Source organism: Anomaloglossus baeobatrachus, chromosome 5, assembly GCF_048569485.1.
Source record: "Anomaloglossus baeobatrachus isolate aAnoBae1 chromosome 5, aAnoBae1.hap1, whole genome shotgun sequence".
Classification (NCBI taxonomy): Eukaryota; Metazoa; Chordata; class Amphibia; order Anura; family Aromobatidae; genus Anomaloglossus; species Anomaloglossus baeobatrachus.
Window position 1 is genome coordinate 587334396 of NC_134357.1, and position 135896 is coordinate 587470291.

A 135896-nucleotide genomic window follows, 5' to 3' on the forward strand; every position below is an offset into this window, starting at 1 on the left:
ATTTTGAATAAATCCCCAACAGTGTCACCAGCAAAGCACCCCCACACCATCAGAGCTCCTCCTCCATGCTTCACGGTGGGAACCAGGCATGTAGAGTCCATCCGTTCACCTTTTCTACAAAGACACGGTGGTTGGATCCAAAGATCTCAAATTTGGACTCATCAGACCAAAGCACAGATTTCCACTGGTCTAATGTCCATTCCTTATGTTCTTTAGCCCAAACAAGTCTCTTCTGCTTGTTGTCTGTCCTTAGCAGTGGTTTCCTAGCAGCTATTTTACCATGAAGGCTGCTGCACAAAGTCTCCTCTTATCAGTTGTTCTAGAAATGAGAAGGTGTGTCCAAACCTTTGGTCTGTACTGTACACATCAATGCACTGGAATATAGAGATGCATATTTTTTGTTTTATAAGATGCTCCACAAATTTAGAAAAAAAACAAACAAACATGGGGTCCGTTTTATAATCTGGTGGTGTCTTACCGTAGGGGGGCGGCAGCGGTGGTCACAGGAGGCAGGGGCAGTGCTGGAGTAAGCGATGGTGCGGGTTGTGCAGAGGGGGGCCCAGATACTGACTGCGAGCTGCGGGGTCTGCTCTTTGGTGGGGCACCGGGCTCTGCTCCGTCCTGAGGCACCGGGCTCTGCGCTGGGGCTTCAAAGAAATGGAGGCTGGAGTCGGCGCCTGCACTAATGAGAGCTTGAGCTGAGATCTCCATCTGTGCATGCACCGACTCTGGGCACCATTATTTGAAGTACTCACCGCCGCCAGCTGCACAGAAGTCGGCTGCACAGATGCCCTTCGTCACCGCTACCCACTGGTTGCACAGATGTCCGCAAGCCGCAGAGATCCCCGCCACCAGCCGCACAGATCCCCACCACACAGAACCCCGCAGCCCCGTCACAGAACAGTGCCCGCAGCACAGCGCACAGCATTGCCTACATCCTGTGACCCCTCTCCACCACCCCCCGGTAAGCTACATTCAGATTTTAAGACGCACCCCTCATTTTCCTCCCAAGATTTTGGGAGGAAAAGTGTGTCTTATAATCCAAAAAATACGGTATCTCTGTAGACCTGTACAATCTACATTCAGGTATAGAAAATTCTGCTATACTTGGCAGTGCAGCTTCTGGGGCAAGGATTTTGCTGTTTCCTCCAATATTGCAAGTTGGGAGTTTGAATTCGGGGGAGATCACATTTCAGGAAACGAGAAGAATTAGTTAATTAAATTTTTGTAATTATGTACAGAGCACAGATGTGGGGGGTAGGGAGGAGGAACTACTCAGAACAAAGTGAAGCCAACACAGCAAGAGACATCACCGTGCGAGTGAAATTGGGAGATAACCTTGACCACCCAAGACTGTGGGACAACTTTCCCAAATCAGGACTGTCCACCTCAATCTGCGACGTTTGAGAAATATGCATACAGCAGAAGCCACTTCATTACCAGTGTGAGACATGTAAAGCAACAGCAAGAGCTGTCAGTGCGCAGCAACATGGCGTCAGTGGACCAGTTTGTGCGTTCTCGTGTGGGGCCAGTGGGGACACGGGGTGCTCAGGGAGATTGTGGGGAACTGCTTGACTTGGGGCCTGCAAATTCTGTGGGGAAGCCACGGAATGTACCCCAAAAAGGTTGTGGTTTCCCAAAAGGGGCAAAGTCCCAAAAAGGGCGGAGTCCCAAAAAGGGGTGGTTGCCCAAAAGGGGGCGGAATCCCAAAAGGGGTGGTTGTGGTGCCATTGGACCGTAGTCAGGGGCAGAGGTGTGCGTGCTACGCATGCCTGACCTGTAGTATAGTCTGTCTACCTGACGAAGGGTCACAAGGGTGGACTGTGGAGGTGAATGGAGAAAGGTTGACTGGACTTTTTGATCAGAGGAACTGGGTGACCCTCATGAGACTCATACCCTATATATTCATAATGCCTGAAATGAATGTTCAAGTCAACTTCATTCATTTGGACACTTCAGGATATCCAATGGCCAGAGTGTTATTTAAGATGACAAAGGAAAGAAAGGTCTTTGACATTGGGTAGTCCCGGACTTACCCTCTCCAATTATAATAGGCCGAGAAATGGGGAGTTTTTAGGACTTAGTATGGAAGGAGGGCTATCCTTCTGGTAGTATGGTATGAGGAGTTAATAAGTCCCAAGGTTGACAGTCCTACGTTAGGGGTGACCAAAGAAATTGGTGGACGTGTCCAACTTAGTGACTTAACATTTAAAGAAGTGAATGACAGTATGACTGATAGTCATGTGGTAGCTGAAAGAAAGGGGGCCAACACCAATTTGGGTGGCTATTTGTTGTTCCACGACACCAGCGGAAGTGACAGTGACTACATGGTTAACCCTCACCCTAATGCGGAAGTAAGTGAATGCAGTAAGGAAGGGTCAAGCAAAGAGGGAAGATCCCCCTCCAGTCGCCGGAAACACAAGGATGTCAGAAAGGAGACAAAGGTGGCACCCTTGGAGAATCTAAGTAAGGGAGTCATGTCGCCGGAGACAACCACTGGTCGGGAAGCATCAGAAATCAAGGAAAAAGCTAAAGTTGAAGCTGCAGCGACTGAAGGTGACACTGCAGAGACTTAAGAGAGTGCTGAAGGTGACACTTCAAAGACCCAAGAGAAGACCAAAGCTGGGGAAGTGGAAGAAGTGAGGGTTAAATAAGAGTACTCTTTAGATTATGAAAGCTCAATGGGTCCTGAAGGATGGTCAAGTCACCCCAGGTGAAAACCTACTAGAGATGGTCAGGGAAACCGTAAAAGACCATCTGAAGCAAGAAAAGTTCCTGAGACAGACTGCTGACAGCTGAGCAGGTGAGCTGGAAAAAAAGGTGTCTGAGCTCAGAGGTCGCCTTGCAAAGTGTCAGTCGAGGAATAAGGCAGCCTTGGAGAAGCTGGGGCGACAGATGTCTATCTTGGCAAAACGGCTTGCAGAATGTGAAGTACAGAGAGCGATGGCTCTGAAAACTGAACAAGTAAATTGTCTAGTGAACGCAGTAAAGAAAGACACTTCTCTTATCAAGTGCATGGTAAACGTACCTGAAGACTTGAGAAAAGCGTGTGACAGTGAGTCTGTACACAAAGGATTTAAGAGGGCTGTGGAAGCATGTAGGGTGTATTGGTCACCTGAGTCTAAACAGTTATACTGTCCACAACTGAAGTCACAGTGAGGCAGTTGGCTATCCTGAGTGACATGCACTTAAGATGTGTTCTCACAAAGCGGATGATCTGGTTGAGGAAGGAAGAGGCCGCTAGATGGCTGGAACATACGAGGAAAACTGGGAGTCTGGTGAAAGATGTCCTCAAGGTACCTAGTGCTCTGGTGTGGAAAGTCATTGGAAGAAATGGACGAGTCATGCAGGAAATGGTGGATAAGTCCAGAGTGGTTGAGAGTAAGAATTCCCGGTGTTAACGAAGACAAGATGCCTTGGGAAGATGGTATAGTTCCATTATTTTTTTGTGGGAACAGTAGACAGTCTTAGAAATGTGCAGAGTTTTCTTGAGTATCATGTGGAACTACAGCAGTTAAGGCTTGAAAGACTGCGAATTGATGAACAACTTCATCAAAAGGAGAGAGGATGGTGACCGCCTTCAACCCAGGGTACGGGGAAAAGAAGGCGTTCTGCGGAAAAGTTGGAAGCTAAATACAAAAGAGAAAAATGGAGTGACGTGTCTCTAATGAGGAAACGCGACAGAAGTTGCCAGCAGAGAGACAACCAGAGACGTCTTAAAGAAAGTGAATGCAATCAAGAGGTAGAGAATCCTCTGTTAGATCAATGCTGAGGGACACAGCCAAGAAACCCTGTAGCTTATCTGAGAATCAGGATAGTAGCCCCTCTAGTGCAGAGGTCCCCAACTCCAGTCCTCAAGGCCCACCAACAGTGCAGGTTTTTGGGATTTCCTTAGTATTGCACAGGTGTTAATGTAATTACCTGCCCAGGTGCTGGTTCCAACAGCAGTGCAATGCTAAGGAAATCCTGAAAACATGCATTGTTGGTGGGCCTTGAGGACTGGAGTTGGGGAACAGAGGTAGAGAATCCTCTGTTAGATCAATGCTGAGGGACACAGCCAAGAAACCCTGTAGCTTATCTGAGAATCAGGATAGTAGCCCCTCTAGTGGACTAGAAACCTCAGAGTCAGACCGAACAGTAGTTTCGACTAAAAGAGAGTCACACTACCACACTAACCGTTGCAGGCGGTCATGGAGAGGGAGGTCTGACTGGGAGGAGTATCTAAAAGGTGGGTTAACGGAAAAGGGTCTAGTGTCGGTAACAGACTGTGTGACAAGGGCTGAAGCCCAAAGCAGACCAAGAAGGTTCTCTCGTGTAGTATATCAAGGTGCCAAAGCCCACGGCTTTGGGCAGAGGGGGAGGGTATGTGAGAAGGCAAACAGCTACATTATTAATGGCTGGTATGTACCACATAAGTGGTGTGATCCTCAGGAGTGTTGGTACTTTTAGTGCCACATGTTTTTCTTTAGTTTTCACAGGGTGAGAATTACAGGTGGCTGGAGAGATGGGTGGGTCTGGTCACCAACATACCCCCATCCCATGGATGTGTCACATGACGTGACACTTGATGTAAAATGGAGATTATTCATTTGGCACATGGTTCAGTGTGAGGAGGCTGTTTGTGTGTGAAGCCTCTGGGTGAAGAGAATATTGGAGAGTCCTGACCTAGACTGTGTGTAGAGATCTGAAACCATTGGAAGGAACCTTCTGAGGGAAGTGAAGGTTCACTTCATCTGTCTGGATTGAGCGAGTGGAGGGAGGCAGCGCCACCGGGATACTTCGGCTGAGTAATATCTGAACCTGAGCGGGAGTACCGCGACTTATACAGGCTGGGAAAATTGGGTTCCTGAGGAAACCACCTCGGTGAGATAAAGGGGTTGTTGGACTTCTAATTGAGACACAGAAACTTCTCTGAAGAAAACGGACTGGTATCCGTGTGTGGTTTTCCTTTAAGCCAGAAGAGGCTCTGTTATGTTGTTGAAGTGCAGGTATAAGGTATTTAATAAACTGCTGGACTTGTTGATGGACTTTGTTTCCTGTGCTACATCGTACCGCAGCAAGTGAGCGAGTAAAACCCTGGGTGAATGGTGCGCAACATCACATTCGGGAGACAGTAGGTTTCACCTGGTATGGTAGCAGTTGAACTAATGGTCCCGATTTATTATCTCGTGGACTGGGGGCATATTGTTTTGGCTATCTACCGGGAGTTGCTGTAACACCGTGATAGAAGAATAAAAATAATAATTACATTGTTAACCTGCGTAGATGATTAATACAACTCATAATCTCATCCAAGACAAGAGGAAGCTCTCTGCCCACAAATGGGGCTCGGTACAGTAGGTCATTGTTTATTCAAAAGTTCCACAATGAAAGAAAATCCACAGCTCTCGCTGAACCTTTCTAAGGCTATGTGCCCACGTTGCGTTCTGTCCCTGCAGAAATTTCTGCAGCGATTTGAACAGCACACGTGCGCTTCAAATCGCTGCAGAAACAGTGCGTACTGAAAAGCCCATTTCATGCGCTCTGGATGCAGCCCCTCCCATAGACAGGGCGGGGGCTGCATGCAAAGCGCACGAAAGAAGTGACATGTCACTTCTTAGAACGCAGCGCGCTGCGTTCTAATATGCCACGTGGCCATGGATAATGCACAATCTTCATAGATTGTGCTGGGGATGCAGGACGCATGCAGTTACGCTGCGGTGTAGAACACAGCGTAACTGCATGAAAATATGCTGGGCACAGAGCCTAACCAAGGTCCAGGAGTAGACTATGGAAGAATTAACTGGGTAGAAGGACAAAATGAGCAGTTGTAAGTACACAGTGCTTTATAATTGTCTCACTATCAGCATGGCACGCGCATTCAGACCAACAGATGTCTGACGTACAACGAAAACACAACACCACAAACAAGGGGTACACTGGGCATTCAATAATAACGTTGGGCCCTAGCACTAGTGAGGGTAGATGGGACACCTCCTGCTCTCACCTGCTGCTGTACCCTGCACTCCTAGCCTGATCCTACACAGGTTCCTCATCTGTTGCCAAGCAGGTACCTGAAGCCCTGAGAGGCCCTGCAGTAAGACCTAGCTAGTGAGTGGGAAGGTCAAACCCATTAGCCCGCTGCATTACCGCTGCACTAATACAACACGAGAATAGGTGAGACAAACAGAGGAATAACACCCGAAATGGAGAATATACAACTTCATGACAAATCCACAGCAGTTCCTTCCACCAAGGTGGCCAGAATACAAATAGTTTGCTGGGAAACCTTACTACTTAAACACAAAGGGGCGTTAACTGTTTAATCACCAAGAGAAACAAAACAACATTTAAACGTGGAGTCCCAGATGGAGATGAGAGGCTCCAGTCCTAAATCTGTCAATAGTCTGTACAAAACAGGGAGTTGACCGTGACAATAATATGATGCCTGCAATATATTAAGAGGATAAACATTTTGTGGAAATGCTTCTTTAACTGCAAAATACTGATCACGCACAGCACTGAACATGAACCTATGATGATATTGATTTCATTAAGTAAAAGGTGCTACAGAACAGCATGTGGCCACCATCATGATGCTTCTATCGAGGTCTACAGATAGATTGTGATTAGTGATGGGCGAATAGTGAAATATTCGGGTTCGGATTATTCATCATGAATCAATGGGAAACTGAAATCATTTCCTAGAATACCCTCTCAGGACGTCTGGCGAGAATGTAAAAATGCTGAAATGGATGGAGGTTACCAGAGCTCAGCCACAGAGTCTCACGACAGCGGTCAATCTGATAACTTAAAGGGGTTATCCGGCTTATTTTCCTTTTTTTATTATTTCCCTATTGGGCTACATTGGGGCAGGTAAGTAGATAGAGACCACTTACCTGCCCTGGTGTCAGCCCCTCTCCCCCGACTCAGAGTGGTCATGTGACCGCTCCTGCCGCGATTTTGCTGCTTCCGGTCATTTCATGTCAACATGGGCAGGACCATGTTGACATGCAAATCTGCCACTGCATGTTGCCGCCCTGCTGGGCGGGTACAGTGCGATGAGCTCCGCTCCCCTCCCCCGTGCGCTGTCTCTGTGATGACTGCAGCCTCCCGTGCTCCTCGCTTCTGAATACAGTCATAAGCAGGGATGTCACCTGACACCAGCGAACAACAGCACTGAGCTCTGTATGGGACACTGCAATCATCACAGCACGGAGAAGAGGCAGCATGCTGCATGGGTGAGAAGGGAGAGCGAGCAGGGGGGGGGAGGGGGCAGAGGAGAGCGTGCACGGCTGACAGAGTGGGGGGCAGAGAAGAGAGTTCATGGGGGTGAGAGACAGGGGAGTGCTGGGGGGGCAGAGGAGACAGTGCAGTGGGAGAGAAGAGAGTGCATGAGGGGGATTATGTATATTATACAACTCTAGGTGTGTGTGTGTGTGTGTGTGTGTGTGTGTGCGTGCGTGCGTGCGTGCGTGCGTGCGTGCGTGCGTGCGTGCGTGCGTGCGTGCGTGTGTGTGTATATCCATCCTATAGACTCACATTAGGGGCCAAATATAATTTTCATTACATAGTATTCATTTATCAGGTGCTGGGGCAGTATACTGACAGAGAATGTGTGGGCAGAGGGCGGGGCTAGACACTGAGGACGGGCGGTGCCAGCTGTGACTGTGGGTTTGGCAGTCAAACATGTCATGTTAGGTTGTGCTGAATGTAAACAAAGAGCTGCAGAGAATAAAGTGAAAAATCAAGAGAAACAAAAGTTAGAAAACAAAAAAATAATGGGGGCGTTTTATATGACAATACAGCACAGATTAACTTAATTTTTTTTTTTTGGAGTTTATGTCGGACAACTCCTTTAAGGAAGCCTACGTAGACGTCGTACACACACGGCTCTGCTCCGTACACCTCGTACACACATGGCTCCGCTCCGTACACCTCGTACACACACGGCTCCGCTCCGTACACCTCGTACACACACGGCTCTGCTCCGTACACCTCGTACACACACGGCTCCGCTCCGTACACCTCGTACACACACGGCTCCGCTCCGTACACCTCGTACACACACGGCTCCGCTCCGTACACCTCGTACACACACGGCTCCGCTCCGTACACCTCGTACACACATGGCTCCGCTCCGTACACCTCGTACACACACGGCTCTGCTCCGTACACCTCGTACACACACGGCTCCGCTCCATACACCTCGTACACACACGGCTCTGCTCCGTACACCTCGTACACACACGGCTCTGCTCCGTACACCTCGTACACACACGGCTCTGCTCCGTACACCTCGTACACACACGGCTCCGCTCCGTACACCTCGTACACACACGGCTCCGCTCCGTACACCTCGTACACACACGGCTCCGCTCCGTACACCTCGTACACACACGGCTCCGCTCCGTACACCTCGTACACACACGGCTCCGCTCCGTACACCTCGTACACACACGGCTCCGCTCCGTACACCTCGTACACACACGGCTCCGCTCCGTACACCTCGTACACACACGGCTCCGCTCCGTACACCTCGTACACACACGGCTCTGCTCCGTACACCTCGTACACACACTGCTCTGCTCCGTACACCTCGTACACACACGGCTCTGCTCCGTACACCTCATACACACACGGCTCTGCTCCGTACACCTCGTACACACACTGATCTGCTCCGTACACCTCGTACACACACGGCTCTGCTCCGTACACCTCGTACACACACGGCTCTGCTCCGTACACCTCGTACACACGCGGCTCTGCTCCGTACACCTCGTACACACACGGCTCTGCTCCGTACACCTCATACACACACGGCTCTGCTCCGTACACCTCGTACACACACTGCTCTGCTCCGTACACCTCGTACACACACGGCTCTGCTCCGTACACCTCGTACACACACTGCTCTGCTCCGTACACCTCGTACACATGGCTCCGCTCCGTACACCTCGTACACACACAGCTCTGCTCCGTACACCTCGTACACACACGGCTCTGCTCCGTACACCTCGTACACACGGCTCCGCTCCGTACACCTCGTACACACACAGCTCTGCTCCGTACACCTCGTACACACACGGCTCCGCTCCGTACACCTCGTACACATGGCTCCGCTCCGTACACCTCGTACACACACGGCTCTGCTCCGTACACCTCGTACACACACGGCTCTGCTCCGTACACCTCGTACACACGGCTCCGCTCCGTACACCTCGTACACACACAGCTCTGCTCCGTACACCTCGTACACACGCGGCTCCGCTCCGTACACCTCGTACACACACGGCTCAGCTCCGTACACCTCGTACACACACGGCTCTGCTACATCCACACTGTAAACCCCTCCTGACCCCACACATAAACTTCCCCTCATCCAGCACCATGACAACCAGCACAGCAGAGCCCTGCATACACTGAGGAGCTGATCATGTGACCCCTGACTCCTCCCCTCCATGTGACATCATCACAGGTCCTGTAAGCACAGAGCAGCCATATATCTAGTGTGCGGCTCTGCAGGTGGAGGTAGGTGCAGGGTATTATATATCTAGTGTGCGGCTCTGCAGGAGGAGGTAGGTGCAGGGTATTATATATCTAGTGTGCGGCTCTGCAGGTGGAGGTAGGTGCAGGGTATTATATATCTGTGTGCGGCTCTGCAGGTGGAGGTAGGTGCAGGTTATTATATATCTAGTGTGCGGCTCTGCAGGTGGAGGTAGGTGCAGGGTATTATATATCTAGTGTGCGGCTCTGCAGGTGGAGGTAGGTGCAGGGTATTATATATCTAGTGTGCGGCTCTGCAGGAGGAGGTAGGTGCAGGGTATTATATATCTAGTGTGCGGCTCTGCAGGTGGAGGTAGGTGCAGGGTATTATATATCTAGTGTGCGGCTCTGCAGGTGGAGGTAGGTGCAGGGTATTATATATCTAGTGTGCGGCTCTGCAGGTGGAGGTAGGTGCAGGGTATTATATATCTAGTGTGCGGCTCTGCAGGTGGAGGTAGGTGCAGGGTATTATATATCTAGTGTGCGGCTCTGCAGGTGGAGGTAGGTGCAGGGTATTATATATCTAGTGTGCGGCTCTGCAGGTGGAGGTAGGTGCAGGGTATTATATATCTAGTGTGCGGCTCTGCAGGTGGAGGTAGGTGCAGGGTATTATATATCTAGTGTGCGGCTCTGCAGGTGGAGGTAGGTGCAGGGTATTATATATCTAGTGTGCGGCTCTGCAGGTGGAGGTAGGTGCAGGGTATTATATATCTAGTGTGCGGCTCTGCAGGTGGAGGTAGGTGCAGGGTATTATATATCTAGTGTGCGGCTCTGCAGGTGGAGGTAGGTGCAGGGTATTATATATCTAGTGTGCGGCTCTGCAGGTGGAGGTAGGTGCAGGGTATTATATATCTAGTGTGCGGCTCTGCAGGTGGAGGTAGGTGCAGGGTATTATATATCTAGTGTGCGGCTCTGCAGGTGGAGGTAGGTGCGGGGTATTATATATCTAGTGTGCGGCTCTGCAGGTGGAGGTAGGTGCAGGTTATTATATATCTAGTGTGGGCTCTGCAGGTGGAGGTAGGTGCAGGGTATTATATATCTAGTGTGCGGCTCTGCAGGTGGAGGTAGGTGCAGGGTATTATATATCTAGTGTGCGGCTCTGCAGGTGGAGGTAGGTGCAGGGTATTATATATCTAGTGTGCGGCTCTGCAGGTGGAGGTAGGTGCAGGGTATTATATATCTAGTGTGCGGCTCTGCAGGTGGAGGTAGGTGCAGGGTATTATATATCTAGTGTGCGGCTCTGCAGGTGGAGGTAGGTGCAGGGTATTATATATCTAGTGTGCGGCTCTGCAGGTGGAGGTAGGTGCAGGGTATTATATATCTAGTGTGCGGCTCTGCAGGTGGAGGTAGGTGCAGGGTATTATATATCTGTGTGCGGCTCTGCAGGTGGAGGTAGGTGCAGGGTATTATATATCTAGTGTGCGGCTCTGCAGGTGGAGGTAGGTGCAGGGTATTATATATCTAGTGTGCGGCTCTGCAGGTGGAGGTAGGTGCAGGGTATTATATATCTAGTGTGCGGCTCTGCAGGTGGAGGTAGGTGCAGGGTATTATATATCTAGTGTGCGGCTCTGCAGGTGGAGGTAGGTGCAGGGTATTATATATCTGTGTGCGGCTCTGCAGGTGGAGGTAGGTGCAGGGTATTATATATCTAGTGTGCGGCTCTGCAGGAGGAGGTAGGTGCAGGGTATTATATATCTAGTGTGCGGCTCTGCAGGAGGAGGTAGGTGCAGGGTATTATATATCTAGTGTGCGGCTCTGCAGGTGGAGGTAGGTGCAGGGTATTATATATCTAGTGTGCGGCTCTGCAGGTGGAGGTAGGTGCAGGGTATTATATATCTAGTGTGCGGCTCTGCAGGTGGAGGTAGGTGCAGGGTATTATATATCTGGTGTGCGGCTCTGCAGGTGGAGGTAGGTGCAGGGTATTATATATCTAGTGTGCGGCTCTGCAGGTGGAGGTAGGTGCAGGTTATTATATATCTAGTGTGCGGCTCTGCAGGTGGAGGTAGGTGCAGGGTATTATATATCTGGTGTGCGGCTCTGCAGGTGGAGGTAGGTGCAGGGTATTATATATCTAGTGTGCGGCTCTGCAGGTGGAGGTAGGTGCAGGGTATTATATATCTAGTGTGCGGCTCTGCAGGTGGAGGTAGGTGCAGGGTATTATATATCTAGTGTGCGGCTCTGCAGGTGGAGGTAGGTGCAGGGTATTATATATCTGTGTGTGGCTCTGCAGGTGGAGGTAGGTGCAGGGTATTATATATCTGTGTGTGGCTCTGCAGGTGGAGGTAGGTGCAGGGTATTATATATCTAGTGTGCGGCTCTGCAGGTGGAGGTAGGTGCAGGGTATTATATATCTGTGTGCGGCTCTGCAGGTGGAGGTAGGTGCAGGGTATTATATATCTAGTGTGCGGCTCTGCAGGTGGAGGTAGGTGCAGGGTATTATATATCTGTGTGCGGCTCTGCAGGTGGAGGTAGGTGCAGGGTATTATATATCTAGTGTGCGGCTCTGCAGGTGGAGGTAGGTGCAGGGTATTATATATCTGTGTGCGGCTCTGCAGGTGGAGGTAGGTGCAGGGTATTATATATCTGTGTGCGGCTCTGCAGGTGGAGGTAGGTGCAGGGTATTATATATCTAGTGTGCGGCTCTGCAGGTGGAGGTAGGTGCAGGTTATTATATATCTAGTGTGCGGCTCTGCAGGTGGAGGTAGGTGCAGGGTATTATATATCTAGTGTGCGGCTCTGCAGGTGGAGGTAGGTGCAGGGTATTATATATCTAGTGTGCGGCTCTGCAGGTGGAGGTAGGTGCAGGGTATTATATATCTAGTGTGCGGCTCTGCAGGTGGAGGTAGGTGCAGGGTATTATATATCTAGTGTGCGGCTCTGCAGGTGGAGGTAGGTGCAGGGTATTATATATCTAGTGTGCGGCTCTGCAGGTGGAGGTAGGTGCAGGGTATTATATATCTAGTGTGCGGCTCTGCAGGTGGAGGTAGGTGCAGGGTATTATATATCTAGTGTGCGGCTCTGCAGGTGGAGGTAGGTGCAGGGTATTATATATCTAGTGTGCGGCTCTGCAGGTGGAGGTAGGTGCAGGGTATTATATATCTAGTGTGCGGCTCTGCAGGTGGAGGTAGGTGCAGGGTATTATATATCTAGTGTGCGGCTCTGCAGGTGGAGGTAGGTGCAGGGTATTATATATCTAGTGTGCGGCTCTGCAGGTGGAGGTAGGTGCAGGGTATTATATATCTAGTGTGCGGCTCTGCAGGTGGAGGTAGGTGCAGGTTATTATATATCTAGTGTGCGGCTCTGCAGGTGGAGGTAGGTGCAGGGTATTATATATCTAGTGTGCGGCTCTGCAGGTGGAGGTAGGTGCAGGGTATTATATATCTAGTGTGCGGCTCTGCAGGAGGAGGTAGGTGCAGGGTATTATATATCTGTGTGCGGCTCTGCAGGTGGAGGTAGGTGCAGGGTATTATATATCTGTGTGCGGCTCTGCAGGTGGAGGTAGGTGCAGGTTATTATATATCTAGTGTGCGGCTCTGCAGGTGGAGGTAGGTGCAGGTTATTATATATCTAGTGTGCGGCTCTGCAGGTGGAGGTAGGTGCAGGTTATTATATATCTAGTGTGCGGCTCTGCAGGTGGAGGTAGGTGCAGGGTATTATATATCTAGTGTGCGGCTCTGCAGGTGGAGGTAGGTGCAGGGTATTATATATCTAGTGTGCGGCTCTGCAGGTGGAGGTAGGTGCAGGGTATTATATATCTAGTGTGCGGCTCTGCAGGGTGGAGGTAGGTGCAGGGTATTATATCTAGTGGTGGCGGCTGCTGCAGGGTGAGGTTAAGGGTCTAGTGTGCGTCTAGTGTGCGGCTCTGCAGGTGGAGGCAGGTGCAGGGTATTATATATCTAGTGTGCGGCTCTGCAGGTGGAGGTAGGTGCAGGGTATTATATATCTAGTGTGCGGCTCTGCAGGTGGAGGTAGGTGCAGGGTATTATATATCTAGTGTGCGGCTCTGCAGGTGGAGGTAGGTGCAGGGTATTATATATCTAGTGTGCGGCTCTGCAGGTGGAGGTAGGTGCAGGGTATTATATATCTAGTGTGTGGCTCTGCAGGTGGAGGTAGGTGCAGGGTATTATATATCTGTGTGCGGCTCTGCAGGGGGAGGTAGGTGCAGGGTATTATATATCTAGTGTGCGGCTCTGCAGGAGGAGGTAGGTGCAGGGTATTATATATCTAGTGTGCGGCTCTGCAGGTGGAGGTAGGTGCAGGGTATTATATATCTGTGTGCGGCTCTGCAGGTGGAGGTAGGTGCAGGGTATTATATATCTAGTGTGCGGCTCTGCAGGTGGAGGTAGGTGCAGGGTATTAGATATATCTAGTGTGCGGCTCTGCAGGTGGAGGTAGGTGCAGGGTATTATATATCTAGTGTGCGGCTCTGCAGGTGGAGGTAGGTGCAGGGTATTATATATCTAGTGTGCGGCTCTGCAGGAGGAGGTAGGTGCAGGGTATTATATATCTAGTGTGCGGCTCTGCAGGTGGAGGTAGGTGCAGGGTATTATATATCTAGTGTGCGGCTCTGCAGGTGGAGGTAGGTGCAGGGTATTATATATCTAGTGTGCGGCTCTGCAGGTGGAGGTAGGTGCAGGGTATTATATATCTAGTGTGCGGCTCTGCAGGTGGAGGTAGGTGCAGGGTATTATATATCTGTGTGCGGCTCTGCAGGTGGAGGTAGGTGCAGGGTCTGTTATTATCTGTCAGGATTAGTCGTTATTCACACTCACGTCCATTTTGACTTAACAAATTAATATATTCCTTCATCATTTTCATTATTGTTTTTCATCCATTTTTATATATGTTTAATATCAAGAGTCACTTCCAAAAATCCCCCTGAATCCCACCTGGTCTTACCCCTTGAATCCCCCCTCTTCCCCCCTCTTCCCCTCTCCTTTTCTGTCCTCTGGTCCTGGATGTATCGGAGGTTTGTGCGCGGCCTCCACTACATTCATTATCTATGTAAGCACAGGAAATAGCCGAGCTCTATCGGACTGTCTGGGTGCAATTAGCATTGCCTGTTCTACTGCTGGAAGGGTCGCCCTTTCTACTGCTGGAAGGGTCGCCTGTTCTACTGCTGGAAGGGTCGCCTGTTCTACTGCTGGGAGGGTCGCCTGTTCTACTGCTGGGAGGGTCGCCTGTTCTACTGCTGGGAGGGTCGCCTGTTCTACTGCTGGGAGGGTCGCCTGTTCTACTGCTGGGAGGGTCGCCTGTTCTACTCCTGGGAGGGTCGCCTGTTCTACTCCTGGGAGGGTCGCCTGTTCTACTCCTGGGAGGGTCGCCTGTTCTACTCCTGGGAGGGTCGCCTGTTCTACTCCTGGGAGGGTCGCCTGTTCTACTCCTGGGAGGGTCGCCTGTTCTACTCCTGGGAGGGTCGCCTGTTCTACTCCTGGGAGGGTCGCCTGTTCTACTCCTGGGAGGGTCGCCTGTTCTACTGCTGGGAGGGTCGACTGTTATGATCCGGAACCATGGAAGATCACCACAAATCATTGGCAAAAAGGTGACAAGAGCATTGGCAACTAATCTGGCCGCCATCCCCTTACTAACCAACACAACTAGAAGTAGCCGAGGGGTGAACTAACATCCTGTGCACCACGAACCCAGCCGGAGAACTAACTATTCTAAAGGTAGGAAAGATGAATAACTCTCTGCCTCAGAAAATAGACAAGAATAGCAAGCCCCCCACATTCAAAGACTGCGGTGATATAGGAAGACACAATACACAGATAGATGATAGGATTAGCAAAAGGTGAGGCCCCCGCTGACTAAAATAGGAAAGGACAGGAAAGGGACTGATAGTTGCCAGAGAAAAACCCCCGCAAAATACCAACTTCCTGATAGTACAAAAAGGCCCTTAGATCGCTCGATCTGAACTCCGTCCTATACCAGGTGCCCTTGTCATACCAATGAACAGAAAACAAGAATAACAAATTCAACAAGCCATAAACACATGGACCCAAAGGAGCTATACTCCACACAGAACTGCAGGGAGTTCCTCAACAATCCACTGAGGGGGGAAAATCCCTGGAAGGAAAGAAACTGAAACCAACCACAACAAATGACAAACCCAGATAAGCAAAAGAACCAGACAATAAATAAAGAGCAAGCACTTATCTGGAGTAGATGTGGTGTAGAGCAGGATTAAGCAGGCTGGAGATACAAAGAACAACTGACATCCGGCCACAGCCTGCAATCAGACCAGGACTTAAATAAGCAGAGAGTTAGCAAAGGAAACACCCACTGCACAACACACCTGATCTCTGTCCAAACCCTTCCTGGCCACCAGAGGGAGCCTCCCAGCAGCCAAGACATAACTAACATTCACAACAGTCGACTGTTCTACTGCTGGAAGGGTCGCCTGTTCTACTGCTGGAAGGGTCGCCTGTTCTACTGCTGGAAGGGTCGCCTGCTCTACTGCTGGGAGGGTCGTCTTTTCAGAGCTGGATCTGGGTATAGGGGCAGAGACCATATTAACTCTTCTGGCTTCTTCATGGGTTCAGCCATGACAGCCAGTTACTGGACTCAGTATGGAGCTTTCCTAAACTCCTCCTAGTCCACTAGCAGATCATAAGTTTTGTTAAAGGGGTGGTCTGATACCTTAAATGTCCTTTTATAAGAATTTATTTTTACAATACCCCACATGTCTCCCGCTAATCCTCGGAATATCAATGGTGATCACACAGGAAGCTAGGGCTGCACTCACTTCCCCGCAACATCTATCACTCCTCTTGGGGCAAAATGTCATCAAGGGATGCAGTTCTTTTACCATGGCTTATATCATCACCCCCCTCTGAAGATGTACTGAATTTATGGCGCTGATTGAATCTATTGGATATATGACCAGCACCTCTTCTTCTGGCCCCACCGGCCGCAGTTGTTTACTGTGAAACAAAACATCATGAGGGGTTGGAGATGGAAACAGGGTGAGTGATAGTAGTGCTTTACCACAACTTGCAACATCGCCCTCAAACGAATAGTCATCAGGGGACACAATGGAAGTAAGGTGAGTGACACCAGCGCCACGCCCTGATGACGACTTTTTTGAGTGCGGTGGGCGCCACTGGTGTCACTCACCCTGCTTCTGTCACTGCCCCCTAATGACATCCTACATTACAGTAAGAAGCTGCAGCAGCAGAGACAGAAGCGGAATACCAGCGCCTTGGTCACTTGTTCCACATTTTCCATGCACCATGGTTTCAAGACATCTTCAGAGGGCACCAATTAAAAAAAATTGTGGTAAATGATGTCAGCGCCTCCCCCTGATGATATTATGATCCAGGTGGGTTGAGATTGACGCTGTGGGGAAGTGAGTGCAGCCCCAGCCTCCTGCAACATCCTAGTAGAGACTCCCATCAAATGAAACATAGAATGAAGGGAGGAAGAAAAAGCAAATTTAGGGAATAACAGGATAGAGCGAAGTGTAGAATACTTTATAATAAAGCAAATGAATGTGCTTAAGGTGCAAAAATAGATATTTTAGGGATCGGACCACCCCTTTAGGCAAATTTATTAAGACTATGGGCGGGGTTGAGATGGTGTGTATTCTAAATGCAGACAGATAAGGATTGTATAGTGTGAATGGGTGTTTTATCCGTAGTATATTATGTGGGTTTGCTGAATCCTATGGTGCATTAGTGTTGTGACCAGTATAAATGAGCGGATTTTTAAAAATTTTAATTTTTCAGCTTTGAGGATTTTTCACAAAAAAAAAAAAATTAAATTTGCTGCAATTTGCATATTTAAAAACCTCTAATTTACTGGAAAATATTTGTAAAATACTCTGAAATCCCCATGGAGTCTATGAAACCCGTTTTGAGCCCAGTAATGCAAACACAGGTTGAGGTCAATTGGACATTAAAAAGGCTATCGGGTAGGAAAAACAGATGGTAAGTGGTGGTAATAGACTATTTAATCATACCCAACAGATTCAGGCATGGTAGGTTATGGATGTTGTATAAAGTCCAAAAATTATCCTTTTTGGAGGGCAGATACATGAATTGCAGTGCAAATGGAGGCTTTTTTCCACAAGCCATCCGAAAGGTTTTCCCTCTAAAGCCTGCTTTACACCTTACTCGTATGCGATGTGACACGCCCCCATCGTATGTGCGGCACGTTCAATTTGTTGACCCAACGATTAATTGCCGTCACACGTACTTGCCCTTCCATACGACCTCGATGTGGGCGGCGAACATCCCACTTCCTGGAGTGGGAGGGACGTTCGGCGTCACAGCGACGTCACACGGCAGCCGGCCAATAGAAGCGAAGGGGCGGAGATGAGCGGGACGTAAACATCCCGCCCACCTCCGTAGGTTTCACACACTACAATATCACTAACGATGCCGGATGTGCGTCACGACGTGACCCCTTCCGACACATCGTTAGATATATTGTAGCGTGTAAAGCCCGCTTAATTAGGTATACTGTATACAAAATGAATAACTTCTCTACTTGGCGAAAAACATTAGCCCTTTTTTGGGTACACAATGTCATAGTGGTAATTTGCTCGCATCCCCAGCGCCATGCTACTCATTGTATCTGCCCCTTCCCATGCCAGACCATCATGCTGAGCCCTAATGCAGCTTTTCCACGCTGCTGAGTATCCCTGTTTACACCTGGCTATAGGGTTCCTTCTGAGATTTTATCCTCAGGTGTGCTGCAGGTTAATCTTTCCTGACCTATCCCAAAGCAGCAGGTGATTTATAAAGCAGCCACTCCCGCTGTTAGGGTGAACGCTTAACCAAGGTTCACTTTTGTTGCCTACTGCCTGACCTATTTGGTGTTGGATCAAGTGCATGCTTGAAAAATGACATCAGACACACACACAGTCGAATATTCATCTTTCCTCTATCAGAGGTGGCCCAGAACAGACTGACTTATTCCAAGAACATGCCCTTATATAACCTAGGAAAGGGGCATACCCCGATGTGTCAATTGGTCAGTGGGTTAGCGATAGCTAGCGACGTGCGCGATAGCACCCGCCCCCGTTGCTCGTGTGACATTTGGTGATCCCTGCCGTAGCGAACAGTACCGCTACGGCAGCGTCACACGCACATATCTTATCAGCCGAACAATCCCTCCTTCAAGGGGGAGGTGCGTTCGGCGTCACTAAGCGGCCGCCCAATAGCAGAGGAGGGGCGGAGAAGAGCAGGACGAACATCCCGCTTACCTCCTTCCTTCCTCATTGCGGGCGGCCGCAGGTACGGTGATGTTCCTCGTTCCTGCGGTGTCACACATAGCAACCTCGCTACTGAACAGACAACTGTTTTTGGTAAGTGAACGACGTCTCACAGACCAACGATTTTTGCCTCTTTTGCGATTGTTTTAAGGTCGCACATAGGTGTTACATGCTGCGACGTCGCTAACGACGCCGGATGTGCGTCACAAACACCGTGACCCCAACGATATATCGTTAGCGATGTCACAGCGTGTAAATGGCCCTTTAGTCCATGAGCTGATTGGTGGGCGTCGTCTTAGGCGGGTCTGTTGTGATGCTGATGGGTGGGTCTGTGACATCATTGGGGTGGATCCATGGTGAAGCTAATGGGCGGGTCCATGACATCATCGGGCGGATTTGTGGTGATGCTATGATGTCATCAGGGGCCATCTTGGATACCTCTGAAGACTGGCTTTTATATAGAGAATCGATTTAATTGAACACACTTCCCACAATCCCCTATGTCCAGAGGTTAATTAAGTATTTGATGGAAAGGCCCTCTTCAACACCACCATTCCTTGCCCGAACATGATTCCAAGTCAGTTCACTTGCTAGAGTCTATTTTATGGGCTTGTTTATATTAATCCTCCCGTTACTGACCCAGCTAGTATGCCTGTACTATCAGACCTTCATTCCCGATATCAGCTTTGTAATTTGATCCTGCCCTGACCTTGGACCATTTAACCACATCTCTGTCTCGCCCTCCTGTACCTAGCTCCCACACCTCTGTCCCTCCGGGCAGCTGCCACAGTCCCGGCAACTTCCTTGGAGTGGTACCTTCCGACTACCTGAAGCCTAGCCTTTCCTCACCACCAAAGACTCTAGTGAAAACCAGGTAGTCCCTTAACTAAGCCCCTCCAGGGTAAGCCCAGCCCTTGGCATATTGGGTCCACATCCACAAGCGTGACACACAATTGGTTTGCCCAGATAATGATTAGACACTTACAAAACTTTTGTTGATGAAGCTGTCCCAAAATAATCCCTTTTTTGTTCTGGAGACAAAAGGTGTACTGCTTTGAATGTGAAGAAGTTATTGTTTCTGAAGTAGTAAAGAAAAAGTATCACATTTTTTGGCATCAACAGCTGGTTTGCTTGTCACAAAATGATTAGACAATGATTGTCCAAAAATTATCCCCTATTTTTTAAGGGCAGATATAATTAAGGAGTATTGTTTTCAAAATGAAAAAGCTATGGCTTATTGACACAAAGCCTATTCAAAATCAGCACTACGTTCAGAGTCGTTTCATTTTTGTGTACACTCAACATCAATAGTACTGGTGTGGTAGCGGCAGACCCGGGGCAGGCAGTGTAAGTCGTGTGTGTCATGATGTATGTAGTTTTCTCCATCCCATATTTTTGTATAAGATGCCATGTGATGTATTTTACCTTCTCACTGTATTTGCTGTAATACTATGTCTTGGGATGTAAGTGACTATACCTTTTCCCAGCCTGTATCATATTGCACTCAGGCTTCAGCAGTAGCTATTGTCATTGATTTTGTGGGGGTTGCATATATATTGTTCTTCTCAGCATGGGACTTCTCCAACCACAACTTGGTAAACAGTCCATTCATGCATCAAATGGCCAGGGGGAGGTGTGCCCACCTAAGGGGCTGATCCCAGGAGAGAAGAACATGTTAGTTCAGTTAGTTGGAGCTCGGCTGGAGTAGGACTAGGATCCATAGCTGAGGCTGGATCCTGGGGTCTGTGTGTGTGGACTGTTACAGACTGGAGATCCGCGGCCCGTGGGATTGTGTGGAACTCTTTGGACTACTGTAAGGACGATTGCTTTGTTATCCGGTCCGAGGATTGTCGGGAAGGGCCCCGAATCTGTTTTACGTGGACTTATCGTGTGCTGTTCCAGTGTTCTTGTGAATAAACCTGTTGGATCGTCCCTCGGCCTCGTCCGTCCTTTGCTCTGTTGTACACTCCCGTCACAGTGTGTGCAGGGGTCAACAGCCCGCAGCGCAGCCGCTCGTTAACCCCTCGCCTCCCCGTCGCCGCACTACTCACAGGAGGACTCCGCAACAGTCCAGGCGACACTATTTTCTTTCTCTCCTTAAATAAAGTCAAGGCAGAGTTTCGTCTTCAATATAACAGCAGTAACCTGCAAGCAGGTGAATATTGCCCAATAGTCCAATATATACAAGGTAATAGCAGGGACTAAAACTTAACTTTTAATATTCCAGATAAAATATATCAACATTACAAAAGTGCAGTAAAATTGCCAAATGGCTATAAACTGAAGTGGTCTCACCCAGATGTTCTCCAGGGATAAAAGGACACACCGATCCAGGGTTGATCAGAGGCAGAATAAATCAGGGTAAAGCATTGGGAGATGGTAAGATATAAACCCTGTCGTGCCCAGTGCCAATGCTTCCGCCCTGACAAGGGCAGCGCCCAAGTGAGCTGTCTGCCCCACAACCAAAGAAAAAGAAGCGTTCTCCCAACGCGTTTCCCTCTAAGTGAGAAGAGTTCTTCAGGGGAGATTAAAGAACAATTTGAACAACCTGCAGTGGCAGGGTCCAAGAAAGCTGATCAACCTGCAGTGGCAGGGATCAAAGGTACAGGCTATGTGTCCAAGTATAAAGTGGTACATGGACACTGGTGCCTAAGATCGCTATATACCCAATGCTAATTAATCATTACCTTCGGCTGTGCAGGGAAGCACCCTGCATGATTCTCCATTCGTGCCCGCACTGTCGGCGTCTGAGGTCACTTCCGGTCATGTGACCGACAGACTAACGCGCTCCAGTCTGGAACGCATTAGCATCCATTGGATGGGGAAAAAACGTCAATCAGTGAGGTCACATCCGGTTTAGCGAAAAACAGTGTTAAGAGCAAACAAAGCTTCCCCATCTAATCACTCCGAATAGGGGGCACGTCACCAACGCGCAGTGGCGACTCCCTGTGTAGTATTAGGTTCAGGCTCTGGTTACTGGCGACAAATATCAACTTTAATCACGTGACCAGCAGATCACCGCGCTCCAGTCTGGAACGCATGAGCACCCATTGGATGGGGAAAACGTCAATCAGTGAGGTCATATCCGGTTTAGCGATAAACAATATTATGATCAAACAAAGCTTACCCATCCAATCACTACGTACAGGGGGCACGTGACCAACGTACAGTGGCGATTCCCTGCATAATACTAGGTTCATGTTCTAGTTGCTAGCGACAAAAATCACCTATAGTAATGTGACTAGCAAATTTACGCGCTCCGATGTGGGAGTACTAAAAAATAATTGGATATGGGAAAAATCAATCACAGAGGTCATGTTTAGTTTGGCAGACCTATCTGTGATATATCAGAAGCTAACCCATCCAATCAAGCTGCAATAAGGGTGTATCCTCACAAATCCTGTGACGTATGTTATACATATACAGTTTGTATCACCCTCATAATGCCAATTAGTGCGAATAAGCAAAAACTAATATCAGCCTATGTTTACATATATGAATGATAACTCAAATATATACAAGGCACTAAAGAACAGCAAATAGAACACCTAGGATTATTCATAAATTTACTGATTAGATTGTCAGCTCATCAGATTAACAAGCTAAAATGCAGAATGCTAGCCACAACGACCAAAAATGCGGGGTATTATAAATAGCGAAACTATGATCAGTGATCCACAACTACTACTGCAGTAAAGGGGGGGGGGGAAAGGGGGAAGAGAACAATGTCTTTCCCAAAAACGGACCAACTTGGATCTAACTGTTTAAAGGATACCAAGGGTCTAGTAACATTCCCAACCTGGACCTCAATAAACCCTATAATAAAGTGGATGCCAAGTAAGGGGCTAGATATGGAGACTGGTCAGTGGCCTAGGGCCAACCTTTCAGAGAGGAAAAAGACACAACAGTTGGCTACTGTGGATACAGGAACTATATAAAGCATCCATAATTGATCTGATCATTGAGGCCATCCGGGTGGCAAGTCTTGAGGCGAAAGATCATCCTCGCCTCTTTTTGTAAAAGAGCACGATCGAAATTACCACCTCTGGGGGATTGTTTAACTTTCAAAATGCCCATGAACAAAATGGCCTCCCTGTTCTGACTATGGCGTACATTCATGTGCCGTGCTATGGGGGTATCACGATCGTTTCTAATGTCCCCCATATGTTCACCTACCCGTCTGCGGAGCTCGCGTGTCGTCTTACCGACATATTGTACACCGCAATGACAGGTAGCCAGATACACAACACCCTTTGTTTTACAATTCATGAATTCTCTAATGTCCAGAGATTCACCTGTGGATGTACTGGTGTATCTTTTGCCTGTTTGAATATTTTTGCAGGCGACACAAGAGCGACATTTGAAGCAACCATGTGGTCTGGTCGGAATCCACGTGGTACCCTCAACAGGTGGCACAAAATGGCTATGCGTCAGGCGATCACCTAACGACCGATTTTTTCGAAAAGTGATGCTTGGCTGTGGTTTAATGTAATCCACAACATCCTTGTCCATACCAAGGATCCCCCAATGTCGGTCCAATATCTGTCTAATAACAGAGGCACCCTTGGTATAGGTCGTGATAAGTCTGACCACACCCATTTCATCATCACACTTCCGCTTAGGTGTCAGCAACTTATTCCGGTCCTGGTTCAATGAGTATTTAAAGGCCTCTTTAAGGATATGGTCTGGATAACCCTTATTCAAAAAGCGAGACCTTAAATCAACAGCCCTCGCCACAAACTCGCTCCGATCAGAACAATTTCTTCTCAAGCGGAGGTATTGTCCCTTAGGGATACCCCGCTTGAGAGAGGGAGGATGGTGACTCTCCCACCTGAGGAGCGAGTTTGTGGCAGTGGGTTTCCTGTAGATTGTAGTTCTAAGCCTACCCTCTGAACCAATTGTCACCATTAGATCCAGAAAAGGCAGGCCAGCGGGATCAATGACATAGGTAAAAGTCAGTCCTAGGGGGTTCAGATTTAACCTCCCCACAAATTCAATGAATTGTTCACGGGACCCCTTCCACAGGAGAAAAACATCGTCTATGAACCGGACCCAAAGGTCAATCATATCAGTGAAGGATGTCATAGACTCTTGAAAAACAGTGGTATCCTCCCACCAGCCCAGGAACAAGTTGGCGTAGCAGGGAGCACAGGGGCTCCCCATTGCCGTGCCCCTGAGCTGGTGGTAGGTGGAGCCATCAAACAAAAAGAAATTATGGTGCAGAACAAAGTCCAACAAAGATGTAACCAGGTTGTTATGGGCATCAAGATGTTTCCCCCTAGTAGCAAGGAAGAACTTGACAGCCTTAAGTCCATAATGATGTGGAATAGAAGAATATAGGGTTTCCACATCAATACTAGCAAGAAACGTATTGGGTCCCACCACTACATCCTCAATTCTACTGATGAAATCTAGACTGTCCCGTATATAAGAGGGTAGTGAAATGACAAAAGGGTTAAGAATTTTGTCTATGTATACCCCAACGTTCTGTGTGATGTTACCTACCCCAGAAACAATAGGTCTTCCCCTGAGAGGGTTTACCCCCTTATGTACTTTGGGGAGTATATAAAAAGTAGACATCATTGGAAATTCAGGTATCAAAAAGGCTAGTTCTTCCTTGCTAATCAGGCCAACAGATTCAGCATTGTTAAGTAAATCCTTCAATGTTTTTTTGGCAGCAATTAGAGGATTGCCAGAGACCTTACAATAGGTGCTAGTATCTTGCAATATGTTTAAGCAGATGTCCCGGTAATCATTAGTGTTCAACAAAACTGTATTCCCCCCTTTGTCTGAGGGTTTAACAGTAATAGTAGGGTCTTTCTCCAAATTACATAGTGCACGCATCTCAATTTTTGAGAGGTTGTTCCTCTGCTCAGTCCGATAGGGAGCTACACCCATCCCATTCAGATCATTCTTACTTAAAGCAAGAACATCACTTGTTACTTGATTCAAAAAGATATCAATAGCCGAGACCTCAGAAAGATTCGGTGGCATCCTTGTACTTGCATTTTTTAAAGTGGTAAACGGGCCTTTACCGGAGATGGAGGGAACCGATTCATTCAGCCCAGCCAGAAGCCTCACATCGTCAATCATATCGAGAGGTATATCCAGATCCTCACAGATCTTATTATCCTTTAGTCTAAAGAATTTCTTCCAGCGCAATTTGCGGCCGAAAAGATTTAGATCTTTAATAAAATCAAACACTGAAAAGTCATTAGTAGGAACAAAGGATAGTCCTTTGCTAAGGACCGCCATCTCTGTCTGGTTGAGGACTCTATCAGATAAATTGATAACTTGAATTCCTAGTCCTTCCCCCTGCGACTCCTCAGGGAGTAGTTGCGGTCTAAAAAAGGAGGATTATTGGTTTGTATCGGTGGATAACCTGAGTGATCAGTTCTCTGTGGTCCTCTCCGGTTACGTCTAGCCCTTTGTTGCAAGCGAAAGGGGGGGAGTCCCTTACCCTCTGTATCCGAGAGTTCAGCCTCAGTAGAGGACAGGTCTGACTCACGCTCTCTAGATGTCGGACCCTCAGTTGGAATAAATTGATAAACTTTATTATCTTTGAAATCTTGTAGGTCGCGTTTGAACTGTTTATGTTTCCTTTCTTTTAAGTGAAACTGAAATTTTTCGATAGAATTTTTCAAGCTGTTCTCTTTAATCGAAAAATCACCCTCGTTTTGATAGGTTTTCGTGAACTCAATCTGTTCCTTGAGTTTGTTATTAATTATCTCAAGGTTATTCCTTTCTTCTAAAAGAAGGATTTTCATCAACCTGAGAGAACTAGCTGTGGCCTCCTTCTCCCAGGCAGTCATCAATTGAGGAGTCCGACACCTAGCAGCAGGTATAAGGGGGATGCGTAGGCCCCTAGGAACGATGTTACTTTTGATATAGTTATCAAGGCTCTGAACCTCCCACCAACTAGTAATCTGTTCCTTATAGGTCCTAGTAACCTCCTTGAAAGCAGCAGTGTAAGATAGAGTATACTTTTTTTGAATAAATTCTTTTTCAGAAAAAATGTCTTTTGCCTCTGTAAGCCAGTAGTAGTTGTTGTGGATCACTGATCATAGTTTCGCTATTTATAATACCCCGCATTTTTGGTCGTTGTGGCTAGCATTCTGCATTTTAGCTTGTTAATCTGATGAGCTGACAATCTAATCAGTAAATTTATGAATAATCCTAGGTGTTCTATTTGCTGTTCTTTAGTGCCTTGTATATATTTGAGTTATCATTCATATATGTAAACATAGGCTGATATTAGTTTTTGCTTATTCGCACTAATTGGCATTATGAGGGTGATACAAACTGTATATGTATAACATACGTCACAGGATTTGTGAGGATACACCCTTATTGCAGCTTGATTGGATGGGTTAGCTTCTGATATATCACAGATAGGTCTGCCAAACTAAACATGACCTCTGTGATTGATTTTTCCCATATCCAATTATTTTTTAGTACTCCCACATCGGAGCGCGTAAATTTGCTAGTCACATTACTATAGGTGATTTTTGTCGCTAGCAACTAGAACATGAACCTAGTATTATGCAGGGAATCGCCACTGTACGTTGGTCACGTGCCCCCTGTACGTAGTGATTGGATGGGTAAGCTTTGTTTGATCATAATATTGTTTATCGCTAAACCGGATATGACCTCACTGATTGACGTTTTCCCCATCCAATGGGTGCTCATGCGTTCCAGACTGGAGCGCGGTGATCTGCTGGTCACGTGATTAAAGTTGATATTTGTCGCCAGTAACCAGAGCCTGAACCTAATACTACACAGGGAGTCGCCACTGCGCGTTGGTGACGTGCCCCCTATTCGGAGTGATTAGATGGGGAAGCTTTGTTTGCTCTTAACACTGTTTTTCGCTAAACCGGATGTGACCTCACTGATTGACGTTTTTCCCCATCCAATGGATGCTAATGCGTTCCAGACTGGAGCGCGTTAGTCTGTCGGTCACATGACCGGAAGTGACCTCAGACGCCGACAGTGCGGGCACGAATGGAGAATCATGCAGGGTGCTTCCCTGCACAGCCGAAGGTAATGATTAATTAGCATTGGGTATATAGCGATCTTAGGCACCAGTGTCCATGTACCACTTTATACTTGGACACATAGCCTGTACCTTTGATCCCTGCCACTGCAGGTTGATCAGCTTTCTTGGACCCTGCCACTGCAGGTTGTTCAAATTGTTCTTTAATCTCCCCTGAAGAACTCTTCTCACTTAGAGGGAAACGCGTTGGGAGAACGCTTCTTTTTCTTTGGTTGTGGGGCAGACAGCTCACTTGGGCGCTGCCCTTGTCAGGGCGGAAGCATTGGCACTGGGCACGACAGGGTTTATATCTTACCATCTCCCAATGCTTTACCCTGATTTATTCCGCCTCTGATCAACCCTGGATCGGTGTGTCCTTTTATCCCTGGAGAACATCTGGGTGAGACCACTTCAGTTTATAGCCATTTGGCAATTTTACTGCACTTTTGTAATGTTGATATATTTTATCTGGAATATTAAAAGTTAAGTTTTAGTCCCTGCTATTACCCAGAGTTTCGTCTTCCCAACATGTAAACTTTATTATTCTTCCACTCCTGATGAATAGCAAAGTGAAATATATGAATTAAATACGCCTAAAAGATACCTTTTAATAATTATTAGTAAAAAAAAGGTCATAGTCAAGACCCTGAGGTTAAAACAGACAAGGACAAACGAACATAAATATGGTCATATAGCCAAAAATAGCCAAAAGATTAGGCAGAATAATCCCCAAAAGGTATGAGATCTGCCTTTATGCTTATATAGGTAAATGGCACTAGGCATATATGTCTATAAAGAAATGGTGCCTAATGACAGCTCTACTACATAGATCAGGAAGAAAAGGGAAGGGTCTTACCGAATCTGCCGTGCTAGCCCTTTCTTATCTCAGTGAACACCACAGAGGTCAGATAACCTGGTCCTCATCCTTATGACACAGGATCTTCATAAAACGTAAACCATCTCCCAACAGAGTGAAATGTCTCCCAACGCGTTTCCACAATCGTCAGGGGAGAAATATAGTCAATAATTCTGGCCAATACAGACCCCTATACATGGCACACAAACAGTATGTCATAAGTCCGTTCCAACGCAGGAGCGGTCGGTTAAAGAATGCAGCACAAGACTTACTTTCAAGGACCAAAACCAAATCCTGAGCGGAGCGCATTCGTGACACCGCAACGCAAAGTTTAAATGTGCCGGTCATTCAGTATGGCGTCTGACGTCACATCCGCATCCCGCGGTGAACCCGCCCCCGGGTCACATGATCGCGGCCGGAATGTGCACGTCATAGATGGGAGTGTCTCAGAGTGCAATAGACGCACGCCTGCTCAGACACCAATGTAGTGTCCACAAGAAAATGGCCACGTGTAGTGCCAAAACAAAAAAGGAACCGAATCGCCAATAAAGCTGGCCCAATAGAATCGTAAGGGGCCACAATAAACTCGCACATTAAACCGCGAGAAATCCAGATAGGATATACAGGAAAAACAATCATAGCAACATTAAGAATCTGGAAAAAGGGTATAATAGAGGCCAGCAAAAAGGAACCTGAAAAGGGAGAAAATACAAAAGATACAAAGCCATATGTGCAAATATATTTAATGGATGTTCAATACCACAATAAGTAACGGATCAGGAGAAGCAGGAACATAGGGGAAAAGGAGGGGGAGGAGGGTGTAATTAGGACAAACACAATAACTGGATAGACGGTCCAGGGTAAATGAAAAGAGGGGAAATAACCACCACCTAGGTCCTACAACTAGTAAATGGCCCTGACAAATAACACTGGTCCTACCGAGTTGTGGAGGTTGACACCCTAGGACAGAACGGTGGATGGTGCCCCCACTCGGACGACGACTCGCCCTACTAAGTATCCCTGTTCTATTCTTCCAAAAAGGGTGCAAAAGAGAGAGTGTCATTAAGACCCTGTGGTTTGACCGTTTTTAACCAAATTTGGTTAAATTTGGTCTCTTGTTTAAGGATCTTGTTATCCCAATTTCCTCCTCTGATGGGGGGTGAAATGACATCAATGCCCTGAAAGCTAATCACTTTGGGGTCCCCCACGTGATTCTCCAAGACGTGTCGAGCCACAGGGGTATCATTACCTAGGCGGATGTCACAAAGGTGTTCCCCTATTCTCCTCCTGAACTCCCAATATATTCCTTGTGACAAATACAGGTGGCTTGGTAGATGACGCCCTTGGTTCTGCAATTAATGAATGACCGAATCTCATAACGTCTGCCTGTGACATTTGAAAGAAAAAACCTGCCGGGGTTCAAAGATCCACAAGCAATGCAGCCACTGCATCTAAAACAGCCCTTAACATTACTGGTCAGCCATGTCCTGTTGTTGCTCATAAAATGGCTATGAACCAGTCTCTCTTTGATAGAGCGGGCCTTCCTGTAAGTCATTGCAGGTGTTCCAGGAAGAAATTTTCCGATGTCACCGTCCATTTTAAGAATGGACCAGTGCCTCTCAAGAATTCTCCTAACCTCCCCCGATCCGTTGCTGAACGTAGTGATGAACCGAATAAGGTCATCATTCGATGTTACCTTCGCAGGTGAGTGTCGAAGATCACTCCTGCCCCTTTGCTGAGTCTCTATAAGGGCCTTGTTAATAACATGGTCAAGGTATCCCCTGTGATGTAGCCTCAAACTTAAATCACTTGCCTGTACACGAACTTCTTCCACTCCTGCATTACTTCGGTCACACCACCACCGTTACACATCCCATCAGGGTTCCTTCTAACCCTCCATCTCATATCTAATTTAGTAGCTGTCCGTACTTCAGGCAACTGGGTTCTGTCTGACACGTTTAGGCCTCTCTTTCCTCCACTAAACTTCACGCTGGCTCCGACCAGTTCATTAAGTTTGTTGGACCACTTCACCCCACCCACAGAGGATGCTAGGGCACACGAAGGACCGCAACTGACAGCTCTCTCCACTCAGTGCCCAGGCCAGGATTTAGCCATATCCTTGAGGGTGCACTGACCTTTAGTTTAGTGAGGAAATCTTGGAGTATTCCAAGCCAGACAATAAGAACACTAGACCCCAACTGTCAGGACTATACCCCTCTTTTTGGGGATGTAGTTAACCAATCCTAAGCGGATCCCACGTGTCACGGCCACAGGGGTGACCCTTAGGGTCAGAATCTTGACTAAAAAGCTGTGGAGAAGTAGCACAATAGGGTCTTACCAATGAAACACCAGGAATATAAGTAAGGTAAACTCACCTTTAGGGATTGTGTCAGTCACAGCTCATATAATCGAATATTGGGAATGTGGAACAGCCGCAGCCCCAAAGAGTTCAAGCAAAAGTATAGAGGAAACCCGGTGTCTTGCCGTGCTATTCACCATTCAGACGAAAGGATATAAATTAATCCATGCCTTTATTGAAATTTGGGAGGTACAGGTCAACGCGTTTTGGAGGACTCAGCAATTACAAGGACCGCAACCAACCGCGCTGTCCCCTCCGTGCCCAGGCCAGGATCCAGCCATACCCTTCTCCTTGAGGGCGCATTGACCTTCAGTTTAGTGAACCTTGGAGTATCCCGAGCCAGACAATACAGACGTCAGACCCCCGACTGTCAGGACTATACCCCTCTTCTTGGGAACGTGGTTAACCAATCCTAAGCGAATCCCATGTGTCACGGCCGCAGGGGTAACCCTTAGGGTCAGAATCTTCAAAGGGCTTTTTATCACAACTCCTACTGGGGGACTCTCCTGATCCCTACACTCTGTCTCCCTTTTTATGACCTACTCTCCTCCTGTTATTAACTCTCTCCCTGCCCACCCAGGTGCCAGGACAGCCGTGCTATAACACTGTCACCTGGTGGCTGTTTACATAATACACATTTTCACAACAGACACAGATTGACCGTGTGTCAGCTACTTTTCCAGGGGTGGACCTAGTCCTCAGGCCCCTTCACTGGGAAGTATACACTGGGAAGCCAGATTAGTAGGGTGGCATCTAGGTTTATCTGCCTAGTTTATATACTCATATATTCCTGCTTATAATTTAATATTTTTGTACTCTAAACGGAGTCACCAGAAATATATGTCAGGGTCAGTTGTCGTTGAGTGGAGGCCCCAATATGCAATTTCTAGGGTGCCAACCTCAATGAGTAAGCAGGGTCATAACATGCAAATTGTCTCTTCAGGGAGGAAGTAGATAAACTCTTGCATGTCACTTCTTTTCCGCACATCGCTGCGGGATTTCACTCCATTGACTGCAATGTAATCGTGAAATCCCGCAGGGAATAACGCAGGCAGCAATTTCTGTGCGGTTCATTGCGTTTTCCTGCATTATTCCCTGCGGTATTTTGCGGTTTACCTGCGGTAATGTTCATCGCTTGCCTGCGGTTTGCAGGGAAGTGATGTCATTATGACAGGAAGAGTAAGCGGAGCAGAGAGTAAACACACACATCACAGATCACAGACACACATCGCACACACACAGAGACATAGATATATAGAATACACATAGAAAGCAAACGGAAATATAGAAAAGAAAACACGTGGGCTCCGCCGTATTTTTACCGTCCAGCCGAGGTAAGCACACAGCGGCGGCCCGGTATTCTCAGGCTGGGGAGGGCAAGGGGCAGGGTTAATGTCCCCCCTCCTCCCGCAGCCGAGAATATCAGCCGCAGCTGCCCCGGGACTGTCGCATCCATTATGCGGCAGTACCGGAGTGTCCCCAGCTCTTCCTGCTGCCGTGATGCGGTGGCAGACAGGGCAATATAAGGAGATAATGGCGGCGGATCGCCGCCACTAAGTCCAGGCTTGATCATGGCAGCGTCTATGAGACAGCTGACATGATCAACCCGTAAGTACAGTGAAAAAACACACACCTAAAAATCCTTTATTTTAAATAAAACACAAAAAAGCTCCTGGTTCATCCCTTTATTAACCCCTCACAAACACACAGCTCCAACGTAATCCACACAGCTCCGGGTTAATCCACGTCCTGCGATGCTTGCATCCAGCCGCGACTGACACACAGCGCTGAATGCAGCCTCGCAGCGAGACAGCAGAGGTAACCACAGGGCATTTCCCACGGCCGGTAATTTGAACTCACTACCGACCGTGAGAAATGCAGCGTGTGCTCACAGGGACTCTGTCTCTCTGTCTATCTATCTCTCTATCTATCTATCTAGCTATCTCTCTATCCATTCTTCTATCTATCTATTTATCTATCTGCTATCAAAGGAAATTACTTTTTTTTTTTTTTTCAATGTGCTTTATTGCATTGAATGCATTAAAGCACATGTACCAACCCGCACACTGCAAAACCGTGGCAATACCGCGGTAAAACCGCAGCAAACCGCGGCAAACCACATGCGGTTTTCGGGTGCGGTTTGCCGCGGTTTTTTATCGCGGGTGCGATAATCTTTCAGACCCTGCAGAATTTTCTTAAGAAAATTCCGTTTTCCAGTGCGCACAAAGCCTTAATGAGCCTTGTCATATGACTTAAGGCTGCTTTACATGGTACGACCGATTGTGCGATTTCACAATCGATCGTACCCGCCCCCGTCCTTTTTGCGTCACGGGCAAATCGCTGCCCGTGGCGCACAAAGTCGGTAACCCCCGTCACACATACTTACCTCTCGTGCGACCTCGCTGTGGGCGGCGAACGTCCACTTCCTGGAGTGGGAGGGACGTTCGGCGTCACAGCGACGTCACACGGCCGCCGGCCAATAGAAGCAGAGGGGCGGAGATGAGCAGGATGTAAACATCCCGCCCACCTCCTTCCTTCCACATAGAGCCGGCGGCTGACGCGGGAGGCAGGTACGCGATGTTAATCGCTCCCGTGGCGTCACACGGAGCGATGTGTGATGCCACGGGAACGATGAACAACCATCACCCGATTTCAGGACCGATATTATGGAACCTAGCGACCAGTACACGACTCACGATTTGTGAGCGATACTGCGTCGCTAGGAGGTGTCGCACAGGCCGGCATCGCCAGCGATGCCGGATGTGCGTCACAAAACCGTGACCCCGAAGATCTATCGCACGATAGATTGTCTGGTGTAAAGCAGCCTTTAGGATTTATGCCAGATCAGAACCTCAAATTGTTGACACGGTGTTTCGGGGTCATTTCCACTCGTCAATGCAAAGTATGCATATTTTCAGAGATTTTGTATTGGTTTAGTGACCAGGCTTTTCACGCACTGTAGAGCCTCCTCCACCAATAGCATGTGGGGCATCACCAACTCCAATTCAAACAGCAGAAAAAGCTGATTTGGCCGTAGAGGATCTTTTTCACACACATTGCCAATGCCAGAAATCTCACCTTTACATCAACCCTGTCTAGTTTTGTCCACCATCATCATCATTGTTATCCCAGATTTGGCCGTAGAGGATCTTTTTCACACACGTTGCCAATGCCGGCAATCTGACCTTTACAACAACCTTGACTGGTTCCCACAAGATGCATACAGCTGCACACTAAAATGCCAACAATGTACAAGAGAACTCTGGTACTGCATTACTGCTATATGAAAAAATTAGATTTTTAGTTTATGAATTGTCCAATGCATGTAAGCCCGGAAACCAACGGCAAGGTAATCTCAATAATCCGGATACCTAAAATCCAACCGAAAATACTAGGCTGGGGAATTGTTACACGTAGGTTTATGACTGGAGACAGACATGCGGCAATAGTGGGCAGTATGGTCATGGGGTGTATGGTATCTAAAGTAGACAACACATGTATTCAAAAAAATATAAATAGATCTTTTATATTAACAGTAAAAAGAGGCCACATGTCTTTACTAGTGATGAGCGAGCACTAAACTGCTCGAGTGCTTATTACTTGAATCAAGCAGGCTGAGCTCGATTCGAGTTATGAAAGTCAATGGAAAACGTAAAGATTTTTTTGGAACCGCCCCCCTAGGAAGGCTGGGGGGGCTTGAAAATTGCTGAAATGGATAGAAACACTTGTCAAATCGAAAGGGAACTGCATGGGGAGGATGCTTGAACGTATCTCTGACTCCCAGATCGCTGCTGGGCAGTAAATAATTAATTTAAAAAATACGGTGTGGTTTCCCCTCTATTTTAATAACCAGCCAAAGTAAAGCAGACAGCTCTGGGCTGGTATTGTCAGGTTTTGAAGGCCCCTTCACAACTTAAAAATACCAGTCCGCAGCCGTTTCAGAATTGGCGCATCAGATTACCTGTACCAATGCTGGTGCTTCCAGTAAGTAATCCACAGAAGAAGAAAAAGTAGCTCCACTCCAAGGCGCTTCGACCCAGCTCATCCCGATTAACCTGGTACGGAAGCAATCGGGAACAAATATTTGGGGGTTGATGCCAGCTATGTAGTGACAGCTGGCCTCAAGCCCAGGAATTAGTAATGGAGAGGCGTCTATCAGACACTGCTATTACAGCAAATGTAAAGTGAAAAAACATGTTGGAGCTTCGTGAATTTGTTAAAATAACAAATTGTTGAACGAGGCATAGAGTGAGGGAGTCTTTCTTCAAATAAGCTATTTTTTCCTGTGTCTGTCTTTTTTTTTTTTTTTCACTTTACAATTACTGGGTTAGTAATGGTGGTGTCTCATAGACGCCTCTCCATTACTAAACCCTGGGCATCAAGCTGACATTAACCCCCAAAAAATATAACTCCGATAGCCAGGGTCTTCCCAAGCTGATAATGCCAGCTTGCAGCTGTCTGCTTTACCTTGGCTGGTTATCAACAATAGGGGGTCACCACACCATTTCTTAAAATTATTTATTTATTAAGTTAAACAAGGCTAAAAACACCCTATAGTGCCACATGAAAGGCATTAAAGTGTGCAACACAGCGTATACGCTCAAACTCACCCTCCTAAATCAAGTCTCCCTGAACTTCTTCCAGAAGACAGTGTTTTTCGAGCATCACGCCCCCCGGGGCTTATGTAAGATCCAATGACGCAATGCGGCCAGCCAATCACATTAGTGGCAGTAGGCTTTCCTTCCAGTTTAACCAAGGTTGCAGTGCCTAATTGGACTTGAAATGGTCCTTTTTCTCACGTTTTAGTCCACAAATACCCGATTTCCATGTTTTAGTAAATGATACCTTTCCAGTTCTTCTGGACCACATTTAACATCAGTTATATGATGTGGTTGACTTAGCACAAGATTAGGTCTCAGACCATTCTGAATCCACATAAGCAAGGACAAGGTTTACGTAATAAATTTGCAATCACTGGAACTGTTACAATGGCTTTGCGCCGCATTAAGACCTGCAGTGCTAGGAACTAACACAGTTCTTCATGGCCTTACTACAGTACCTTCTTTAACACTGTGGGGTACTTTGCACACTATGATCTCGCAAGCCGATGCTGCGATGCCGAGCGCGATAGTCCCCGCCCCCGTCGCAGCAGCGATATCTCGTGATTGCTGCTGTAGCGAACATTATCGCTACGGCAGCTTCACATGCACTTACCTGTCCTGCGACGTCGCTCTGGCCGGCGAACCGCCTCCTTCCTTAGGGGGCGGGTCGTGCGGCGTCACAGCGACGTCACACGGCAGGCGGCCAATAGGAGCGGAGGGGCGGAGATGAACAGGACGTAAACATCCCGCCCACCTCCTTTCTTCCGCATAGCAGCCGGGACGCAGATAAGGTGATGTACCTCGCTCCTGCGCCTTCACACACAGCGATGTTTACTGCCTGCTGGAACGAGGAACAAGATCATACCGTCGCTGCTGTGAAATTATGGAAATGTCGGACCCTACACCGATCATACGATAACGACGCTTTTGCGCTCGTTAATCGTATGTAAAAGGATTCACATACTGCAATGTCGACAGCGACGCCGGATGTGCGTCACTTTCGATTTGACCCCACCGACATCGCACCTGCGATGTCATAGTGTGCAAACTACCCCTATGAGTCAGAGCATGTGTCTCATAGGTTATAATTGGAAGACTGTGAACTAGGAAAACAACATGACAACATGACCCAATCGCCACACTTCATACACACCACTTTTCCATTTTCTCTATTGTGTGTGTCCGTATATATCTGACTGCAATCGGATGACATCCGAGTGCAGTTGTCACGCAGAGTTTTGCACAAACTTTGCTGACTGACATGCTGGCATTGGGCTCAGTTTAGATTGCAGATTTCGCCCGATGATTTTTCTGGTGTCTGGGACAAAGACAGGAAGACTTGGGCGTCAACCTGCTGTGTGCTGATTCATGCACAGGCGAGCAAGAGTTAGGTCTCTGCACAACATGTGATTAAAGGAGCAAGCAGACTAGCAGAGATTATCACATCTGCTCCCCTCCTATTTATACTATTTGATTCCTTCTACCCAACCCAGCTATAGTTTATTCTGTGTTGGTCTGTGAGGTGTGGTGTCCCAGACTCTCTGGCGAAAGTTGTGCTTTTTGCTTTGTGGGGCTTACCCCTGTTGTTTTGTAGCTTCCTTACTGCTCTTGCTTTCCTCCTAAATCTCTTATTATCCTATCCTGTGTATGTGCGTGTTGTGTGACAGAGTTTTGTTTTTTCCCTTGTCTATCTTTTTCTGTGGTTTCAATACACTCCTGTTACGTCCCTCCCTGGAGTAGGGGCAATTAGATAAGGACTGCTCAGGAGCAGGGCCAAGAAGGAGAATCAGGCCTCTCCTCCATTAAGAGTATCCCTGAGATTAGAGATAGCATAGGGCCACCTAGCTTGAGGGACAGTTTAGGAGCCCTTGTTCCCCGCTTTCCCAACGTCATTGTGACATTATGGCTGGCCCGACTATATATTCCAGAATGGACCCAGTTGTCTCTCCAGGTGGCTGAATTAAACAGGCGGTATGGCAACAAGCGCAGTCCGCCACATCGGCACACTCTGTTCAGGTCGCTGATCATCCGAACCAAAACTGCCCCTTCCGGAAAGATTATCCTGTGCGCACAACCGGTTTAGTGCTTTAGAGTAGCATGTAAGTTGTACTTTCGTTTATGTCCCCAGTCCTCTGGTAGTGAGGTAGGATAGGTAGGCGGGTAGGAATTCTGATCTCACTCATGGGCGTTTTCCTTACCCCCCCGAGTCACCGTTTTGGGTTTTTTTTGTCAGTGAATGGGTTTTTCTCAGCACTCGGCTCATTTATGATGATCCAGACAAAGTGTCTTTAGAATTGTCTAAAATCTGGTCACTGCAGCCAAGGAATCTGACAGTTTTCTGGGTGTAACCGAGAGGGTTAAGGAGGCCTTGGTAATGTATGAAACTCCTCATTCTCTTGAGTGTGCCATGTCTCTAGTAATACGTATTGATTGCCGTTTTTGGCAGAGCTATCTGTATCTAAAAGTATGAAGTGCGCTAACATATTATTACTCTAACCAGCATCACAGCTCTAGAAATTGTATATTTTACATGGTATTTTGCACGTTTTAACACCGGCTCATCTTTTTTTAAACTCAGGTCCCTACAATATCTAATCCTCTCATTGGAGATCTTCTATAGAAGAGAATTTTACAGATTGACCCGTGAACGATGGATATGGACAGGGACAAGATTATGGAGAGGATATTACACCTCACCCTAGAGATCCTCTTCCGGCTTACTGGAGAGGTGAGAGATTCTGATGACGTCACATTACATCATTCTTATCTATGGGAATAACAGATGGACAGAACTGGAGAGGTGAGGACTCTGGAAATGTCTGGAGTGAGATTTATTACTGTGTCTCTCCATAACCAGGATTACACAGTAGTGAAGAAGACCTCTAGTGAGCGCTGTCAGGCCCCTGTGTCTGAGGGATGGGGAAGACCCCTGAGCCCAATCACGGGGCCTCCACCTCACCCCCCGATACATGAGGACATCAATGACCAGAAGATCCTAGAACTCACCTACAAGATGATTGAGCTGCTGACTGGAGAGGTGACACTGCTGGGAATGCTGGGACATTATACAGTAACACTATGAAGGGATCGGGGGTGACGGTATCATTGTATGTGTCAGGTTCCTATAAGGTGTCAGGACGTCACCGTCTATTTCTCCATGGAGGAGTGGGAGTATTTAGAAGGACACAAAGATCTGTACAAGGACGTCATGATGCAGGTTCCCCAGCCCCTCACACCACCAGGTAATAGACAGGATTAAATACACACGGCCTATAATTATCTGTATGTAAGGAATGAATTCAGTCCCTGAATGTGTCTCCTCCAGTTCTATCCAGTAAGAGGACAACACCAGAGAGATGTCCCCGTCCTCTTCTCCCACAGGACTGTAAACAAGAAGACCCCGATGTTCCTCAGGATCATCAGGTAGATGGAGAGAAGGTGCCATAAAATCTCCCTATGATGTGTAGACGGCTGTGAAGGTCTTGTGCTCAGTCTTGTTTTCTCCTCCAGTATTATATGTGTTATACTTGTGTAATGAGAGCGGTGGAGATGGCAGGATTAGAGCTGATCATAGATGGGACTTCTCCATCTGTATGTGACTTTTACAATATTTGTTTCAGGGTGAAGATCTGCCCCGTATTAATATTATAGAGACATATGTGAGGGGTGATGAGCGGAGTAAAGAGGAGATTCCTATATATGACTACCCAGGTGAGTAGTAACCATTAAAATGCAGAGAAGTCCCTTGGGAATATACACTTCTCAACATTGTAATTGCATTGTGGCATGTGGGAAGAGCATTAAAGCCAAATTCCAAGCAACTATGCCTAAACATGCTCCCATGGCTGCAGCGTCTCCGGACTTGTCTCCATCGAGGAACATAGGTGACATCACTGGTCGGTGATTACACAGGAGTTGCCAGCAGCAGATCTTGATTATTTGCCCAGGTGCATTCGTCATGGCAGAAAATTCCTCAGACAACTATTAATAACTCATAAAGGCCAAGACTGTAAGTGCAGAGTTTTCTGTGCGTGGCTCGTACTCATCAAGACTTCCTGTTTTTACATAAGGCTTAGACAGATACAGCTGGTCTGTTTTAAATCGTGTGATGTCATAAACATATTGGAAAAGGGAAGAATTAACTGGGTAGAAAAGCAAAATGAGCAATTGTAAGTATGATGTTTCCATCCCAATCACGGTTAGGACAGTGTTCTTGGGGTTGTACTCATCCTTCTTCCTCCAAACACGGCGAGTGCGGTTGATACCAAAAAGTTCTATTTTGGTATCATCTGACCACATGACCTTCTCCCATGCCTCCTCTGGATCACCCAGATGGTCATTGGCAAATCAGATCTGGCGTGAGCTGGGGGACCTTGTGTGCCCTGCAGGATTTTAACCTATGATGGCGTAGTGTTACTAATGGTGATCTGTGAGACTGTGGTCGAAGTTCTCTTAAGGTCATTGACCAGATCCTCCTGTGTAGCTCTGGGCTGATTCCTGGCCTTTCTCAGAATCATCCTTACACTACGAGGCGATATCTGGCATGGAGCCCTATACTGAGTAAGATTGACAGTCATCTTGTGTTTCTTCCATTTTCTAATAACTGCACGAACAGTTGTTGCCTTCTCACCAAGCTGCTTGTCTATTGATCTGTGGCCCATCCCAACCTTGTGCAGGTCTACAATTTTGTCCCTGGTGTCCTTTTAGACAGCTCTTTGATCTGGGGCATAGTGGAGAGGTTGGAGTGTGATTGATTGAGTGTATGGACAGGTGTCTTTTATACAGGTAACGAGGTCAAACAGGGTAATACAGTTAATGAGTGCAGAGTAAGAGCTTCTTACAAAAGAATAACATGTCTGTGAGAGCAGAATTTTTGATGGTTGGTAGATAATCAAATACTTATTTCATTGAATAAAATGCAAAATAATTGCAATGTTATCTTCTGGATTTTTTTATATTCTGTCAATCACAATTAAAGTTACCTAGGATAAAAATTACAGACCTCTCCATTCTTTGTAAGTGGGAAAACTTGCAAAATCAGCAGAGGATCAAATACTTATTTTCCCCACTGTACAGGACAGCATGTAGACTACCATCATGATGTTTCTTTTGAGGTCTACTGTTAGATTGCGATCAGTTTTGCATCACTGTCTTAGTACAAAAAAACTTGCTGCATGCCTTGTAATTTGTGTGGATGTTTTTATATAAAAATGTCATAAAATATTAGATAAATTTCAAGCGATATTATTTGAAGTAATTTATTTTTTTTTTATTCTTGGCAGATGACTATTCCAGAATCCCAGATGGACATTGGATGTCTTTAGATTGTAAAGCAGACGATGGTGGCATAAAACAAGATATATGTGAACAGCATGCTGTAATCCCAAATATAACCCTTCATAGAAAGGATGATCTATCATCTGATCGTTTCAAACAGGTACTGTCTTCTGATTCATCACAGGAAGTTAAGAGCCACCATCAAAAAGGTGTCCTAGATGAAATAGATCACACAGGGGAGAAGCCATATTCATGTCCAGAATGTGGGAAACATTTTGACTGGAAATCAAAACTTATTAAACATAAGAGAAGTCACACAGGAGAGAAGCCATTTTCTTGTGAAGAATGTGGGAAATGTTTCACGGGAAAATCAGATCTTTTTAGACATCAGAGAATTCACACAGGGGAGAAACCGTATTCATGTTCAGAATGTGGAAAATGTTTTAGGCAGAAATCAACTCTTGGTAAACATAAGAAAACTCACACGGGGATAAAGCCATTTTTTTGTGAAGAATGTGGGACATTTTTTACGGCTAAATCATCTCTTATTAAACATCAAAATACTCACACAGGAGCAAAGCCGTTTTCATGTTCAGAATGTGGGAAACACTATATTGATAAATCAAATCTTGTCAGACATCAGTGGATTCACACAGGGGTGAAGCCATATCCATGTTCAGAATGTGAGGCACATTTTACTGATAAATCATCTCTTGTTATACATCAAAATATTCACAGCGGAGCAAAGCCGTTTTCATGTTCTGAATGTGAAAAATCATTTAATGATAAATCAAGTCTTCTTCGACATCAGCGGGTTCACACAGGGGTGAAGCCATTCTCCTGTTCACAATGTGGGACGCGCTTTACTGCTAGATCATCTCTTGTTACACATCAGAGTATTCACACCGGAGCAAAGCAGTATTCATGTTCACAATGTGGAAAATTGTTTAACCGGAAATCAAATCTTATTAAGCATCAAACAACTCACACAGGGGAGAAGCCATTCTCCTGTTCACACTGTGGAAAATGTTTTAGCCAGAAATCAGATCAAGTTAGACATCAAAGAATTCACAAGCAGTGAAACCATTTTCATGCCCAGAATGTGGGAAATATTTTACCGAGAAATCACTTCTTAATAAGCATCAAAAATCTTACACATTCATACCACCCAACATTTACAGAAGCAAAGAAATGACAAAAATTTGTCTTGCTCAGCCATTTCTTTCTACTCTGGTAATGGGAGTTGTCAGAGTGGCGATGGCACTTTGCGGGACTCAGCAGATTCCTACGACGGTTTGGACCTATGGGTTTATTTTTTGAGTATTCATTCATAGTTAATGAAGCCATAACTTATTCATTTATACGCATCCACTCTACTTCAACAGTTAAAGTCAGCAGATTTTCTACTAAAAAAAAAACCACAGCAGGAAAAATGCAGCAATTGCACTAAGTGTAAAGAGGGCGATTTTGGCGCTTTTTTTTTCTTCTAAAGGTTACTATGAGGAGCTTGAAAAAAAAATGTATGTGAAAAACACAGTTTTAGTTTTAAAATACAGAATCAAATCACACTAATTTTTTCACCACATTTATCAATCACTATAATTACAGAAATACCAATTATGCTCATGTTATTTGCTATTTTGTAATGTTTATTTTAAAAAAGTGCATTAAAAACTAATTTTAAAGGATGAAAAAATGTCAGAATTTAATTTTACTTTTAATATACAGGTACACAAAAATTATTTATTTATTATTATAGCGCCATTTATTCCATGGCGCTTTACATGTGAAATGGGGTACACATAGTAGGGAGAAGTACCATAATCATTAACAAAACAGGTACAGGAGGAGAGAGGTCCCTGCCCGCGAGTCTATAAGGGATGAGTGAGGATAAAGTAAGTGAAGGTAGAGATTGTCGTGTGGTCCAATAGCGAACTTAGGTTTACTGCAGGCTGTAGACTTGTCGGAAGAGGTGGTTCTTCAGGTTCCTTTGAAGTTTGTTAAGGTAGGCGAGAGTCTTATATATTGTGGCAGAGAGTTACAGAGTATGGGGAAAGTATGCAAATCAAAAAAGGTCCGTGGAACCTCTGTTAGGAGTCTCGACACAGAAAATAGCCAGATATCTAGGTCCTTCCCGGAGGGGTATCTGGCTATTTTCTGTGTCGAGACTCCTAACAGAGGCTCCACGGACCTTTTTAGATTTGCATACTTTCCAGGGGGCAATGCACCTAGGATTTCACTGTGTTCAGTGCCTTCGCTGGCTGCCGGCAGTGTTTTTTCTCTGGCTGGTCTCCCCGACATCAGTGATTATTTAGAGTATGGGGGAGGCACGGGAGAAATCTTTGATGCGGTGGTGGGAAGAGGAGATGAAAGGGGAGTTGAGAAGGAGATCTTGTGATGATCGAAGGTTACGTGCGAGTAAATATCGGGAGACTAGTCACAGATGTAAAGAAAAAACAGGTTGTGGATGGCTTTGTAGGTCATGGTTAGGGTTTTGAACTGGAGTCGTTGGGCAATGTGAAGCTAGTGAAGGGATTGGCAGAGAGGGAATAGCAGGGTGACAGGTGGATTAGTTGGGCAGCATAGTTTAGAATAGATTGTAGGGGTGCAAGACTGTTAGAAGGTTGAGCAGAGCAGGGGGTTGCAATAATCCAGGCAGGAGATAAGGTCCTGCTCTAGGGTTCTTGCAGCTTTTGGGAAAGAAATGTACAAATCTGGGAAATATTTTTGAGTTGGATGTGGCAGGAGGTGAAGAGGGCATGGATATGGGACCTGAAAGAGAGATTACAGTCTAGAGTTAAGGCTACTTTACACGCTGCGATATCGGTCCCGATATCGCTAGCGTGGGTACCCGCCCCCATCTGTTGTGCGACACTGGCAAATCGCTGCCCGTGCCGCACAACATCGCGCAGACCCGTCACACATACTTACCTGCCCGGCAACGTCTCTGTGACCGGCGAACCGCCTCCTTTCTAAGGGGGCGGTCCGTGCAGCGTCACAGCGACGTCACTGAGCGGCCGCCCAATAGAAGCGGAGGGGCGGAGATGAGTGGCCGGAACATCCCGCCCACTTCCTTCCTTCCGCATAGCGGCCGGGAGGCAGGTAAGGAGAGGTTCCTCGTTCCTGCGGCGTCACACATAGCGATGTGTGCTGCCGCAGGAGCGACGAACTACATCGTTACTGCTGCAGTAACGATAATCGAGAATGGACCCCCATGTCACCGATGAGCGATTTTGCACGTTTTTGCACCGATGCAAAATCGCTCATCGGTGTCACACGCAGCAACATCGCTAATGCGGCCGGATGTGCGTCACAAATTCCGTGACCCCAACGACTCCGCATTAGCGATGTCGCAGCGTGTAAAGCCCCCTTTACTCCCAGGCAGCGAGCATGTGGGACTGGGGAAAGTGAGCAGCCATTGACATTCATGGATGAGTCAATTGGGAGGATTGAGTGAGGAGGTGGAAATATAATGATTTCTGTTTTGTCCATGTTTAGTTTTAGAAATCGAGCAGAGAAAAAGGATGAAATAGTTGACAGACACTGTGGGATTCTGTTTAGTAAGGAGGTGATGTCAGGTCCAGAGAGGTAGATCTGCGTATTGTCAGTATAGAGATGATATTGAAAGCTGTGGGACTCTGTGAACTGTCCCAGGCTGAGGGTGTAGATGGAGAAAAGCAGGGATCCAAGAACTGAACCTTGGGGGACACTGACAGATAGGGGGAGAGATGAGAGGAAGTAGTGTGAGAATGGGAAATGCTTAAAGTTCGGTCAGTTAGGTATGAGGAGATCCAAGATAGGACCAAGTGTGTGATGCCCAGAGATGAGAGAATCTGTAGTAGGAGGGAATGGTCTACTGTGTCGAAGGCAGAGGACAGAGTAGTGTCGCTTGGCTTTGACTGTTAGTAGGTCATTGGTTACTTTATTTAGGGCAGTTTCAGTAGAGGGATGCGGTCGGAAGCCAGATTGTAGCCGATCAAAGAGAGAGCAGGAAGAGAGGTGGGAGGACAGTTCAAGATGAAAATGTTGTTCCAGTAGTTTTGAGGAATAGGGGAGAAGTGATGTGGGGCGATAGACACAGAGGAAGGGTCAAGGGATGGCTTTTTGAGGATGGGTGTGATGAAGGCATGTTTAAAGCATGAAGGGAATACACCAGTTGTTAGTGATAGGTTGAAGAGATGGGTTAGGGTTGGGATGAAGATTGTGTTGAGATATGGAAGTTGGTCAAGTGGACAGGAGGTGAGAAGTTATCTTGAGAGTAGAATGGAAAGATGATCTTCTGTAATGGTGAAAAAGTTGGATTTGGAGGAAGAAGGTTGAGTAGCTATTATAAGGGGCTGTGGGGATTGTGAGCCACAGCTTGCTCTGATGTTGTCAGTATTTTGCTTGAAAAAAGAGGCAAGGTCTTCAGCTGAGATGAGGACAGGGAGGTGGTGACGGGGGACGGAGAAGAGAGTTGAAAGTGTTGAATAGCTGTTTAGGGTTGAGACAGGGAGGATATGAGGGATGAGACGTAGGTTTGTTTTGTAGCAGTGAGTGCTGACTTGAAAGTGATGAGGGACTCTTTGTATATGATGAAGTGTGCGGTGGAATGAAACCTCTTCCATCTGCGCTCAGCAATCCTGGAAGCCCGTCTTAGTTCTTTAGTCTGGTTCGTGCGCCAAGGTTGCCTGTTGATCGTGCGAGTTTTGGTATGCATGAGGGGGGTGGCCGATTCAAGAGCTGCAGAGATTGTGGTGTTATATAAAGTGGCAGCAGTATCTGCATTGTGTAAAGATGCAATGTCTGCAAGAGGGAGAAGGGACTGAGAAAGGGAGTGTAAATCAAGGTTTTGAGATTTCTGCTTGGGTATAACATTTTTGGAGTGGGGGTTGCGTACTTGGATAAGAGAGGGAAGAGAATGTTAGGTTGCGGTCAGACGGCGTGAGTGGTGAGTTTGAAAGATTGGATAGGGAACAGAGGACAGTGAAAATGAGGTCCAGCATGTGTCCATCCTTGTGAGTAGCTACAGAGGACCATTGGGTTAAGCCGAAGGAGGAAGTGAGTGTTACAAATTTAGAGACAGATGAGTGGGAGGTGTCAATGGGGATGTTAAAGTCACCCATGATGATGGTGGGGATGTCGGTGGAAAGGAAATGAAGTAGCCAGGTGGTGAAGTGGTCGAGAAAAGTGCTGAATGGCCCAGGTGGGCGGTAAATGATAGCCGGTTGGAGGGGGAATAGATTCAGACAGAGTGCACTTCAAAAGAGGTGCGAGTAATGGAAGGTGGAAGTGGGGTTAAGGAGCATTCTTCTGACAGGAGAAAACCAACTCCTCCACCATGCTTGTTACTGAAGCAGGGGGTGTGAGAGAAATGGGAACCACCATAGGAAAGTGCAGCAGGAGAGGCTGTATTAGACTGGGTGAGCCAGATTTCAGTGATGGCGAGGAAGGAAAGTTTATTAGTGATGAAAAGATCATGAATGTAGGAAAGTTTATTGCAAAAAGAGTGAGCATTTCATAGGGCTCCTGTTAGGGCGACTGGGGGAGCAGGAACTGGGTGAATGGTATAAGGTTAGAAGGGTTGCGAATATTTGTCATAGATCATGAATGGCAGTTAGAAGTGACTGTGGGAATGTGATAAGGAGGGCCAGGATTAGGAGAGATATCTCCATAAATGAGGAGAAACAGTGAGTGTTAGTAGGTGGGAGCAGGAGAGGCCATGAAGTGGCCGTGTGTGTCTGAAAACAGAGGGTGTTATGTGGTGGAACAGACCTGAGGAGGAGGTGAGATTGGTGGGGAGGATGGAGGGAGAGATGTCCAGTTCATTACTGGGTTTTAGTGATCAAAGGCATAAGTAGAAAGTGAAGTATTATAGTAGTGAGCGTGAAAAGAACACAAACATTGTTTATCCAGTTACTTTCCGGTCCCATCAGGCCCAATTCTGGCCTAATTCACTAAAGCACACTTATAGATCGACACTTAAGGATACATATGATGACACACACCAAAAATGGAATATAGAGATGTGTCTGTTATGGGCGGCAAGCGTGTGGGGCGTACACTGGAATCCCCCCCTGAAGGAGCAACCAGAAGCGAACCCCTATATAGGGGCTGTCTGGCGCAGCAACAAGGGGGGCTAAATGCACGGCTGCCAGGAACCAGTGGGGGGCAGCTCTTACGGACTAGAAAAAGTCTCTAAAAAGTAAAGTGCAGGTGTGCTGGGATGTGGCAGCACGACGGTGGTGACTTGGACGTTGCAGCACGGAGGTAGAACAGCTCTGACGTGGCAGGCATGGAGGTAGAATGGCTCCGACATTGCAGGTACAGAGGTGGAATTGCTCTGACGTGGCAGGCACGGAGGTGGAATGGCTCTGACGTGGCAGGCACTGAGGTGGTGGAAGTAGCAGGCTCTAGGACGAGACACATGGAAGACACGAAACTTGAACAAGGACACATTTTTGATCAAAAAATTGTAAAGCCATCCCACCGCGACAAGGTGTACCCAATCGGGAAGAGCATTTACCGATGGTATATGAGGATCCAAAATTACAAAAAATACTCAGTAATCCTATTGATTTTGTTGCTATAAAAAAAGCCCCCACCTTTTTAGGTTCAGTTTTATCTCCTAGTCTTTTTACAACTGAGAAAAATCCATCTACATGGCTTTCCATTAACAGTTTTTACCGTTGTATATGGGGGCTACATAATACTATATGGTGGAATATAGGAATTCACGTATCCATTCCTATGCTCGCTGGGTTTTGTTTCTCCTGGATCTACTAACCCTTGCCTGGACATATCCGTGTGAGCCTCGTGATCAACTCCGGACTGAGAAGCTGTGGTGAGCTGGCTTTTTCTCTCCTCTAACTTTACAATAACGTTATTTATAGCACAAATATAATGTACAACAAAAAAAAATGGATGGGGCTATAAGCCAGGATAAAGGACAAAGATACATGCATGGGATGGAAACCTGGTGCTGAGGGAATGAGGCTCTTTCCCTCAGCACCCAGCTTTCCCATGCTCTCCTATACATCTTTAGCTCAGCACCCAGATTTCCCATGCTCTGATATCCCTCAGCACCCAGCTTTCCCATGCTTTGCTATACATCTTTCTCTCCAACACTCAACTTTCCCATGTTTTGCTATATATCTTTTCCTCAGCACCCAGCTTTCCCATGCTCTGATGTAAAGGGCAAGTTGGATGCTGAGGGAAAGAGGTGTAGCAAAGCATTGGAAAGCTGGGTGCTAAGGATAAGATGGATATCTGAACATGGAAAGCTGGGTGCTAAGAGAAAGAGGGATATCAGCAAGTAGGAAAGCTTGGTGCTGAGGGAAGTGTCAATATAATTATCCTGTATTCCGAGGGGGTTGGGACGGGGAGCCCAGGTCCAAATTTTGCAGAGGGGCCCATCGAACTCTACATATGCCACTGGTTGTGTACATTCTATTTGCCTATGCTGTCAATATGCTAATCTTGCAAAGCATTTCAGCTCAACTGTTAATGGAAAAATATATAGCATAAAAAATTTTACCTACTGCAATACCTTTTTTTGTAATCTACTTAATTACTTAACTTGCACATTATGTTCTCTACAACACGTGGGTTGCACATCAGGTGCAATGAAAAAAAGAATTGTCACTGTCAGACTCTAGAAATAAATTGACTACTAAATATTTAGCGGCCTCTAAACATTTTTCAGAAAAACATGATGGTAATCTAACACCTTCTAGGCCAGGGCATAGAAAAGGTTAATATGTCGTCTAGAGGAGGAGACCATAGAAGGTTACTTTTAGGCCTCTTTCACATGTTTGTGTTTCCGGTATGTGTGATGTCCGTTTTCACACATACTGGAGACAGACACGTGTAGACCCATTAAGATTAATGGGTTTGTGCACACATTCGTGTTTTCACATGGACCGTGTGTCCGTGTGCACCACACGTAGACATATCCGTTTTTCTCCGGTAGCATGGATGTCACACGGCTCGCACACTGATGTGCTCCGTGTGACACGTACCGGAGAAAACATATGTCTGTGAAATAAACTGCTCACCTGTCTCCAGCACTGATGTGTCCAGCACTGTTGTCACTTGCTTCCGACCCTCGCTCATTATGCTCAATGCATATTCACTGTACCTTGGACCGGAAGCAGCAGCAGCACCGGACACAGCAACACTATGGAGAGGTAAGTATAGAAGTTCATACTGTCCGTGTGCTATACGGATGTCACACAATGTAACGCCTGCCTGGATCAACAGACTCAGATGGGATGTAATGGACAGGCTAGAGGGAAGCCACTCACCAAGCAGGACCCCCAGAACCCTGAAACCCTTTAACCCCTATACAGCGATTTGGAATTACACAGGGCCCTGGAGATCACTACCCGTGGAAAGCTGCAGTCCGATGAGAGTAGTCATCAGGCAGGGTCAAACCAGGAATAGCAGAACAGGGACAAAATCGGCAGGCAAGGACGTAATCCGAAAACGTAGCAGAAGTCAAATCCGGATCGGGCACCGAGGTACAAAACCAGCAGGCAGAAGGGTAGTCAGAAAACACGCAGAAGTCAGCACACAGGAATCACAAAACAGAATAGGGCGGACCAGGAGCCAGGAAATCAGAACTATCTCTGGCAGAGGTCAGCAGACAGGAGGGGAGGTAAGAAGGGTGTGGTGTCTTTCCATTGGGTGCAGCTGAATGATGGTAATTTCAGCTGGAAGACACACACCACCTATAGTCAGCCAGTGGTACTGCAGATCCCAAGATAACCCAGCCCAGTGGATGATCGGAGCCTGCGCCCACCGGTGCCGCTGGCATCGACTCCTCTCCCATCACCAGCACCATCCACGGCAGAAACACTGCGTCGCCTGGCGATCGGAGCAGAAGTCGCTGGAGCGGACTCCGGTGGTGACGTAACACACAGTTAGCAGACTGACAGCATACGCTGAACACACACATGGACACATGCACACACATACGCACCATACAACACCACGGACCGGGCAAAACGTGTTAGTTTTACACAGTCATGTGAAAGAGGGCTTAAATAGAGAAGCATGGTGGATATTTGTCCTGCTATTGTCCCAACCAGCTTAAACTTAAGACTTGACATATCATGATTAGGGATAATCAAATACCTCAAATATTCGGCTTCGCGAATATTTGCCGAATAAATCGCCGCTTTTCGACTATTCGCGAATATTCGATGCGCAATGTAAGTCTATGGGAAACCCCGAATAACAGCTATTCGGAACTATTCGGGCTTCCCATAGACTTGCATTGCGCATCGAATATTTGCATAGCGACGACCTATTCGGAAAATATTTGAAAAGCCGAATATTTGAGGTATTCAATCATCCCTAATCATTATACTTAATTTAGAAAAAAGGTATTGAATCATACATATATTTTTTATAAACTTTATCTGATTGGTTCTATTCACTCACATGTTCAACAGGATATGACATAAGACGCGGCAGTATTTTAGTTCAAACTATACAATGACTTTGTCCAAAACATGTTTGTTTGATTGTGCTGCTTTTCTGATAATATATTTTTTATATCCCGATACATTCAGCTTTTCATACTTTTTTGGAATAAATAGGAAGTTTTCACCTTTTCTAAACCATGACCCTTCCTTCACCGCCTGTCATTGATTTCTTAACACACTTTGGGCTTAGTTTTTCCGCAGTTTGTCAACGAACATAACGTTTCCCATCAACCCCAAATAAACTAAACTTGCTTTCATCATTAAAATGATCTGTGGACACTTCTCCTCTGTCCACACAACATGCTCCTTTTGACTCTTTCTGCTAATGAGAGGTTTTCAGTCTAAATGCTCTTAAACGTCGTGACACTGTATGAAGAGACAGATCCTTACCTTGTTCAGTGCTGAACTACTGAGCAATTCCAGCTGCAGTGTAGAAACAATTACCCATGGAGATTCTCCGCATTATCCTGTCCTCTCTTGAATTTGTCTTTCAAGGGCAACCAGCCTTCTTGGGCTTGGGGGACTTGAAAAAGTTTGTGATGTTGTAAAGACACAATATTATCAAAATCACAGACTTGGAATGACCAAACTTTCCTTTCTATGGCTGATCGGGTCACTCCTTTGGCCTTCATCTGGACAACCTGCTGCTGGAGGCTTTTAGTCACTTTGGAATAGCTCACCATTTTTGCAAAGTCAGTGAAAACTAGAAAATTAGGTTGCAAGTCACACAGGGCTTATCAGATAATTAAGGAAATTAGCACCAGGTGCCAGATAAACACCAATATCTTGCAGATATCTGAAAGTGTTCTCAAATTTTGATCCGTGTTCTTTTTCATTGATCTCATTTACATTTTTATTATTTGCTTTACAATAAATTCAGTTTATGAAATAAGCGGAAAATCCTGTGAGTTTCCTCATGTAAGGAGATAATCACACAGTATGACACAATGACAGTAACGTTTAGGAAATTGTGTGTTGTTCGCTAATTTTGATCTCCAGTATAAACACTCCTGTCCAGTACCATATGTAAATGTGATAATCTTGATGGAGGGTAACTCCGAAACACGTAGAATAATGTCACATCTTGACGACAAAGCACTCTTCTTTATTGCACAGCTAACCCTTTCCACTCATACAATTAATATAATCTGTTATGATCCGGTAACCGTGGAAAATGACAAAAAACTCCCATTGGTGAAAAAACACTAAGGAAACCGGAGTAGTTGGAACCTGAGCTGACCGCAATCCCTTAACTATCAGACCACACTAGAAGTAGCTGTGGAGTGTTCCTAAAAACCTAGACTCCACGTCACAGCCTGAGAAACTAGCTACGCCTCACAGAATGAAATGAGGAAATCTACCTTACCTCAGAGTAGTCCACAAAGGACTAGGTAGCCCCCCACATACAAAGATTACAGTGATATAGGAAAACACAATACTCAGGAAAAATAGATTTAGCAAAGGCGAGGCCCAACTAACTAGATACAAAGCAAAGGAAAGGAACTGATTGTGGTCAGTACAAAATCCCTGTAGAAAAATACCAAACTCCTGATAGTAAAAATGGCCCTGGAGGTCAAATGACCTCACCCCCACTATATCAGGTACTCCTGTAAATAATTGGGGAACAAAATACCAAAAAGAACACAAAATACAGAAGAGCAAATAATCAAATTAGACAGTGATAAAATCCCTTTTCCTGCAGGAGAGTCAGCACAGGGGAAACCCCATGCTCACAACACGAGAAACAAAACTTCACTTGCAAGAAAACAGATACAAAGCAAAACAAGGAAAAACAACCACCCTAAGGTGTAAACCAGGAAGCAAGGCAAAAACTGAAAACGTATCTGCAGAAGTCTTGCTCAGGGATACAGGGAAGGACAAAACTCCAGACCAGGAACAGAGACTGAGGAATATACAATTATAACCAGTGCCCGCAGGGCAAAAAGTGATCTCCTACATAGACCAGACTTGTCTGCAATAGGACTTCCCCAATTCTCAATTAACGCCGACAGCTGTCTGAGTCACAGACTCAGATTCAGCTCCACTATCATTCCTGGCCACCAGAGGGAGCTTCAAAACAGCACCCACACAGACGATATTCACAACAATAATCACTGTCAGGATTCTGCTCTGCTCACTGGTTCCAGCAGTCATTACATGACCATTCCACTCATGCAATTTTCATACTTATGGTCATGTGACAATTAGCTTTTCTTCCTGCTTCTCTATTTTTCACTGAACATTGAGTGGTCAAATGACAACTAATCAAAGTGCTTGGGGGGGCGCCAAACTGAATCCTGCCCCAGAAAACCTAGATGCATCTCTGAATGTTCCGATTACTGAATTGCAGTTCTTTATTTAGCCAGCAGGTGTCATGCGTGCTCCATTGAAAAGCTGTTAGTTGCGGAATGGGATTATCATGATGTGGATGGAGTGTACAGTGTCTAGATACACAGTGCTGCATACGCTTATTATTAACCCACGCTGCTTTACTGTATACAGATTTCTCTTTTGACGTATTTCCTAGAAAGAGGCTGAATTAATGGGTGAAGCTGCTAGGAGGCACATATGTACTTTTTAAAGAAGAGAACTTGGCCGGGTCGACCTGCTGATAATGGCATAATGTGTTCTTACCCTCTTGTCATTTTCTAGAACACTGAATAGAGTTGTAGGAATTCCAGACGACAATGATGGTGGCTTGGTAGTAGGTCACCACTAGAGATGAGCAGACCTGTGGAAGTTCGGTTCGGTGGGTTCATCGGGGCTTTTGATAAAGTTCGGATTTGGACCGGGACTTGACCTGAACCCCAATGAAAGTCACTGATCTGGCAGTTCACGTTTCTGCCCACATTCAACCAGCCATAGACAGATCACTTCCGGTGAAGGGTTGGCTGGGTTTTTCTATTTTTTTTTTTTTTTTTTTTTTTTTTTTTGTGTGTGGTGCACACTACATCCAATTACGCTGTTGTTACCCCCAGCGCGAGCCGTTGAACAACTACAAGTGTACCGCCCCGGGGCTCGGCCGGCTGCCGAGCCGCTCGGATCCGGGCTCGTCGGTGGGTGGCTCGAGCTCCTCCCGGACCCAGGGGGGTCACGTCGCTCTGAAGGTATGCTGGCGCTACATGAGGGGTGGTGTTCGGTGGGGAGGTGCATGGCCGAGGCCGCGGTTGTTTTTGGGGGGTTAAGTTCGTGACGCCACCCACGGGTTGTGGTGAATGGATGGACACCACCGGTGCCGTTGACTAGGCTCCCAGGGACAGTGTTGCGCAGCTTGGTGTTGACCCCTCCGTGGGTAGGGGTTGATGGTCCCGGGGGGTCCGAGGGAGGTGCTGAGGCGGGGAGATGGGTGCTGGCTTGTTGGTGCGGCACGCGGCCTGAGGGCACTGTTGTACTCACTATTACAGATACACTGGAGTCTCTGGTAAATCAAACAAGATGGTGACGGTGGTGCACTTCTCCCCTTTTTTCAGGTTGGTGGTTTCCGCCTTTCTCCTGCACCTCGCTTTTAGTAGAATGGTGACTCCTATGCCTGAGCAACGGTAGTCCGCTACCCAGCTTTGTGTGTGCCGGTAGAGCCCTTTTGCCTGCAGACGCTGGCCCGCGGGATCTCGATGCCTGGGCGGTGGCTTTCTATCCCTATGGTTGGGCTGTTGTCTTCAGTCGGGTCTTGGGTGGGAAAGGACCTAAAGTCCGGACCCCAATCAGTGAATTCGACTCTGTTCAGTGGCTTCTGGGCCTCGTACTGAGTCGGAGTACCCCTCCTGGTGCTCCGGTTTCCAATCTGTTCCGGGTTCGGTACCGGCGGGCCACTACCTGGTCCCGGTCCCTTACGGTTCCACCGGCTGTAATCCCAGCTCCTGCAGGCGGCCACCACCCTCTGCCTCCTGGCCATAGGGTATCCGGGCTCCAACCCAGATCCCTGACAGACGTCTCCCCTCTGCTACAACTCTCCTCCACTGCTGTCACTACTCCTCTCAACTCCACTCGACTCTCTTTTTCCCGCCTCAGGCTCTTCCAACTCCTCGGTGGGCGTGGACAACCGCCTGGCCCCGCCCACGGGTGTGACTGTCAAGTCCTGAGAGGGGTGACTCATGGTTTTAAGGTTGGATATTGGTACCTTTTTAGGGGAAGGTGTTTGTGCAAGGGTCTACCTGTGACTACCTGGCTATTCCAGGGCGTCGCACAAGCAGCTCGCATTGGGTTAAGGACCAAGCGTACCCGAACACAGCGATGCTCATAAGAGTGGTTTGCATACTGTGACGTTGCACCTTGCAACATAGGGGGTTACTCGCTCAGCATGAGGGCTTCAGGTAGACATAGGAGGCACAGTTTCTTAAGATCACAGCCTGCTTTATTCCACTTCATAAAGCACCGCGCTGGTACGGACATCACATGGCATGTACAGGCAGGAAAACAGGTACATTCCCAAACCTCAGCCCTTCAGGTTATGTTCAGTCCACCAGTCGCTGCAGAGCCTTCTCAGATGCTGTTTCCTTACCTCCACCCATCAATACACCCAGCTACTTCCTCCAGCACAGGAACTTCAGTGCAGGGCCATGAGTGTGTCCAGAGGACTGACTTTCATTCCTGGGACCACACCCCGAGGTGGAGATATGGTGAACAGCCGTCCCACCTATCTCATTAGCTGTCCACAACAGAGCCGGCCCAGGTAACACACCTTAACCCTCTCAGCATAGTACCAGTGATTATATCACATATCCTCCCCCTCTGCCCAAAGCCGGAGGGTTTTGGCACCGTGACATAGCGGACAAGAGCACCCGCTCCGTCCGCCCCGGACTACAGCCATTGACGTACCGTCCGTCACAGTCACTGGACCCTCCCCAGCGAACTCTCTCATACGCCCCCTGGTCAGTCCCAGCTCTCCAAGGCTGCCACCCACGGTCAGTGTAGGAGAGAGTCTCTCTCCCAGTCGATACTACCGTTCTGTCTAACCCTGAGCTATCCCGACCACTAGAGGGGTCACTATCGAGGGGCCTCAGCGGTGAACTGCCAGAAGAGGCGCCATATCCAGGCCCTCCGCAGGGTCTGTGTATAAATCTATCGTGGGCTCTTCTACCCGGGCATCGTCGTCTGTTTCTCGGATTGTGCACTCTCTTGTCAACGACATTGGCTAACGACCCATCGCTACTTTCATTCAGTCCTTTGGATTGTGTCTCACAAGACTGAGACCGTTCAGAGTCTGTGCTATAGCCCGATGAATACCTGGGTCCTCTATGACCCTGGCTCCTTTTACCATTGGACTTGCTTTTGCCCTCTGAAGCAACACGTTCATCGAGCGGGCCACCTTTCTCTTCGGGGCCATAGCCCCTATATGGTCGCCAAACTACACCAACTTGGCGAAGTTGGTTTGCAATCTTCCGTCTTTCTCGATTCAATTGTTTTAACTCTTCCAGGTATCCCAAACGGTATTCTAGGAGGGCTCGTAGATCTTCAACACACCCAGTTGTGCCCACAATGGCACATGGAACCATACCGACTTCACAGGGCCTCCTGGCTTCGTTATGAATATCAATTCTTAATGTCGTCACACCGGTCTTATCAACCATCTCCTGCATGGCTCTTCCATGTCGTCCAATAAGTTTCAAGACCATCTCTCTGGGTACTTGCATGATCTCTTCCACAAACTCCAACAACCGTCGAGCTGTCTTCACCGCTTCTGCAGTTGTCCCATAGATACAAAATGTTCCACTGTCTTTATCTAAATGCACAGCTGTGACACCTGGAACCTTCCTGGCTTGCTTAATATTATTTCTTAGTGCTCTCAATGCCAGTCCAATTAATGCTTTCTTCACAACCACCACTTCTTGAAAGCCTGCGGTCAGCTGCGCCAAGCGTCTGGTGTCTTCATCCTTCTTTGCAGTGATGATCCACTTCGTACGAAGACACCGTAGGTGCTTGTCACTCAGGATTGCCACTCGCTTCTTTGTGACATCACTGAAAGAGCACACCACCAACTGATTAGTCTCTGCGGCAAAGTACATTTTACAGGCCCCTACTGCCTTCTGGAATCTCTCATGCACCTTCTCACTGGCACAGGCTTCTCTTAAGTCTTCCGGCACGTCTATCCGGCACTTGAAGACTGGTCTGCTTCCTTCACTGTCAAGGACACTAGACTGTTCCTGAGGTCTCTTGCCTTCCTCCATATTCTCCACCAAAGGCTTCACCTGTTGAGTTACACACGCCTCGGAGTCCGCCCCGGCCTCAGAGCCTTCGGGTTTCAGGCTCTTAGCTGAGCCAATCTTCTTGTCTGCGATCTTGGTCTTACCCACTGAGTCAGTCAGGCTCTCAGCTTCTGATGAGACCTCACGTCCAGACTTCACCTCTTCCTCAGAGGCTCTTTCCGCTTTTACAGCACCTGCTGTGTCTTGGGACTTCACTGCATTCCCTCCAACTTCCACTTGGGTCTCTGCAGTGTCACCCTCTGCCTTCTCTTGGGAGTTTACAGCATCGCCTTCTACCAGGGTGTTACGCCCTTCAGCACGGCACTCTGTTCTTCTTAGAACCTTGGCCCCATTTTCAACATTCATCACTTCACCACTGGGTAGCTTACCGGTCTGCTCACCATGACCTTTGGGGATTTGTACTCCACCAACACTGCCCTGGATTCCTTCTCCTATATTATTCTGTAGGATGTCATCTCGTACAGCGCTATCATCCAACAGACCTCCAGCTTCATGCATGGAAATTATAGGAGACACCGCCATTACTTCTTTGGTCGGTTCCTTCCCTGCAATTTCACCCTGCTGATTTTTGTCGTGACAATGTGTCAGTTCAGTCTTTCATTCCTCTTTCTTTTGTAGGATATCACTGTCTGACTCTACCGTAGCAGTTGCTACTGGCAACGTGTTTTCATTTCCCAGGTATTTCACTTTCTCTGCACCCTCAGGCGACATACACTGTGCCACCTCTCGGCGCTTATTACGTCTTCGGCGTCGGGAGGAAGTTTTCCCCTTCTCACACTTCTGTACCTCACTGTACTTGCTTGTCACCTTTCTGGAGTCAGTGTCTTTACTGGAGTCATCGTCACTCCCCCTGGTGTCCTGGACTAACACGTCCCCACTTAACCAGATGTCGGCCCCCTTTTCTGGAGCTACTATAACTGTAGTGGTCACACTGTCACTTCCTTTTGGAGACGTCATGGTCACCCCTAACTCTTGACAGTCCTTATGTGGAGGTACCATCTCCTCATTGCACCCCAATATCCCACAGGGAATCTGTATAACCTCATACGGAAAAGAGGCTTTCTTAGGCGAGGGCCGACTCATTCCTGTGCAATCGGTCCCGGCCTCTGTCTTCCATAAATCCTGAAAGAGCTCAAAGTCCCGTCCTATGATAACTGGATATAACAGATCTGGCGCTACACCCACATCAGGGCGTCCCAAACGTTTGGCCGTTTGAATCATCACCCTGGCCAGAGGATATACTTTAGTGGTCCCATGCACACAACTTCCTTCTATCGTCCTACCCACCATCACATGGAGATCAGACATGGGTCTAACTAAGGTCAACCGGCTCCCCGGGTCTAACAGACCAGACACACGTAGCCCATTCAAGTCCACGGAGCACTTCTGTGGCCTCATACTGGATGGATAGCCTATACCGCAGGTAGGACATATGTAAGGCGAACCCCATTGCCCCTTGCTATAGTCTACCTGTTTGGCTTGAAAATGCTCCACCCCCTTCTGGGTCACCATCGCTTTCTGAGGCTCCGCCCCCTTTTGGGAAACCACCCCTTTTTGGGACTCCGCCCCCTTTTGGGCAACCACCCCTTTTTGGGACTCCGCCCCCTTTTGGGCAACCACCTCGTTCTGGGACTCCGCCCCCTTTTGGGCAACCACCCCTTTTTGGGACTCCGCCCCCTTTTGGGCAACCACCCCTTTTTGGGACTCCGCCCCCTTTTGGGCAACCACCCCTTTTTGGGACTCCGCCCCCTTTTGGGCAACCACCCCTTTTTGGGACTCCGCCCCCTTTTGGGGTTTCCATGCAACGTCCTTAGCCCCCAGTTCACACCGTTCGCCCTTATCTCCCTGGGCAGCCAGTGTCCATACCGGCCCCCGAAGGGAACGCTCAAACTGGTCCATGGCTGCCACATCGCTGCACACTGACAGCTCCTGCTGTCCCTGCACCAGGAACTGGTACAGCTCCTCCACAACGTCTGCAGGGACCATTCCCTCTTTTTGGCTTTTAGCCCCCACTGCTGTCACTGGACCTCCAGGCACATGCTGTTGGTGCTGCTGGCTCTGCAGCAGCTGGTTCAGGAGCTCCTCCATGCTGCAACGAAAAGAGGAACAGGAGGGGCGCTCCAATGGGTAATACCCGGTGGTCAAAGACAGGGGGGGGGGGTTAGAGAACCACTAACCTTTCCGGGTTGTACTGCCCGTACAACCAGGATCTCCAGCCTGTGGTGTATCACTGCTCACCAAGCAGGGCCTTGCAATTCCGGCTGGCCTGGAACCTCCAGTCGCTGGACTCTCGCCACTGCAGCACGGGTCCCCAACGACCTGCTGATTCACCACCAGGTGCTTGAGAGCGCTGTCCCTGTTCGTGGACCTGCCGATCCACCGCAAACCGCGTCAAAAAATTTTCGTGGACCCGCCGATCCACCGCAAGCAGTCCGTATCCACAGAAATATGTCCTAGGCCGTTGCCCCTAGCAACCAGGCTGCGTTGCCCCTAGCAACCAGACCGCATGCCCGCATTCTCCACCATATGTGACGTTGCACCTTGCAACATAGGGGGTTACTCGCTCAGCATGAGGGCTTCAGGTAGACATAGGAGGCACAGTTTCTTAAGATCACAGCCTGCTTTATTCCACTTCATAAAGCACCGCGCTGGTACGGACATCACATGGCATGTACAGGCAGGAAAACAGGTACATTCCCAAACCTCAGCCCTTCAGGTTATGTTCAGTCCACCAGTCGCTGCAGAGCCTTCTCAGATGCTGTTTCCTTACCTCCACCCATCAATACACCCAGCTACTTCCTCCAGCACAGGAACTTCAGTGCAGGGCCATGAGTGTGTCCAGAGGACTGACTTTCATTCCTGGGACCACACCCCGAGGTGGAGATATGGTGAACAGCCGTCCCACCTATCTCATTAGCTGTCCACAACAGAGCCGGCCCAGGTAACACACCTTAACCCTCTCAGCATAGTACCAGTGATTATATCACAATACATAAAGCATCCGAACTACGAAGGCAAACCCTGTTTTATTTATAAAGTCTGTGTTGGATACGACCACCGAATTTCGGATTTTCTCATCTCTAGTCACCACTATTGATTTTGTTGCTATAAAAAAGCCCCCACCTTAGGTGCAGTTTTATCTCCTAGTCTTTTTACAACTAAAAAAAATCCATCTACATGGCTTTCCATTAGCGGTTTTTACTGTTGTATCTAGGGGCTGGATAATACTACACCATGTTCCAAATTATTATGCACATTGGATGTAAGTGTCCCAGCGATTAATAATGAAACTCATTGATGGTCTTGTGTCTCAGGGTCTCTGGATCACTGAAATCAGTCTCAGATCCCTGTGATAATCAGTTTGCCAGGTGAGGCCCAATAAAAGAAAAACTGGATGTTCCACAATATTAAGCAGCCACAGTTTTCAAGTAACATGGGAAAGAAAAAGGATCTCTCTGCTGCCGAAAAGCATCAAATAATGCAATGCCTTGGACAAGGGATGAAAACATTAGATATTTTACGAAAACGTAAGCGTGATCATCGTACTGTGGCTGATTCAGAGCACATATGTGTTTGTGCTGATAAAAGCAGAATGAGGAAGGTTTCTGCCAGGCAAGTCCAGGCAGCAGCAGCTGCTAAAAAGCCATTACAAACCAGCAAACAGATATGTGAAGCTGCTGGTGCCTCTGGAGTCCCTCGAACCTCAAGGTGTAGGATCCTTCAAAGGCTTGCTGTGGTGCATAAACCTACTATTCGACCACCCCTAACTAGCGCTCACAAGCAGAAACGGTTGCAGTGGGCCCAGACATACCTGAAGACTAATGTTCAAACAGTCTTGTTTACTGATGAGTGTGGAGCAACCCTGAATGGTCCAGATGGATGGAGTAGTGGATGGTTGGTGGATGGCCACCATGTCCCAACAAGGCTGCGACGTCAGCAAGGAGGTGGAGTCATATTTTGGGCCGGAATCATGGGGACACATCTGGTAGGCTCCTTTAGGGTTCCTGAAGGTGTGAAAATGACCTGTGCTAAGTATATAGAGTTTCTGACTGACAACTTTCTTACATGGTACAAAAAGCAGAAACATGCCTTCAGGAGCAAAATAATCTTGATGCATGACAATGCACCATCTCATGCTGCAAAGAATACCTCTGTGTCATTAGCTGCTATGGGCATAAAAGGAGATAAACTCATGGTGTGGCCACCATCTTCCCCTGACCTCAACCCTATAGAGAACCTTTGGATTGTCATCAAGCAAAAGATCTATGAGGGTGGGAGGCAGTTCACATCAAAACAGCAGCTCTTGGAGGCTATTCTGACATCATGCAAAGAAATTCAAGCAGAAACACTCAAAAAACTCACAAGTTCAATGGATGCAAGAATTGTGAAGGTGATATCAAAGAAGGGCTCCTATGTTACATGTTACTTGGCCTGTTAGGATGTGTTGGATTTAAATCGGTCAATAACCACACAGCAAACGTCGTGTAGGGGTGAATGCACTTTGGTAGGGTTATCTATATAGTACGGGATAGCCCGGTGTATGCTGATTTGCTAATCTCAAAATGGTGTTGGAGTATTAGCTTTTAAGGCTGGGCTACAATTCCCTAGTCTCACTCCTTCCTACCTGCGGAGGTTAATACACCACAATGTTTTGGGCGCCCCCCGCTCAACGTCAGTTATTCCTGTAAACCCTATACTTAGCAGTGAGATATTTGGAGATATTCTGAGATATTCATCACACATCATGCAGTCAGTATTACGGATATTGCTAGAAGTAATAGTGTTGGTTATAAAAACGGTTCCCATATGGGACAACCTATACACAAGATTCCGTTTTGGGACCGATGAAAAAGTCTAGGAGTAATTAATAGGCAATTCTAATTAATCCAAATGACGAACCAATTTATTGTGGGCCCATAAGTAAATAAATTCCAATGCGGGTAAACTTATCTTGCTGGAGAATAAAATCCCAGAAGAATCCCGACGCGTTTCCCCCACTTTTTCTGGGGTTCATCAGGGGATGTTACCACAAGGTAAAGATTCCCTATACTTTAGGCCACCATATATTCTAGTGTCCTGTCATGGATCTGTGCAGAGGTTCAAAAAAAGAATGAGCGTCCTCTTAGACAATGCAGAGAGGACTTCAGCAAGCCCACTCTGTAAGTACGGGGCTGAAGGGCATCCATTCTTTTTTTGAACTTCTGCACGGATCCATGACGGGACACTAGAATATAAGGTGGCCTAGCTCAGTACCCATTTTTCACATGATATCTGATATCCCTCAGCACTCAACTTTTTCATGTTTTACAATACATCCTTTCCTCAGCACCCAGCTTTCCCATGCTGTGTGCTGAGGGAAAGATGTATAGCAAAGCATTGGAAAGCTGGGTGCTGAGAATAAGATGGATATCTGAACATGGAAAGCTGGGTACTAAGAGAAAGAGGGATATCAGCGAGTGGGAAAGCTTGGTGCTGAGGGAAAGCGACAAGTGTCAATATAGTTATCCTGTACCCCGAGGGGGGTGGGGACGGGAAGCTCAGGTCCAAATTTTGCAGCGGGGCCCATCAAACTCTAGTTATGCCACTGGTTATGGACATTCTATTTGCCTATTTTGTAATCTACTTAATTACTTGCACATTATGTTCTCTACAACACGTGGGTTGCACATCAGGTGCAATGAAAAAAACAATTCGTAGACACTTGTCAGACTCTAGAAATACATTGACTACTAAATATTTAGCGGCCTCTGAACATTTTTCAGAAAAACATGATTGTAATCTAACATCTTGTAGGATCCAGGGCATAGAAAAGGTTAAAATGCCATCTAGAGGAGGTGCCCATAGAAGGTTACTTTTAGGCCTCTTTCACACGTCTGTGTTTCCGGTACTTGTGACGTCCGTTTTCACATATACTGGAGACAGACACGTGTAGACCCATTTAAATTAATGGGCTTATGCACAGGTGCGTGTTTTCTCTGTGCATACGTGTGTCTGTGTGCACCAAAAGTAGACATGTCCGGTTTTCTCCGGTAGCACGGATGTCACACGGCTCGCACACTGATGTGCTCCGTGTGACATCAGTGTGACACGTACCGGAGAAAACACTGATGTCTCCAGCACTGCTGTCTCCTGCTTCCAACTCTTGCTCATTATACTTATTGCATATTCACTGCACCTTGGACCGGAGGAAGCAGCAGCGCCGGACACAGCAACACTATGGACCACAAGTAGACATATCCGCTTTTCTCCGGTAGCATGGATGTCACACGGCTCGCACACTGATGTGCTCCGTGTGACACGTACCGGAGAAAACATATGTCTGTGAAATAAACTGCTTTTCTAAACTCACCTGTCTCCAGCACTGTTGTCACTTGCTTCCGACCCTCGCTCATTATGCTCAATGCATATTCACTGTACCTTGGACCGGAAGCAGCAGCGCCAGACACAGCAGCACCATGGACAGGTAAGTATAGAAGTTCATGCTGTCCGTGTGCTATACGGATGTCACACAGTTAGCAGACTGACAGCATACGCTGAACACACTCATGGACACAGGTACACACATACGCACCATACAACACCACGGACCGGGCAAAACGTGTTAGTTTTACAGACGTGTGAAAGAGGCCTTAAATAGAGAAGCATGGTGGATATTTATCCTGCAATCTATGTTCCCAACCAGCTTAAACTTAAAGCGGGCTTTACACGCTACGACATCGCTCAAGTGATCTCGTTGGGGTCTTGGAATTTGTGACGCACATCCGGTCGCTTTAGTGATGCCGTTGCGTGTGACACCTATGAGCGATTTTGCATCGTCGCAAAAATGTGCAAAATCGCTCATCGGTGACATGGGGGTCCATTCTCAAATATCGTTACTGCAGCAGTAACGAAGTTGTTTCTCATTCCTGCGGCAGCACACATCGCTCCGTGTGAGACCGCAAGAACGAGGAAGCTCTCCTTACCTGCCTCCCGGCCACAATGCGGAAGGAAGGAGGTGGGCGGGATGTTCGTCCCGCTCATCTCCGCCCCTCTGCTTCTATTAGGCGGCGGTTCAGTGACGCTGCTGTGACGTCGCTGTGACGCTGAACTAATCGCCCCCTTAGAAAGGAGGCGTTTCGCCGGTCACAGCGACGTCGCAGGGAAGGTAAGTAGTGTGACGGGTCCGGGCGATGTTGTGCGACACGGGCAGAGATTTGCCCGTGTCACACAACCGATGGGGGCGGGTACGCACGCTGGCAACATTGGTACCGATATCGCAGTTTGTAAAGTACCCTTAAGACTTGACATATCATGATTAAGGATGATCAAATACCTCAAATATTCGGCTTTGCGAATATTTGCCCAATAAATCGCCACTATTCGCGAATATTCGATGCGCAATGTAAGTCTATGGGAAACCCCGAATAACAGCTATTCAGAACTATTCGGGCTTCCCATAGACTTACATTGCGCATCGAATATTTGCATAGCGACGACCTATTCGGAAAATATTCGTGAAGCCGAATATTTGAGGTATTCGATCATCCCTAATCATTATACTTAATTTAGAAAAAAGGTATTGAATCATACATATATTTTTTATAAACTTTATCTGATTGGTTCTATTCACTCACATGTTCAAGAGGATATGACATAAGACGCGGCAGTATTTTAGTTCAAACTATACAATGACTTTGTCCAAAACACGTTTGTTTGATTGTGTTGCTTTTCTGTTAATATATTTTTTATATCCTGATACAATCAGCTTTTCATACTTTTTTGGAATAAAGAGGAAGTTTTCACCTTTTCTAAACCATGACCCTTCCTTCACCGCCTGTCACTGACTTCTTAACACACTTTGGGCTTAGTCTTTCCGCAGTTTGTCAACGAACATAACGTTTCGCCTCAGCCCCAAATAAACTAAACTTGCTTTAATCATTAAAATGAAGTGTGGACACTTCTCTTCTGTCCACACAAAATGCTCCTTTTGACTCTTTCTGCTAATGAGAGGTTTTCAGTCTAAATGCTCTTAAACGTCGTGACACTGTATGAAGAGACAGATCCTTACCTTGTTCAGTGCTGAACTGCCGAGCAATTCCAGCTGCAGTGTAGAAACAATTACTCATGGAGAGTCTCCGCATTATTCTGTCCTCTCTTGAATTTGTCTTTCAAGGGCAACCAGCCTTCTTGGGCTTGGGGGACTTGAAAAAGTTTGTGATGTTGTAAAGACGCAATAATATCAAAATCACAGACTTAGAATGACCAAACTTTCCTTTCTATGGCTGATCGGGTCACTCCTTTGGCCTTCATCTGGACAACCTGCTGCTGGAGGCTTTCAGTCACTTTGGAATAGCTCACCATTTTTGCAAAGTCAGTGAAAACTAGAAAATTAGGTTGCAAGTCACACAGGACTTATCAGATAATTAAGGAAATTAGCACCAGGTGCCAGATAAACACCAATATCTTGCAGATATCTGAAAGTGTTCTCAAATTTTGATCCGTGTTCTTTTTCATTGATCTCATTTACATTTTTATTATTTGCTTTACAATAAATTCAGTTTATGAAATAAGCGGAAAATCCTGCGAGTTTCCTCATGTAAGGAGATAATCACACAGGATGAAACAATGACAGTAACATTTAGGAAATTGTGTGTTGTTCGCTAATTTTGATCTCCAGTATAAACACTCCTGTCCAGTACCATATGTAAATGTGATAATCTTGATGAAGGAGGGTAACTCCGAAACGCGTAGAATAATGTCACATCTTGACGACAAAGCACTCTTATTTATTGCACAGCTAACCCTTTCCACTCATACAATTAATATAATCTGTTATGATCCGGTAACCGTAGAAAATGACAAAAAACTCCCATTGGTGAAAAAACACCAAGGAAACAGGAGTAGTTGGAACCTGAGCTGACCGCAATCCCTTAACTATCTGACCACACTAGAAGTAGCTGTGGAGCGTTCCTAAAAACCTAGACGCCACGTCACAGCCTGAGAAACTAGCTACGCCTCACAGAATGAAATGAGGAAATCTACCTTACCTCAGAGTAGTCCCCAAAGGAGTAGGTAGCCCCCCACATACAAAGATTATGGTGATATAGGAAAACACAATACTCAGGAAAAATAGATTTAGCAAAGGCGAGGCCCAACTAACTAGATTGTTATGACCCGGAACCATGGAAGACCACCATAACTCATTGCTAAAAGGTGACAAGAGCATTGGCAACTAATCTGGCCGCCATCCCCTTACTAACCATCAACACTAGAAGTAGCTGAGGGGTGAACTAACATCCTGTACACCGCGAACCCAGCTGGAGAACTAGCTATCCTAAAGGAAGGAAAGATGAATAACGCTCTGCCTCAGAAAATAGACAAAGAATAGCAAGCCCCCCACATTCAAAGACTGCGGTGATATAGGAAAACACAATACAAAGATAGATGATAGGATTAGCAAAAGGTGAGGCCTCCACTGACTAAATTAGGAAAGGACAGGAAAGGGGCTGATGGTGGCCAGAGAAAAACCCTGCAAAATTCCAAATTCCTGATAGTACAAAAAGGCCATCAGATCGCACGATCTGCACTCCGTCCTATACCAGGCGCTCTTGTCATACCAATGAACAGAAAACAAGAATCATTACAAATTCAAAAAGCCACAAACACATGGACTTATAGGAGCTATACTCCAAACAAAACTGCAGAAAGTTTCCCAGCTAAGCAACTGAGAGTGAAAATCCCTGCATGCAAATAAACTGAAAACAACCACAGTAAATGACAAACTCAGATAAGAGTAAAAGAACCAAACAACCAAATAAGGAGCAAAGCACTTATCTGGGGTAGATGTGGTGTGGAGCAGAATGAAGCAGGCTGGTGAACAAAGAACAACTGACATCCGGCATAGCCTGCTATCAGACCAGGATTTAAATAAGCAGAGAGTTAGCAATGGAAACGCCCATTGCTCAACACACCTGGTCTATGTCCAAACCATTCCTGGCCACAAGAGGGAGCCTCCCAGCAGCCAAAGCATAACTGACATTCACAACACTAGATACAAAGCAAAGGAAAGGAACTGATTGTGGTCAGTACAAAATCCCTGTAGAAAAATATCAAACTCCTGATAGTAAAAATGGCCCTGGAGGTCAAATGACCTCACCCCCACTATATCAGGTACTCCTGTAAATAATTGGGGAACAAAATACCAAAAAGAACACAAAATACAGAAGAGCAAATAATCAAATTAGACAGTGATAAAATCCCTTTTCCTGCAGGAGAGTCAGCACAGGGGAAACCCCATGCTCACAACACAAGAGAAACAAAACTTCACTTGCAAGAAAACAGATACAAAGCAAAACAAGGAAAAACAACCACCCTAAGGTGTAAACCAGGAAGCAAGGCAAAAACTGAAAACTTATCTGCAGAAGTCTTGCTCAGGGATACAGGGAAGGACAAAACTCCAGACCAGGAACAGAGACTGAGGAATATACAATTATAACCAGCACCCGCAGGGCAAAAAGGGATCTCCTACATAGACCAGACTTGTCTGCAATAGGACTTCCCCAATTCCCAATTAACGCCGACAGCTGTCTGAGTCACAGACTCAGATTCAGCTCCACTATCATTACTGGCCACCAGAGGGAGCTTCAAAACAGCACCCACACAGACGACATTCACAACAATAATCACTGTCAGGATTCCGCTCTGCTCACTGGTTCCAGCAGTCAATCCATGACCATTCCACTCATGCAATTTTCATACTTATGGTCATGTGACCATTAGCTTTTCTTCCTGCTTCTCTATTTTTCACTGAACATTGAGTGGTCAAATGACAACTAATCAAAGCGCTTGGGGGGCGCCAAACTGAATCCTGCCCCAGAAAGCCTAGATACATCTCTGAATGTTCCGATTACTGAATTGCAGTTCTTTATTTAGCCAGCAGGTGTCATGCGTGCTCCATTGAAATGCTGTTAGTTGCGGTATGGGATTATCATGATGTGGATGGAGTGTACAGTGTCTAGATACACAGTGCTGCATACGCTTATTATTAACCTACGCTGCTTTGTTGTATACATATTTCTCTTTTGACGTATTTCCTAGAAAGAGGCTGAATTAATGGGTGAAGCTGCTAGGAGACACATATGTACTTTTTAAAGAAGAGAACTTGGCCGGGTCGACCTGCTGATAACGGCATAATGTGTTCTTACCCTTTTGTCATTTTCTAGAACACTGAATAGAGTTGTAGGAATTCCAGACGACAATGATGGTGGCTTGGTAGTAGGTCACCACTAGAGATGAGCAGACCTGTGGAAGTTCGGTTCGGTGGGTTCATCGGGGCTTTTGATAAAGTTCGGATTTGGACCGGGACTTGACCTGAACCCCAATGGAAGTCACTAATTTGGCAGTTCACGTTTCTGCCCACATTCAACCAGCCATAAACAGATAACTTCCGGTGGAGGGTTGGCTGGGTTTTTCTATTTTTTTTTTTGTGTGGTGCACACTACATCCGATCACACTGTTGTTACCCCCAGTGCGAGCCGTTGAACCACTACAAGCAGCTCGCATTGGGTTAAAGACCAAGCGTACCCAAGCACAGCGATGCTCATAAGAGTGGTTTGCATACGTAAAGCATCCGAACCATGAAGGCAAACCCTGTTTTATTTATAAAGTCTGTGTTGGATACGACCACCGAATTTCGGATTTTCTCATCTCTAGTCACCACTCCTCCCTAAAAAAAAAAAATCAATCAAAATATCATATACAGTGTGTCCACCCATATCCTGTCCACTGCCATTAACTTGAGAACGGCGGCAGCTATAGGCATAGAAGTGGTGTCTAGGTATAGTAAAGTAGCCATGCGCTACGCAATGAAACCACCTGTTGCGCTACCTGGTGGAAAACAACGGAGTTAGCACTTTTATCTCGAAAAAAGTGAATTAAAAAAATTGTAGGGCATCATCAATTCAATACGAATAGACATCTTACATACACAAATGATATGATATGAAACCCATGACCCCCCCCCTCCCCCCCCAAAACATTGAATGCTGGTCACACATATGGCGCTCATTTAACTTTGATGCTCAAAGTGTCCCCCGTCAGCTGCAATGCACATCTGGACTCTGGACAGCATACTGTATCTTGCTGCACGTTGTGCAATATGGTAGGTGACACGTTTGCACAAGCATCTGTGATACGGCGTCGTAGGTCCTGCAATGTTGGTCGAGGGGTCGCATATGTTGCAGTCGGGGGATGCAGTCCACGGCAGGGGGGCTACTCGAGGCGCTCGGATCTGGGATCGTGGCTGTGGCTCGAGTGGCAGCCGGATCCAGGGCTTGTGCAGCATCCCGTTGCCCACAACTCAATAAAGGGGTTATTTACATCGGAGAGTTTGTCAGTGACGCCACCCGTGGGTTGTGGTGATAGTTGGTGACACCGCTGCTGACTTGGTATGGGGCACCCGGAGCAGCAGGATGGTATCCCCTCCACGAGTAGGGGAGGTGTTGTCCCGGGGCCCAGGTGTAAGTGGAGTGGAATGCTGGGACACAATCTGCAGGCTGTACCGGATGATGTGACGGGGTATGCGACAGAGTAGTGAGGGACGCCAGGCCAAGGAACAATCCAAAGGGCTTTATTGGAACCACAAAGATAAAGCACCAAACATAAATATAAATCCTTAAAGTCTGCAAGGAGTCCACAACAAAACAAAAGATCCAGGGGCGCCTCCCGGTATTCCAACGCCAGGGAAAATATGGCAATGTACCTTATATGAGTTCCTTGAGTCCAACAGGGTGAACAACAAAACACAATCCCACGTGGCCACTGATCTCCAGTCTGTAACAGTCCATACACAGGCTCTAGGATCCAGCCTCAACTATAGCTCCTAGTCCTTCTCCAGCCGAGATCCAACTAACTGACCTAACATGGGTCTCATTGTTATTCTCTCCTGGGATCAGCCCCTAAGGTGGGCCCAACTCCGCCTGGACATTTGATGACATTTGATACATGAATGAACTTTAGACTCCTGGCTCTGTTCTGTTTAGCAAGTTGTGGATTGGAGAAGTTCCATGCTGAGAAGAACAAACAATCCCCCACCAGTAGTACATACAGGACAGTCAAGGAGAGACAGACTATTACACCATGAGCACAGGCGGGGGAGGGACACACTGTTACAGATGATACCGGTGTACTCACTGTTTTTGAATAAATCACACAGAGTCCAGATAGTAAACCAAGTGCCGGATACCGGTAGCTTCCGGAGGGGTGTTCTCGGGTCCCGCACACCGGTGAACAGAGCAGGGGCCCTTCCTCCTGCACTCTAGTTTGGTGTCTCGTGTGTTGACTAGTCCACATGAAACGGGAAAAGTCCACTCCCGGTGTCTTTGCTGTAGGAGCTGTGGCCCACGAGATCTGACCCTTGGGATTTTTGAAGAAAAAACAAAAAGCCAGCACTTAATGTGTACTTCAGCACTAAACATTCCAAACTGTACTTATTATAAAAATTTTGAGATTTTTGGCAAAAAATTGCAATTTCTTGAGCTATCCCGCCACGTCACGGCAAATCTCATTTGGGGCAGTCCTACACTAAAATATTTTTATAAAATGTGGCATACGGCCTCACATATGAATAGTAGAACTGCTCTTAGCAGCACTCACCTGGTCTATTTCAATCCCGTACCCATGACTGAGTCATGGCTGTGGGCGGGACAGGTCCAAGCAAATGCTGCATGAAGTAAATAGCCTGTGGACAGGGCCTGATGACTGAATGTGAACAGTCACCAACCGCCAAAATCTAGACAGGTGGAATACATAACAAATTGGGGTGCATAGCAAGGCACATTTTATAAAAATATTTTAGTGTAGGACTGCCCCAGATGAGATTTGCCGTGACGTGGCGGGGTGGCTCAAGAAATTGCAATTTTTTGCCAAAAATCTCAAAAAATTTTATAAGTACAGTTTGGAATTTTTAGTGCTGAAGTGCACATTTAGTGCTGGCTTTTTGTTTTTTCCCTTGGGATTTTTGCAGGCACTTGCAGACGCCCTATCCCCCACGTTGGGCTTCCATCGCCCTCTATCTGGGCTTCTAGTGGGACAAGACTTGGAATCTTGTCCCCTGCTGGCTAATTGACAAGGGGCTTGAAGCTGTCCTCGCCCTTGGTTCCAGGTACCCCGACTGTGCACGGCCTCCGGACCGGATTCTCGCTGTTGGCACCGGCGGACTACAACCCTGCCCCGGTCCACTTAAGGTCTCCCGCGACCGGATCTCCGTCGCCTGTGGCCCTGCTCTGCCGTCTGCCACCTAGTCAGCTCAGGTAGTCCGGTAGCTGCAACCCCCGACTACCACTTCACTCCTCTCACTTCCACTCCTAGACTTAACTGTCTTACTCCACTCTACTGACTTGTTCCCTCCCCTTGACACCTCAGGACTCCTAGGTGGGCGTCACCATCTGCCTTGTGTCCCTATTGTCCTTGGGGGGGTGACTAGGCTTTTGTGTCTGGTGTATGTACCTGTGGTGTATGTACTTGTGTTGGAAGGACAAGGAGGAGAGTCCTGCACCCGGAAGATGGCTGTAGTCCTCTGTGACAACCTGACTCTGTCAGGGCGTCACACATACACCTGCTGTTTGATGTGACCTCACAGAATGAAGTCCAATGGGGTCAGGCCAGGTGAGTGTGGAGGCCACTCCACGCAGCCACCATACCCAATGACTTGTAGGAAGGTCTTCATGAGGTATCGCTTCACGTCTGCAGCCTTGTGAGTTTTACACTTTCTAATCATAGCATTTCTGTATGCAAGATGTCGATTCGTATTGAATTGATGATGCCCTACAACTTTGTAATTCACTTTTTTTCTCTATCTCGTTCCGTTTTCGAGATAAAAATGCTAACTCCGTTATTTTCCAGCAGGTGAGCTATAGGTGGTTTCATTGCGTAGTGCATGGCTACTTTACTATACCTAGACACCACTTCTATGCCATAGGACTATGGTAAAATGATTGTCTCTAATGAAGCCTCTCTCTATGTCACAAGGAGATTTTTATAGGCATCGCCAACTGTCATTGCGGCTTTAGGATCTGTGGAAACTACAGATTCTGGCACTCTGCCTGCTAACTTCTCTAGTGTTATGTTAGGGGTTGGCGGCTTAGAGAGAAGGTGGAAAAATATAATTCGAAGCGCAACCCAGGGTCCACCATGCTATGGATGGATATAGCTGCTATGAGCCCAGAGAGCTGGACGGACAACAACACTTCAGAAAAACTAAGTTAAAATTGGAGGGGCGCACAACGGTCAGTGTTATTTGCACACTCACACGTCAGAGAACAACCGTGAGGTAGACCCAAAGATAACAGTAGCTTCACCAGCACTGTCACTGCCATTCAATTAGATCTAGCAACAGTTCACTTAGCCAGCGCAGTTACTAGTGATAAGGAGAGGATAGCGGTAATCAGCACGCTTTAGGCCTCTGTCACACGCCCGTGAAAATCACGCAGGTGTTTCACGGACGTGTCAAAGATGCTGATTGTCCTCGGTGTACTGTGAGTATGTCACGTGTGTTCTCCGTGTGTTATCCGTGATCCCGGGAGAACGGGAACTTTCTACTCACCTGTCCCTTGCGTCGCTGTCCGTGGTGCTGATCTTCAGTCTCCGGTCCTGCCGACTCCCCGCTGCTGCTGCTTCCGGCCGCAGTGAAGTGAATATTAAATGAGCATAATGAGCGGCGGTTGGCAGCAAGTGACAGCAGCGGCAGAGACAGGAGGGCAGGAGAAGGTGAGTAAAGGTTTTTGTTTTTTTTTTAAAAGACATGTCTTTTCTCCGGTGCGTGTCACACGGAACACATCTGTGTGGTCGTGTGTGTTATGTGACACGTTTGCGTTCCATGTGACACCCGTGATGCCGGAGAAAAACTGATATGTTGGCGTATGGAGCACACGGGCACACGTAAGTACGGAACGGACACACGTTCCGTGCAAAAATACTTACGTGTGCCCGAAACTATAGGAAAACAGATGTCAACGTGTGCCCGTGTCTCCGGTACGTGAGAAAACTGTCCATACACATACCAGAGGCACGAACGTGTGACAGAGGCCTTACTAGCACTGACACTGGCTATAATTATTAGGTAGCGGATTAATAGAGAGGCCTGCCTAAAAGACCTTTTCGCCGCAAGGCAAGTAAAGACTGAGCGCCATCCCGGTGTCCACAGCGTACCTATATCAGTTAAGCACCGCCTAGCCTCAGCTCAGGCTCCAATCAGCGTAGTTGACGTCTACAAAGAGGCAATGGCCAATCCGAAGATGCCACGTCATGCACATGCACAGTGGACAAAAAGTTAGACTTAGAAAAAGACTCGGCCCGCGCATGCGCACACGCCCACTTTCATCCCTTAGACTCTGGCTCCTCTACTGCCATTCGTAACACAGCGGAGGATTGAGCAAATCACTGAGAACGGCGCCGAGGTCGAACTGTACCCGCAGAGTGAGACTCTGGCAATGGAGAGACAACGGGCACCCTGACTCTGACCCAAGAAGGAGTCCGTGTCTGGCGTATAGCCCTAACACAAGGGTTATTCTCTACTGGACTGCTTGGTAATCTCTTTGATCCCATGCTGTGGGGGAGCCAGTCAGGTTCGCCCCACTCCTACATATATGCTGGCTGGACTACTCTATTATTACTAGTTATAGCTTACCGATACTGTTCTGGTGAGGGTTTGTGATCCAGACTTACTGGTGGTTGTTGAAATTGTCTCTACAGGGAAAGAGATAAACTCTAGTGGTGGTTGTGCATTATTGCTTTGAGTCCTTGTGGTGTTAGCCCTGGTTGTCTCATGCCTTCCTGCTCTTGCTTTTTTCCTTACTCTCTTACTGATTATTCATGTGAGTTTGCAGTGTGCCTGAGTTTTGGATTTCAATCCCCCACCAGTAGTACATACAGGACAGTCAAGGAGAGACAGACTATTACACCATGAGCAAAGGCGGGGGAGGGACACACTGTTACACCCCTATCTGTCTTAATCTGTGTTTCCATCACATTCCTGCCCCTTCCTTCCCTGGGGGTGAGGTAACAGATTAGATCTGGTCAGGAGAATAGTACAGTACGTGCCTCCAGCATCTCCACCATCAGGGGTAACCCTGAGGTTAGGGATAGCCTAGGTTCCCCTAGCGTGAGGGACAGTATTGGAGCCCCCTGTCCCTCGCTATCCTAGATGAACAATGATGAAGGCAAACACCAGTCGCTGAAATGCGTAGTCCATGCCATTGTGTTTATACCTCCACCCTTGTATTTTTATTGCCGAATATGAACTAAAACAGTTTTTTAAATATGGACTTAAATAAAAGGTTAATTTTTTTAATCTGGAATTTGGATTACCGCTGGATATTTTACCTTCCTTATTTGTTTTCTTATAAGCCCAAAATGGGAACGTCGTAAAGGGCCTATTGTAAATGAAAGCCGTCGATCCCGGATAAAATGGAGAATTTTCTGTCAGCCTTCCTCAGACAAAATGGCCGGTTCTCTTTTGAGCTGCTTTCCTCACATGAAAAGGACGAGGTTTCACTGTTTTACCGTCGATAATTAAAGAATGTGGTCGTTAAAAAAATCCTTTCATAATATTGAGGATGATTTCACGGTGTTTTTCAGAAAAGATAAAGGATTCTTCACCTCAGCCGCCCGATAAAGGGCAGACTCAATCAGACGACTGTAGTGGATCCTCTCATTTCTCCCATAAACTTCCTGACAGGACTCCTATTTATTCTGCGTCACATCTCTAGCTCCTCCCACTTCCTGTCTCGCTCCCGGGGGTTGCTGGGAGATGTAGTTCTGTCTCCTGCAGGTTTATATAAACTAGAGAAGTAACAAGTAAAGTCCTTTCCTTCCGGTCACATCCGGTGTGCTGGTATACCCGGCTCCGTCCTGTCACCTGTACACACCGCCCTGTCACCTGTACACACCGCCCTGTCACCTGTACACACCGCCCTGCAGAGTATTACTGCTACACTGCTCTCCAGCCTGGGGCTGGACTTACCTATATACAGTATACGCAATTTATAGATATAAAACTGCTCCCTACACATCATACACACGGCTCCGCTCCGTACACATACGGCTCCGCTCCGTACACCTCGTACACACACACGGCTCCGCTCCGTACACCTCGTACACACACACGGCTCCGCTCCGTACACCTCGTACACACACGGCTCTGCTCCGTACACCTCGTACACACACGGCTCTACTCCGTACACCTCGTACACACGCGGCTCTACTCCGTACACCTCGTACACACACAGCTCCGCTCCGTACACCTCGTACACACACGGCTCTACTCCGTACACCTCGTACACACGCGGCTCTGCTCCGTACACCTCGTACACACACGGCTCCGCTCCGTACACCTCGTACACACACAGCTCCGCTCCGTACACCTCGTACACACACAGCTCCGCTCCGTACACCTCGTACACACACGGCTCTACTCCGTACACCTCGTACACACGCGGCTCTGCTCCGTACACCTCGTACACACACGGCTCTGCTCCGTACACCTCGTACACACGCGGCTCTGCTCCGTACACCTCGTACACACGCGGCTCCGCTCCGTACACCTCGTACACACGCGGCTCCGCTCCGTACACCTCGTACACACACGGCTCCGCTCCGTATACCTCGTACACACACGGCTCTGCTCCGTACACCTCGTACACACACGGCTCCGCTCCGTATACCTCGTACACACACGGCTCCGCTCCGTACACCTCGTACACACACGGCTCCGCTCCGTACACCTCGTACACACACGGCTCCGCTCCGTACACCTCGTACACACACGGCTCCGCTCCATACACCTCGTACACACACGGCTCCGCTCCATACACCTCGTACACACACGGCTCCGCTCCATACACCTCGTACACACACGGCTCTGCTACGTCCACACATAAACTTCCCCTCATCCAGCACCATGACAACCAGCACAGCAGAGCCCTGCATACACTGAGGAGCTGATCATGTGACCCCTGACTCCTCCCCTCCATGTGACATCATCACAGGTCCTGTAAGCACAGAGCAGCCATATATCTAGTGTGCGGCTCTGCAGGAGGAGGTAGGTGCAGGGTATTATATATCTAGTGTGCGGCTCTGCAGGTGGAGGTAGGTGCAGGGTATTATATATCTAGTGTGCGGCTCTGCAGGTGGAGGTAGGTGCAGGGTATTATATATCTAGTGTGCGGCTCTGCAGGTGGAGGTAGGTGCAGGGTATTATATATCTAGTGTGCGGCTCTGCAGGTGGAGGTAGGTGCAGGGTATTATATATCTAGTGTGCGGCTCTGCAGGTGGAGGTAGGTGCAGGTTATTATATATCTAGTGTGCGGCTCTGCAGGTGGAGGTAGGTGCAGGGTATTATATATCTAGTGTGCGGCTCTGCAGGTGGAGGTAGGTGCAGGGTATTATATATCTAGTGTGCGGCTCTGCAGGTGGAGGTAGGTGCAGGGTATTATATATCTAGTGTGCGGCTCTGCAGGTGGAGGTAGGTGCAGGGTATTATATATCTAGTGTGCGGCTCTGCAGGTGGAGGCAGGTGCAGGGTATTATATATCTAGTGTGCGGCTCTGCAGGTGGAGGTAGGTGCAGGGTATTATATATCTAGTGTGCGGCTCTGCAGGTGGAGGTAGGTGCAGGGTATTATATATATGTGTGCGGCTCTGCAGGTGGAGGTAGGTGCAGGGCATTATATATCTAGTGTGCGGCTCTGCAGGTGGAGGTAGGTGCAGGGTATTATATATCTGTGTGCGGCTCTGCAGGTGGAGGTAGGTGCAGGGTATTATATATCTGTGTGCGGCTCTGCAGGTGGAGGTAGGTGCAGGGTATTATATATCTAGTGTGCGGCTCTGCAGGGGGAGGTAGGTGCAGGGTATTATATATCTAGTGTGCGGCTCTGCAGGTGGAGGTAGGTGCAGGGTATTATATATCTGTGTGCGGCTCTGCAGGTGGAGGTAGGTGCAGGGTATTATATATCTAGTGTGCGGCTCTGCAGGAGGAGGTAGGTGCAGGGTATTATATATCTAGTGTGCGGCTCTGCAGGTGGAGGTAGGTGCAGGGTATTATATATCTAGTGTGCGGCTCTGCAGGTGGAGGTAGGTGCAGGGTATTATATATCTAGTGTGCGGCTCTGCAGGTGGAGGTAGGTGCAGGGTATTATATATCTGTGTGCGGCTCTGCAGGTGGAGGTAGGTGCAGGTTATTATATATCTGTGTGCGGCTCTGCAGGAGGAGGTAGGTGCAGGGTATTATATATCTAGTGTGCGGCTCTGCAGGTGGAGGTAGGTGCAGGGTATTATATATCTAGTGTGCGGCTCTGCAGGAGGAGGTAGGTGCAGGGTATTATATATCTAGTGTGCGGCTCTGCAGGTGGAGGTAGGTGCAGGGTATTATATATCTAGTGTGCGGCTCTGCAGGTGGAGGTAGGTGCAGGGTATTATATATCTAGTGTGCGGCTCTGCAGGTGGAGGTAGGTGCAGGGTATTATATATCTAGTGTGCGGCTCTGCAGGTGGAGGTAGGTGCAGGGTATTATATATCTAGTGTGCGGCTCTGCAGGTGGAGGTAGGTGCAGGGTATTATATATCTAGTGTGCGGCTCTGCAGGTGGAGGTAGGTGCAGGGTATTATATATCTAGTGTGCGGCTCTGCAGGTGGAGGTAGGTGCAGGGTATTATATATCTAGTGTGCGGCTCTGCAGGTGGAGGTAGGTGCAGGGTATTATATATCTAGTGTGCGGCTCTGCAGGTGGAGGTAGGTGCAGGGTATTATATATCTGTGTGCGGCTCTGCAGGTGGAGGTAGGTGCAGGGTATTATATATCTGTGTGCGGCTCTGCAGGTGGAGGTAGGTGCAGGGTATTATATATCTAGTGTGCGGCTCTGCAGGTGGAGGTAGGTGCAGGGTATTATATATCTGTGTGCGGCTCTGCAGGTGGAGGTAGGTGCAGGGTATTATATATCTGTGTGCGGCTCTGCAGGTGGAGGTAGGTGCAGGGTATTATATATCTAGTGTGCGGCTCTGCAGGTGGAGGTAGGTGCAGGGTATTATATATCTAGTGTGCGGCTCTGCAGGTGGAGGTAGGTGCAGGGTATTATATATCTAGTGTGCGGCTCTGCAGGTGGAGGTAGGTGCAGGGTATTATATATCTGGTGTGCGGCTCTGCAGGTGGAGGTAGGTGCAGGGTATTATATATCTAGTGTGCGGCTCTGCAGGTGGAGGTAGGTGCAGGGTATTATATATCTAGTGTGCGGCTCTGCAGGTGGAGGGAGGTGCAGGGTATTATATATCTAGTGTGCGGCTCTGCAGGTGGAGGTAGGTGCAGGTTATTATATATCTGTGTGCGGCTCTGCAGGTGGAGGTAGGTTGCAGTGTATTAAATATCTAGTGTGCGGCTCTGCAGGTGGAGGTAGGTGCAGGGTATTATATATCTAGTGTGCGGCTCTGCAGGTGGAGGTAGGTGCAGGGTATTATATATCTAGTGTGCGGCTCTGCAGGTGGAGGTAGGTGCAGGGTATTATATATCTAGTGTGCGGCTCTGCAGGTGGAGGTAGGTGCAGGGTATTATATATCTAGTGTGCGGCTCTGCAGGTGGAGGTAGGTGCAGGGTATTATATATCTAGTGTGCGGCTCTGCAGGTGGAGGTAGGTGCAGGGTATTATATATCTAGTGTGCGGCTCTGCAGGTGGAGGTAGGTGCAGGGTATTATATATCTAGTGTGCGGCTCTGCAGGTGGAGGTAGGTGCAGGGTATTATATATCTAGTGTGCGGCTCTGCAGGTGGAGGTAGGTGCAGGTTATTATATATCTGTGTGCGGCTCTGCAGGTGGAGGTAGGTGCAGGGTATTATATATCTAGTGTGCGGCTCTGCAGGTGGAGGTAGGTGCAGGGTATTATATATCTGTGTGCGGCTCTGCAGGTGGAGGTAGGTGCAGGGTATTATATATCTAGTGTGCGGCTCTGCAGGTGGAGGTAGGTGCAGGGTATTATATATCTAGTGTGCGGCTCTGCAGGTGGAGGTAGGTGCAGGGTATTATATATCTAGTGTGCGGCTCTGCAGGTGGAGGTAGGTGCAGGTTATTATATATCTGTGTGCGGCTCTGCAGGTGGAGGTAGGTGCAGGGTATTATATATCTAGTGTGCGGCTCTGCAGGTGGAGGTAGGTGCAGGGTATTATATATCTAGTGTGCGGCTCTGCAGGTGGAGGTAGGTGCAGGGTATTATATATCTAGTGTGCGGCTCTGCAGGTGGAGGTAGGTGCAGGTTATTATATATCTGTGTGCGGCTCTGCAGGTGGAGGTAGGTGCAGGGTATTATATATCTAGTGTGCGGCTCTGCAGGTGGAGGTAGGTGCAGGGTATTATATATCTAGTGTGCGGCTCTGCAGGTGGAGGTAGGTGCAGGGTATTATATATTTAGTGTGCGGCTCTGCAGGTGGAGGTAGGTGCAGGGTATTATATATCTAGTGTGCGGCTCTGCAGGTGGAGGTAGGTGCAGGTTATTATATATCTAGTGTGCGGCTCTGCAGGTGGAGGTAGGTGCAGGGTATTATATATCTGTGTGCGGCTCTGCAGGTGGAGGTAGGTGCAGGTTATTATATATCTGTGTGCGGCTCTGCAGGTGGAGGTAGGTGCAGGTTATTATATATCTGTGTGCGGCTCTGCAGGTGGAGGTAGGTGCAGGGTATTATATATCTAGTGTGCGGCTCTGCAGGTGGAGGTAGGTGCAGGTTATTATATATCTAGTGTGCGGCTCTGCAGGTGGAGGTAGGTGCAGGTTATTATATATCGCCTCCATACTCCGCGGCGCTGTACACACTATTATCACCGTCACGCTCTCTATAGACTTTCCTCACACTCGCGGTCAGTGTTGGCCTCGGATGGCAGAGCCCCTCCTGTAACACTGACTCTGGGGGGCTGCTCAGCTCCGGGCAGATGTCACCGTCCCCTCAGTCACATATTTCCCGCTGCTTCTATATAAGAATACACTTTTCCTTACTTTGCGTCTGGTAATTATTGCCTTTTGCATGTTATTACTTTCCTGCCTCTATACTCACACGACGGCTTTGTCTTCTTCCCGCATTCACTATTTCTGTATGATTCCAGTCACTTTACTGTTTATTGCGCTGAAAAGATTGAACAAAATTCCAGATTTGGTGAAGTTTTGGGTAAAAAAACCTCCAAAAACAGTTCCGCCATTGATGTGTATACACCTTGTGCAGAATTATTAGGCAAGTTGTATTTTAGAGGATTTTTTTTATTATTGATCAACAACTATGTTCTCAATCACCCAAAATACTCATAAATATCAAAGCTTAATATTTTTGGCAGTTGGAGGGGTTTTTTAGATTTGGCTATCTTAGGAGGATCTGTTTTGTGCAGGTAACTATTACTGTGCACAATTATTAGGCAACTTAATAAAAACCAAATCTATTCCCATCTCACTTGTTTATTTTCACCAGGTAACCAATATAACTGCACAAAATTTAGAAATAAACATTTCTGACATGCAAAAACAAAACCCAAAACAATTACTGCCCAATATCGCCCCCTTTCTTTCTGATGACACTCAAGAGACGACCATCCATAGATTCTGTCAGTTGCTTGATGTGTTTACGCTCAACATTCCGTGCAGCAGCCACCACAGCCTCCAGACACTGCTCCCAGAGGTGTACTGTTTTCCCTCCCGGTAGATCTCACATTTTATGAGGGACCACAGGTTCTCTATGGGGTTCACATCAGATGAACAAGGGGGCCATGTCATTATTTTTTCATCTTTTAGACCTTTACTGGCCAGCCACGCTGTGGAGTAGTGGGATGCATGTGATGGAGCATTGTCCTGCATGAAAATCATGTTTTTCTTGAACGATACCGACTTCTTCCTGTACCACTGCTTGACGAAGTTGTCTTCCAGAAACTGGCAGTAGGTCTGGGAGTTGAGCTTCACTCCATCCTCAACCCGAAAAGGTCCCACAAGTTGATCTTTGATGATCCCAGCCCATACCAGTGCCCAGCTCCACCTTGCTGGCGTCTGAGTCGGAGTGGAGCTCTCTGCCCTTTACTGATCCAGCCTCTGGCCCATCAAGAGTCACTCTCATTTCATCAGTCCAAAAAACCTTTGAAGAATCAGTCTTCAGATATTTCTTGGCCCAGTCTTGACATTTTATCTTATGTTTTTTGTTCAGAGGTGGTGGTTTTTCAGTCTTCCTTACCTCGGCCATGTCCCTGAGTATGGCACACCTTGTGCTTTTTGATACTCCAGTAACGTTGCAGCTCTGAAATATGGCCAAACTGGTGGTGATATAGAAGGGTTAATAGTTTCTGTATTTTTCAATGTTAAATACTTTATTATTACATTAGTACATCTGGTATAAGGTTGGCTAAATAAACAGAAAACTGATCATGCTCATATGAATGCAGGTCTTTTCTCCGAGCGCTCGATATTGATTAGGCCTGAAGAGGCCTAATTCTACAGTACCTCACTGGTGATCCCATAAGCTGAATAAAAAAGACAGAACAGCTACATCAGTTTCTGGTGCCCAACGTGGAGCCGTGGCCAGCAGCCTATTCGGAAGACGTTTTGGGGACTCTTGAGACAGTTAAATTTCAGCTGCAGCAAGGTGAGAAGCTTTATTCTTAAGGCCGCTTTACACGCTACGACATCGCTAAAGCGATCTCGTTGGGGTCACGGAATTTGTGACATCCGGCCGCGTTAGCGATGTCGTTGCGTGTGACACCTATGAGCGATTTTGAATCGTCGCAAAAACGCTCAAAATCGCTAATCGGTGACATGCCCCCCTATTCCCAATTATCGCTGCTGCAGGTACGATGTTGTTTGTCGTTCCTGCGGCAGCAAACATCGCTATGTGTGACACCGCAGGAACAAGGAACCTCACCTTACCTGCGGCCGCCCGCAATGAGGAAGGAAGGAGGTGGGCGGGATGTTACGTCCCGCTCATCTCCGCCCCTCTGCTTCCATTGGCCGGCCGCTTAGTGACGCCGAACGAACCGCCCCCTTAGAAAGGAGGCAGATCGCCGGTCACAGTGATGTCTCTAGGCAGGTAAGTAGTGTGACGGTTCCGCGCGATGTTGTGCGCCACAGGCAGCGATTTGCCCGTGACGTACAACCGATGGGGACGGGTACGCTCGCTGGCAATATCGGTAATGATATTGCAGCGTGTAAAGCGGCCTTTACACTTTATTTCACTCTCTCTGATCTCCCAAATATTCTGGGTAAGGCTGTACACACAGTTCAAGAACTGGTATCACCAGTGAGTATTGTGTGGGTTTTTTGGGATATCTGAATGAGAGTTGAAAAATAGAGTAATAAGATAATCTGTTCTGTGTCTGTCAATTAACTGATTGCATAGAAATACATTTGTACGTGGTACAGAATTGGGACAGTCTCTGTATAATTACATTTGCTGTGTTTTGTGTTTTGCGCTGGTCATTTCTGCATTTTTGTTGGGCAATACCCTGGACTGTGAAAAGGTGTTCTGGTTGTGAAATATCAAGGGGCATAGCCATATAGAGTATTTGTGTGGATACCTGACATATGTAATTTTTTTATTTATTTTTTTTTCCCCATCAGTGTCAAGAGCGGTTTAGATCATTTTATTTACATGTGAGGTTAACTGATCCTTGGAAGTTGTATTGTTACATATGTTTCTGGAATCAATAAATGAGTGGATAAGTGGTCCTTTGATCTGTCCTTATAGTGAGATATCGTATGTTTCTTTCCCTCAAAATGGAGACGAAGATTTTATAGCAAAGTAATTTTTTTCCTTTCAGTAGAATATTGGTGCTGCGAAGGTATGTAAGTAGTCTCAATTTTCTGCTAGGATTGTGTATACTAGTGGGTATTGGGAAAGTTGGATGTTTTGAGAAGCTGAGTCTGGACGAAGAATTCTTTTGAGATAAGACTCTTGCTAAACAAACTGTGTGCTGCTGCTATTCTGTTGGGAGGGGGCAAATGAGGCGCTGCGCTATCTTCTGCCTGCTGTAAGAAGTCAGCTCTGAGGATTGTTTTGTTTTAACTCTTGTCTACGTTGCTGGAATACTTTGTAAAGGACCAGCATGGGGTACCCAACTGCACATCAGGTCTAAGTGGGTGAGAGAGCAGTGTGACCTTCCCACTTACATGGAGGTGGTCTAGTAAGTGAGAGGACTATCACACCTGGTCCTTCCTACTTTAGTCAGCTGGTCTATTGGGTGAGAAAGCGGTTTTAGAGCCTTCCCAATACACCCTGCAAGGGAAGTGGGTGAAAGAGCTGACGAGCCTTCTCGCTACACCTTGAGAGCCCATTCTGATTTGCCAGAGGAGTGTGGCCTGTTGACAAGGTCCAGGGACATTGAGAGGGCATTTGCAGAAAGGTGGGCTGTGTGGGAATAAGTTGAAGCCATGGGCAACTTGTGCAGTGTGGGGCTCCAGCGGGATCCAAAACAGCCAAACATTTAGTGCAAGGAAGCAGTGAAAAATGTCTGACCAATACTCAAAAAGGCAGACATGCCAGAGTACGGATGTTTGGATGTTGAGAAATGGCACAGATTCAGGGAAGAAAAGAGAGGTTGGATAAAAGACAAGAGAGTAGAGCTACAAGTAAATAAATGGTGTCGTGTGGCTGAAGAGGTGCAGCATTGTGGATATAAAGAGACCACAGCGGGAGATAAGGTGTATTATGAATGTTTTAACGCACTAAAAGCAGAAATTGTGACTGCTACCGCCCCACCTTCACATAAGCAGAAACCCAGACCAGATGAATGGACATGTAAACATTGTAGTCAGAAAAACCGAGACTGGAGAGGTACTTGTGCTACGTGTAATGTTACTCGTCCTAAGCGGATTGCACTAAATCCTGTTCGAACCAGATCACATGTGATGACAGAGGACGCTGACTCTGAGACAGAGGTAGTGAAGGAATTGAGTTTTGGGGAGGAAGCTGGACGTTACTCTGACGGTGAGGAAAGAACTGAACACCCTGGAACCAGCACCACAAAATCAAATACATCCCGACCAAGGAAGGTCACAAGAATCAGACAGACACAGGAATATTACCCCTGGAGCCCCTCTGACCAGCTAGCTATATTAAAACAGTTACCTGACCCTGAAAACCAACCTTTCCCAATTGCAGGCAAATACAGACAATACAGGTGACTTATAAATGCACTTGGGCAGACCTCGAGAGTTTGGTGACTGCAAAGGCAGGTGACGTGTTGGGACACATAATTAAATCACATACTGATATGATAAAGGAGCAATCATGGATCATGGATGATCAGTCTGAGAGGTCTGGAATGACGTACTGTGAGGCATTGAAAGGATGGGCTACAAAGAAACAAACAGAGCAGTCTCTACTGATGACTGACGTGACACAGCAAAAAGGGGAGAGTATAGAGACGTACTTTGGGAGGTTACAGCTGAAGTGGACAGACATGGGGTACAGTGCAAGAAACGACCTTGATATCAAAATATTGGTGAATGCATTCATTGACGGTATGAATAAGTTTTTACGAGAAGCAGTACAGACGGCCAGACCTGAGTGGAGAAACATGGACCCAACAGACCTTCTGCAAGTAGCTAAGGGGGTTGAACTGACAAAATGCAAGCGACCAGTTATGTATGCTAGAGCACAAGGAAAAGAGTGGAAGCAGAGAGGGGGGGCACCAGGTGACCTAGTGACCGTACAGTGCTGGAATTGTGGACAGAATGGACATTACGCCAGACAGTGCAAAAACCCCAAAAAGGAGAGGGAGCAGACTGACTCTTCTCTTTCCCTCCCTCCTCCTTTGCCTCTGGCCTAGGAAACTGGCAACCCAGTGACAACTGTGTACCCTGTTTTTGTTCCCTCAGGACCTAGTCCCACCTTAATTACGACCATAACAATGCCAGGGGGGAAAGAGGCAGAATTTTTAATTGACACTGGGGCAGCCGGAACTGTGATACACAAAGACTTGATAAAGCCAGACATGATTACTGATGAGACTGTGGAGTGTGTTGGGGTGGAGGGATTGGTGAGTGACGAGACTGTGGAGTGTGTCGGGGTGGAGGGATTGGTGTCCGAAACCCCCTTGACAAAACAGATGAAGCTGAAATTACAAGATAGCCAGGAAATTCTCACAAAGCTTATTGTTAGTGAAAATACTCCTATGAATTTGCTGTGGGCTGATGTGTTAAGTGCTATCCAGGCTACCATACAATACACCCCAGAAGGTATTACAGTCACAAGTCCCCTCTCTGACAAACACTTGTGCAAGATTGCAGCAATGGTGTACATGTCCAAATCTGCGAGAGTGTCCGATACCAGAACTAGTGAAGACATAGGAATGCAACAAGTTCCAGACATCGTATGGGCAAAGGGAAAAACTGACGTGGGTTGGCTTCCTATTCCCCCAGTCATGATAAAATTAAAAGAAGGCTCCACTCCTCCTTGTTTAAAGCAGTATCCCTTAAGCTCAGCCAAATCAATGGCCCTGACCAGAGATATAAGAGAATATGTGCAAGCAGGGGCTCTAGTACCAATGTCCTCCGCCTGTACCTGCAGGCAACCTCCAGGTTAGAGCAGATATACAGAAAACAAGTGAACGTAGGGATAAATGGTTAAAAGCGCACGATGCCAACAAGGACTCCTGGTGGGGAAATACATTTTCTTTTATGAATCCAGCCAATTGGTTTAAGGGCATAGCAGGTTGGGTTTGTGGCATTATACACACCTGCATGCAAATATTGTTATTCTGTCTATTGCTTTATATAGCTGTAAGCATTGATATATGCGTTACCTAAACTACTGAATAATGTATGTTCTAAGAGTTCCAGTATTGAACCCTCTGTAGTTTACTACGGACCCCAAATGGCCTCTGCTGACGGGGAGTAGGTGTCCACACTGAGGGTGGATGGGTGAAGTGGTAGGAAGACCCCTCATGGGTACTAGGCCCATGAGCCAGCAGCTCCTGTTTGGACGTCTACTGACCCTGTAGTGAAGGTTATACCATTTACAAAAAGGGGGAAATTGATATAGAAGGGTTAATAGTTTCTGTATTTTTCAATGTTAAATACTTTATTACATTAGTACATCTGGTATAAGGTCATAGCCACTGTTTAGCCTACTAAAAACTCAAGGATTTATTATCATTGTCTGGAACGTTTTATCTTCTCTCATATGCATGACTCTACATTTTTGTTTTTCTCAAACTTAAAGGTCATATGATCAACTGGTAAATTACCACTAAGGCTTTTTGAATTATCACGCTGTAAATGGTATAAATTGGCTAAATAAACAGAAAAGTGATCATGCTCACATGAATGCAGGTCTTTTCTCCAAGCGCTCGATATTGATTAGGTCTGAAGAGGCCTAATTCCACAAGACCTCACTGGTGATCCCATAAGCTGACTAAAAAAGACAGAACAGCTACATCAGTGTCAAATGGCATCTTGGCAGCTTCACGCTTGATTTTCCTCAGTTCCTGGGCAGTTATTTTGCGCCTTTTTTGCCCAAAACGCTTCTTGCGACCCTGTTGGCTATTTGCCATGAAACGTCTTATTGTTCAGTGATCACGCTTCAAAAGTTTTGCAATTTCAAGACTGCTGCATCCCTCTGCAAGATCTCACAATATGGACTTTTCAGAGCCCTTCAAATCTCTCTTCTGACCCATTTTGCCAAAGGAAAGGAAGTTGCCTAATAATTAAGCACACCTTATATAGGGTGTTGATGTCATTACACCGCACCCCTCCTCATTACAGAGATGCACATCACCGGATTTACTTAATTGGTAGTTAGCTCTCAAGCCTATACAGCTTGGAGTAGGACAACATGTATAAAAAGTATCATGTGATCAAAATACTCATTTGCCTAATAATTCTGCACACAGTGTATACTGGTCCGGTCTCTTCTCCATGTCCCCAGTGTTGGTATATACTAGTCAGGTCTTTTCTACATGTTCCCAATGTTGGCGCATACTGGTCGCCTCATTTGAGTATATATACAGCTTTTTCTTCAACTGTACTCACTCACAAGTGTTCGATTTGGTTGAGGTCTGGGGACTGTGAGGGCCACACCAGCATCTCTACTACATTTTCACTGAACCATTTCTTCACCGATCTCATCATATGCTTCGGGTCGTTGTCCTGCTGGAACACTATCTTGTCCTTTTCGTAACCATAGTACTCGAGTGTATGAAGTACTGTATTTTCCAGTTTGTAAGACACACTTTTTTTCCCCCTCTCCAAAACTGGGGGAAAAATGGGGGTGTGTCTCACAAACCACATATGGCTTACCAGGGCGGCAGTGGTGGCACAGGGTCGGTAATACTGCAGGCTTGTGGGGTGTCGTGGCAACAAGCACCATTAATCTGCCAGCGGGCTGCTTTGAATCTCCTCTCCCACAGTTGACGATTTAGACTTCAAGAAAATGGCCATGGAGGCGGCACATGCGTAGATAGGACTCCACGACCATTTTCTTGAAGTCCATCGCATCGATGTGCGCATGCGCCGGCTCCGCGGCTTTTTTCTTGAAGTCATTCTCATCAACTATGGGCAATTCAAAGCAGCCCGCAATCCACCAGCAGATTAATGGTTCTGGCCATAGTATCGCTGACCCTCCACTGCCGCATACTGAGCCACAACACCCCCCCCCCTTCTGAGCCCACCAGCAGATCAATGGTGCCCACCACCATGACACCCCATGAGCCCGCAGCAGTGTTGCTGACCATCTGCACACTGCCCCTCTTGAGCCGCGACACCCCCTCCTCTGAGCCCACAGCATCGCCGACCCTCCTAAGCCGTGACATCCCCTCCTACATGCCCGCAGCATCGCCTACCCTGCCTCCTGTGACCTTCCTGAGCTGCTCTCGCCTGGTGCGTTAATAGAAGAGGCACTAGGATTATAAGCCAAACCCTCATTTTAACAGTAAACATTTTTTTTTTTTGCTATTTTCCTCCTTATATTTAGAGTGTGTCTTATAAAACAAAAAACACAGTAAGGCCATGTGCGCACTTGCCGGTTTTTGCCGCGGATTTGTTGCATGTTTTGCTGCAGAAAATGTTCATAACATCTCTGCAGTGAATCACCAGCAAAACCTATGGGAAAAAAAATGCTGTGCGCACTAGGCGGATTTTGACAGCTGCATGTTTTGCTGCGGGATTCCCGCAGCAAAAACAATTGCATGTCACTTCTTTTCCGCACGTCGCTGCGGGATTTCACTCCATTGACTCCAATGTAATCGTGAAATCCCGCAGGGAATAACGCAGGCAGCAAATTCTGTGCGGTTCACTGCGTTTTCCTGCGTTATTCCCTGCGGTATTTCGCGGTTTACCTCCGGTAATGTACATCGCCTGTCTGCGGTTTTGCAGGGAAGTGATGTCATTACAGGAAGAGGAAGCCGTGCAGAGAGTAAACACACACACATCACAGACACAGACACATAGAACACACATAGAAATCAAACGGAAATATAGAAAAGAAAGCACGTGGGCTCCGCTGTATATTTACCGACCAGCCGAGGTAAGCACACACTCAGAACAACACATACACACCGGAGTACTTTTTTCGGGGACTGGGAGCTTCAATATTTCCCCCACTCTGTGTGCCCTTTGTCAGCACTGTCCAAATATGGGTCAGGCTGCTTTCACACCTCCGGTTTCTGCAATGCGGCACACTCCGGCACTTTGCAGGAAAATCGCAACCGTTTTTTTTTGCTGCCGGTTGCGATTTTCCTGCATAGACTTTAATTAGTGCCGCGTTGTGCCGCATGGCCTTGCGTTCCGTCCGGTTTTTGCCGCATGCGGCAGATTTAGCCGATGCGGCGGCCGGATGGAACGTTGCCTGGCACGTTTTTTCGTGCGGCAAAAAAAAAAACGCATCGCGCCGCATTCGGCCGATGCGGCGCATTTTTCAATGCATGCCTATGGCGGCCGGATGCGGCGCAATGCGGCAATAACCGCATCCGGCCGCTGCATGCGGTTTTTGCCACTGTGCATGCTCAGTAGCATGCCGCAAGCGGCAAAAACCGGACTGGCCGCAAAGGAAAAACGTATGCAAAGGATGCGGTGTGTTCACCGCATCCGTTGCATAGCTTGCACAGCCGGATTGAGCCGCAGAGCTCAAGCCGGATGTGTGAAAGCAGCCTAAGTCTTATATACATTCTTTGTGTCACGGTGTTAATCACTCTGACTAAGCCCTGCTCCTGGCCAGTGCTGGTGTCATTATGTTTTCCACTTGTATGCAGCAGACTTTAGGATACATGCATAGCTGCAGTGATTGATAAAACTATATCTGCTGCTCACCTTTGTGATTCAAGTATATTTGATTTGCTTGAATCTTATATTTGGGCACTTGATTACTTATATTGGGAGATGATTGCTTGGTAGAAGTCCTCCTTTATATATACCTACATATTGATGAAATTATTGTATTTTAACAATTATGTGTTTTTTCTACATGTTTAATAAAATTACTATTTTTAATGAAATAAGTACTCCGGTGTGTATGTGTTGTTCTGACACATCCTTTTTGAGATTATGTAGATGGAAGTTTTTTCGGAAACTAAATCCTAACATAAGGGAATTATAAGGATCTTGATGTGTGCATCATGCTTTTTCAATTGTCTTCCCTTTGGTCTTTGACCGTTTTTGTATTGAGGTAAAGCACACAGCGGCGGCCCGGTATTCTCAGGCTGGGGAGGGAGAGGGGCAGGGTTAATGTCCCCTGCCTCCCTCCCACCTCCCGCAGCCGAGAATATCAGCCACAGCTGCCCCGGGACTGTCGCATGCATTATGCAGCAGTACCGGAGTGTCCCCGGCTCTTCCTGCTGCCGTGATGCAGTGGCAGTCAGGGTAATACAAGGAGTTAATGGTGGCGGATCACCGCCATTAACTCCAGGCTTGATCATGGCAGCATCTATGAGACAGCTGACATGATCAACCCGTAAGTAAAGTGAAAAAACACACAGAAAAATCCTTTATTTTAAATAAAACACAAATAAGCCTCGTTCACCCTTTTATTAACCCCTCCCGAAACAAAGCTCCGACGTAATCCACAGCTCCGGCGTCCTGCGATGCTTGCATCCAGCCGCGACTGACACAGACACTGCTGAATGCAGCCTCGCAGCGAGACAGCAGACGTAACTCCAGGGCATTTCCCACGGCCGGTAATGTGAACTCACTGCCGACCGTGAGAAATGCAGAGTGTGCTCACAGGGACTCTATCTATCTATCCCTCTATCTATCTATCCCTCTATCTATCTATCCCTCTATCTATCTATCCCTCTATCTATCTATCCCTCTATCTATCTATCCCTCTATCTATCTATCTATCCCTCTATCTATCTATCCCTCTATCTATCTATCCCTCTATCTATCTATCCCTCTATCTATCCCTCTATCTATCTATCCCTCTATCTATCTATCCCTCTATCTATCCCTCTATCTATCTATCCCTCTATCTATCTATCCCTCTATCTATCTATCCCTCTATCTATCTATCCCTCTATCTATCTATCCCTCTATCTATCTATCCCTCTATCTATCTATCCCTCTATCTATCTATCCCTCTGTCTGTCTGTCTATCTATCTATTCTTCTATCTATTCTTCTGTCTAATTCTCTAACTCAGACTGAATTGACTTTTTCTTTTTTTTTTTTTCAATGTGCTTTATTGCATTGATTGCAATAAAGCACATACCAACCCGCACGCGGCAAAACCGCGGCAATACCGCGAACAATACCGCGGTAAAACCGCATGCGGTTTTCGGGTGCGTTTTGCCGTGTTTTTTTACCGCGGGTGCGGTAATCTTTGAAAACCTGCGGAATTTTCTTGAGAAAATTCCATTTTCCAGTGCGCACAGGGCCTAACTCGTCTTGTAGGATCCTCACATAGAGCTCAGCTATTAGACCACCATCGATCCTGGTCAAGTATCCATCGCTTTTTACTGCGAAACCCTCATATATTCAGGCTTCCTCCATGGAACTTGACAGTTCCTTCAATTTCTCAATCCATTTTCCCCTCTTTTCCCTTGTTTTTTCAAGACCCATTTGCCCCCATTAGAGCCGTCTATTGACTTTTATCTCATCGCTCCAAATCACCCGTTTCCAATCTTCTTCTTTCCACTTTTCATGCTTTTTTGCAAACTCAAGCAGACACTTCTTATGATAATATTGTAGTGGAGGCTTCTTCACCTATTTTCGGGCCATCATTCCAGACTTGTGTAACATGCGTCGCTCGATGCTTGCATGGACGTCTGTGATGTCACTATTATGAAGCATATGAGCCATCTCCACTGCCGGGTTTTGTCTCCAGAACTGATAGACCTTGTGATGAGCGACTTGTTGACTCCAATATTTTGCCTGAACGTCACCTCTAGGCTTTTGAATAGATGGACGGACTTCATTTCTTATTCTTCCAACTGTCATGGCCTCACATGTTGCAGTTTGGCAATTTTCTTGGCCAAGAGACCACTATCAATGAGCTGGATGATCCTGTTTTTCTTCTCTTGGGAAATCTTCATGGTGGCTCCTCAATTCCAACCAGTGACCTTTCTCTTTGGAATCAACCTAATAACACACTGAGCTATTAGGGAATGTGAGAACAGGTTGTAATTTATAGTATACAGGAAAAAAAAGAGCGAAACAGTAACAATGCTGCGATATGATGAGAATCTGCATAACTAATCATACGCTAAATAGTTGGACGTGAAAATCGGTGACTTCCAATGAGATTCGGTTCACATGGGAATCCTCTGTGACCTCTAAATATATGAAGTGCTCACATTATTGCTTCATACCGATATCACAACTGTAGTAATTGTATTTCATATGTGTTTACCTTCCCATTCAGATCCCTACAATTTCGGATCCTCTCAGTGGAGATCTTCTCTATAAAATTTTCCTGATTGCCCCGTGAAGGATGAATATGGACAGGGACAAGATGGTGGAGAGGATATTCCACCTCACCCTAGAGATCCTCTTCCGGCTTACTGGAGAGGTAAGAGATTCTGATGACGTCACATTACACCATTCTTATCTATGGGAATAACAGATGGACAGAACTGGAGAGGTGAGGACTCTGGAAATGTCTGGAGTGAGATTTATTACTGTGTCTCTCCATAACCAGGATTACACAGTAGTGAAGAAGACCTCTAGTGAGCGCTGTCAGGCCCCTGTGTCTGAGGGATGGGGAAGACCCCTGAGCCCAATCACGGGGCCTCACCCCCCGATACATGAGGACATCAATGACCAGAAGATCCTAGAACTCACCTACAAGATGATTGAGCTGCTGACTGGAGAGGTGACACTGCTGGGAATGCTGGGACATTATACAGTAACGCTATGAAGGGATCGGGGGTGACGGTATCATTGTATGTGTCAGGTTCCTATAAGGTGTCAGGACGTCACCATCTATTTCTCCATGGAGGAGTGGGAGTATTTAGAAGGACACAAAGATCTGTACAAGGACGTCATGATGGAGGATCCCCAGCCCCTCACATCACCAGGTAATAGACAGGACTAAATACACACGGCCTATAATTATCTGTATGTAAGGAATGAATTCAGTCCCTGTGTGTGTCTCCTCCAGCTCTATCCAGTAAGAGGACAACACCAGAGAGATGTCCCCGTCCTCTTCTCCCACAGGACTGTAAACAAGAAGACCCCGATGTTCCTCAGGATCATCAGGTAGATGGAGAGAAGGAGCCATGAAATCTCCCTATGATGTGTAGACGGCTGTGAAGGTCTTGTGCTCAGTCTTGTTTTATCCTCCAGTATTATATGTGTTATACTTGTGTAATGAGAGCGGTGGAGATGGCAGGATTAGAGCTGATCATAGATGGGACTTCTCCTCTGTCTGTGACTTTTACAATATTTGTTTCAGGAAGAAGATCTGCCCCATATTAATATTATAGAGACATTTGTGATTGGTGATGAGCTGTGTAAAGAGGAAGTTCCTACATATGGCTATCCAGGTAAGTAATAACCTCTAAATGCAGAGAAATAGCAGATTTAATTTCTGGAAATATATCTTTTTTATGTGTTGTCATAATTAATTCTTAACTAATAAAAGCAGAGTGTCAAATCTCTTGCTGAAAAAAAGATTGGTGCAAAAGGATATGACAAACTTACTTCGATTGTAGAGTGGGGGTTCTTCAATAGAGATGAGCAAACCTGTTAGGTAAAGGTTCGCCAATTTCAAATTCAGTACAAGCCTTAGCATGTTCGTTTGGGCTTGGAAACCCAATAGTTTAGAATAGGGACGTGCAGTGTAGTTAAAGCTGTGTGGGTGGCACAAATCTGCACATTTCATGATCGAAATAGGGATTGGTACTTGTATTATCTGCTAAAGAGTTGCCAGTGAAGCATCTAAATAGGTATTGCTACGTATTACTGACTGCTCCAAATTACGCAGTACAACACATTTATAGTTATTGTTATTTATTAGTGCCTGGCCTACTGTAAATTTTGTAGGCAACAAACTAAAAAGTTGTTCTTGGCAATTTTAATTGCCTACTCAAAATTCTGAAAACACAGTTACTGTATAGGTATTGTTACTTGTTAGTGCCTGACCTAAAAAAGTTGCTAGGGAAGTATCTAAAAAGTGGTTCTTGGTAATTTAATTGCCTGCACAAATTTACGCAGTGACATACATGTCTAGGTATTGTTAGTGGTGCCTGCTGAAAATTTGCTATTGAACAAACTACAAAGGTCTGCTTGGCACTTTTCTGTGTCTACTCCAAATTATGCAGTAAAACACATTTGTGGGTAGTGGCATTTTTTTTAGTGCCTTCACAATATTGCCAACTCAGGCAGGAAAGAAATATTTTATCTTTTGTGTTTGGTGTCCGACAGGTGTGACATCTGTTTGAAAGGGGAAGGGTACATCAACCATGAATGGTAAATCATGAAGCGGTTGTCGTGGAAGGGGGAATAGGCGGGGTGTTGGAGGTGTACGTGGGGGAAGTTCTGTCAGTCAAAGGTCTAGTGAGCAAATGCCGGCTCATCCTATCCCAATAGAAATTAGAACAATTTCCGTTACTTGACAGCCTACTCCACTAAATTTGTTTGGTAGCCGAATGTCTCTTCAACTTTGAAATGAGGATGATAAACAGCAGATGCTACAGTGGATGGCAAGCGCTGTATCAAGTGGCCTCTCCTCCCCTTCCTGCACCTCAACATCATACACAGTTCATTCCCCAGAGGTGCCACCACAATTACACTTGTTTGCGCCCCCGTCACAAATCTCCAACTGGCAAACTGACTGTGGGGAACCACAGATGGCCGAGTCTTAAGAGCGGTTCATGCATTCTATCCCATGGGCATCAGAGGTCTGCTCCAAAGATTCCCAGACTCTTGAGGAGGAAAGCATCTGCACCAGTGCCCAAAATCTTTGTGAGTTGGATCCTGGCCTGGACAAAGCAGGGTCCCGGCAGTATCCCAATCCTCATCAAATGATAACCCCTGGGGGTGGAGGTGATGATGATGATGATGAGACTCAGATCCCTGAGGCGCATGTGTACTGTGCTGTGATGTCTCGTTAAGAAGAGGAGGAGGGGGGCAACATTGATCATGGTGATGAAGTTGCAGATCCCACTTGGTGTGAACCCAGAGGCATGCAGCTGTGTAGCTCAGCAGATGAGGAGGAGGAAGGCGAGGATGTTACGGTGGTGATTCCCACACAAACATGTAGTGATGTAACCATGAGAAGCACTGCACCCTCAGCCACAAGTCTGGCTATGGCCAGCAGTGGTTGCGGGGCTGCAGTTTGCAGGAAGGGTTGCCTAGACTGGGCCTTTTTGGAGACCTCAAAAGATGACCCAACTTCCGTTATCTGCCAACTTTGTAAACAATGATTTAGTAGAGGCAAAAATTCAAATAATTTAACTACTACATGCATGAACAAGCACATGCGCAGCCAACATGCATTACTGTGGGAATCTCACTGTGCTAAAATTTGGACTTATGGGCCTTCCCAACCACCGGCTGCCAAATCAACATCGACTGCCGCTTCTACCTCCTCCAGTGTCACCATCAAAAATATTCTAACAGGTTTCCAACCGCTGAATCTCCTTTTTCAATTCGCCACGACAGCACCCATGAGAGAGGGATCTGCCCCCTTCAAGACAGGAAACCTACAGATAAAAAGGGGCGGTCCCCCTCCCTCATCAGTTGGTTTCCTGTCCTGAATGGATCGGAACCTACAGTACCTGGGTCCAGTAGCGTCTGTGCAGTTTGCAGGGGAACCGCGGAGCTTCGGATCTGGAAGCACGGTCAGTGGAGCTCCCCTCGTGGACTCCATCCTTTTGGTGCATCGCGTCCTCTTTCCCTCGGTCTGGATTGTGCCGCCAGGGAAATGACACCTGCAGGAGACCGCTGGTAAGTATGCTGTGCGCGGTGGGGCCAGAGGCTCTCCCTGTGCCATGTGCCTGCTACTTCCGGGTTGCACGGCGTGTGCGCGCAGGAGGGGGCGTGTCCGGGGCCTGCCGCATCAGCACTCAATGAAGTGCACACAAAGGGAGGTATTCAGCTCACCCCTCTTCACTCCTGATCACACCTCCGACGCACAGAAACGCCCTGACCCGGGTGTATAGTGCAAGAACAATATAGAAAAAAAAATTTCCAGCATCTCCAGGAAATAAAATAATAGTTGCTTTATTGAAAATATAAAATCTTCTTACCAAAAAGTAAAACGACATAAAGAGGCATATAGAGGGGAGCACTTTCCTACGCGTTTCACCCCAAAGGGGCTTAATCATGGAGTGCCATCAACACTCAATCTCCACTGCAGTAGCCCGGAAGTGCACAGGAGCACTTTCCGGGGGAACGGACCGGAGGAGGTGGCCTTGAGAGGGCCGTGGATCCCCACTACAAAAGGTGGAGTGGAGCCTGCAGGAGCGTGCTTCGGCCCTCTCCATTATGGGAAGTCCAAGCACCTCCCCATCCAGGGACTTTTCTCCATCCAGGGATCCTGGACATAAGGACTACAGCGATTCCAGAGATTCTACGGGTCGCAAGAGGAAGGAGGACCGCACCGACTCTGCATCCTCTAAGGCTACTTTCACACTTGCGTTGAACGGTATCCGTTGCATTGCGTTGTGTAACGGATGCAACGGATGTGTTGCATATAGTGACACAACGGATGCAACGGATGCTGCAAAACAACGCAATTCGTTTTGATTTTTTTTTTTTTTTTTCCCGGTTTTACCAGCGGCAGACTATAGTGAACGATCAGCTGATCGTTCCCTGCAGCCGGCCGCTGGGTGATCAGCTGATTGCTCCCAGTAGCCGGCCGCCGGGTGATCAGCTGATCGCTCCCGCCCGCCGGGTGATCAGCTGATCGCTCCCGGCTGCCGGGTGATCAGCTGATCGCTCCCTGCAGCCGGCTGCCGGGTGATCAGCTGATCGCTCCCGGCCGCCGGGTGATCAGCTGATCGCTCCCGGCCGCCGGGTGATCAGCTGATCGCTCCCTGCAGCCGGCCGCCGGGTGATCAGCTGATCGCTCCCTGCAGCCGGCCGCCGGGTGATCAGCTGATCGCTCCCGGCCGCCGGGTGATCAGCTGATCGCTCCCTGCAACCGGCCGCCGGGTGATCAGCTGATCGCTGTCACTTGCCGGCGCCCGGGCATGCCGGCGGGCGGGCGCTCAGCTGAGCGCTGTGACTTGCCGGCGGCCGGGCATGCTGGTGGCCGGTCATTCAGCTGAGCGCTGTCGCTTGCCGACGGCCGGGCGCTCAGCTGAACGTTCGGCCACCGCGAGCCAAAATAAAGTTTGATTTAAAAAAAAAAAAAAAAAAAAAAAAAAAAAAGAGCATGCGCAGTGAAATCCAGAGGATTCCGCTGCTCAAAATAACGTTACATGCTGCGTTCCTCCCGCTGGGCGGAAGCAACGGAGCGTCGCCCAGCGGAAGCAACGCAGCTCCTTTTGGTACAATCCGTCACCCATACAAGTCTATGGGAAACAGCGGAATCCGTTAACGGATTCCGCTGTTTCCCAAAAGGGCGGATTGTAACGGAAGGAAAATAACGCAAGTGTGAAAGTACCCTAAGGGTCACCAGACGAAACCCTCGTCTCCACCTCCAAAACCGGTATCCGTCTTTTGCCTGGTATGGGTGAGTGAACTACGTGAATGTTTCCCTATACTGATGATCCCCTTCCGGTTCTATTATAGGCCCCTAGGAAATGCACTACTAAACAGCATAATATGGAATGCCCCCTGTGCGCCCGTGCCCTCCCTAAGGACTACAAACAGCACCTATGTGGCTCCTGCATACAGGCTATACGGGAGGAAGCTCCGGCTTCAGCAACTCCTCCTCCGGATCTACGGGAACTGATCTGCTCAGAAATTCAGGCTTCTCTAAAGTCCCTTCAGGAGTCTAAGAAACACAAGAAGGCTCGACAACGGTCCAGATCCCCCCACCCCCACCCCCCCGGTCATCTGACTCCGATTGTAGCAACAGTGACTCACCTTCAGCTTCTTCGTCATCTACTTCTGATGAAGCAGGGAAGGCGTGCTTTTCCTTAGACGGGATGGTCAGCCTAGTAAAAGCAGTTTGCTCGACTATGGGAATTGCAGGGGGAAAAACCCCCAAGTCTGCGGATCATACCTTGTTCGCTGGTCTGACTCAATAAAAGCAAAAATCTTTCCCAGTGAATGAGGCCCTCAAATCCCTTGTACGTAAGGAATGGCAGAAGCAAGACCATCGTGGGTTCCTTCCATCTTTCTCAAAACGACAATACCCCTTTGATGATGAGGACCTCTCACAATGGTGCAAATACCGAAGGTGGATGTGGCCATTGCAAAATCATCCAAGAAATCTGCACTCCTCTTTGAGGATATGGGATCCCTGAAAGATCCTCTAGACAGGAAATCGGATGCCTTTCTTAGACGGACCTGGGAAGCTTCTGCAGGGGCACTGAAACTAGCCATATCTGCCACATGTACAGCCAGATCCCTCTCGGTCTGGCTGGACCAATTAGAGAAGCAGATTAAGTCCGGAACCTCGAGGACTAAGATCCTTTCCTCCCTACCTCTGCTGAAGGATGCAGCTAATTACCTGGCAGACGTATCGGCCGATTCTGTCCGCCTGGCGGCACGGTCAGCAGGGTCCTCTAATGCGGTCCGGAGAGCTCTCTGGCTTAAATCATGGAAGGGGGACACATCCTCAAAGTCTAGGCTGTGTGCACTTCCATGTGAGGGTGAGTTCCTATTTGGCCCCCAGCTAGATGACATCCTCACCAAGGCTGGAGATAGTAAAAAGGGGTTCCCTAACACGTTTACTCCTCCCTCTAGGCACCCGTTTCACAAACGCCGTTTCCAGCCAACCAGACCCGAACGCAGAGACCGATCTGACCATCCCACTTCGGGGTCCAAGGAAGCCCTGTTTGGCTTCCGTCGGAAGTACCCCAAACAATGATCAGGTTTTTCCTGTTGGAGGCAGAGTCCGTTTTTTCAGGGACGTATGGCAGTCCATCACTTCCAGCTGCTTTATTCTGGACCTGATCTCAGAGGGCCTCCGGCTGGAATTTGCGTCCTTCCCTCCTCAGTGCTTCTGTGTTACACCCACCAGGAGATCAGTGGACCAACATCACGCATTGGTGTCGGAGGTTCTTGCTCTCGTGGACAAGCAGGTCCTGACACCGGTCCCGTTACATCAAAGAGGCCAAGAGTTCTACTCTCTCCTTTTCTTGGTCCCGAAACCAGATGGGTCATTCAGAACCATTATTAATCTGAAAAAATGTAACCTCTTCCTGAGATACCAGCCATTTAAAATGGAATCCCTCCTGTCCACTATGAAACTGCTCTTCCCCGATCGTTACATGGCGATCCTCGATCTCAAAGATGCATACCTGTCCACCCGCGTTATCAGCAATACCTCCGGGTAGCACTCGTGATTCACCACTCCATTCACCATTTTCAATTCACGGCCATATCCTTCGGCGTTTCCCTCGCCCCACGGATTTTCACCAAGGTCATGGCCTAGGTCATGGCTCACCTTCGTGACCACCAGACTTTAATCATCCCATATTTAGATGACGACCTGGTAGTGTGGAGCACGGCAGCACAATGTTCATTCCGCCTCAGTCATGCTATGTCGACCCTGCGACGTCTCGGGTGGATATTGAATCTGCAAAAATCTAGACTCACACCTTCCACCTTTCAGTCTTTCCTAGGCATGCTCCTGGATTCACGACGACAGCGTTGTTTTCTCCCGCCAAAGTTTCATAGATACAAAGGGTCATACGACACGCGCAAAGTCACTGGTCACTTTCCCTCCGGACCGCCATGTCTCTGCTAGGGTCAATGACTTGCTGTATTCCCGCTGTACAGTGGGCCCAGCTTCACACCAGGCAACTGCAGTGGGAAGTCCTGGCAGCTGCAAGCTCAAATCAGGGGTCGCTCGATTGTCCTCTGACCTTGACCAACACCACCCGTGCTTCCCTCAACTGGTGGCTATTGGACACGAACCTGACAAGTGGGAAGGAATGGCATGTTCACCCCACCAGTCTTATCACTACCAACGCCAGCCCCTGGGGGTCGGGAGCTCACCTAGGGGATGCCATGGCCCAGGGTCTCTGGTCCAGTCAAGAGACGAATGCTTCCTCCAACCTGAAGGAACTCATGGCAGTCAGTCAAGCCCTGATGTCCTTCCTTCCCCTCCTCAGGGGCACCCACGTACAACTCTGTACGGACAATCGGACAGTGGTCGCCTATGTCAACCACCAAGGAGGGACGCGGTCATGTTCACTCGTGAAGACGCCAGTTCAAGTCTTGGAGCTCGCCGAAACACATCTTTTGTCCCTCTCTGCTGTGCACATCCGGGGGGTGGAGAGAGAATTCCCCCCCCCCCACCTCCATACAGCTCGGCCAGGGCTCAACACAATCATGCAGTGCTGAAATTTATCTGCATCGGAGAACTGTCACACAGCTGCAGAGTTATAAACCGCTATTCAGGCCGAGTTTGATAAATGACGGTCTCCACCCAACCTGAAGCCAGGGAAGGCCGTGTGCAACAATGGTGCAAACTAGTTAGCGGCCCTACGCCTGGGCGACATCACACATGTGCCTTGCATGGCTGACGTTCTGAACCTAGTTGTACAGTTATTTCACGCCCAGTATCCTGGGCTGGATACGCTGCTGCAGAAGGCACGGTTGGTGTGTGCTCACTTCCGCTGTTCACACCCCACGGCTAATCGACTTGCAACACTAAAGGACTTTCGGCCTACCGGCTAACCAGTTGATATTCACTGTGCGGACAAGGTGGAATTCCACTCTGCACATGTTGCAGTGACTGGCGGCAGCAGCAGCAAGCCCTGGTGCACTATGCCATGACTCATAACCTTGGACAACGCAGTACGGATGTGGGGCAAATCACAATTGCGGAGTGGGCACAGATGAAGGACCTCTGTACCCTCCTAGAGAGCTTTGAAATGGATACAAAGATGATTAGCGCTGACTATGCCATCATCAGCATCACTCTTCCACTCATCTACATGTTGGAGCACACTTTGAATAGTCTGCGAGTGAAGGTGGGGGTCACAGAGGAAGATGAGGAAGGGATAACATTTCCTGTATAGGAAAATGAATGAGTTCATCTCACCTCTCTTCACCCTAGGATCCACCACCGATGCACGGAACGCCCTGGCCCGGGCGGAAAGACACGTGCATAGAAAAAAAAAAGGATTTCCAGCATCGGCGAGACGGAGAGATGTATTAAAACTTAAGACGTTTATTTAGTCCATTAAAAGCAGAATATCACACAAGAGGGCATTAGGGCACACAGTGAGAGACGCGGAGATGGTCCTTGTCCTACGCGTTTCAACCTTGCGGTCTTAATCATGGAGTGAGTACATCTCTCCGTCTCTCCGATGCTGGAAATCCCTTTTTTTTTCTAAACATTTCCTGTAGGGTCTGGACAGTTGTCACAGGAGGGTGTAGTCCATCGATGGAGACGGGTTTATGGTAACAGACAAACTGATAGTGAAGGTGCAGGAGCCAAGGAGCAAAAGGAGGAGGAAGAGATGATGGGCGCAGAAAACTCAGGAGACAAAGAAGATATTGATCCTGTCTCTTTTGTTTGTGGTTGGTGGGATTGGGAAGGAGGAGGCAAACATCAGCGTTACCCCGCCACCAACACAACATGGACTTGGACCGCATGGAAGCATCTGACACATGAACGCCTTTTTGCATCACTATTTGCCAGTCACGCATTGGAAGTTTTGGCCTGTCCAGCAGTTAGCGTTCTCTCAGAAAGTTTCTTCAACGCTGCTGGCAGTGTCCCCTGAAAGTATAGACCACCTAACGTTCATGAACAAGTCATGGATGTCCAGTGATTTTGCCACCCCAGTCCCAGACTGTGCAGACTAATCGATGGTGTACTGCCAGGCTTCTGTGAGCAAGCGGCCTACGTCTGTCCATCATGTATCTCATGATTTTTAAAATATTAATGCCAGGCCACATCCAGTGTATTGCATGGACCATACCTTCATGCTGTTTTAAGACCATATGGGGAGGGGGGCAATGGATGCTACTGTACTACTGTGTGACTGAAAGGGATTTAAATGTCAAGACTCCAGGATGGGTCTTCAAGTTGTGTCTTGTGGGTAGTGCCAATTTTCTGTGTCCAGGAGGCTTATGTCTGTCTGTCATCTTTACTGTCTCTGGCAAAGGTAGAAATGCTGGTTCAGGCCTTGTTCCTGGGCCTGTCCCAAGCTGCCATGTTGCTGTGTTGGGCTATTAGGAGTGTGTGCCAATTGATGCCACTTTTCCTGTTGCCTGACCTTAATTTTTGGAAATGTGGAGATTCCAAGTAGGGTCTCCAAGTTTTATTTTGTTTGAAGTGACAGTGTTCTGTGAGCAAGAAGCCTATGCCTGTCTGTCATTTTGTTGTCTCTGGTGAAGATAGAAATGATGGTTCAGGCCTTTTTACAGGGCCGATCTCACGCATCCATGTCGCGGCTTTTCACTATTTTTAACAATGTGACCAAGCACTGCGGCATTAGGGACACACTGACGGAGCCATAGCTGTGAACGATGATGTCAGTGAGTTCACCTGAGGTCATAGCTGCCGGTTCCCACGGTACACCAGCTATGACCTCAGGTGAACTAAATGAAATCAGTAAACTGTATGAATTCACTTAAGATTAACTCAATGTTGGATCACCGATTTAGGCTATGTGCGCACGTTGAGTATTTGTTTGAAGAAACCTGCATCTCCTAGCAGAAAAACACACCAAACATGAGATGTTGTTTGGCTGCATTTTTCTAACAGGAGATGCAGATTTGGTGCAGAAATGTCTGCCACCAAATACTCAACACACAGCCTGATCCGGCATTGAGTACAATGAGTCTACTGTAACTGGGGTTATTATAGTGTGTGTGTGTGTGTGTGTGTGTGTGTGTGTGTGTGTGTGTGTGATAAATTATATATATACTGCTCAAAAAATAAAGGGGACACTAAAATACCACATCCTAGATCTCAATGAATGAAATATTCCAGTTGCAAATCTTTATTCATTACATAGTGAAATGCGTTTAGAACAATAAAACATAAAAATGATCAGTGTAAATCAAAATTAATATCCCATGGAGGTCTGAATTTGGAGTGATACTCAAAATCAAAGTGGAAAATCTAATTACAGGATGATCAAACCTCAGTGGAAGTGCCTTAAGACAAGAAAATGAGGCTCAGTAGTGTTTATGGCCTCCACGTGCCTGTATGACCTCCCTACAACTAATGAGTATGCTCCTGATAAGGCGGTGGATGTTCTCCTGAGAGATTTCCTCTCAGACTTGGATTACAGTATCAGTCAACTATAGGACAGTCTGTAGGGCAACATGGTGTTGATGGATGGAAATGAGACAAGATGTCCCAGATGTGCTTGATTGGATTCAGGTTTGAGGCACGGCCAGGCAGGCCAGTCCATAGCATCAATGCCTTCATCATGAAGGAACTGCTGACACACTTGAGCCACATGAGGCCTAGCACTGTCATGCATAAGGAGGAACCGAGAGACCACTGCACCTACATATGGTCTCACAATGGGTCTGACTATCTCATGAAGGTACCTAATGGTAGTCAAGGTACCTCTGGCTAGGACATGGAGGGCTGTGCGGCCCTGTAAATAATGGCTTCCCAACACCATTATTGACCCACTGACAAACCGGTCATGCTGGAGGATGTTGAAGGCCGTAGATTGTTCTCCATAGCATCTCCAGACTCTGTCACATCTGCTCTCATCTGTGAAGAGCCAGAGCCAATGTCGAAGCTGCCAATATTGGAGTTCTCTGGCAAACACCAATCGCTCTGCATTATGCTACCAGACACCGCTAACCTTCTTCCAACAGCTCGCATTGATGTGCCATACTGGATGAGCTGCACTACCTGAGCAATTTCTGTGGGTTGTAGACACCTCCTCATGCTACCTCTAGGGGTGAGAACAATGGCAAAAGTGACCAAAACAACAGCCAAAAAAGGAAGAGAACAGAGAAAGGGAATGTGGTCACCACTTGCAAAACCACTCCTTTATAGGGATTGTCTTGCTAATTGCCAATCATTTCTACCTGTTTTCTGTTCCATTTGCTCAACAGCTCGAGAAATTGATTCACAATCCGTGTTGCTTCCTAACTGGACAGGTGGATTTCACAGAAGTGTGATGGACTTGGAGTTACATTGTGTTGGTTAAGTGTTCCCTTATTTTTTTTTTTGAGCAGTGCGTGACTGCGTGTATATGAGAGGCACAATTTGTGAAATAATCCCCTGGGGTCAACTGCTGCAGTATCCGGGACTGCCTTGGAGTGGTACCTGATGTCTACCGGCAACCAAGTCCAACCTGTCACGTCCGGAGGACTACGCAATAGGAAAGTGGGTCCACTGGTCCAAGATATTGTTCAGTGACCCTGAGGAGTGGAGTTACCGAGACTTCACCTCAACTTTAGGAGGCTGAAGCAGACAGATTGCCGATAAGTAACTGTCAGGAGGCAGCCATGGAGGATCCTGATACTTCAGCAGCTGGTGCCAGAGGACGATGTCCAGAAACCGGAGTGGATCAGGCAGGAGCTGGTGCAGACTGGAGCAGATTAGTACTGGTGGTCACAGGCAGGCAGAGGGTGCTTGCAGATGTCAAGAATACAGGATGGACACTGGCGGCTTCGCGGACACTACTGGGCATAATGGAGACAGTCACAGAACAATATAAAGTGCGCGTAAGAGTACGGGGACCTGACAACTAGCATGGGCCATACTTGAACACGCACCTCCCAATGTAGGATGCCTTAAAAATACTGCACCTTTTAAGAAAAAATGGAGAGCAGCGCAGCTACGCCCTAAGTGCGCTCCCGAGAGCCCTGTTGCGCATGCGCTGGCCTCTTGAGCTAGTGGACGCACCAGGCAGGGTGAAACAGGAGGAGGCAGCAGGAGAATGTTGGCGCCCCTGACACACAGGTAGTGGGGACCAACAACAGAGGGGACCATGGGGCCGGACAGAGACTGCAGAAGCAGGGAAAGTGAGCTGGGAAGAATGTCTGCTCTCGTAGGCTGGGAGCACCGATGATGTGACAGAACCTGACCATCAAAGGCACTGAGCTGGGGTATCCTGAGCTGTCAGTGTTGTAAGTGTCAGCTCAGTCATCCAATCTCATACTGGAAGGTGCAGTGTTTTCTGCAGGTGTTTTCTATTCCAGATAATTTTTCAGCTACTTAGCTGAGTAGTTTATCCCAGAGCACTGCCAGTCTTAGCATTTTATTCAGTGGTGCTTTGGCCTCAGTTATCTGTGCTGTGTGGATTGATCTTTTTCAGCCACACCTCTGAACTCATTTGATTGTCCTTTTTGCCTTGTTTCATTGCTCCGATCTGCTACTCCCTAGGTATTCTGCCTCCGGACTGTGACCTGAATCTGCCTCTCTTTCCTCTTAATCTTGAAGTGCTCCTGCCACATCCCAGTCACTCAGGAAGACTGGGACCCGGCTCGGTGATGTCAGGTCAACTGGAAGTTGACCTGATATCACCGGATCTCAGAGGTCACAGAACCCGGGGGTCATGTGATGGGGATGAGCGGACCGCATTAGCGCCGCTCAGAGGCACAATTGACTACACAAGGTATTTGAGAAAAGCCTTCTTTATGAGCTTTTCATCGATGTGTGTGTGTGGCCACTATGGTGTGTAGTGGACCACCCCTTTTAAGGATAAAAGCAGCTTCAAAAACCATAAACAATGTAATTATGTTTAATGGCATGTTTCAAACCTCACTTTCACTAAAGGGTTTTGTGCAGCAAAAGTTTGTAGGTCACTGCGGTTACTTAGTAGACATGTTATATTAAAGAAAATTTTCAAACTTACTGTTCGATGAAGTGTGCAGAAGTTACAAACTCCTAAATTGCAAAACAGTCAGCTCGAAATAACAAAAAAACAAACCATGTGAGCCATTAGTAACTGCAGTAATGCTGTACAGACCCAAAAACACGTAAAAACATTGTTTTCCCGATATATGGCATAACCATCAAAATATGTACATTTCACTTTTAATCACTGAGGTTAAAGTTATAAAATTGATCATTTTAAAACATTGTGGTAAGGTTCAGTTTGGCTGGAATGACCATGATATTAATAACTAATAAAATAATTTTTATTCTTGTTAGATGACGATTCCTGTGGCTCCGAGGAACATTGGATGTCTATAGATTGTAAAGAAAAAAATTGTAGTATCAAACAAGAAACAAGTGAAGAGTATGTGACAATCCCAAATCTAGCTCTTCACAGCAAAGATCTATCATCTGATCCTTTCAAACAGATCCCAACTTCATCACAGAAAGCGAAGAAAAATAAACGTCATAGAAAAGGTGTCCTACATAAAAGATCTCACACAGTGGAGAAGCCGTTTTCATGTTCAGAGTGTGGGAAATGTTTTCGCTGGAAATCAAAACTTACTACTCATAAGAAAAGTCACACAGGAGAGAAGCCACTTTCTTGTGAAGAATGTGGGAAAGGTTTTCACTGGAAATCTAAACTTATTGCTCATAAGAAGAGCCACACAGGAGAAAAGCCATTTTCTTGTGAAGAATGTGGGAAATGTTTTACTGAGAATTCACATCTTTTTAGACACCAGAGAACTCACACAGGAGAGAAGCCATTTTCTTGTAAAGAATGTGGAACACTTTTTGCTTCTAAATCATCTTTTGATAAACATCAGAATATTCACACAGGAGCATTGCCATTTTCATGTTCAGAATGTGATAAACGTTTTAGTGCGAAATCAAATCTTGTTCGACACCTGAGGGTTCACACAGGGGTGAAGCCATATTCATGTTCAGAATGTGACAAATGTTTTAACCAGAAATCAAATCTTATTACACATAAGAAAAGTCACACAGGGGTAAAGTCATTCCCTTGTGAAATTTGTGGGAAATGTTTCAGCGGCAAATCGGCTCTCTTTGTACATCAGAGAATCCACACAGGGAAGAAGCCGTTTTCATGTACAGAATGTGGAAAAAGTTTTAACCAGAAAAGCAACCTTGTTACACATCAGAGAATTCACACCGGAGCAAAGCCGTATTCATGTTCAGAATGTGGGAAAACTTTGCTTAATAAATCAAATCTTATTAGACATCAGCGGATTCACACAGGGATGAAGCCATCTTAATGTTCAGACTTTGGTACACATTTTACCTCTAATTCATCTCTTTTCACACATTAGAATATTCACATGGAAGTGAAGTCCTCTTCATGTCGAAAAGGTGGAAAAAAAATTTTAATCGGAAATCAAATCTTATTAAACATCAAAGAGCTCACACAGGGGAAAAACCATTTTCATGTTCAGAAAGTGGTAAATACACTGAGCAGCTAAAAAAAACCTAGAGAAGATGAAGGATTTTTGTAAGCGAATGACAATGTTTCCAGGTTCCAAAACTGTGCATTCGTTGTTCAATTTTTTTTCCTTTTTGAGTTTTTTCATTTTACGTGTGTATACATAAATATAGTTTGCCATTGAATTGTATTCTTTTTTTGTGCATACACCATTAGTATGGGTAATGCCCATAATAGAAGTCAGATTTTTTAGTGATTCCAGATGTTATATATTTCAATGCTGTAAATTGATAGGGTTCATTCAGGATGTCGCCATTCCCTGGATGAAGCGAAACTCCAGTTGGGCAAGTTTCTAAAATAAACACACAGAGCTTGGATTAAGTATTGGACAATATTTTTTATTATCTTTTATTCTTTGGAATTTTGGGACTATAATAAAAGCTTGGGGCACTTGGCCTCTTTTATTAGTGGTCATCAGGTATTGGAATCTACTTTTGGGTTTAATTCAGGATGTTCTCATTCCCTGGATGAAGCCGATTAGGCGAAACTCCAGTTGGGCAAGTTTGCAAAACAAACACACACTGGATTCAGTACTCGACAATCTTTCTTTGGAATTTTGGGAGTTTAATTAAAAGCTTGGGACGTTCTGCCTCTTTAGTAGTGGTCATCAACTATTGGAATCTACTTTTGCTTTCTCCACACTATTAGATCAACGGAAAGTTACACTGCTGAGGATCGAATCTCGGTGGCTGCTATTCAGAGGTTTGTTGTGGGACCATGCAATATCTATTTCTATACAAGATCCTGATCTCTCCGGCTAAGTTGTCTTACCCGCGCGGTGTACCTAAGATTTGATTATTTAAGAATGTGATAAATATTTTTAGCCAGAGTCCGAATTTTACACATCTAAGAACTCACAAGTGGTGAAAACATTTTCATGCCCAAAATTTGAGAACTATTTTAATCACCTTAAAAAAACGGAGCAGAATCCACTTTATTTGCCCAAATGCGGAAAGTATTTTAATCAAAAGCCAGCTGTAACTGGACATTAAAAATTTCTAATAAGAAAACTATTTAATTTCCTGAATATCTGAAATGTCTTAAGTACGAATCACATTTTCGTAAACATCAAAGGACGAAAGCGAAGAATAAATCTGAGCCAAAATGTTGTTTAAGATTACTATTTTATCATAGCTTTGTTCATTTATATTTGCCTTTAACCAGTTTTTTACTAACACATTATATTTTATGATAAGTCAATGTAGGTTGATTGTTTTGCGTTTATTAAAAAAAAATCTGAAAATTAAGAATTTTCAAAATTTGAATGAATCTTTTTAGATCTTTTGAATCCAAACTACACAAAAATGTTAATAAATAACTTTACTTCATGTCTGCTTTTCATCATCATTTGTAAAATGTTCTTTTGTTGTCTTGGGATGTTAGAAGCTTTAAAATTGTTGCAGTAATTTTTTATTTTTTCTCATACTTTTAATATAGATGAAAATAAATATTGAATGCGAGTAATAAACATAATGATCTGAAATAATCCGACTACTCTAACCACATAGCTCCATATCTCACCATTCACGTCAGCTTTGAGCATGAGATGACCTTCATTTTATAGACAATTATCTTGCCTATCTCATACATAAATGTGACTTGCAAGTATTTAGCATATGATTAGTTATGCAGATTCTTGTCATGTCACTGTATTGTTACTGTTTTGCTCCTAAAATTATTTATTAAAATTTGTATTAATTTGTTATTTCGTAAATTCATCTTTTGGCTTTCAACAATGCCTGAATCATTCTGGACATGCTCTCAATCAGTGTCAAGCATGTGTTTCGACCAAAATCTGATCCCAGGTCTCTTCTACACGTTCCCAATGTTGGTGCATATTGGTCGGTTCACTGGGTACGTATACAGCTTTTTCTTCAACTCAACCCACAAGTGTTCGAATGGGTTGAAGTCTAGAGATCAATCCAGCAACTCTACTTCATTGTCAATGAACCATTTCTTCGTCAATCTCAACGTATTCTTCGGGTCTTTGTCATGCTGAAACACTGTCGTCCTTTTCATACCCACGGTACGTGAGTGTATGAAGTAACTCGTCTTGTAGGACACTCACAAATAGCTCAGCATTGAGACCACCATCGATCCTGGTCAAGTATGCAACGCCTTTGGCTGTGAAACACCCCCTGTATCATCAGGCTTCCTCCACCATTCTTGACAATTCCTTAAATTTCTCAATCCGTTAGCTCCTTTTTCCCTTGTTTGCATCCATCAGAGCTGTCTATTGACTTTTATCTCAGTGCTCCCAATCTTGTATTATCCACTTTTCGTACTTTTTTGCAAATTCAAGCCAACGCTTCTTATGACAATATTAAAGTCAAAGCTTCATCACCTTTTTTCAATCTACCATTCCAGACTTGTGTAACGCGCATCGCACGGTGCCTGCATGTACGTCTGTGATCTCACTATTATAAAGCACACGAGCCGCCTCCATTGCCATGTTTGTCACGCCAGTGTTCAGGTGAGACTACAATGGGTCTCTTAAGGTCTGACTGCCGTGTTCAGATTATAATGTCATGTGTGCACGCGAGAAAGAACAATAACTGACTCTGGATCGGTTATGAGCTTTCTTCCATGTTGAGCGCCAAAGAAGTCTACTCGTATATTTTTCTTACAAAGCCTTTATAGTTCTAGAGGAGTAAAGGGTGTAGACAAAACTTAGTCCAATCAAATATCGCAGGTCAGGCTCAGGACGTATAGGAATTTGCATAGTCCCTGCTGGATTGGTCAATCCATACGTTGAGAATTGTCCAATGTGTTCATCATCTTGGGCGTTGGACAGGATGTAGGAGCCATCTTTAAAGTTACATATGGTAATAATATTATATTTAAGGAAAACCACTGAATATATATATATATATATATATATATATATATATAATATAATATAATATAATATAATATAATATATATATATATATATATATATATATATATTGTGTGTGTTCGTAAAAAACAAAGCATTCATAAATATGTATTAGGTTACATCAACTAAACTACATACCTGAGTCTATGAAATGGCTGAATTAAGTATTTTTGGTTACTTAATTCTTATCCTCAACACCAGAACTGATAGATCTTGTGATGAGTCGACTTATTGGCTCAAGAAAGACATCGATATATTGGAGCAAGTCCAGAGAAGAGCAACCAAGATGGTAGAAGATCTGCAAGACAGGCTAAAAGAACTAAGGATGTTTAGGTTGCAAAAGAGAAGGCTGAGAGAAGATTTAATAGCGGTCTACAAATATCTGAAAGGAAGTCACAGTGAAGAGAGAACTACCCTTTTCTCATTAGTACAAGGAGGTACAAGAAGCAATGGGATGAAACTAAAAGGAAGGAGATTCAGATTAGACATAAGGTAAAACTTTGACAGTGAGGGCAGTCAGAGAGTGGAACAGGCTACCGCGGGAGGTAGTGAGCTCACCATCAATGGAAATCATCAAGCGGAAGCTGGCTAAACATATAGCTGTGATGATTTAAGAAAACTGCACTCGCAGAGTTTGGACCCGATCGCCCTTGAGGTCCCTTCCAACTCTGTCATTCTATGGCTGCTCCTCAATTCAAACAAGTGATATTTCGCTTTGGAATCAACCTAATAAAACACTGCGCTATTAGGGAACGTGAGAACAGTTTGTAAATTGTAGCATAAATGACGAAAAAGATTTTTCACACACCAGGAGCAAAATAGTAACAATACAGTGACATGACAAGAATCTGCATAATTAATCATATGCTAAATAGCTGTAAGTCAAATTTTATCTATAAAATGAAGGTAGTCTCATGCTCAAAGCTTTAGCGGATGGTAATCTATGGGGCCTGAAAGTCAAAACTTGAAAACATTGTTACCCTTTTGCTCGTCAGTGTATGTCTTTTGAAAGGTTGGTTCTATAGCTCATCAGTTCACAGAATATTATATCAAATGTATCTGGGGTTATATAAATTAGTGTTTCTCAACTCCAATTCTCAAAGACATCCCTGGTCACAATTTGACAATATCCTATAGAGAACCTGTGGCAGTTATTGATGGCTTGCTAATAATTCAAACACTTGTGTAGTACTAAGAAAATCCAGACAACATGACTTGTTAGGGGGTCTCGAGGATTGGTGTTGAGAATCACTGATCTAGTCGACAAATGTGAGTCAAGCCTTAGGCCTCGATTTATCAAACTTTTAGGCTACAATTCTGGCCTGACGCTCAGATGTATCGAGACATTTCTCTTTCTCTAAGCACAATAGGGAATTCTATGTCATTTGTTGTCTCTGGTATTGAGTCATCCGTCCTTTAAGAGGCAGGGACTGGGTTAGGTTTCTTTTGACTCGTGAAGTAGACTGGATTGTACATAGAGATGCCAGACCACCCAAGTGTCACACGGGAGCCGTTGGGCTCTGTTCACATTTCAGATTCTAATACTCTGCACGATGGTTTCTCTAGTGTCTCTGATCAACGCAGGCACACCTGAGCGTTGACCTGCTGTGTGCTCACTCTTATTCAGGCTAGCAAGAGTTAACGTCTGCTAACCTGCTTGTTAGGCTCCTTTGTTCACATGTTGTAAGAAAGCCAATCACATCTGCTCCCCCCAAATTTAAGGCTAGGTTCACATTTTCGTTGTTTTGCATTAGTCACATGCGTTGCTTGACGCTTGTGACTGATGCGTTGTACAACGGGTGAAAAGAATTGGAATTCATTGTCATCATAAAGCGGATTCCGTTGTAAAACGTGAGAGAGAGAATGATCAGCTGATCGTTCACAATAGCCGGCCGCCGGCTTTTGAGAGCAATCAGATGATCTATTATGAACGATCAGCTGATCGCTCTCATTAGTCGGCCGCCGGGAAATCAGCTGATCGCTCACAGAAACCGGCCACCGGGTGATCAGCTGATCGCTCACAGAAGGCGGCTGCCAGGCAATCAGCTGACCGTTCGGCCGCCGAGAGAGAGCATGCGCAGCGAAATCAAAAGGATTCCGCTGCTCAGAAAACGCTACATGCTGCGTTCCTGCCGCCTGACAGTCAGTCGTTGCAACGCAAGGGCATCAGTCGCAATCCGCCACTCAAACAAGTCTATGGGAAACAACGGAATCCGCCAAACGGATTGCGTTGTTTATCAGAGAGGCGGATTGTGACTGATCATAAACAACGGAAATTTGGACCTAGCCTAAGCTGGATGAAATCTTTTACCCATGCAAGCTATAGGTTATACTGTGTTTGTCTGGGATACCACAACACACAGACCATCTGGAAAGTGTTGGTTTTTGCCTGGAGTGATTGTGGAGTTTACCAATTGTCTTGTTGCTTCATCCCTGACCTTGTTTTCCTCCTTATATTTTATTGTCTCATACCTCTGTGATCGTGTGCTATGTGACAGAGTTTTGGTTTCCCTTGTCTGTATTTTTGTATGGGTTTAATTTCCCCTTCCCCCAGGATGGATCTGGACAGTACTGTCATGGCCAAAAGTTTTGAGAATGCTACAAATATTATTTTTTACAAAGTCTACTGCTTCAGTTTTTCTAATGGCAATTTGCATATACTCCAGAATGTCATAAAGAGTGATCAGCTTAACAGCAATTACTTGCAATGTCAATATTGGCTAAGAAAATTAACTTTAACCCCCAAAACACATTTCAACATCATTGCATTCCTACCTTAAAAGGAGCAGCTAACATTGTTTTAGTGATTTGTTCCATTACCACAGGTGTGGGTGTTGATGAGGACAGGGCTGGCGATCAATAAGCCATGATTAAGTAAGAATGACACCACTGGACATTTTAAAAGGAGGCTGGTGCTTGGTATCATTGTTTCTCTTCAGTTAACCATGGTTATCTCTAAAGAAACACGTGCAGCCATCATTGCTCTGCACAAAAATGGCCTAACAGGGAAGAGTATCGCAGCTACAAAGATTGCACCTCAGTCAACAATCTATCGCATCATCAAGAATTTCAAGGAGCGAGCTTCCATTGTTGCCAAAAAGGCTCCAGGGCGCCCAAGAAGGACCAGCAAACGCCAGGACCGTATCTTAAAACTGTTTCAGCTGCGGGCTGGGACTACCAGCAGTGCCGAGCTAGCTCAGCAATGGCAGCAGGCTGGTGTGAGGGCTTCTGCACGCACTGTGAGGCAGAGACTGCTGGAGCAAGGCCTGGTTTCAAGGAGGGCAGCAAAGAAGCCACTTCTCTCCGGAAAAAACGTCAGGGACCGACTGATATTCTGCAAAAGGTACAGGGAGTGGACTGCTGAGGACTGGGGAAAAGTCATTTTCTCAGATGAATCCCCTTTTTGATTGTTTGGGACATCTGGAAAACAGCTTATTAGGAGAAGAAGAGGTGAGCGATACCACCAGTCTTGTCTCATGCCAACTGTTAAGCATCCTGAAACCATTCATGTGTGGGGTTGCTTCTCAGCCAAGGGAATCGCACCACTCACAGTCTGGCCTAAAAACACAGCCATGAATAAAGAATGGCACCAGAATGTCCTCCAAGAGCAACTTCTCCAACTGTCCAAGAGCAGTTTGGCGCCCAACAATGCCTTTTCCAGCATGATGGAGCACCTTGCCATAAAGCAAAGGGGATCACTAAATGGCTCATGGAACAAAACATAGAGATTTTGGGTCCATGGCCTGGAAACTCCCCAGATCTTAATCCCATTGAGAACTTGTGGGCAATCATAAAGAGACGGGTGAACCAACAAATTCTGGCAAAATGCAAGCATTGCTTATGCAAGAATGGACAGCTATCAGTCAGGATTTGCTCCAGAAGGTGATTGAGAGCTGCCAGGGAGAATTGCAGAGGTCCTGAAGAAGAAGGGGCAACACTGCAAATACTGACTTGCTGCATTAACTCATTCTAACTGTCAATAGAACCTTCTGGTCTCATAATATGATTGCAATCATATTTCTGTATGTGATGTAAACACCAGACAAACACAATTAAAAACCAGAGGGCAACAGATCATGTGAAAATATCATTTTTGTGTCATTCTCAAAACTTTTGGCCATGACTGTAGTATCAGATCAGGGCTGCTCAGGATCAGGGGCAGGAAAAAGACCCAGACATCCCCACCTTTTAGGGGTATCCTTGAGATTAGCGATAGCATAGAGCCGCCTAGACTGAGGGTCAGCGTAGGAGCACCTGCTTGTACCACTTAGACCCAGTGTCTTTATTTCTTCACACATTATCAATTTTTAACCATTCCCCAATTTTTTTAATGTCTTCAAAAAAATGTGATGTTTTGATTTTCCATATTTTTGTGCGGTTGCTGGACCCCATCCTACACATTTTTTGGCGCTCTACATTATCCAGGAACTGGACTGAAGTCTCTGTGCACCGCATGCATTATGGAATGGAATATCTTCTATACTGTCACAGATCACCTGACCCGGGGCAACACATGGCCCGAGACAGAAGAGCCGTAGAGACACAGTGGACCGGACAAGTGTCGGCAACCAGTGACCGCTGCGCGGCAAATTTATGAGCTTACATCAATACAGTACAAAAAGGGATTATGTCCACATGAAAAAAGACACATCTTAATATCAAAATCAAAAAATATATATACAAGCAATGAAGGGATATACGAATACATGACTATGTTTTCATTTTAATTCCTATGAGGACGCCATCACACTGTTATTATATCGGAGTTTATAAATAACAGTGCGGCCAGACTTTAGCACACTATTAGGATGCAATATAATGCTATAAATGCTTTTTCACATAATATTAAAACATATCAGAACACACACATCCATGCAATGCTGGACCTGTGCACTATAACATCATATATGCTGCATGGAAACTCCATATATGCTTTAATGTAGCGCTATATATGATATACCACTTAATATTGGACTATATCAAAAAACAACATATACCGTATTTTTCGGACTATAAGACGCACCCTGGTTTTAGAGGAGGAATATAAAAAAATTTTTAACCAAAAAATGTGGTCATGACACACTGTTATGGGAGTAATGTCCCCAAATTCTCTACTAAGGTACCCCATTCTGGTAACAATCCTGCTGCCTTGTATATGATCCTGCTCATATACCCCATCCTGCTCATATACCCCCATCCATCCTGCTCATATACCCCATCCTGCTCATAAAATACCCCCATCCTGCTCATAATATACCCCCATCCTGCTCATAAAATACCCCCATCCTGCTCATAATATACCCCCATCCTGCTCATAAAATAGCCCCATCCTGCTCATATACCCCCATCCTGCTCATAAAATACCCCCATCCTGCTCATAAAATACCCCCATCCTGCTCATAATATACCCCCATCCTGCTCATAAAATAGCCCCATCCTGCTCATAAAATACCCCCATCCTGCTCATAATATACCCCCATCCTGCTCATAAAATACCCCCATCCTGCTCATAATATACCCCCATCCTGCTCATAAAATAGCCCCATCCTGCTCATAAAATACCCCCATCCTGCTCATAATATACCCCATCCTGCTCATAAAATACCCCCATCCTGCTCATAATATACCCCCATCCTGCTCATAAAATAGCCCCATCCTGCTCATAATATACCCCCATCCTGCTCATAAAATAGCCCCATCCTGCTCATAAAATACCCCCATCCTGCTCATAATATACCCCCATCCTGCTCATAAAATACCCCCATCCTGCTCATAATATACCCCCATCCTGCTCATAAAATAGCCCCATCCTGCTCATAAAATACCCCCATCCTGCTCATAATATACCCCCATCCTGCTCATAAAATACCCCCATCCTGCTCATAATATACCCCCATCCTGCTCATAATATACCCCCATCCTGCTCATAAAATACCCCCATCCTGCTCATAATATACCCCCATCCTGCTCATAAAATAGCCCCATCCTGCTCATAATATACCCCCATCCTGCTCATAAAATACCCCCATCCTGGTATGTGGCCTGTATCCTGTGGCACAGAAAAAAAAATAAACATTTATACTCACCTTTCCTCACTCCCTGCAACACCGATCATCTTCCTCTCTGTCTCAGCTGCAGCGAAGCTGAGTGGAGCCGTCACCGTGTGTGGAGCTGTCCCCCTGCAGCATCGCAATGTCTTCCTGTCTTCAGATCAGCTGACCAGGACAGACAGGAAGACATCGCGATGCTGTAGGGGGACAGCTCCACACACGGTGACGGATGAGTACACTGATTCACTGCACCCCGCGCTGATAGTGATGCACAGGGGCAGTGAATACAGCAGCATATGATCTCTCTAGGCTGTAGTTGCCAGGGGTGATCATGCGGACAGGCTGATTAATATGCGCGCATTCCCCGCCCATCACCCCGCCCACCTGTCAGCGCTGAGAGATGATGGACGGGATGATGGGCGTGCATATTAAATGAGCGGGTCTACGTGGTCACGGCAGGCTGCTACAGCCAACTCATGCCCCCGATGACCCGCTCTACCACAGCACCCTCATTCCCTGCAGCCACATTCAGACCATAAGACGCACCCCCCACTTTCCCCCAACATTTGGGGGAAAAAAGTGCATCTTCTGGTCCGAAAAATACAGTATGCACAACATACATATCACCGCACAATTTATATAGAAAGATCTTTTCAGGTTCTAATCCATCGCAGCCACATTAGAAGAATAGTCCCCCATCTCACATATTGGCAGATCCCATGCTGCTCAGCATTCATCAGATATCCAACTGCACTTGTGGTCTGGCCACATCATATATCAGCTCCAAAACGTCTGTTAATCCCGTGTCTCCAATTTGTAGATATTATATCGTCCTCCACAAACAAATCCCTCTTCATGAATTCAAATATGCACGTTCATATATTAAATATATTACAAACTGTCAGGCACACACGCCAGAACGACATCACCTCCCCACATCTATAAAAAGGACGCAAAGCTGATGTTTTTGTTGAGGCCAGATGGATATGTACCGCCCCGCGCTCAGCTGCAGCCGAGCCGCTCGGATCCGGGCTCGTTGGTGGGTGGCTCGAGCGCCTCCAGACCCGGAGTCACTTCGCTCTGAAAGAAGGTTGCTGGCACTTTTGGTGGGGGTTAGGTAGGCGCACGGCCAGAGCCGCGCTTGAATTCGTGACGCCACTCACGGGTCTTGGTGAAGTTGGGCACCACTGCTGCGATTACTGGGCAAACGGGGGAGATGGTAGTGCAGCAAGATGTTAACCCCTCCGTGGGTAGGGATGATGGCCCCGGGACCCGTTGGGGGTAGCTGGGCTGTGCAGGGCGGTGCGCGGCCGGATGGCACTGTTGTACTCACAGCTATTGACATGCACAAGTCTCTGGTAAACCAAGTTCATGGTGGTCGCTGCCTGCAGCCGGCTGCGTCTGGTCCCCCACCCAGTTCGGTGGTCCAGGCCTTTCTCCTGCACCTTGTTATGTATTTGTAGACTGCCTGCTCTTCAGCGACGGGAGTCCGCTCCCCGGCTTGGTAGGTGTCGGGAGAGCCCTTTTGCCCGCAGACGCTGGCCCGTGGGATCTCTCTGCCTGTGCGGTGGCTTTCTATCCCCTCGTTGGGCTGTTGTCTTCAGTCGGGACTTGGGTGGGAAAGGACCTATAGTCCAGACCGCAATCAGTTAATTAACTCAGTCTAGTGGATTCTGGACCTCGTTTCAGGGTCTGAGTACCCCCTGTATGCTCCGGTTTCCGAGTCGGTTCCCCGGGTCGGTACCGGCGGGCCACTACCCTGTCCCGGTCCACCACGGTTCCACCGAGCCGTCTTCCCGGCTCCTGCAGGCTAAGGCCACCGACCCTGGCACCTGTCAGACTGCTGCAGACCTGCTACACAGGCCTGCCTCCACTCTCCTCTACTTCCACTAACAACTGACTAGCCACTGACTAACGTTTTCCTGCCTCAGGCCCTCTGGACTCCTCGGTGGGCGTGGCCAACCGCCTGGCTCCACCCCCTGGTGTGTCCATCAAGCACCGAGAGAGGTGACTAGGTTTTAATGGTTGGCTGATGACACCTTATTGGGGGACAGGTGTAGTCCGGGGGTCTATCTGTGACTACCTGGCTAGTCCAGGGCATCACAGATAGACAGTACCCAATGTGTATATCCATCTGGCCTCAAGTTGGGCCAATCTCTTACTGACTTCACCTCCTCTAATTCCCAAATCCAACTGATCAATCCCTCTCACCTTAAACAGACCACTATTACATGAGTGGTATCTATGAAACTGTTTTGTGATGGTTTTTAGGCTGTCTATATCAGTGGCATTGCGGGCAGCCTCGATCCCCAAAACATGTTCGCGACTTCGCACTTAGAACTGACGCGTTGTCAGTCCGATTATAAATTTTTGGACATGGACAAGTAGCATAGTAAATGATTGCTTTTGAGTTGCATGTGATTTTCTTCCGTATCTGATAAATTTTGCAGTTATTAGCGTCAGTGAAAGTGCTCTCACGGCAAATATTGGGGCAGGCTACGCACTCCCCGCAAGGGAAACAGCCTACTTTCTTATTGTTATTTTGCCCAAACATTCCCAAAAATCGGTCAAACATGGGATTTATAATATATCCTGATATCTAATGAATGATCGATATTTGATACAATGTGCCCTGATATTGAATAAAAGGATTGATATTCGACACATATATCGATATTTGGTACACATATATAAATAGTAGTATACATATTCATCTCTATTCAGATATTATTCTGGAGCGTATACATCTGAGGTTAATGTTTACAGTTCCGTTTTATATGTACAGTTAGGTCCAGAAATATTTGGACAGTGACACAAGTTTTGTTATTTTAGCTGTTTACAAAAACATGTTCAGAAATACAATTCTATATATAATATGGGCTGAAAGTGCACACTCCCAGCTGCAATATGAGAGTTTTCACATCCAAATCAGAGAAAGGGTTTAGGAATCATAGCTCTGTAATGCATAGCCTCCTCTTTTTCAAGGGACCAAAAGTAATTGGACAAGGGACTCTAAGGGCTGTAATTAACTCTGAAGGCGTCTCCCTCGTTAACCTGTAATCAATGAAGTAGTTAAAAGGTCTGGGGTTGATTACAGGTGTGTGGTTTTGCATTTGGAAGCTGTTGCTGTGACCAGACAACATGCGGTCTAAGGAACTCTCAATTGAGGTGAAGCAGAACATCCTGAGGCTGAAAAAAAAGAAAAAATCCATCAGAGAGATAGCAGACATGCTTGGAGTAGCAAAATCAACAGTCGGGTACATTCTGAGAAAAAAGGAATTGACTGGTGAGCTTGGGAACTCAAAAAGGCCTGGGCGTCCACGGATGACAACAATGGTGGATGATCGCTGCATACTTTCTTTGGTGAAGAAGAACCCGTTCACAACATCAACTGAAGTCCAGAACACTCTCAGTGAAGTAGGTGTATCTGTCTCTAAGTCAACAGTAAAGAGAAGACTCCATGAAAGTAAATACAAAGGGTTCACATCTAGATGCAAACCATTCATCAATTCCAAAAATAGACAGGCCAGAGTTACATTTGCTGAAAAACACCTCATGAAGCCAGCTCAGTTCTGGAAAAGTATTCTATGGACAGATGAGACAAAGATCAACCTGTACCAGAATGATGGGAAGAAAAAAGTTTGGAGAAGAAAGGGAACGGCACATGATCCAAGGCACACCACATTCTCTGTAAAACATGGTGGAGGCAACATGATGGCATGGGCATGCATGGCTTTCAATGGCACTGGGTCACTTGTGTTTATTGATGACATAACAGCAGACAAGAGTAGCCGGATGAATTCTGAAGTGTACCGGGATATACTTTCAGCCCAGATTCAGCCAAATGCCACAAAGTTGATCGGATGGCGCTTCATAGTACAGATGGACAATGACCCCAAGCATACAGCCAAAGCTACCCAGGAGTTCATGAGTGCAAAAAAGTGGAACATTCTGCCATGGCCAAGTCAATCACCAGATCTTAACCCAATTGAGCATGCATTTCACTTGCTCAAATCCAGACTTAAGACGGAAAGACCCACAACCAAGCAAGACCTGAAGGCTGCGGCTGTAAAGGCCTGGCAAAGCATTAAGAAGGAGGAAACCCAGCGTTTGGTGATGTCCATGGGTTCCAGACTTAAGGCAGTGATTGCCTCCAAAGGATTCGCAACAAAATATTGAAAATAAAAATATTTTGTTTGGGTTTGGTTTATTTGTCCAATTACTTTTGACCTCCTAAAATGTGGAGTGTTTGTAAAGAAATGTGACAATTCCTACAATTTCTATCAGATATTTTTGTTCAAACCTTCAAATTAAACGTTACAATCTGCACTTGAATTCTGTTGTAGAGGTTTCATTTCAAATCCAATGTGGTGGCATGCAGAGCCCAACTCGCCAAAATTGTGTCACTGTCCAAAGATTTCTGGACCTAACTGTATATATTTGATGCATACTAGTTGTCCGAAGAAGTACTTGTATAATTTAAAATAAATATATGTGATAATGCAATAAAATCAATTTTTGATATAACTGAAACAATTCTTGTATGACTGGGCTTTTTTGATCGCTTTTCTCTCTTTTTCTGGTTGCTTCGTTGCGATTTTTGCCCATATATAGTCCTTGCTATGATTTGATTAATAATATAATGTACACTATTCAGTGAAATAATATGCATATGAAATCACACTGATCATAAACCTCTTTGTTAATATTTAAAGTAGTATGATCTGAAACAGTCAAGTGAGACAAATGTGCAAACGTAAAAGAAACTTGATCAGGGAAATTTCAATACTTGCTGCCTGTCACAAGGTGACGGTTAGGATAGCTAGGAAACCCTAGGCTATCCTTAACCTCAAGGTTACTCCTGATGGTGTAGATGTCAGAGTCCCATTCCTGGCTATGCTCCTGACCATTTGTGGCGCCCCTGACCTGGTCAGGCACCACTGAGTACTGCACCCATGCTGGGGGCAGTACAATACAGGTAATCCAGAAGGCTGACCGAGGTGTGACTCCTGAGAGATTCCAGGAGGGGGCGTGGCCTCCATGTCCACTCAAGTGGTGTGGTAGAGAGCCTGGTTGCTAGGTGGCATAGGCAGGCACAGTGGAGAGAGGAAGTGGAGAGGAGAGAGGAGTGAGGAGTCGGGTAGTGGAGCTCAGAGAGAGCATACGTGCAGAACCCACTAGTCAGCCAGTTTAGAGTGTGCAGCCCAGGGAGAGCAGTCGCAGGCAGCAGACCCTGGAGTTGGAGCACTTGAACAGCGTCCGCGCAGTGACTATCGACGGGGGAGATCGGTCACCTGGTAGTGCCGCCCGAAATCCACCTACGGCTAGAGAGAGCAAAGAGGTGGCAGAGTAAGGGGACTGCCAGGGAGGTACCAGGACCACAAGGGTAACAGGTCCCAGTGCAGAGATAGATTCACCTTTCTTCTGCCAAACCTGCCTGAGGGGGCACTTCAGACCCGCAAGACAACACCACAGAGTCCGCAGCCAAGTAGCAAAGAGAGGGCCCATAGTTCACAGGAGGCAAGCAGCCGGAGTGACCTGGTCCAGGCTACAAGCAAACGGTCCGAAACGAGGGGGGAACAGCAGCAGCAACTTCCCTGGGTGACCCCCGTAGGGACTTCAAGTCGGGGTCACCACAAAAACACAAAGGGCTAAGGAAGGCGAGTTGGTAGTCACCCTCATCAGCCAGCTGGAAGGATACTTGGTTCCAGCCTGGTTCATCCCAGCTACGCCCGGGTTACTCACCCTGCCACCTAATGTGAGTAAAACCCCTGAAAGACATTCTACTTGTGCGTGTGAGTCATTCTGCGACTTGTGGTGCCACACACTTACACAGGGCCCTGGAGCTTGCCTCACTCTCGGGAGGCCACTTCTACTGACTGCACCCACCATCAGCCCCAGGCACCCCTTAATCTGCAGTGGCGGTCACCCTGACCGCAATACCGAGAGTGGCGTCACGAAAATCCTAAAGGAAGATTCACTACCTGTGACCAGACTGTTCCATCCACGTGGAGTCCCTGAAGGTAATGCACCGACACAACACCTGTGGGGCTTCACACATTACTACTCTGATACCCCCTTCCACCAGGTAAGGGTGAGGCAAGAGTGTGATGGAAAATAGATAAAGACAGACAAGGGAAAACCAAAACTCTGACACACTGCACACACAGGAATAGACAATGAGAGACTCAGGAGTAAAGCAAGCGCAATAAAGTAACAACAAAAAGGCAACAAGGGTTAAGTCCACAACTGCACTCCGCAACAAGTGTGGAGACACCGGGGGTCAGTGGGTGCTCTCGTCCGCTGACCCGGCCACCTTTAGAAAGACCACATGGACCAGGGCTCATCCCAACTGAAAGCCAGAACTGAAAGCCCCAACTCCTTACGCGTGGGCAGAACACTACTCAGACAACACAGGGTGCGGGAACTACAATAATTAGACTTTATTGGATCCCCAACAGTCAAAGGCATATAACACAAAACCATGCAAATCACACGATGTAACAGGCAACAGAGTCTCACCCTTCTGCTGGCTCACCAGGGAGTAGAATATTCGTGCCTTCGGAGCTTCCAGGGCCACATACCCCGAACCAGCTGCATCCTGCTCTTGGCAGGTACCCACTGAGAATAGGATAGTGACAAGTGTAGGAAGCTTCACGAGCACAGTAAGGTCCGCAAACAGGTAACCGTATCGTCTTAACCTGGATTTCCTCCAACCAAATTCTAGAATCCTTGGCGGTGCTCCTACACAATATAATTCAGTTTGATTCCCTAGCTGGCGCCGAAATGCCTAGGCTGGGTAATGGATTTCCAATCGGGACGAAACCCCTAGATTGAAAGCATGTAGCCAAAGAACAACCCCTGGTGACTCAAACAGTCCCTTTTTATGTCTCCCGGGGCACTCAATCCAGGGAATCTGGTCTCACCATATTGGTGGAGTAAGGCTGTGCTCTTGTTGGGTGGTATTCCAGTCTGCATAGTTAATTCTGTAGGATTCTCATCTGAGTTAAGTAGACAGAGAGGCTGGGGGGAAGTTACATTAACTTAGAAATTCTCATTCTCAGACAATGGGAGGCTCCGATAGTCCTGGGGAAAACAATGACTCAAGAAACCCAAGTTAACACACTACATGGATCCAGGTCTGGACAATTAAGAATATTAATCCCTGACAGACATTTTACAGCTCTGTGTCTTCACAACAAGTATAACAACCACCAAATTGTCTGGATCACAATGCCTCACTAGACTAGCTATCATAAACTATAGCTAGCATAGGTGGAAGCATCTAACCAGCATATATAGGAGAGGAGCAGGTGTGATTGGCTTCCCCACAACATGTGATCAAAGGAGACTAACAAGCAGACTAGCAGATATTAACATTTGATAGCCTGCCTATGAACAACCACTCTGCAGGTCGACGACTGAGTCTGCCTGCATTGATCACAGACCCCAGAGAAGTTATTGGGCGGAGTGTCAGAATCTGTATTCTGAACAGAACCCGACATCACCATGACAGTTGGTGAAGTTAGTAAAAGCAAGTCTACTAATAATGGATCTCACATTCTTCTTGAGCAGTGTGATTATTCACTGTTATCACTATATGGAAATATAGTAAATAAGTGTAGATTCCAGAAGAAACCACTGAATATGTTACAGCAGATCTTGTGCTGAGCTTTATAGCTCTACCATTCCTACAGCGCTGACACTCCTCAGGAACTGTCTCTCAAGAAACACTGCCAACCTGCCAAGAACCAGGGAGTGAGGAGAGGCTGCAGAGCTCTGAGCTGCTCACGAGATACATTGAAGAATATCCCTCTACAGCTTGTGTATACCCGAACACCTGGCTCTGCTTCATGTAGTGCTTCCTTCTGTGCATGTTTGGCTGCTGTCCTGCACTCCTACTGTCTAGGTCCTGACTGACACTTGTGTCATCGTGTTCTCTCTGTTTTTCTTATATAAAATAAACATAAATGAAGAATAATCTTTCAATCTCTGTTCTTTTCAGATAAAATGGCGGACGCTCTGTCAGGACTGTAATGGATTCTCTCTTTTCTCCCATGATCTTCCTGACAGGACTGATATCTGTTCAGCTTCCTCACTTGCCTAGCTCCTCCCACTTCCTGTCTGACTCCCGGGGGTTGCTGGGAGATGTAGTTCTGTCTCCTGCAGGTTTATATAAAGTAGAGAAGTAACAAGTAAACTCCTTTCCCTCCGGTAACATCCGGTCTGCTGGTATACCCGGCTCCGTCCTGTCACCTGTATACACCGCCCTGCAGAGTATTACTGCTATACTGCGCTCCAGTCTGGGACTGTACTTACCAATATACATTATATGCAATTTGAAGATATAAAACTGCTCCCTACACATACACACAGCTCCGCTCCGCATATGTACACACACGTTTCACCTCTACACATCTCATACACATGAGCATTCTGTCCCGCACAAATTGTACACACAAAGCTCACATTGCACTCAAATACAGTTGAGCCCCAGATGGGTTGTACACAGCTCTGCTCCGTACATGTCACACATACAAGGCTCTGCTCCAGTCACGTAACTAGAGTTTGATGGGCCCCGGTGCAAAGTTCAGACCTGGGCCTCCCCTTCACGTACAGCGACACTTGGGATACGGCATAATGACGGGGTATGGGATAAAAAGCACCCAGATTTCCCATGATGTGAAATCCCTCTATCAGCACCCAGCGTTCCTATGTTCTGATATCCATCTTGTCTTCGGCACCCAGCTTTCCCATGCTCTGCTAAAAAACTTTTCAACAGCACCCAGCTTTCCCATATCAGAGCATGGGAAAGCTGGGTGCTGAGAGAAGATGTACAGAAGAGCATCGGAATGGATGCTAAGGGAAAGAGCCTTTCTCCCTCAGCACAAACCATTCCCATCCCATGCATGTATCTTTGTCCCCCCTCGTATATAGTTCTCCAAATACTATAATGGCCCCCACATAGCCTTCCATATAGTATAAAGGGTCCCACATAATCCTTCATATATTGGAATGCACCTCCATAGTCTTCCATGTATTATAAGGCATTTCCCATAGTTCTCCATATATTATACTGCACCACAGTCCTCCATATATTATAATGCACCCCCATAGTCCATGTATAAGGTAGCCTTGATAGTCCTCTATATATTATAATGTAGCCCCCATAGTCCTATAGCCCGCTTTACACGCTACAAGATATCTTACGATGTGTTGGCGGGTTCACGTCGTAAGCAACGCACATCCGGCATCGTAAGGTATCTTGTAGTGTGTGACAGCGACGTGCAATTACGATTGAACGAAAAAACGTTCATCGCATGCACGTCGTTCATTCCTGACGAATTGAACGTCAGATTGTTCATCGTACCCGGGGTAGCGCACATCGCAGTGTGTGACAATCCCAGGAACGATGAACAGATCTCACCTGCCTCCTGCAGCTCCCTTCTGGCCCACAATGCGGAAGGAAGGAGGTGGGCGGGATGTTTACGTCCCGCTCAGCTCCGCCCCTCCGCTTCTATTGGCCGGCTGCCGCGTGACGTCGATGTGACGCTAAACGTCCCTCCCACTCCAGGAAGTGGACGTTTGCCGCCCACATCGAGGTCGTATGGAAGGTATGTGTGACGGGGGTTAATTGTTTGTGCGGCACGTTCAACAAATTGAACATGCCGCACAAACGATGCGAAATTGCAACGTGCAAAGCAGGCTTATATGTATTATAACGCAACCCCATCAAACTAGATATTGTATTTTGCAGCCCCATACTCCTCCATGTATAATACACCCCTATATTCCATGTATAAGGTGTCCTTCCAGCCCCATAGACCTCCATGTACAGAATAATGCAGCCCTTGTTCATGTATAAGGTGTCCTTCATGTTTATTATGCAGCCCCCCAGACCTCCATGTATAATAATGCAGCCAACCTCCCCAGGCCTCCATGTATAATAATGCAGCCAGCCTCCCCAGGCCTCCATGTATAATAATGCAGCCAGCCTCTCCAGGCCTCCATGTATAATAATGCAGCCAGCCTCTCCAGGCCTCCATGTATAATAATGCAGCCAATCTCCCCAGGCGTCCATGTACAGTATAATGCAGCCTCCTCATGCCTCCATGTATAATATAGCAGCTAGCCTCCCCAGGCCTCCATGTACAGTATAATGCAGCCTCCCCAGGCCTCCATGTACAGTATAATTCAGCCTCCCCAGGCCTCCATGTACAGTATAATGCAGCCTCCCCAGGCCTCCATGTACAGTATAATTCAGCCTCCCCAGGCCTCCATGTACAGTATAATGCAGCCTTCCCAGGCCTCCATGTACAGTATAATGCAGCCTTCCCAGGCCTCCATGTACAGTATAGTGCAGCCTCCTCAGGCCTCCATGTACAGTATAATGCAGGCTCCCCAGGCCTCTGACTTACTTACCGCTCTCCTCCTTCCACCGCTGCTGTCCTCACCGCTTTCCTCTTCCACCACCGCTGCTCCATCCTCCCCTCTCCTCGCTCTCCCGGTGCTCCGGTCGGCGTCCTCCCTCCCTGCGCTCTGTGCACTCAGCACAGCAGTGGCACAGGGGGTGAATGAAGATGCATAGAGCGGCGCCGACCGCTCTATGCTTCATTATTACTGTGCACGGTGACGGGGGAGGGAGCCCCGATGCCGCCGCTGACACCGGGCAGGGGGGCCCTGTGACGGGGTATGCGGCAGAGCAGTAAGGGACGCCAGGCCAAGGAACAATCCTAAGGGCTTTATTGGAACCACAAAGATAAAGCACCAAACAAATATAAATCCTTAAAGTCTGCAAGGAGTCCAAAACAAAACAAAAGATCCAGGGGCACCACCCGGTATTCCAACGCCAGGAAAAATATGGCAATGGTCCTTATATGAGTTCCTTGAGTCCAACAGGGTGAACAACAAAACACAATCCCACGTGGCCAGTGATCTCCAGTCTGTAACAGTCCATACACAGGCTCTAGGATCCAGCCTCAGCTATAGATCCTAGTCCTTCTCCAGCCGAGATCCAACTAACTGACCTAACATGGGTCTCATTGTTCTTCTCTCCTGGGATCAGCCCCTTAGGTGGGCAGAAGAGTCCAACTCTGCCTGGACACTTGATACATGAATGGACTTTAGAAGTCCTGGCTCTTTCTTGTTTACCAAGTTGTGGATTGGAGAAGTCCCATGCTGAGAAGAACAAACAACCCCCCACCAGTAGTACATACAGGACACTCAAGGAGAGACAGACTATTACATCATGAGCAAAGGCGGGGGATGTACACACTGTTACAGGCCCGTTGTCAGTGGCGGTGGCAGCAGGTTATATAGTGGCCGCGTGCACTGTGACAGATCAGCGCAGCTCCTATCTCACTGACAGGAGCTGGCTGCTGATCGGCCGGGCGGCCGCCGGGCCCCTAACCTCCCGGGCCCGGTCGCAGTGGCGACCGCAGTAGTTACGTCCCTGCTCTGCTCATATCTTACACGCGACTTGGCTCTGCACACGGCGTATACACACAGTTTTGTGTGAGCAAAATACACTCCTATGCATTGGAACTCCAAATTAATAAGATTTGTTTTACAAGCACTTGGGAAATCAATACAGCACAGCCTAGCACGGTGTACTAAAAGTTTCTGCATTATTACATCATGTGACCAGTTTATATAGTACTTCAGTCAAAGAAATAACTATGCACCAATAAGAGCCGCAGGGATGTGTATAGAAATGTGAAACTTCCCGCTCATCAGTGTAAGTTGAACCCTATGACACCATTCAGTTATAAGACAAGATGGTTTCATTACAATACAAAATGGATTCTGTTCTCTCACATCGGCCCCATACAGTCAATGCTCCGCTCCGTACACCTCATTACACACGCGCCTCCACTTCGTACACCCACAGCTCCTCTCTGGACATCCCATACATCCGAGGCTTCGCTCCGTACATGCCGTATACACACACGGCTCATCGTCATACACAAACGGCTCTTCTCCGCACATGCTGTACACAGACGACTCCGCTCCGTACACCTTATACACACACGGCTCCCTTCCGTACACCTCGTACACACACGGGTCCGCTCCATACACCTCATATACACACAGCTCTGCTCCGTACACCTCGTACACACACGGCTCCCTTCCGTACACCTCGTACACACACGGGTCCGCTCCATACACCTCATATACACACAGCTCTGCTCCGTACACCTCGTACACACACAGCTCTGCTCCATACACCTCATATACACACAGCTCTGCTCCGTACACCTCGTACACACACGGCTCCGCTCCGTACACCTCGTACACACACAGCTCTGCTCCATACACCTCATATACACACAGCTCTGCTCCGTACACCTCGTACACACACGGCTCCCTTCCGTACACCTCGTACACACAGGGCTCCGCTCCGTACACCTCGTACACACACGGCTCCGCTCCGTACACCTCGTACACACACGGCTCCCTTCCGTACACCTCGTACACACAGGGCTCTGCTCCGTACACCTCGTACACACACGGCTCTGCTCCGTACACCTCGTACACACACGGCTCTGCTCCGTACACCTCGTACACACACGGCTCTGCTCCGTACACCTCGTACACACACGGCTCTGCTCCGTACACCTCGTACACACACGGCTCCGCTCCGTACACCTCGTACACACACGGCTCCGCTCCGTACACCTCGTACACACACGGCTCCGCTCCGTACACCTCGTACACACACGGCTCCGCTCCGTACACCTCGTACACACACGGCTCCGCTCCGTACACCTCGTACACACACGGCTCCGCTCCGTACACCTCGTACACACACGGCTCCGCTCCGTACACCTCGTACACACACGGCTCCGCTCCGTACACCTCGTACACACACGGCTCCCTTCCGTACACCTCATATACACACAGCTCTGCTCCGTACACCTCGTACACACACGGCTCCGCTCCGTACACCTCGTACACACACGGCTCCGCTCCGTACACCTCGTACACACACGGCTCCGCTCCGTACACCTCGTACACACACGGCTCCGCTCCGTACACCTCGTACACACACGGCTCTGCTCCGTACACCTCGTACACACACGGCTCTGCTCCGTACACCTCGTACACACACGGCTCTGCTCCGTACACCTCGTACACACACGGCTCCCTTCCGTACACCTCGTACACACACGGCTCCGCTCCGTACACCTCGTACACACTCGGCTCCGCTCCGTACACCTCGTACACACGCGGCTCCGCTCCGTACACCTCGTACACACGCGGCTCCGCTCCGTACACCTCGTACACACGCGGCTCCGCTCCGTACACCTCGTACACACGCGGCTCCGCTCCGTACACCTCGTACACACGCGGCTCCGCTCCGTACACCTCGTACACACGCGGCTCCGCTCCGTACACCTCGTACACACGCGGCTCCGCTCCGTACACCTCGTACACACGCGGCTCCGCTCCGTACACCTCGTACACACACGGCTCCGCTCCGTACACACGCGGCTCTGCTCCGTACACCTCGTACACACACACGGCTCTGCTCCGTACACACGCGGCTCTGCTCCGTACACCTCGTACACACACGGCTCTGCTCCGTACACCTCGTACACACACGGCTCCACTCCATACACCTCTTACACACACGGCTCCGCTCCGTACACCTCGTACACACTCGGCTCTGCTCGCTCCGTACACCTCGTACACACACGGCTCTGCTCCGTACACCTCGTACACACACGGCTCTGCTCCGTACACCTCGTACACACACGGCTCTGCTCCGTACACCTTGTACACACACGGCTCCGCTCCGTACACCTCGTATACACACGGCTCCGCTCCGTACACCTCGTACACACACGGCTCTGCTACATCCACACTGTAAACCCCTCCGGACCCCACACATAAACTTCCCCTCATCCAGCACCATGACAACCAGCACAGCAGAGCCCTGCATATACTGAGGAGCTGATCATGTGACCCCTGACTCCTCCCCTCCATGTGACATCATCACAGGTCCTGTAAGCACAGAGCAGCCATATATCTAGTGTGCGGCTCTGCAGGTGGAGGTAGGTGCAGGGTATTATATATCTAGTGTGCGGCTCTGCAGGAGGAGGTAGGTGCAGGGTATTATATATCTAGTGTGCGGCTCTGCAGGTGGAGGTAGGTGCAGGGTATTATATATCTAGTGTGCGGCTCTGCAGGTGGAGGTAGGTGCAGGGTATTATATATCTAGTGTGCGGCTCTGCAGGTGGAGGTAGGTGCAGGGTATTATATATCTAGTGTGCGGCTCTGCAGGTGGAGGTAGGTGCAGGGTATTATATATCTAGTGTGCGGCTCTGCAGGTGGAGGTAGGTGCAGGGTATTATATATCTAGTGTGCGGCTCTGCAGGTGGAGGTAGGTGCAGGGTATTATATATCTAGTGTGCGGCTCTGCAGGTGGAGGTAGGTGCAGGGTATTATATATCTAGTGTGCGGCTCTGCAGGTGGAGGTAGGTGCAGGGTATTATATATCTAGTGTGCGGCTCTGCAGGTGGAGGTAGGTGCAGGGTATTATATATCTAGTGTGCGGCTCTGCAGGTGGAGGTAGGTGCAGGTTATTATATATCTAGTGTGCGGCTCTGCAGGTGGAGGTAGGTGCAGGGTATTATATATCTAGTGTGCGGCTCTGCAGGTGGAGGTAGGTGCAGGGTATTATATATCTAGTGTGCGGCTCTGCAGGTGGAGGTAGGTGCAGGGTATTATATATCTAGTGTGCGGCTCTGCAGGTGGAGGTAGGTGCAGGGTATTATATATCTAGTGTGCGGCTCTGCAGGTGGAGGTAGGTGCAGGGTATTATATATCTAGTGTGCGGCTCTGCAGGTGGAGGTAGGTGCAGGGTATTATATATCTAGTGTGCGGCTCTGCAGGAGGAGGTAGGTGCAGGGTATTATATATCTAGTGTGCGGCTCTGCAGGTGGAGGTAGGTGCAGGGTATTATATATCTAGTGTGCGGCTCTGCAGGTGGAGGTAGGTGCAGGGTATTATATATCTAGTGTGCGGCTCTGCAGGTGGAGGTAGGTGCAGGGTATTATATATCTAGTGTGCGGCTCTGCAGGTGGAGGTAGGTGCAGGGTATTATATATCTAGTGTGCGGCTCTGCAGGTGGAGGTAGGTGCAGGGTATTATATATCTAGTGTGCGGCTCTGCAGGTGGAGGTAGGTGCAGGTTATTATATATCTAGTGTGCGGCTCTGCAGGTGGAGGTAGGTGCAGGGTATTATATATCTAGTGTGCGGCTCTGCAGGTGGAGGTAGGTGCAGGGTATTATATATCTAGTGTGCGGCTCTGCAGGTGGAGGTAGGTGCAGGTTATTATATATCTAGTGTGCGGCTCTGCAGGTGGAGGTAGGTGCAGGGTATTATATATCTAGTGTGCGGCTCTGCAGGTGGAGGTAGGTGCAGGGTATTATATATCTAGTGTGCGGCTCTGCAGGTGGAGGTAGGTGCAGGGTATTATATATCTAGTGTGCGGCTCTGCAGGTGGAGGTAGGTGCAGGGTATTATATATCTAGTGTGCGGCTCTGCAGGTGGAGGTAGGTGCAGGGTATTATATATCTAGTGTGCGGCTCTGCAGGTGGAGGTAGGTGCAGGGTATTATATATCTAGTGTGCGGCTCTGCAGGTGGAGGTAGGTGCAGGGTATTATATATCTAGTGTGCGGCTCTGCAGGTGGAGGTAGGTGCAGGGTATTATATATCTAGTGTGCGGCTCTGCAGGTGGAGGTAGGTGCAGGGTATTATATATCTAGTGTGCGGCTCTGCAGGTGGAGGTAGGTGCAGGGTATTATATATCTAGTGTGCGGCTCTGCAGGTGGAGGTAGGTGCAGGGTATTATATATCTAGTGTGCGGCTCTGCAGGTGGAGGTAGGTGCAGGGTATTATATATCTAGTGTGCGGCTCTGCAGGTGGAGGTAGGTGCAGGGTATTATATATCTAGTGTGCGGCTCTGCAGGTGGAGGTAGGTGCAGGGTATTATATATCTAGTGTGCGGCTCTGCAGGTGGAGGTAGGTGCAGGGTATTATATATCTAGTGTGCGGCTCTGCAGGTGGAGGAAGGTGCAGGGTATTATATATCTAGTGTGCGGCTCTGCAGGTGGAGGTAGGTGCAGGGTATTATATATCTAGTGTGCGGCTCTGCAGGTGGAGGTAGGTGCAGGGTATTATATATCTAGTGTGCGGCTCTGCAGGTGGAGGTAGGTGCAGGGTATTATATATCTAGTGTGCGGCTCTGCAGGTGGAGGTAGGTGCAGGGTATTATATATCTAGTGTGCGGCTCTGCAGGTGGAGGTAGGTGCAGGGTATTATATATCTAGTGTGCGGCTCTGCAGGTGGAGGTAGGTGCAGGGTATTATATATCTAGTGTGCGGCTCTGCAGGTGGAGGTAGGTGCAGGGTATTATATATCTAGTGTGCGGCTCTGCAGGTGGAGGTAGGTGCAGGGTATTATATATCTAGTGTGCGGCTCTGCAGGTGGAGGTAGGTGCAGGGTATTATATATCTAGTGTGCGGCTCTGCAGGTGGAGGTAGGTGCAGGGTATTATATATCTAGTGTGCGGCTCTGCAGGTGGAGGTAGGTGCAGGGTATTATATATCTAGTGTGCGGCTCTGCAGGTGGAGGTAGGTGCAGGGTATTATATATCTAGTGTGCGGCTCTGCAGGTGGAGGTAGGTGCAGGGTATTATATATCTAGTGTGCGGCTCTGCAGGTGGAGGTAGGTGCGGGGTATTATATATCTAGTGTGCGGCTCTGCAGGTGGAGGTAGGTGCGGGGTATTATATATCTAGTGTGCGGCTCTGCAGGTGGAGGTAGGTGCGGGGTATTATATATCTAGTGTGCGGCTCTGCAGGTGGAGGTAGGTGCGGGGTATTATATATCTAGTGTGCGGCTCTGCAGGTGGAGGTAGGTGCGGGGTATTATATATCTAGTGTGCGGCTCTGCAGGAGGAGGTAGGTGCGGGGTATTATATATCTAGTGTGCGGCTCTGCAGGTGGAGGTAGGTGCGGGGTATTATATATCTAGTGTGCGGCTCTGCAGGTGGAGGTAGGTGCAGGGTATTATATATCTAGTGTGCGGCTCTGCAGGTGGAGGTAGGTGCAGGGTATTATATATCTAGTGTGCGGCTCTGCAGGTGGAGGTAGGTGCAGGGTATTATATATCTAGTGTGCGGCTCTGCAGGTGGAGGTAGGTGCAGGGTATTATATATCTAGTGTGCGGCTCTGCAGGTGGAGGTAGGTGCAGGGTATTATATATCTAGTGTGCGGCTCTGCAGGTGGAGGTAGGTGCAGGGTATTATATATCTGGTGTACGGCTCTGCAGGTGGAGGTAGGTGCAGGGTATTATATATCTAGTGTGCGGCTCTGCAGGTGGGGGTAGGTGCAGGGTATTATATATCTAGTGTGCGGCTCTGCAGGTGGAGGTAGGTGCAGGGTATTATATATCTAGTGTGCGGCTCTGCAGGTGGAGGTAGGTGCAGGGTATTATATATCTGGTGTACGGCTCTGCAGGTGGAGGTAGGTGCAGGGTATTATATATCTGGTGTGCGGCTCTGCAGGTGGAGGTAGCTGCAGGGTATTATATATCTGGTGTGCGGCTCTGCAGGTGGAGGTAGGTGCAGGGTATTATATATCTGGTGTACGGCTCTGCAGGTGGAGGTAGGTGCAGGGTATTATATATCTAGTGTGCGGCTCTGCAGGTGGAGGTAGGTGCAGGGTATTATATATCTAGTGTGCGGCTCTGCAGGTGGAGGTAGGTGCAGGGTATTATATATCTAGTGTGCGGCTCTGCAGGTGGAGGTAGGTGCAGGGTATTATATATCTAGTGTGCGGCTCTGCAGGTGGAGGTGTGTGCAGGGTATTATATATCTAGTGTGCGGCTCTGCAGGAGGAGGTAGGTGCAGGGTATTATATATCTAGTGTGCGGCTCTGCAGGTGGGGGTAGGTGCAGGGTATTATATATCTAGTGTGCGGCTCTGCAGGTGGAGGTAGGTGCAGGGTATTATATATCTGGTGTGCGGCTCTGCAGGTGGAGGTAGGTGCAGGGTATTATATATCTGGTGTGCGGCTCTGCAGGTGGAGGTAGCTGCAGGGTATTATATATCTAGTGTGCGGCTCTGCAGGTGGAGGTAGGTGCAGGGTATTATATATCTGGTGTACGGCTCTGCAGGTGGAGGTAGGTGCAGGGTATTATATATCTGGTGTGCGGCTCTGCAGGTGGAGGTAGGTGCAGGGTATTATATATCTAGTGTGCGGCTCTGCAGGTGGAGGTAGGTGCAGGGTATTATATATCTAGTGTGCGGCTCTGCAGGAGGAGGTAGGTGCAGGTTATTATATATCTAGTGTGCGGCTCTGCAGGTGGAGGTAGGTGCAGGGTATTATATATCTAGTGTGCGGCTCTGCAGGTGGAGGTAGGTGCAGGGTATTATATATCTAGTGTGCGGCTCTGCAGGTGGAGGTAGGTGCAGGGTATTATATATCTAGTGTGCGGCTCTGCAGGTGGAGGTAGGTGCAGGGTATTATATATCTGTGTGCGGCTCTGCAGGTGGAGGTAGGTGCAGGGTATTATATATCTAGTGTGCGGCTCTGCAGGTGGAGGTAGGTGCAGGTTATTATATATCTAGTGTGCGGCTCTGCAGGTGGAGGTAGGTGCAGGGTATTATATATCTAGTGTGCGGCTCTGCAGGTGGAGGTAGGTGCAGGGTATTATATATCTGTGTGCGGCTCTGCAGGTGGAGGTAGGTGCAGGGTATTATATATCTAGTGTGCGGCTCTGCAGGTGGAGGTAGGTGCAGGGTATTATATATCTGTGTGCGGCTCTGCAGGTGGAGGTAGGTGCAGGGTATTATATATCTAGTGTGCGGCTCTGCAGGTGGAGGTAGGTGCAGGTTATTATATATCTAGTGTGCGGCTCTGCAGGTGGAGGTAGGTGCAGGGTATTATATATCTAGTGTGCGGCTCTGCAGGTGGAGGTAGGTGCAGGGTATTATATATCTGGTGTACGGCTCTGCAGGTGGAGGTAGGTGCAGGGTATTATATATCTAGTGTGCGGCTCTGCAGGTGGAGGTAGGTGCAGGGTATTATATATCTAGTGTGCGGCTCTGCAGGTGGAGGTAGGTGCAGGGTATTATATATCTAGTGTGCGGCTCTGCAGGTGGAGGTAGGTGCAGGGTATTATATATCTAGTGTGCGGCTCTGCAGGTGGAGGTGTGTGCAGGGTATTATATATCTAGTGTGCGGCTCTGCAGGAGGAGGTAGGTGCAGGGTATTATATATCTAGTGTGCGGCTCTGCAGGTGGGGGTAGGTGCAGGGTATTATATATCTAGTGTGCGGCTCTGCAGGTGGAGGTAGGTGCAGGGTATTATATATCTGGTGTGCGGCTCTGCAGGTGGAGGTAGCTGCAGGGTATTATATATCTAGTGTGCGGCTCTGCAGGTGGAGGTAGGTGCAGGGTATTATATATCTGGTGTACGGCTCTGCAGGTGGAGGTAGGTGCAGGGTATTATATATCTGGTGTGCGGCTCTGCAGGTGGAGGTAGGTGCAGGGTATTATATATCTAGTGTGCGGCTCTGCAGGTGGAGGTAGGTGCAGGGTATTATATATCTAGTGTGCGGCTCTGCAGGAGGAGGTAGGTGCAGGTTATTATATATCTAGTGTGCGGCTCTGCAGGTGGAGGTAGGTGCAGGGTATTATATATCTAGTGTGCGGCTCTGCAGGTGGAGGTAGGTGCAGGGTATTATATATCTAGTGTGCGGCTCTGCAGGTGGAGGTAGGTGCAGGGTATTATATATCTAGTGTGCGGCTCTGCAGGTGGAGGTAGGTGCAGGGTATTATATATCTGTGTGCGGCTCTGCAGGTGGAGGTAGGTGCAGGGTATTATATATCTAGTGTGCGGCTCTGCAGGTGGAGGTAGGTGCAGGGTATTATATATCTAGTGTGCGGCTCTGCAGGTGGAGGTAGGTGCAGGGTATTATATATCTAGTGTGCGGCTCTGCAGGTGGAGGTAGGTGCAGGGTATTATATATCTAGTGTGCGGCTCTGCAGGTGGAGGTGTGTGCAGGGTATTATATATCTAGTGTGCGGCTCTGCAGGAGGAGGTAGGTGCAGGTTATTATATATCTAGTGTGCGGCTCTGCAGGTGGAGGTAGGTGCAGGGTATTATATATCTGTGTGCGGCTCTGCAGGTGGAGGTAGGTGCAGGGTATTATATATCTAGTGTGCGGCTCTGCAGGTGGAGGTAGGTGCAGGGTATTATATATCTGTGTGCGGCTCTGCAGGTGGAGGTAGGTGCAGGGTATTATATATCTAGTGTGCGGCTCTGCAGGTGGAGGTAGGTGCAGGTTATTATATATCTAGTGTGCGGCTCTGCAGGTGGAGGTAGGTGCAGGGTATTATATATCTAGTGTGCGGCTCTGCAGGTGGAGGTAGGTGCAGGGTATTATATATCTGTGTGCGGCTCTGCAGGTGGAGGTAGGTGCAGGGTATTATATATCTGTGTGCGGCTCTGCAGGAGGAGGTAGGTGCAGGGTATTATATATCTGTGTGCGGCTCTGCAGGAGGAGGTAGGTGCAGGTTATTATATATCTGGTGTGCGGCTCTGCAGGTGGAGGTAGGTGCAGGGTATTATATATCTGTGTGCGGCTCTGCAGGTGGAGGTAGGTGCAGGGTATTATATATCTAGTGTGCGGCTCTGCAGGTGGAGGTAGGTGCAGGGTATTATATATCTGTGTGCGGCTCTGCAGGTGGAGGTAGGTGCAGGTTATTATATATCTGTGTGCGGCTCTGCAGGTGGAGGTAGGTGCAGGTTATTATATATCTGTGTGCGGCTCTGCAGGTGGAGGTAGGTGCAGGTTATTATATATCTAGTGTGCGGCTCTGCAGGTGGAGGTAGGTGCAGGGTATTATATATCTGTGTGCGGCTCTGCAGGTGGAGGTAGGTGCAGGTTATTATATATCTGTGTGCGGCTCTGCAGGTGGAGGTAGGTGCAGGGTATTATATATCTAGTGTGCGGCTCTGCAGGTGGAGGTAGGTGCAGGGTATTATATATCTGTGTGCGGCTCTGCAGGTGGAGGTAGGTGCAGGGTATTATATATCTGTGTGCGGCTCTGCAGGTGGAGGTAGGTGCAGGTTATCATATATCTAGTGTGCGGCTCTGCAGGTGGAGGTAGGTGCAGGTTATTATATATCGCCTCCATACTCCGCGGCGCTGTACACACTATTATCACCGTCACGCTCTCTATAGACTTCCCTCACTGGTGCGGTCATTGTTGGACTCAGAGACCCTCCTGTAACTCTGACTCTGGGGTCGACGTGGCTTTGGGCGGGGTGCGTGACACTTGCTGCTTCGGGGCGGGGTGCGTGACACTTGCTGCTTCGGGGCGGGGTGCGTGGCACTTGCTGTTTCGGGGCGGAGTGCGTGACCCTTGCTGCTTCGGGGCGGGGTGCGTGGCACTTGCTGCTTCGCGGCGGGGTGCGTGACACTTGCTGCTTCGGGGCAGGGTGCGTGACCCTTGCTGCTTCAGGGCGGGGTGCGTGACACTTGCTGCTTCGGGGCGGGGTGCGTGACACT

General features: G+C 47.3%; 1 protein-coding gene across 1 annotated transcript; it reads left to right on the forward strand.

Annotated features, from left to right (window-relative positions):
- The first annotated feature begins 29234 nt into the window (after positions 1-29234).
- LOC142313160 (uncharacterized) lies at positions 29235-106594 on the forward strand. Its single transcript, XM_075352149.1, has 10 exons — positions 29235-29334; positions 36909-36961; positions 37709-37832; positions 37916-38013; positions 38211-38301; positions 39873-40944; positions 66742-66793; positions 91128-91205; positions 91402-91492; positions 104155-106594. The coding sequence occupies exons 1-10, from the start codon at positions 29235-29237 to the stop codon at positions 105153-105155; spliced, it is 2760 nt and encodes a 919-aa protein (XP_075208264.1). The 3' UTR covers positions 105156-106594.
- The last annotated feature ends 29302 nt before the right edge of the window (positions 106595-135896 follow it).

Bases quoted from the DNA above. Each gene is read 5' to 3' on its own strand.
- LOC142313160 (XM_075352149.1), top strand. From the start codon at position 29,235: ATGGACCAGTGCCTCTCAAGAATTCTCCTAACCTCCCCCGATCCGTTG. The intron at 37,833-37,915 runs GTAATAGACAGG...TGTCTCCTCCAG, and splicing joins CCAGCCCCTCACACCACCAG to TTCTATCCAGTAAGAGGACA. The intron at 38,302-39,872 runs GTGAGTAGTAAC...TATTCTTGGCAG, and splicing joins TCCTATATATGACTACCCAG to ATGACTATTCCAGAATCCCA.